Source organism: Lithobates pipiens, unplaced genomic scaffold (genome assembly GCF_037356315.1).
Source record: "Lithobates pipiens isolate NorthernLeopardFrog02 unplaced genomic scaffold, aLitPip1_a1.2 Scaffold_22, whole genome shotgun sequence".
Lineage (NCBI taxonomy): Eukaryota > Metazoa > Chordata > Amphibia > Anura > Ranidae > Lithobates > Lithobates pipiens.
The window spans coordinates 276,956,746-277,100,924 of NW_027507784.1; the positions used below are offsets into that span (position 1 = coordinate 276,956,746).

General features: G+C 44.1%; 2 protein-coding genes across 4 annotated transcripts in view; one reads left to right on the top strand and one right to left on the bottom strand.

The window, feature by feature from the left end:
* The first annotated feature begins 2,096 nt into the window (after positions 1-2,096).
* On the top strand, positions 2,097-91,645 carry LOC143924667 (cytochrome P450 2K1-like). 2 transcript variants are annotated; one of them, XM_077449070.1, is made up of 9 exons: positions 2,097-2,353; positions 20,462-20,624; positions 21,817-21,966; positions 60,928-61,088; positions 61,405-61,578; positions 65,055-65,196; positions 77,520-77,707; positions 86,555-86,696; positions 90,641-91,645. In XM_077449070.1, exons 1-9 carry the CDS (start codon positions 2,159-2,161, stop codon positions 90,826-90,828), a joined length of 1,503 nt encoding a protein of 500 aa, XP_077305196.1. In that variant the 5' UTR covers positions 2,097-2,158; the 3' UTR covers positions 90,829-91,645. The 2 variants fall into 2 exon arrangements, with proteins under 2 accessions (XP_077305196.1, XP_077305197.1); XM_077449071.1 differs by lacking the exon at positions 21,817-21,966.
* A 5,253-nt stretch (positions 91,646-96,898) lies between these two features.
* COG7 (component of oligomeric golgi complex 7) overlaps positions 96,899-144,179 on the bottom strand; it is an 80,307-nt gene continuing 33,026 nt past the window's right edge. For both annotated transcript variants that reach the window (XM_077449073.1, XM_077449072.1), the window contains exons 9-18: positions 137,048-137,175; positions 130,935-131,089; positions 128,537-128,653; positions 125,975-126,040; positions 121,757-121,940; positions 120,700-120,840; positions 115,791-115,874; positions 112,834-112,948; positions 104,810-104,953; positions 96,899-97,257 (exon numbers count right to left, since the gene is read on the bottom strand). In XM_077449073.1, the coding sequence (XP_077305199.1) occupies positions 97,091-97,257; positions 104,810-104,953; positions 112,834-112,948; positions 115,791-115,874; positions 120,700-120,840; positions 121,757-121,940; positions 125,975-126,040; positions 128,537-128,653; positions 130,935-131,089; positions 137,048-137,175 (1,301 nt within the window). In that variant the 3' untranslated portion in view covers positions 96,899-97,090. The remainder of the gene's footprint in view (positions 97,258-104,809; positions 104,954-112,833; positions 112,949-115,790; positions 115,875-120,699; positions 120,841-121,756; positions 121,941-125,974; positions 126,041-128,536; positions 128,654-130,934; positions 131,090-137,047; positions 137,176-144,179) is intronic.

Genomic DNA, 144,179 nt, shown 5'->3' on the forward strand with positions numbered 1-144,179 from the left:
AGGCCATAGAATATTGATACCAGGCCATCATTTGTAAAGTCAGAGTAATATATCAAATGTTCTTACAAAAGCGGCTCAACCAACGATAGACACAAAGGAGAGATCGAGGGCATGTATTGTAGCCAGCGGGGTGGGTTCAAAAAGGAGGCCAAAGTAAGGATGGAACAATTGCCACTAAGTGTGATGGACCGGTAAACGCAGGAAGGCAGAATATATGCTGCAGGAGCACCCAGTCAGTGCTGAAATTTGATCAGTAATGGCTAATAGGCCATATCAACTTGTAGTCCACAGTTGCACATGAATAAATCTGTGGATATAAACATGAATAATGACTAATTGCAATAAAGGCAACAAGTGTTGGTAAACGTATAAAGATAGGTCAGATCGATTGATATATTAACCTAAGATCGACCTGACAGAAGGTAATAAATACATATGCTGATCACGATATATCTGTAAGAGTCATACCTAAAAATGATCGAGTAAAGATCAGTGGCATGAAAATATCATGTCCTGGTGCAACTATGGAAAGAGCACAAAAACATACCACATAAAGTATAAGTACCCTAAATGCACAAAAGTCTGTTGGAGATATAAGGCACAAGGTATACGTGGCACAAGTCCTCCCTGGCTAAAAGGTGTCACCCCTCACAGGTACAGGCAGGCATAGGAGGGGGCACACAAGGTCTCCATAGCCACACCTTGGAACCTTGAACCCGGAGGTAGTGGAAGCCCTAATAAGTAAATACATTACTGTAAAAAATGTGTTCCAATAATTGCAATATAAACTGGTTCAAGGGTTGCTGGTTCCTTTTCTATTGAACGAATTATTTGTGACCCACAGTTGTGTGGGATCCTGGAGTATAATGCCTCCACATCGATTGCTACGTGTGGCTCCCTCGGGGAGAGTCACTCCCTCTAGGGTGCGCAGAAGATCCAGGGTATTCTTGACATAAGAGGGAAGGATAGTCACATGTGACATCAAGAAAAAATCTATAAATTTAGTAGCGGTTTCAGAATATACCCCAATTCTTGAGATTATTGGGCACGCTTTAAAGCACACTGTGCACAGATGCCTGGGTCAGACTGGATTGCTGTAGCCTGAGCCTCTCTATGGGTCCCCTCACACATGGGCGCACTGTTCAGCAAGGGATCCATAAGCAGATCCCCTGATTAATTAGAGCCAGTCAGTTTTATGACATTTCTGCCTAATTCAGTTTTTGTCTGCATTTTCACAGCAGACCGTGGGAGCCCTGTGATGGCTTTATGGGTGGCCAGATATAAATGGACTCATCCTCTTACATCAGGCTACCTCCAATTTGCCACATTTAGGTCTAGAGTAATGGAAATGGAAACAATCATTTTCTATTTTTTTCCAGACCTGAGCAGACTCAGAGGTAGGCAGATGTTTACATTGTTTACATCCGCCTACCCATAAACGTGTATGAAGCCTTTGATCTGGTCCACCTGAACAACCGATAGATGGACCTGATTGGAAAGCCCTTGAGAAAGGGGTCTATCTTATCATCCCCCCAGTTCACAATCAATCAGAATTTTTATTAATATAATTTTAGCCCAACATTTGTTATTCTGGATCAGTATTCTTTAATATGTCCACATGTAAAAATATATTTTATTTATATAGTTGTCTGTAGGAGGCTTTTCACATACAGACTTGCTCTGTGAAAAGGTGATGGTAGGTGGGTAAAGGTGAGGGTAGAAGGGTGTCAATGACATTTCAATACCCCCAGAAAAATTTATCCCAAATCACATTGATCATAGAGAGCTGCTGCCTATGCCACCTCTCTTATTACAAATTGTACAGCTGGTTATATAACTTAAGTGCGTTTGTTCTGCAAAACCCAGAACATATTTCATGCCTTAACTTGAATAATGTGAACATGTTCTGCCATCAGAACTGCCTGAAAATAACCATCGCTTTTACGCAACAAAACAAAAACAGTTAAACCAGTTTGAAGAGTACAGACGCATAGCTGCAAGATTATGTAATCACAAAGTAAGGAAACTGGCCAATGAAACAACAGACTGCTAAAGTTCATAAGTGCCCTGGTTAAAATTAATTTATTCAGAATCAATCCCATGCATATAAATGTTGTGTAGTGATTCCATTAGCATTTTGCAATAACAGCCGTTCACTATGACTGTTCTCACCTACGTCCTGACAAGGGTTGACTTGCTATTGTATTTTACAGTCTGCATTGTATTTTTTCTTTACTGGATTAATGGATCTAAGAAGAGAAAAGAAAAGATGCCTCCGGGCCCTAAACCTCTTCTTATTATCGGGAACCTCAATCTGGTGGACCTGAAAAAGCCACATGAGTCACTAATGGAGGTAGATCTTGTTAATATTAATACATGAACATATATTTACAATAAGGCTACTTAAGTCTCTCTGTTTGTCTGTCTGTCTGGCATATAGTATGAAAAGCAGATGAAGCATCTCTTTAAATTCTTTTAACCACTTCCAGATCTTGGGCATAGAGACACACCCTATAAAATCTTAAAATGATCTCCAGGGTGTAGCTCTTATACCCTGCTCCTTGTCCCTTTTGGTTGCAGCCACTTCTGTTTAAATAACACTCGCAGATAGTGTCTGCAAGTGTCATTGAGCAGTGCAAATTAACAACATTATTGGTATGTTTTATTTACTGTTTCATTCATATGTATATTAAAATAATGACCTTTGTTTTACATATGACAGTTCTACAAGTTAAAATAGTTTTTAAATAAAGAAACAGACAGTGGCTAAGTGGTGAGCACTTCTGCCTGCCAGCACTAGGATCGTCAGTTCCAATCTCAAGCATTGCATTACCTGACACAAGTGTGCATGTTCATCCTATGTCTGTGTGGGTTTCCTCCCACACTCCAAAAACATACTGGTAGGTTAATTAGCTTCTGTCTTAATGAACCCTACCATATGTACGTATGTGAGGTAGGGACCTTAGATTGTAAGCTCCCTGAGGGCAGGGACTGGTGTGAATGTGTATGTAAAGCATTACGTAAATTGTAGGTGTTATATACAAAAGTACCTGTCATAAATAAAATATTACCAAAAGAAAGCATTGTCATCGTCTATGCCTCCTCCCCCCCCCCCCCAAAAAAAATTGTCTGCATTAATTTTTCATCTTAGAGAGATATATTAAATTTAAAAAAGCAAACATTTAAAATATTTCAGATTACCAGTCCTTAAATGTGGTAGGCGCATTAATTTTTTCATTTTTCTATTTTAGGGTTTTTTCATTATTTTTCCCAGGTGACCTGGCCCGTAACACACTTCATGTCTTACGGTGGCTCCTCTATCTATGGAGGAGAATATAGGTAGTATTAGATAGACTAGTAGATTTAAATGGATTTGACATAAGTGACTAAGAAATTGAAGCCCAACTTCAGCTAACACTTTTTACAAAAAATGTTTTTTTTCCTTTTGGGATCATTTTTTTAATTAACCACTTGCCGATTGCCGCAAGCCGATATACATCGGCACAACGGCAGCGGTGGGCAAATGGGCATACCTTTAAGAAGCGGGGCTATCAGTCGCGCGTGCACGCCCGCTGAGTACAGGTGACTGTGCCTGCGGGACTGACGGACTCAATGTTTGCCGGTCTCCCGGCAACTGAGTCATAGAGCCACAGAACGGGGAAGTACCTATGTAAACAAGGCATTTTCTATTTCTGCCTAATGTCATGACAGATCACTGCTCTCTGTCATCGGTGACTGTTATCATGTGACTGGAAGCCCATCACTCCCAAGGACACACTTAACCACTTCATCGCCCCCTAGTGGTTATCTCCTTCACTGCCAGTGTCATATACACAGTAAGCAGTGCATTTTCATAGCACTAATCCCTGTATAAATGACAATGGTCCCAAAACAGTGTCAAAAGTGGCCGATGTGTCCACCATAATGTCGCAGTCCCGATAAAAATTGCAGATCGCCGCCATTACTAATAAAAAAATAATAATAATAAAAATGCCATAAAACTATCCCCTATTTTGTAGACGCTATAACTTTTGCGCAAACCAATCAGTATACGCTTATTGCGTTTTTTTTGTGTTTTTTTTTACCAAAAATATGTAGAAGAATACACATCGGCCTAAACTGAAAAAGAAACTCGTTTTTTAATATATTTTTGGGGGATATTTATTATAGCAAAAAAAATATTATTTTTTTTCAAAATTGACGCTTTTTTTGGTTTTGTAAAAACCGCAGAGGTGATTAAATACCACCAAAAGAAAGCTCTATTTGTAGGAAAAAAAGCAGGTCAATTTTGTTTGGGTACAACATCGCACGACCCCCGCAATTGCAGTGACGCAGTGCCGAATCGCAAAAAGTGCTTTGGTCAGGAAGAGGGTAAAATCTTCCGGGGCTGAAGCGGTTAAATAAATAAAAGCTGAGCATTGTAAGCACCTATGTCAATGTTAAATGATTTGTGTTACTGTCTCCCTTTTATATTGTAAAGCGTTTGCATAAACTGTTGGTGCTATATAAATCCTGTATAATAATAATAATAATAATAACAAGGAAATAACCTAAGGAATATTGATAAAACTAAATAAGGAACTCAAATGATGGGACAGAAAACAAAGTGCTATGTTAATGCTAGTGACAGACTGCATCATACTGTATATGTAATTTTTTATTTTACCTTTAGTACCACATTAAAATCTGACAAAGTTATTGCCAAATAAACATGCTCTAGTCCATAAGGGATTTGAACTCAACTGGTTAACTTCAAATAGTATTTTGTACTGTTGGCAAGCATGTAGTCACCTCGCTTGAACTCTGTTAAAATGTTATGCAGCCAAATTGTAGAAAGTTCGCTTAAAGAAACATCATCATTTTTATCACCGCTATTTAGTAAAATAGTTTCTAATATAAAAAGTACACATTTATAACATTGATAATTTAAAAGTTCATATTCCTTGAGGCAGCTATTTTACTTCTTTTTAGGGATTTCTTACAATCTGATATACTGTATTAAACCTGTATGTACGTGCTTCAGGTATTGGTAAATTATTGGAGAGATCTTTCAGAGACTTTCAGAGAAAACTGAAATTTAAAAAAAAAAATTATATGGTTGAATTGGTAAGAATTATATTGTTTTCAAGAACGATGTTTAAAGAGAACCTACATGCATTAAAATATGGGAACTGCTAATAATGACTTTTTCTTGAAAATACAAACTTTAGTTATGCCATTTTCATTCTTGTCTCTTTGTTATAAGAAGAGAAGCTTCCAGATATAGTGGGTGGAGGCTAGGAGGAGCTGCTTAGCATATTTATGAGGAGCCCGACCAAGTAGGCACGAATCATGCCAGCAGGGGCAGTTGGGTGAAATATGGAGATGGAGTGCTGATGAGGCTGTCGGCGGCCATTGAGGGTGTCCCCTAGTCTGCGGGGTGACCTCGAGCCTGAGGGTCGAGTGCTAGATGGATCCTCTACAACACACAGAGGAATCCTATTCTGGAGGCATGGGATCAAGTGAGAGGACAGCAGGAGCAGGTCAGCACGTCAGGGAGATCTCCTGAGAGGGCTGATGAGTGTTCCGTTGGGGAGGACTGTAGAGAAGTTAGCCAAGAGAGCTAGTGAAAGGGGCAGCTACAGCCAGGCAGGTTGGCAGTGCCTGAAGAGGTGGTGCTGGGCTTAGTGACCACGGGAGTAAGTGCTGGAAATGTTAGCTGTGTTACTCCATTGTTCTACAAGTATAGGTGCTGCTAGTCCCTGCCTGTAATGGGCCATTGCTACAAATCCTTTTTTGAGTGACACAGCTAGGAACCAAACAAAAAAGTGTATGCTGGAGGAAGAAGCTGGAGCTGTATATAGAATGTGTATATTAGAAGTAGAAGTGTCCCTGAAGTACACTCTGAAGTCAAGTGGGCATCCCATAATACCAGGGCCGGACTTACCATTGGGCTTGACTGGGCTCAAACCCATGGGCCCCGCCCAATAGGGGGCCCCGCTTGTTTACGTTTTAAACACCAGGCGTCTGTGCTATAGCCGAAGGACGGTTGCAGCGAGGACTCCAATTTTACTTCCCCAATGCGCACCGCTTCGGGCGCGCATCGGGGAAGTTCTGTGTTGGCCATGTCCCTTGGACACAGCCAATCACAGATCATGCTAAATGGCCAATCACAGCTGCCATTTAGCACTCGATCGCAGTGTCCAATGGGAGATGATCTCATATGTAAACATATGAGATCATCTCTCATCGCCGGCTCTCCTTCCTCACACAGAGACAGCATGTGAGGAGGGAGAGCGAATGGTTGCAGCGTCAAGGTAAAAAAAAGAAAAAAAAGGCGGAAAATAAAGTGCTCACAGTGCCATCTGTCAGTGCCATCTGTCCCCAGTGCCACCTGTCAGTGCCATCTGTCATCAGTGCCACGTATAAGTGCCGTCTGTCATCAGTGCCACCTATTAGTGTCATCTGTCAGTGTCACGTATTAGTGCCATCTGTCATCATTAGTGCCACGTATTAGTGTCATCTGTCATAAGTGTCATGTTTTAGTGCCATCTGTCATCAGTGCCATGTATTAGTGCCACGTGTCATCAGTGTCACGTGTCATTAGTGCCATCTGTCTTCAGTGTCACGAGTCATCAGTGCCATGTATCAGTGCCATCTGTCATCAGTGCCACGTCAGTGTCACATGTCATTGTCCTGGCGCTCCAGGGCCTTCAAAAGTGTAATAGGTAGTCAACAAGTTAGATGTGTAAATCATGCTCCAAAAAGCCTGCTGGTGCTCCCTGCATGTTGGGCATCTCTAAGCCCCTGTACACACGGTCAGAGATTTCGACAACCAAATCCATCGGATTTTGTCCGTCGGATCTTGTCCGAAACTGTTGCATACACACGGTTGGACAAAGTTGTCGAAAAATCCGATCTTTCAGAACGTGATGACGTAATTTAGTTACAATGGGACTACATTCAGGCTAGTAGCCAATAGCTTTGATTTAGGAATTTGATCTGAGCATGCGTGGCACTTGGTCCGATCAAAATTCTCTACACATGATCGGAGTATGTCCGATCGGCCCAGTTGGTCGGGAAATATTTCCAACAAGTTGGAAAATTGGGTCCGATGGATATTCCGACGGAATCAGGCCGATGCATACCACACACAGTCGGATTATCCGACAACGCGGTCCGATAGGACACATTACGACGGATTCTCCGACCGTGTGTACAAGGGCTAAGTGGCTAGGCTGTGAAAAGTCCCACACGCGTGGTATCATAATAGTAAGGAGGAGTGGCAGAATGTATTTTGGGGTGTCATTTGTGGTATACACATGCCATGTGAGAGAAATAACCTATTACAATGACAATTTTGTGAAAAAAAAAAATCGTAATTTTCTGATTAATTTAATATTTTTAATAGACTTCAGCAATTAACATAAATGATGTAATTTTGTTTAGTTGTTTGTTCAGAATCGTGATCTCTATTTTTATTCTCAGTTTATCCTGAATTGTTTAGCTAATACAAAGCTTGTGTATGTATCATTTTGTTCAATTTAAAGTAATGTGTAGAAGGTAGGGCCCGAAAGTGACTCAAGTCCAGGGGCCCCCACTACCCTAAGTCCTGCCCTGCATAATACCCATACAGTGCCTTGCAAAAGTATTCCCCCCCCCCCCCCCCTTGGCTTTTTACCTATTTTGTTACATTACAGCTTTTAGTTCAATGTTTTTTAAATCGAATTTATATGTGTTGGATAAGAACACAATAGTCTAAGTCGGTGAAGTATAATTAGAAAAATATATGCATAACACTATTTTTCAGAAATAAAAAACTGATAATTGGCATGTGCTTATGTATTCATCCTCTTTGTTATGAAGCCCATAAAAAGCTCTGGTGCAACCGATTACCTTCAGAAGTCACATAATTAGTGAAATGATGTCACCTGTGTGCAATCTAAGACCCCTTTCACACTGGAGGCGTTTTCAGGTGCTACAGCGATAAAAATAGTGCCTGCATAGCGCTTGAAAAAAGCCTGGCAGGGCGTCACAGCTTCTTTGCAGCGGTGGAGGAGCAGTGAATACACCGCTTCTCCACTGCTCCTGCCCATTTAAAACAATGGGGCAGCGATGCCATACCACAGGCAAAGCACTGCTGCAGCGGCATTTTGCAAGTGGATTTAACCCTTTTTGGTCTGCTAGCGGGGGTTAAAACCGCCCTGTTAGCAGCCAAATAGCTCCGCCAAAACAATGGTAAAGCGATGCCCGAGGGAGCTCAGAGCTCAGAGTGAAAGGGGTCTAAGTGTCACATGATCTGTCATTACACATACACACCTTTTTGAAAGGACCCGTTGGCTGCAACACCTAAGCACCACTAACCAAACACTGCCATGAAGACCAAGGAACTCTCCAAACAAGTAAGGGACAAGTAAGGGATGTTGTTGAAAAGTACAAGTCAGGGTTAGGTTATAAAAAAATATCCAAATCGTTGGTGATCCCTAGGAGCACCATCAAATCTATCATAACCAAATGGAAAGACCATGGCACAACAGCAAACCTGCCAAGAGACAGACGCACATCAAAACTCGCAGACCGGTCAAGAAGGGCATTAATCAGAGAGGCAACACAGAGACCTGAAGACCTAAGCTAACCCTGGAGGAGCAGCAGAGTTCCACAGTAGAGACTGGAGTATCTGTACATAATACGACAATAAGTCGTACGCTCCATAGAGTTGGGCTTTATGGCAGAGTGGCCAGAAGAAAGCCATTACTTTCAGCAAAAAACAAAATGGCACATTTTGAGTTTGTGAAAAGGCATGTGGGAGACTCCCAAAATGTAGGGGGAAAGGTGCTCTGGTCTGATGAGACTAAAATTTAACTTTTTGTCCAAAGAAAATGCTATGTTTGGCGCAAACCCAACACATCACATCACCCAAAGAACACCTGTTTTTCAGCAGTCGGGACTGGGAAACTGGTCAGAGTTGAGGGAAAGATGGATGGTACTAAATACAGGGATATTCTTCAGAAAAACCTATACCACTCTGTGTGTGATTTGAGGCGAGGATGGAGGTTCACCGTCCAGCAGGACAATGACCCCAAACACACTGCTAAAGCAACACTTGAGTGGTTTAAGGGGAAACATGTAAATGAGTCAAAGCCCAGACCTCAATCCAATAGAAAATCTGTTTTCAGACTTAAAGATTGCTGTTCACAAGTTCAAACCATAGCAGATTTTGTTTAGCAGGAAAATTACATTGTTTAGCTAGGAAGATAGCTGGGTCAAAGCAACTGCAAAACTGCAGCTCTTGTGTGATGTTCCCAGTCAGGACCTAACTGGTAACAAGGCCAAGGCTCATTGATGCAGGTGGGGAGCAAAGGCTGGCCCGTGTAGTCTAGTCCAATAGAACAGCTACTGTCACTTAAATTGCTGAAAAAGTGGATGTAAACCCTCACATACACCCAGTGAAGTAAACAGCCTCAGATGATTAACAGGGAAACAAGTCTCCCTACACAAGTTTTTCATGCATATCTACTGTCTTCAGATTTATATACTCTTTAGAAAGCTCAGATCATGTTAGGAGATTTTCTCTTTCTGTTCAGCACTCCAGTGAAGCCTGGACATACAGCCAAGACAGCTGATTGGCAGAAAGGCACACATCCTCTCTCCTCATAGGTAGAGACTTTCAGAACTGTTTGCTGAATAGTTCAGCACTCAGCTAATATATATATATAGCATCCTCCCCAACACAAAACTCTGGCTGCTTTTATCTCCGTTGATGGAGAACTTTTCAGAACTCATCAGGCTGATAACAGAGGAATGGAGCAGGAGAAAGCCTTTCGTGCTTTGAAGAGAGATAAGAAAACACTGCAGATATGTGCCTAGCTCAAATCATTAATTCATGAAATCGGGTTTACATCCATTTTAATGCTTGTTCTGATAGAAAGGTGGCAGACCACACAGTACATCACAGTTTGTTGTGTATGGGGCTGTATGGTTGCAGACTGATCAGGGTGCCCACGCTAACCCGTGTCCACAGCCAAAAATGCCTACACCTGGGCACGTGAGCATCATAACTGGACCACGGGGCAATGGAAGAAGGTGGCCTGGTCTGATGCATTACATCTTCTTTTGCATTATGTGAATGGCGGCTGCATGAGGGGATCAAGATGCTCTATGGGAAAAAGACAAGCCGGTGGAGGCAGTGTGATGCTTTGACTAGTGGAGTTAATGTCTCGATGGGTCAGGGTTGTTTTCACAGCAAAATGGGGACCTACTCAATATTAGGTGGGTTGGTCATAATTTTATGGATTATCAGCGTAAATGTCTATGGTAGAAGCAGGCACCCACTGTAAAATCTTTTTATTTGGAAGAAGTCTTCAAACAGGTTTTAAAATGTTGTCCAAACACTACTGTCTCAAAACCGGCACCCTTCATAAGCAGTGCTAGGAGCATCAGTCAGTTCCCCTTATCTGCTTTGGCATTATATTATTATATTTGGCATCTACTTTGGTATTATATTTATTTTATGTATCATCAAATCAGAGAGTGGTGCTCAGGCCATACGCCCGCTATATCTATAAGCACCTCAAGCCTGACAAGTGTTCTAAATAAAATGTTAAAAAAATCATAAAAATATTTATATACCAAAATCTTAAAACATTTTATTCAATTTTTTATGATTTTTCATATTTTTTTATAATTTTATTCCATTTTTATTCCATATTATTATTAGGTGTTTATGGTAGCTAACAAAATGGCAAGTGTTATGCCACTATTAACAGGTAGGGTATGATCATCAGAGGTAGGAAATATTGCCACCCTCTTCTTTTATAATACCTTACAGCTGAGGTGGAATGAATCATTTACTGTATTTAATGGCGTATAACACGCACATTTTTCAACCTGAAAATCGGGTGCAAGTAGTGTATGCCTGTTATACGCCTATACTGAAATTTGGGCTGCCTAGCAGGGAACGGGAAGGGGGCGGGATGAGCAACATCGGTTTACATACAGCGAGAATCTCCTGTTTACTCAGCAGCCTCTGTAATAGGAAGTCTCATCTCCTGGGCAAGCATTGGACCAGTTTTCTGTCTATCATAGAAGTGGGTCCAGGAGGTGGGACTTTGTATTAAAGAGGCCTACGAGTAAACAGGAGATTCTCGCTGTATGTAATCTGAGGGCACTCATCCCGCTCCCCTCCGTGTCCCCTCTGAGGCTGCAGTAATCTGGGGTGAGGCTGCAGACGGGCATTGATCAAGCTGCATTCATGGCATTTATCAGGCTGCATTCATGGCAATGGTGAGGCTGCATATGGACATTGATCAGGCTGCAGATGGGCATTGATCAAGCTGCATTCATGGAAATGCAGAGGCTGCAGATGGGCAATGGTGAGTCTGCATTGATGGGCACTGACCCTTATTTTGCTTCAAAGCTCTTTATTTAAAATGTAATTTTTTTTCCTGAAACTTTCCATCTAAAATGAAGGTGCGTGTTATACGTCTGTGCGCTTTATATGCCGATAAATATGGTAATTATTAGCAACTGCGTATATTACCTCTTAATATTTTTTATGTGCTATAAACCAAGAAAATAGCGACTGAGACCTCCCATGCTTCAGGTGGGTCTGTGGTCATTTGGTTGCATATTATAATCTATTCAACATATTAAGTAAGTGTGGAGTAATATTTATCACTGGTCCACTTCCAATTTATTATTTATTAATATTGCATAGTATTGATAACCAACAAAATTGCAGTTGCCAGTATATTTTAAAATTGATCAGAAAGGCGGGATGTAACCAGTGTATATTTCCTGTTATTTTTTTGGCTCCATGCAAAATAGTTCAGGTAGTCAGTAACATGGCCACCATCCTATTCATGAAATTAACTCTATTGCGGACAAGATATATAAGGCAAGAAGATGGTAGTGTTCTGTTGACAGGAAGGGACAAAATGTTTCAGGACGGAGCTTAGTGATGTCATCACGCCAACCGGAAGGAGCTGCCTGGATACAAACCACTGGTGATGCTGTGGTCTTACCCTTAAAGGAACATGTAGCTAGTGTAGTTTCTGTTCCTTTTGAGTGGTATTGATGGTGAAATGCTTGCTTGAAAGATTTCACATCATTGGCAATATTGGAGGAGAAATCCAGAGGAAGTACCTGGATACCTGGAGTGGCCAAAAAGACCCCTAATGCCACGTACACGCGACCGGACTATCCGGCGGACAAACCGAAGCAGAGGTTCACCGGACTTTCTGAATGAGCGGACCTGCCTACACACGATCAGACTTTCCGCCGGACTATGGCGGGAGTCCACCGGACTTTTGAAATTAACCTACTTGTCCACACACGGAGAAAAGTCCGTTCATTTTGAACATGACTCCAAGTAGACGGGACTAGGGAAGGAAGTCAATGTTGCCCCCTCCATTGGCGAGATTGACACTTTGCTAGCCTCATCACCTGGTATGGACTTAAAGGGAAACCACTACGCCGGAAAAACAGTGTGGGGTCCCCCGAAACCCATAGAAGACCCTTATCTGAGCAGGCAGCCCGGCCTGTCAGGAAAGGGGGTGGGGACGAGCGAGCGGCCCCTCCCCTCCTGAGCCATACCAGGCCGCGTGCCCTCAAAATGGTGGGTGCACCCCAAAGCACCTTGTCCCCATGTTGATGAGGACAAGGGCCTCTTCCCGACAACCCTGGCTGCTGGTTCTCGGGGTCTGCGGGCAGGGGGCTTATCAGAATCTGGAATGCCCCTTTAATAAGGGGGCCCCCAGATACCAGCCCCCACCCTATGTGAATGAGTATGGGGTACGATGTACCCCTACCCATTCACCTGGTGAAAAAAGTGTAAATAAAAAAACACAACACAAGTTTTTAAAATAATTTATTAGACAGCTCCGGTGGTCTTCGAGGGTCTTCTTGTCGGACTCCTCCGCTATCTTCTGCTAGCTCTTTTACTAGCGGAGAAGCCTGGCTTTCTTCTTCATCATCGCTGCCATCCGGAGGTCTTCTTATGACTTTGGGGTCTTGTCCCGCTCTTTGGTTCTTCCTGCTGGGCCTCCACTATCTTCTTATAGCTCTTTTACTAGCGTTGGTCCAGTCATGTTGACATGATGCTCTCTCTGGCCACAATGGCAGGGACGCGTTGTGTGGTGACAGCATCCTCTGGGACTGTGACATCATAACGGGACTACGCCATTTTTTCGGCGTATGAGTTCCCCTTTAAGTCCACACCAGGTGACGGGGCTAGCGAGGTGTCAATCTCACCGATAGAGGCGGCGACATTGACTTCCTTCCCTAGTCCCGTCTACCTGGAGCCACATTCAAAATTAACGGACTTTTCTCCGTGTATGGGCAAGTCCATTCATTTCAAAAGGCCGGCGGACTAGCACATAGACGAGCAATTTTGAGTCAAAACTTCTTTCTAAGTTGGGAACAAAAAGTCCGCCGGAGCCCACACACGGGCGGATTGTCCAATCGAGTGTGCGCGGCATTAGAGGAAAAAGTGCACGGTGACCTATATTAGGTCTATGTGTTAAGGTGAACGTGAAGAGTGACTGGTGGTGGTATTCACTGAAGAATGGTCACATTGGTCACATTGGTGAACATGGGACTCTTTATATTGATACTACAAATTCTGCAACCCTCTGCACACTGCTATACACCCTTTCGGGCAAACAATGCAATGAAAAACAGGGACTTTTAGTTCACACATATCGCAATACATGTTTAAGCCGGCCAGCTGTATCAAAGTAATCCCTCTTATGGCCAGTCCTACACTGCTCTACCACTGCAAATCTATGGTGGACACCATGCCAACATGGGGCATACAGATACAAGGTGGGCCGAGCTATTAGGTTCAGGTCTGGTCACTGACCTGCATTCCAACAGAGACAAGGTATACCTGTGCTCAAATCCCAATAGCTTGTACATGTATTTAAACTATCAGTTGCTAAAGGGGTGTGACCACATGTTAATACTACAAAGTCTGGATTTTTTCATTGCATAGTTTGCTAGAAAGGGTGTATAGCAGTGTGCAGAGGGTTTATCCAGAATTTGTAGTGTTAAAATGTGGTAACAACCCTTTAGCACCTGATAGTTTAAATACATGTATAAGCTATTGGTATTTGAGCACGGGTATATTTTATCTGGTCTCTTTGTATTGATAGTCACTGAATCGTTTTGGATTTTATAGACTGTGTATTACATTTATAACATTACAGCGGTGGTGGAACCTTTTCACCTGCACACTTATGGACTCCTTTAATCAGTGGCGGCGACACTCCATTGGGGGGTGCAGGAGCGCTGCCACCCCCCAATCCATGCGTCTGGCCCCTAATCTACACGCAGGGTGCCGGATGCATAGATTTTAATGTTTTTTTAAGCACATGAATATTCGCTATTGTCTTCCTCCTGCTTCTCCTCCTGGCCAATCATGAAGCGGGTATGAAGACCTGATTGGCCGAGAGGAGAAGGGACCATATTGGCCGGGAGCAGAAGCAGGGGGGAAGCCGTTGAGGAGGAGATGCAAGGGGAAGCCGTCGAAGCTGCCAGGGAAATTGATGGGGTAAGTGCGGGGCTGGTGGACGGACGGGCGAGTGACGGGTGATGGGTTTGTTCGCTGATCGACCGAACAACAGGGGGGGTGTTTGATCGGTCGACCGACTGATCAAACAGGGGGGGGGGTGGTTTATTTGCCACCCCTCCAAAAAATGGTGCACGAGCCGCTGTTGCTTGAATTAATTATTTGTAATTTCTATACTTGAATACTGCATATATTGGATATGGATTTATATGTATATATAATGGTAACAAAATAAATAAATAAATATACCAGAGGTGCCTATATAACCCACTATGTAAGGAGCTCCTGTGTCCCGTGATGTACTCTCAAGAAAAGGATTTTACAGGTAAGCTGTATATAAAAATCCTAATATATATATATATATATATATATATATATATATTTATATATATATATATATATATATATATATATATATGTGTGTGTGTGTGTGTAGCACTAACCCCCGAAGGAGCTGCTGGTTATTTTGGGGCTTACCATTACCTTCCGCTTCTCCTTGTTGCACATCTAGGGGATGTCCCGTGGTAGGTGACCCAGTAACTTGACACTGACAATAGATACAATTGAATGGATTTTATTTGCAAACTTCAACCATTGAACAGTCTTTTAACTTGGGATCAGAGGGTTGGAAAGGAATTCAGGTACTCTTAATGCCAAAGTCTATATACGTTAAGGAACTTGCTTACTTTGACTGCATCCAGAGAATAGCCATAGCCCTATCAGCCAACAAAGTGCTTACTCAGGAACAAAGTCTTTGTCACCGACGTTGTTGCACATAGGAAACGAAGCTGTAGAACACTTGTAGGATACCTGGATCTTCACAAGACCGGATTCTCTCAGTTACTTCAGCCCTTCCAGGCTCTTGTTAAGAAAACCAAATTCAAACGTGGTGTTCTTCTAAAGAGTCCTCCCCTGGAATGCTCGAAGTTCAATGGGTCTCTCCCGGACCGGAGACGGCACCCATCCACATCAGAATCCTCCTCTAGTTTCCATGCCTTGGGCTAGCCAAAAAAAGTCGGGTGGAACTGCACCCCATGCCATAGCCTTCCTAGGGGCTGGTCAGGAGGACCAGGACCAAATAATCAGCACATCATACTGGTCCGGAACCCCGAACCACATGACATCTGTATTTTAAATACCCTCTCCCAGAGGGCACAGTGAGAGAGCCACTCCCACTGACCTGACTTCAAGAAACTAACTTAAGCGCCTTACCAGACCATAGTTCCATGCCTGCCACCAGAGACAGTGCCCCCTGTGGCCAGGCTGAACATCTCACAGTCCAGTCAGACTCACACAGAAGTCAAATTTAGACAAATAGACCCAAACCAAACTGTAGTTTGGGTAAAGTTTTAACTTTGAAAAAAATAGCGCGTGCTCTTCAGGAGCCCAGTGCTACACACTCCCCCCTGTCAGGAAAGGCTGGCTGGGGACAGTGGTCCGTCACCTGTCTGTGCGCGCCTGCGGGTGCCTTGGCGTGTCCGTGTGCGCATTCGCGGTCGCACGAGTTCACATGTGCTCACGGTTACCGGTGCCAGGCGGGCTATTTAAACCCAGTTCTCCCTTCAGATCTTGCTGCTTGATCTACAGCGTTCCTGAGACTATTGCCTGAATCTGATCTGTTTGTGTATTGACCTGGCCTGACCTGTGACCTTCCCTGCCTTCTGCCTGCCTCCGGCTTGTCTACGACTCTGCACCTGTCTCATCCTCTGATTCATCCGTGCTCATCCATTACCGACCCGGCCTGTTCCACGTTCCTGCCTCTGCCTGCTGCATCTGTTCCTGTACTGACTGTCTGGTTTGACCCAGCTTGCCCGACTCTTCTGCGTGCCTGCCCCTGAGTGATCCACCTGTTCCTGTTGGTCTCCTGCTGTCTACTGGTTCCTGTCCGCTACCACTGGGGCCTGCTTGTCCAGCTACAGTTCCTGAAGTCAGCCTGATCCATCCTCCGGCTGTTGATCCTGCCAGGCACTTGAGCTACCTTTGACTCCTGTGCCTCCTGTCACCACCATCAGGGGCCGTGAGTCGGGGACGCAAGAGAGGTCTCCTTCTGCATTCCGGGCTCACCACTGGGTACGTGACACCCCCACTTATTTAGACAATGTCCCCATCATCTGGGAAAGACAGGAAAAAGAAACCCAGAACTAGCACCTGGTCCTATCAAAAAAAAAACATTGGAGTGCCTGAATTGGGGTGGGAAAGGGAAAAAAGGGAAGGAAAGCAACAGTAAAATTTACACTGTACACACTGCAGCAACACAGAATTGCAGTTACATTACAATTACCACCCAAGCCTGTCTATCTAAAGCACCCATTCTCCAGCGGTTTGATAGATGCTCTCCAGTGGATCCTGGAAAAGAAAAGAACATATGTACAGTAATTTACACCTAACTGTTAGAAAGCAGGATTCCACCAATCTCCGTGAATTCCTCTCCTCTAACTTCTTGACTTGGGAACAGTTCACCAGTAAAAGCGGGGATCAGGCAAAGTCAAATCTTTACCCTGTGCATCCATTGTAGTGATAAAGTACACAGCACTGTCTTTGTCCTCATAGATGTGCCGACCATAACTCCAATGCCGTAGACATCCAACAAACTGTTCATAAAGCTCCGGTGAAAAGACCTTTATACGGAGCGGCTTTGGTACTTTTAAATAACTCCAAACATCACCCTCGTAACAGGCTTCACTGTTTTCTTCAATGACAGTCACAATGTCACTAGGGTACATAGGGGAATTCCAACTCTATACTCTGTTGCCACCTGCCTATTCTAACAGTCTCGGAGACTGTTTTTTTTGTTCGTTTTTTTCCCTTTCTTTCCCAAGCATGGCTTAATAACTACCAGTCTCTAGCAGAAAGTCTAAAAGGGTACTCACGGCAACTTGGGTTCAAAGTTCCAGTCGTCCCCCTCATCAGAGCCAGAACTGTTCCCCGAGCTCTGTGATGACTCCCCTGTGGGCCGGCAGTTTCCGGTAACAACACCCGCAGCCTTCCTATGCCTGTCCGTGGGTATCTTCTTCCAGATGTTTGGCCCGGAATGGCATATAGACGATCCAGCTTTAGGGCCACAAGAAGTGCTGGGCTGCTTCACTCCCTTGCCGTCGAGTTTCTCTGCAGCAATACTCGCAGTAGGGGTCATGTCCACAACCTCCGGGGCTGACCTGAGAGAGAAGAAAAAGTAACTTAAGCGCCTGACCAGACCATAGTTCCACGCCTGCCACCAGACAGTGCCCCCTGTGGCCAGGCTGAACATCTCACAGTCCAGTCAGACTCACACAGAAGTCAAATTTAGACAAATAGACCTAAACCAAACTGTAGTTTGGGTAAAGTTTTAACTTTGAAAAACATAGCGCGTGCTCTTCAGGAGCCCGACGCTACACACATTATGATATTGGGATATTTGAGCCATTCATCCCATTCTTTTCACACATTTACAACATGTAAATGTTGCGCAGCAATTTATAAGATATTTGTTTAAAGGGGTTGTAAAGGTTCTTTTTTTTTTAACTATCAAACATGTCATACTTACCTCCTCTTCTTGGGTCCCTCCGCGGCGCTCCTGGCTCCTCTTCTTCTCAAGTGCCCTCGCGGAGAGCCACTTTCCATGGGGGCACTCGCACGAGCGCACTCATGAGTCCTGCTGCTGCATTCATCGACACAGACAGCAGGACTCCGTCCCACCCCCCAACTCCCGTGCTATTGGATTTGATTGACTCCTGCTGCTATCAATCTATCCAATGGGGACCCTGGACAGTGGCTGGAGCTGCTGTGCTTGTTCCTATCGCTGGATAGATCGGGTTCAGGTAAGTAAAAGGGGGGCTCTGAGGGGCTGCTGCACTACAGAAGGTTTTTCACCTTAATGCATAGAACACATTAAGTGGAAAAACCTCAAGGGTTTACATCCCCTTTAATAGTGTATGACCTGTGACATGAAATCATCTTTCATAATCTCACCTTAGTAGCAGAGTTTGTCTGTTCCCCGCCCAGTTTTCAGTCTCCTACACAGCTGTTTCTGTTGCAGTTAATGACTGTGTTTGAACCTACATATAAGATTGATGATCATTAGCACCTGCTTTATATAATTGGCTAATCATACAACTGTCTCAAATCTTACAAAATCCCTGACTTTGTGCAAGTGCACAAAGTGTCCAAGTCTAATGCCGTGTACACGCGATCTGAATTTCTGACGGGAAATGTTTGATGTGCGCTTGTTGTAGGAAAGTCCGACCATGTGTATGCTCCATCGAACACTTTCTGTCGGAATTTCCACATACAAATGTTTGAAAGCAGGTTCTCAAATCTTCCAACAACAAAACTTGTTGTCGGAAAGTCCGATCGTGTGTGCACAAGTCTGTTGTACAAAAGTTCCCGGATGCTCTGAATCAAGCAGAAGGAGCCGCACTGGCTATTGAACTTCCTTTTTCTTGGCTCATTGAACTTGTTGTTTGTCACCGCGTTCTTGACATTCAGAATTTCCGACAACATTTGTGTGACCGTGTGTATGAAAGACAATTTTGAGCAAACATCCTTCAGAAAAAAACACACGGTTTTGTTGTCGGAAAATCCAATGGTGTATACAGGGCATAAGAATTGATGTTGGTTTGAAAGCCAAAGGGTAGTCACACCGAATATTAATTTCATTTAGATTTTTCTTCTGTTTGCTCACTTTTGCATTTGTTAAATTGATAAAATGAAACAAATAAAAATAAACAATTAAAATGATATATTTTTTTAAAGCATACTTACTTTACAGCATTTCTTCACACCTCCTTAAAACCTTTGCACAGTACTGTACATAAGTTAATGAGAAACAATATGCTGCATAGGTGGATGCATGCTATAACCGGAAGCTTTGCTGACCTATGTTGGCTATGCAGAAATCAGACCCCAAAAAGTAATCACCATATCTACTGCTTCTTGAATTGCATCATCTCAGCATACACACAGGGCACCAGACTTGGCAAGGAGTAACTTTATTTAAATTATATAGATATATAGATATATACAGGTACTCCTCACTTAACAACCAGGTTCCGTTCCAACGACCAGGTCCTTAAATGAATTGTTTGTTAAATGAGAAGTCACAAAAAATCAATATTTTAAGCATTCTTAACTACTGTACTGTACTGTATTGTGAAAAAATGTCTAAACATAAAACTCCAGCTCAATAATGTTTTTTCATTTGCATAAGTACAGAACACAAATGAAAATTCTGTACTGTACTGTACAATACAATGATGTACAGTGCTTTGTTTAGGTGGGGAGAGCTGATCGTAAGTCTGAGCAGCCGTTAAACAGGTAAGTTGTTAAACGAGAAGTATCTGTATTTGTTTGAAGGAAAGCTTTGCTCTCTTATAGTTAGGGTTTACTACCATGTCAGGTTGGTTACTTCAGTTTTCTTTCTGTATGTTCTAATATTTTATCTTTTAATAAAGAAATCCTGATTGTTAAAAAAAAAAAAAAAAACATTTTCCCTGAAAAGAAAGCACTCAAAAAGTCCTCTTTGAAAAGACAATGGACTTCTGGTTGGTACTATTTTTCATGTCAGTCCTGTAAGTAAATGGCCCATCCATTGGGTGTTTTAGGCAATCACAACGCATCATTGTAATGCCTGGGCTTAATGCTGAAATCACCAGGGTTGGCTGGGACTCCATGGAGCCCTTGAGTCCATTTTATATGTTAAAACTACGCTAGGACAGATAGTTTCTGCCTCATTTAAAATGCCACTCAGGATTCAGGTGGTTAAATGGCTACTAGGTGGGGTACTCATTTCAACATGTTTCCATCTAGAATTCTTTGCTTGTTTTTCCTACTTTTCCTAGCAACACTCACGCTAAGATAAATCTTAAGTGAAAAAATAAGTGAATTCAAAACAATGCGTCTAATTTATATCAAACTGTAATTGCTAATGTATTGCAGCTCCATGAAAAGTATGGAGAAATCTTCACTATACACTTTGGACCAAAGAAAATGGTGGTGATTGCCGGATACAGGGCTGTAAAGGATGCACTGGTCAACCAAGCTGATGATTTTGGAGAAAGAGCACATGCCCCACTTTCTAAACTAATAAGTAATGAAAAAGGTAAGCTTAAAGTTAACACTTTTTGTATGCCTTATCTTTTTTTTTTTTTAAGATAGATCTCTGATACAGTTCATTTTGAGTATTGCCTTGGCCTGATTACTACACACATTACATTTTTTTAGACCTAAGCCCTCCTTCACACCAGTGCGATTTGTCATGCAATTCGATACGTCCAAATCTGATGACAAGTCGTACCCAAAATTGCCAGCAATGGAACTGTTCAATTAGCAGCGACTAATGTCACAGTCACTTTGAAAAAGGTTCCTACACTACTTTTTTGCGATTGCATTGTGACTTGCATAGACTTCTGTTAAATAAAGTTGCAAGCCACAATTAAATAGAAGGTGTAAATCCCTCCTGGAGCTGCTACAATAGACAGATCACATGTTATTACCCTGTTTGAATGAGAGTACTTTACTGCCTACATTCTGAACTATATTGGTGATCCTACATATCTGTAAGAAACCATGAAATCAGACTGAGACAAAAGTTGAATCACATTTGTTTAATAATAAAAGTAGAAAGAACAAACGTAGTCAAAACAGCCAAAGTTCAGTGAACGGAACAGATAGTAAGCCCAGCCAGGAGTTAGGGATCAAAGAAGTGGAACAGCAAGCAGGATCTGTAGCCAGAAGGGATGTCAGCAAAGCCAGTTTTTAAACAGGAATGCAGGAGATAGTTTCTTGTGATGTGACCAAGGCGAAGGCAGAGCTGTTCTGGAACGGACGGCTTAAGTAGGCAGGACTGACAAGCAGATCATCAACAGCTGGGTAACTGTGGAGAGAGGAGTTGGCAATTAGTCGACAGCCCTGACAATACAACTGGCAACAGCCACTGGACTTTGCACTTTTCTTATATACAAGCATTTTATGTTTATATGTTTTTATGCACTGTATAAGATGTTGCTTTTATGATGGTATACAGTGCTACACTGTGTTTTTACTTAGGTAGCTATCACAGGCACTCATCAAAAAATTGCTCGACTATGCCTAGCTTTTTTGCCCTTTCACAGAAGCCGTAACTACAGCTTTTATGAATGAAACAGGATTTATGAATGGAAGGGGCAGACCTTTCAATCATCTGCTCATTCTTAATTCATAGATCATGTTTCATTCCTAGACTGAGGCTTTAAATAAAGGAGACAGTGTTTGACAATAACTACTTGCTTACATTATTATTATGTGTATTTCAGGCATTGTGTTTAGTAATGGAGAACTTTGGAAAGCCATTAGGAGGTTCACTCTTTCAACTCTTCGAGACTTTGGAATGGGAAAGAAAACAATAGAAGCCAGGATACAAGATGAATTAATTCCTCTTATAGAAAATTTCAAGTCACACAATGGTAATACATTCTGTTAAACAAAAAGCGGTCAAAATTTATTCCTATCACTTAAAGGAATTGTAATTCTTAAATGAGTTATATAGGCCCCATAAGGTAATGTGCTTAGTTAGTGCTAGAGTATGGGCATACCACGTGTGGGACTTTTTGGGAGCCTAGCCACGTACAGGCCCCCCGAAATCCAAGCACGCCTATAGGGTGTAAATTTTTGATTTCACTCCTCACTATCTATCACAGTTTTGAAGGCCATAAAATGCCAAGATGGCACAAACCATCCAAAATGACCGCATTGTGGAAAGTAGACACCCCAAGCTATTTACTGAGAGGCATGTTGAGTTCATGGAATAATTTATATTTTGCCATAAGTTGCGGGAAAATGGCAAACTGTTTTATTATGCATAAATTTCTCACTAATTGATATATTGCTAGCACATGCCATGGGCATATGTGTAATTACACCCCAAAATAGTACATTCTGCTGCTTCTCCTAAGTGTGGGGATACCACATGTGTGGGACTTTTTAGGAGCCTAGCCGCATAGGGGGCCCCGACAACCAAGCACCGCCTTTAGGATTTCTAAGGGCATCAATTTTTTATTTCACTCCTCACTACCTATTACAGTTTTGAAGGGCATAAAATGCCAAGATGGCAACCTCCCCCCCAATCACCCTATTTTGGAAAGTAGACACCCCAAACTATTTGCTGAGTAGCATGGTGACTATTTTGCAGCTCTCATTTGTTTTTGAAAATGAAGAAAGAAAAGAAAATCTTTTTTTTATTTTTTTCAATTTTCAAAACGTTGTGACAAAAAGCGAGATCTGCAAAATACTCGCCATACCTCTCAGCAAATAGCTTGGGGTGTCTACTTTACAAAATGGGGTCATTTGTGGGGGGGGGGGGGGGCTTTGTGCCATCTGGGCATTCCATGGCCTCCAAAACTGTGATAGTCAGTGAGGAGTGAAATCCAAAAATGTACACCCTTAGCCTGAAGGCTCCAAAAAAGTCTCACACATGTGGTATCCCCGTACTCAGGAGAAGCAACAGAATGTATTTTGGGGGGTAATTTCACATATGCCCATGGCATGTTTGAGCAATATATAATTTAGTGACAACTAGTGCCAAAATATAAAATATTCTATGGACTCGACAATCCCCTTTGTGACACTTTTTGTTTACATGAAAAAAATATATATATGATTTTTTGCAAGAAAATTACTTTGAACCCCCAAACATTATATCTTTTTTAAAGCAAAGGACCTACAGATTAAAATGGTGGGTGTTTCATTTTTTTTTCACACAGTTTTTGCGCATTGATTTTTCAAACGCATTTTTTAAATTTTAATGCACTAAAACACACTGGGGTTTATTATGAAAGGTAAATCCACTTTACACTGGAAGTACACTTGAATGTACTTGAAAGATACCTAAACCCGCAGTCATCATTCTGGTATAACCACTCAAAGTCAAGCAACATACCAGTACGTTGCTGGTCCTTGTTGGACATATATTGTATTTTTTTTTTTTTCATGCAGCCAGTGGGCTGAACAAAAAAAAAGAGATTGATCGGTGGGTATGCCCACCATTAGAATACCTCCCTTCATCCACCCACTTCTAATGATGGGCATATATGCAACATTTTGTTTTTAACTGTGGTAGTGAAATCACCTCCTACAGCGCCGGAGTCACGGCTTCATGTATCGTGGGAGCAAACGCTGTTGCTGTCAAGATAAATAAATCCGCACTGCAACTGAATGGTGTACCTGCTAAGCAATTGATGGTTAACAATAAAACAAAGTAACATTACAGTATCACAGTAAGACATACCATACCTGCAAAGCAAATGAAAAAAAAAATTAAAAAATAAAACATTTTTAACGCAATCTGTGCCTAAAATATATATATATATATATATATGCCAAAGTATGGGGGCATCCGCACCAAAAGATAGGAGCAAATCGCTCCTTCACCCCTGTGCCCCCATGCTTCGGCATATACAGTATCTCTCAAAATAGAGTACACCCCTCACATTTTTGTCAATATTTTATTATATCTTTGCATGTGACAACACTGAAGAAATGACACTTTGCTACAATTTAGAGTAGTGAACGTACAGCTTGTATAACAGTGCCAATTTGTTGTTAGGGATGGCCGAACGGTTCACCCGGCGGTCGTTTCGCGGCGAATTTCGGCTGTTCGCCGTCCCCCCGATCGCCTATTGCCGCAGTTCGCCCAGCAGACTTCCGTGTTTACTGTGTAAAAGAAATTTGACCTATGATGACACATCCATCATGGGGTACAGGACAGCCAATTGAGACATTACAGCACATGGACACTTGGACATTCCCCCTAACTTATAAATAGACCCGATCCGGCGGCCATTTTACATTCTTTAGTATGTCACTATAGGGAGAGGTTGCTGTGTGGAGCAGGGAGAGACTGCAGTGACCCAAATCGCTAGCTATTTGGTCCACAACAGTTCTTTTCAGGACTGGTATAGGTGTTAGGTGTAGTTCAGGATACAGGTTTGAGGCACTGCTGTGCTAGTGATTGTTGCAGCAGCCTGTCTTTTGTCAGTCTAGAGAGAGGGACAGGACGCTGTGTGCAGCAGGGACAGTCAGTTTAATCATCAGCTGTTACTATTAGGTCCACAAAAGTCCTTTTCAGGACTGGTATGGTAAAGTAATACAGGATATAGTTTTGAGTGCTATTCAAGTTATTGTTCCAGCAGCATGTGTTTTGTCAGTTTAAATAGGGACAGGCAGGAAGCTGTGTGTGGCAGTGAGGGACAGTCAGTTTAATCAGTAGCTGTTACTATTAGGTCCACAAAGGTTCTTTTCAGGACTGGTATGGTAATAGGCTTGTACGCGTATAATATTCTTTCTTCCAAATATAGAAAGAATATTATACTTGACTAGGGTTGAGGTGCACTACTGCTGACTGCTGCCCTATACTGCAGCAGTCCTTTATCAGTATAGGGACTGAGGTACAGTCTGCTAATCATTCACAACCTACTAGTTCCACAAAGGTCCTTATAAGGACTGGTAAGGTATAGGGTACTACAGTATATAGGGTTGAGTGAGATACAGTCTGCTATTCCTTAAGGACTGGTATAGGTCCACAATATATAGGGTTGAGGTGCACTACTGCTGAATGCTGCCCTTCTGCTGCAGTAGTCCTTTATCAGTATAGGGACTGAGGTATAGTCTGCTAATCATTCACAACCTACTAGTTCCACAAAGGTCCTCATAAGGACTGGTAAGGTATAGGGTACTACAGTACATAGGGTTGAGTAAGGTACAGTCTGCTATTCCTTAAGGACTGGTATAAATCCACAATATATAGGGTTGAGGTGCACTACTGCTGACTGCTGCCCTTCTGCTGCAGTAGTCCTTTATCAGTATAGGGACTGAGGTACAGTCTGCTAATCATTCACAACCTACTAGTTCCACAAAGGTCCTTATAGGGACTGGTAAGGTATAGGGTACTACAGTACATAGGGTTGAGTGGGGTACAGTCTGCTATTCCTTAAGGACTGGTATAGGTCCACAATATATAGGGTTGAGGTGCACTACTGCTGACTGCTGCCCTATACTGCAGCAGTCCTTTATCAGTATAGGGACTGAGGTACAGTCTGCTAATCATTCACAACCTACTAGTTCCACAAAGGTCCTTATAAGGACTGGTAAGGTATAGGGTACTACAGTACATAGGGTTGAGTGAGGTACAGTCTGCTATTCCTTAAGGACTGGTATAGGTTCACAATATATAGGGTTGAGGTGCACTACTGCTGACTGCTGCCCTTCTGCTGCAGTAGTCCTTTATCAGTATAGGGACTGAGGTACAGTCTGCTAATCATTCACGACCTACTAGTTTCACAAAGGTCCTTATAAGGACTGGTAAGGTATAGGGTACTACAGTGCATAGGGTTGAGTGAGGTACAGTCTGCTATTCCTTAAGGACTGGTATAGGTCCACAATATATAGGGTTGAGGTACACTACTGCTGACTGCTGCCCTTCTGCTAGTCCTTTATCAGTATAGGGACTGAGGTACAGTCTGCTAATCATTCACAACCTACTAGTTCCACAAAGGTCCTTATAAGGACTGGTAAGGTATAGGGTACTACAGTACATAGGGTTGAGTGAGGTACAGTCTGCTATTCCTTAAGGACTGGTATAGGTCCACAATAGGGATGAGCCGAACACCCCCCGGTTCGGTTCGCACCAGAACTTTCGAACGGACCCCAAATTCGAACGAACTTTAGAACCCCATTGAAGTCTATGGGACTCGAACGTTCGAAATTAAAAGTGCTAATTTTAACGGCTAATATACAAGATACTGTCCTAAAAAGGGTTTGGGGACCTGGCTCCTGCCCCAGGGGACATGGGTCAATGCCTAAAATGTTTTTAAAAATGGCAGTTTTGGCGGGAGCACTGATTTTAATGACGATTTAAGTGAAAAAAAAAGTGAAATATTCCTTTAAATATGGTGCCTGGGGGGTGACTGTAGTATGCCTGTGAAGTGCCACGTGTTTCCCGTGTTTAGAACAGTCCCTGCACAAAATGACATTAAACGGAAATAACACCATTTAAAACTGCTTGCGGTTTTAATGTTATATCTGGTTCCTGCAATATGGTTGAAAATCATTGAGAAAAATGGCATGGGTAGCCCTCCCTGCCCATTACCAGCCTATTTGGGTCTTGTACGCATATTAAGGGGAACCCTGTACCCATATTAAAAAAAGGAAATGCGTGTGGCCCCCAGGCCCTATATACTCAGAACAGCAGTATACAGGCGGTGCAAACAAGACAGGGACTGTGTAGGTTTGTTGTGTTAAGTTGAATCTGTTTGTAATTTTCAACTGGTACATTTTTAAAGTGTAGCTCCAGTCAAAAAAAATATTTTTAAGCTTTTTGGAAAACATAGGGAAGGGTTATCACCCCTGTATAATTTGTTTTGTCGTCCATCTTTTTTCATCTCACTTGCTGTTGTCTCCTTCCGTTTGCAAGTAGGAGATGTTTGTAAATTGGATGTTTGAAAGTAGGGGCCTGCCCTATATGCTCTGCAGAAATGGCGGAACAAGGTGTTGGTTTTGCCACAACATTGTAAGCCCTCAAAGTGACTCTTGGTGGGCGCTGGAGCGCCCTGCTGTGAATGATTATATCAAGAATTGTAATTACATGCCATTGTTGAACAGTGGTAGAAAAATTGACCTTTGGTGGTTGTGGTGCTGGTGCCACAACACTATAAGTCCTCACCGTTACTCTGGGTGGGCACAGGAAGGGGCCCTCCTGTGAAATATTATATCAAGAATTGTAATTACATGTCCCTGTTAAAAAGGGGCAGAAAAATTGGGCCTTAGGCACTGGTGCTGGTGCCACCACACTGCAACCTCTGCCATATACTCTAGTTTTATTGCAGGAATTAGCCCTGCTGCAAAGCATTGCATCAAAAATTGTAATTAAACGCCCCTGTTAAACAGGGGCATAAAAATTGGGCCTTAGGCACTGGTGCTGGTGCCACCACACTGCAACCTCTTCCATATACTCTAGTTTTATTGCAGGAATTAGCCCTGCTGCAAAGCATTGCATCAAAAATTGTAATTAAACACCCCTGTTAAACAGGGGCAGAAAAATTGGGCCTTAGGCACTGGTGCTGGTGCCACCACACTGCAACCTCTTCCATATACTCTAGTTTTATTGCAGGAATTAGCCCTGCTGCAAAGCATTGCATCAAAAATTGTACTTAAACGCCCCTGTTAAACAGGGGCAGAAAAATTGGGCTGATGGCATCAACCAGTACAGGCTTAAAACAGAACATGGTATTGGGTGGCATTGTCAAGGACCTGGCTTAAATGGTTGTGTCAGAATTCTTGTATGTTTTTAAAGAATGGTGTCTAAATCATGTTATTGTTATGATCTTTTAACTAATAAAGCTGTGACCATAATACTCCAATGAAAATAATTTGTGCCATATTGTATTATTTATGAGGTTTAATGTGTTTGGTTTTATTCAGTGGCGGCTGGTGTTAAAATTTTTTAGGGGGGCGCAAACAAACTTTAAAAAATAAAATAAAAATAAAAAACCCATCAAACGCAGCCACTTTGCCATCAAAGGCTGCCACTGTGCCATCAAACACAGCCAGTTGGGTAGTGTATATTGTGCTAGAGGCACACAACACCCACTTACTCCTGCAGATGCCTTTATTATAGAACAAATTTCAGCTGTCGGTGCTCTCGCATTTTGAATGACAATTATGCAGTCATGCAACACTCTACCCATATGAAATTTGTGTACTTTTTTCACACAAATAGAGCTATCTTTTGGTGGTATTTAATCACCGCTGGGTTTTTTATTTTTTGTGCTATAAATGAGAAAAACTGAAAATTCTGTTAAAAAAAATGCATTTTCTCTGTTTCTGATACAAAATTTTGCAAATAATTTTTCTTCATAAATTTTGGCCAAGATGTATACTGCTACATATCTTTGGTAAAAAGTAACCCACTACACAACAGCAAGATCGAAAATCGTCCGAAAACGATCGGTGTGTACTGTGTTGAAGGTACACAGAACACCCACTAACTCCTGCAGATGCCTTTATTATAGAACACCAGAGATAAAGGGGTATATACAGATGTATACTGTGCTGTGCTGGAGGCACACACAACTTCCAATAACTCCTGCAGATGGCAAATGGGCTCAAATAGAGAACAGCTATGTAGGTGGATATAGCGGTATGTACTGGGTACAGAGCACGCAGACAGCACGCACTAGCTCCTAACACTACTGACTGCAAGCTCTATTATAAAAGATAGATCACTAGCTATATAGGTGAGGTGAATATAGCGGTGTATACTGCGGTCAGGGCACGCAGACAACAACCACTACACAACAGCAAGATCGAAAATCGGCCGAAAGCGATCGGTGTGTACTGTGTTGAAGGTACACAGAACACCCACTGCTTCAGACGCCAACACACTACACAAGGCCGCCGCGCTGGCGGCCTTATATAGTGTGGGGCGTGCACTACACAGCCTGAGCTATGATTGGCCACAGGCATCCTGCCTGTGGCCAATCATGGCTCTCCTCGCTGCTGGGGCTGCGATTGGCCAAGCATGCGGGGTCACAGTGCATGCTTGGCCAATCATGAGCCAGCAATGCACTGCACCATCGCAGTGCATTGTGGGCCGTGAGCGTCACACGAATTTGGCGCGAACGGACCAAAATGTTCGGACTTCGCCGAACATGATGAACAGCCCATGTTCGAGTCGAACGTATGTTCGACTCGAACACGAAGCTCATCCCTAGTCCACAATATATAGGGTTGAGGTGCACTACTGCTGACTGCTGCCCTTCTGCTGCAGTAGTCCTTTATCAGTATAGGGACTGAGGTACAGTCTGCTAATCATTCACAACCTACTGGTTCCACAAAGGTCCTTATAAGGACTGGTAAGGTATAGGGTACTACAGTACATAGGGTTGAGTGAGGTACAGTCTGCTATTCCTTAAGGACTGGTATAGGTCCACAATATATAGGGTTGAGGTGCACTACTGCTGACTGCTGCCCTTCTGCTGCAGCAGTCCTTTATCAGTATAGGGACTGAGGTACAGTCTGCTAATCATTCACAACCTACTAGTTCCACAAAGGTCCTTATAAGGACTGGTAAGGTATAGGGTACTACAGTACATAGAGTTGAGTGAGGTACAGTCTGCTATTCCTTAAGGACTGGTATAGATCCACAATATATAGGGTTGAGGTGCACTACTGCTGACTGCTGCCCTTCTGCTGCAGCAGTCCTTTATCAGTATAGGGACTGAGGTACAGTCTGCTAATCATTCACAACCTACTAGTTCCACAAAGGTCCTTGTAAGGACTGGTAAGGTATAGGGTACTACAGTACATAGGGTTGAGTGAGGTACAGTCTGCTATTCCTTAAGGACTGGTATAGGTCCACAATATATAGGGTTGAGGTGCACCACTGCTGACTGCTGCCCTTCTGCTGCAGTAGTCCTTTATCAGTATAGGGGCTGAGGTACAGTCTGCTAATCATTCACAACCTACTAGTTCCACAAAGGTCCTTATAAGGACTGGTAAGATATAGGGTACTACAGTACATAGGGTTGAGTGAGGTACAGTCTGCTATTTCTTAAGGACTGGTATAGGTCCACAATATATAGGGTTGAGGTGCACTACTGCTGACTGCTGCCCTTCTGCTGCAGTAGTCCTTTATGAGTATAGGGACTGAGGTACAGTCTGCTAATCATTCACAACCTACTAGTTCCACAAAGGTCCTTATAAGGACTGGTAAGGTATAGGGTACTACAGTACATACGGTTGAGTGAGGTACAGTCTGCTATTCCTTAAGGACTGGTATAGGTCCAAAATATATAGGGTTGAGGTGCACTACTGCTGACTGCTGCCCTATACTGCAGCAGTCCTTTATCAGTATAGGGACTGAGAGTTTTGTCACAGGGTCATTTAAAAAAAGGACAGGCAGAGGAAGAGGCAGGCCCTTCCGCAGGGGTGATAGGGGTAGGGCAGGAGCAACAGACTTGAGCCAAAGTGGGAAGTTTCAGAAGGTGCGTTGAATTACTTTAAAGGGTGCACCAGACTTGGTTGAGTGGCTCACTCAGCCTTACTCTTCTGCACCCTCCTCATCCTCTCGATCTGCACCCTCTTCTTCACTCTCTGCTATGTGCACCCCCAAAGACACTACCACCAACAACACCACCACCACCACATACCTTCCGCTTGAGTCACAGCAATTATTTTCCGATCCATATCAAGATATTTCTGATGCGCAGCCACTCTTGGCATTGGATCAGGAAGAGGCGGTAGCAACAACCGCCACTTAGCAGTCTGACGACAGTACCCAGATCAGCCCAAGGAGGAGGTTGGTCCCTGGTGTTGCTGCCTACTCCGAGATCTCTACTTATAGTGGTGGGGAAGGTGACGTCGATGATGACGTGTCTAGTGATGTCACGTGGGTGCCCACAAGAGAGGAAGAGGAGGGGAGTTCAGAGGGAGATATGGACCAGCAGATAGGGAGGAGAAGCAGGAATAGCTTACATTGCACAGGAGGGACAAAGCAGACTGCTAATGTATCAGGAGCGAGTCATCGACCATGTACGGTCACATCTGGGGCTCCCAGGACGCCAGCACATGGTTCCGCAGTGTGGGCTTTTTTTAACGTGTCCGCTGCTGACAATAGCGTTGCCATCTGCAATCTTTGCAGTCAACGCATTAGTCGCGGTAAGCCCAACACTCACCTAGGGACGACCGCCTTAAGAAGGCACATGAGCAGCCATCACCGAGCCCAGTGGGAGCAACGGAACACACAAAGCCACACTCCAGGCTCTCACCGTCCAGCCTCGTCTTCTACTTCCCCTTCTCCTCTCTCCTCACAATTGTCCTCCACTCCACCTTCCATCACGCCAAGCTCACGTTTTTCTGCAAAAAGGCAGGCTTCCGTGGGCCTAATGTTCGAGCATAAAAAAATTTTGATGCCGGATAACCCTCTTGCCCAACGGTTGACGGCTTGACTGATAGCCCGCCAACTACTGCCATAAAAACTGGTGGACTCGGAGGCCTTTCGAAAATTTGTGGCCATTGGAACACCACAATGGAAGGTCCCAGGAAGGAAGTATTTCTCAGAGAAGGGCATCCCAGAGCTATATGGCCATGTTCAGCGGCAAGTGAATGTATCTCTGGCACACAGTGTCGGAGCCAAGATACATCTGACCACAGACACGTGGTCTAGCAAACACGGGCAGGGAAGGTATATCACTTTTACTGCCCACTGGGTGAACCTTCTGATGGCTGTCAAGCATGTAACCTGTGGCACCCGTGTAGATTTGGTTTTACCGCCACGGATTGCATGCAGGCCTGGCACTTCTTCTCCTCCTCCTCCTCCTACTGACTGACTCCTCCTTTTCCGCTGCTAGCGTCTCTTCCGCTGCACCGCCCAGGCTCCCCAGAACCTATTCGACATGCCAGGTGAGACATTGCCATGCCGTGCTGCGTCTGTTGTGCCTGGAAGCCAAGAGCCACACTGGCCCGGCACTCCTTTCAGCTTTGCATTCACAGGCAGATCAGTGGCTAACACCTCTCAATTTGACAGTTGGTAAAGTGGTATGTGACAACGGTGCCAATCTGCTTAGCGCATTGAAACAGGGCAAAATTACGCACGTGCCATGCATGGCACACGTCTTAAACTTGGTCGTGCAGCGATTCGTTGTCAAATACCCTGGGGTCCAGGACATCTTGCGGCAGGCAAGGAAAATCTCGGCCCATTTCAAAAGATCTTACACGGCCATGGCTCGCCTTGCTGACATTCAGCGGCGACACAATCTGCCGATCAGACGTCTTATTTGCGATTGCCCGACGCGATGGAACTCAACCTTCTATATGCTTGATAGGCTGCTTCAGCAGAAACGTGCAGTTAACGTCTACCTGTATGAACACTGTGGCAGAACAGGTTCTGGGGAGCTGTTTTTTTTTCACTGTGCCAGTGGCTGCTCATGCGCGACGCATGCAGACTTCTGCGGCCATTTGAGGAGATCACCAAACTGGTCAGCCGCAGCCATGGTGCCATCAGTTACATGGTACCTTATGCCTTCTTTATGGAGCGTGCATTGCGTCGTGTCATTGATCAAGCTGTGGAGGAGCAGGAGCGGGAAGATGAGGAAGTCGCAATGCTGGATGAATTCCCAAGGGGGGGCTACTTTATCTGAGACAAGTGAACAACAGGAGTCTGAAGTGGAGTCAGAGGAGGATGGTCCCGGGGCGGATGAGGAGGAGCAAGAAAAGCATGCTTTAAACTTTTCTGGGATCCCTGTTGTTGTGCGTGGATGGGGAGAGGAGAATGGATGACATTATCCTGGATGATGAGCAGGAGCCAGGCCACCACACCGCTTCCAGTTTAGTGCAAATGGGGGCCTTCATGCTCCAGTGTTTTAATAGGGACCCCCGTATAAAAAGTATAAGGGTCAAGGACCAGTACTGGGTGGCAACGTACTTAGACCCCCGGTACAAACACAAAATGGCGGAAATGTTACCGCCGTCACAGAGGGCTGTCAGAATGGAGCACTTCCAGGCCTTGCTTCGAGAAATGCTGCATGCGCTGGCAGAGGAGCAATTCCCACTCCCAGAGAAGGAGTTGCGGGTACCAATCCAACAGCGCCTGCAAGAAGAGGCCGGTTTGAAGATGTGTTGGTGACTTCGGATATGAGGTCATTCTTTCAGCCGACCCATCGACGGGTGTCATCCGGATCCAGCATCAGGGAATGCCTAGACCGTCAGGTGTCTGACTACATCGGGTTAATGGCCGATGTGGACGCTCTGAGGAGTGATGAACCCCTGGACTACTGGGTGGGCAGGCTTGACCTCTGGCCAGAGCTTGCCCAAATTGCAATCGAACTGTTGGCTTGCCCCTCGTCCAGTGTCCTGTCCGAAAGGACGTTCATCGCAGCAGGGGGGATCGTGACCGATAAGCGTACTCGCTTGGCTCACGAGAGTGTTAACTACCTCACATTTCTAAAAATGAATGAGGCATGGATCTCTGAGGAATTCAACACATGTGACCAGTAGACCATGTATATGTCTATAAACTATTTTTTTAATCGAGCACACAGACCTTCTTTCTTCATTTGGCTCACTTCCTTGTCCAAAAAAAGCACACCATACTATATGCCCGTACCCTCCTGTTTGAAGAGGTTGAGCGGTGTCATATTTCTACTGGGGCTGCTTATTATGAGGGGCTCCCACCATCCCTGTGCTGTGCTGACTTCCTCCTGGGGCTGTACCTCTGCTGTGCATATTATGAGGGGCTCCCACCATCCCTGTGCTATGCTCATTATGAGGGGCTCCCACCATCTCTGTGCTGTGCTGACTTCCTCCTGGGGCTGTACCTCTGCTGTGCATATTTTGAGGGGCTCCCACCATCCCTGTGCTATGCTCATTATGAGGTGCTCCCACCATCCCTGTGCTGTGCTGACTTCCTCCTGGGGCTGCTTATTATGAGGGGCTCCCATCATCCCTGTGCTATGCTGACATCCTCCTGGGGCTGCTTATTATGAGGGGCTCCCACCATCCCTGTGCTGTGCTGACTTCCTCCTGGGCCTGTACCTCTGCTGTGCATATTACGAGGGGCTCCCACCATCCCTGTGCTATTCTCATTATGAGGGGCTCCCACCATCCCTGTGCTGTGATGACTTCCTCCTGGGGCTGCTTATTATGAGGGGCTCCCACCATCCCTGTGCTATGCTGACATCCTCCTGGGGCTGCTTATTATGAGGGGCTCCCACCATCCCTGTGCTGTGCTGACTTCCTCCTGGGGCTGCTTATTATGAGGGGCTCCCACCATCCCTGTGCTGTGCTGACTTCCTCCTGGGGCTGTACCTCTGCTGTGCATATTATGAGGGGCTCCCACCATGCCTGTGCTATGCTCATTATGAGGGGCTCCCACCATCCCTGTGCTGTGCTGACGGTGCAATGCTCATTATGATGGGCTCCCACCACCCCGGTGCTATGCTGACATCCTCCTGAGGCTGCTTATTGTGAGGGGCTCCCACCATCCCTGTGCTGTGCTGACTTCCTCCTGGGGCTGTACCTCTGCTGTGCATATTATGAGGGGCTCCCACCATCCCTGTGCTATGCTCATTATGAGGGGCTCTCACCATCCCTGTGCTATGCTCATTATGAGGGGCTCCCACCATCCCTGTGCTGTGCTGACTTCCTCCTGGGGCTGCTTATTATGAGGGGCTCCCACCATCCCTGTGCTGTGCTGACTTCCTCCTGGGGCTGTACCTCTGCTGTGCATATTATGAGGGGCTCCCACCATCCCTGTGCTGTGCTGACTTCCTCCTGGGGCTGTACCTCTGCTGTGCATATTATGAGGGGCTCCCACCATCCCTGTGCTATGCTCATTATGAGGGGCTCTCACTATCCCTGTGCTATGCTCATTATGAGGGGCTCCCACCATCCCTGTGCTGTGCTGACTTCCTCCTGGGGCTGCTTATTATGAGGGGCTCCCACCATCCCTGTGCTGTGCTGACTTCCTCCTGGGGCTGTACCTCTGCTGTGCATATTATGAGGGGCTCCCACCATCCCTGTGCTATGCTCATTATGAGGGGCTCCCCCCATCCCTGTGCTATGCTGACTTCCTCCTGGGGCTGCTTACGGTGCAGGTGTCAGTGCTGTATATCACGGTGCTGGTGTCAGTGCTGCATATCACGGTGCTGGTGTGAGTGCTTTATGTCACGCTGCTGATGTCAGTGTATTCTATCATGGTGCTGGTGTCAGTGCTGTATATCACGGTGCTGGTGTCAGTGCGTTATGTCACGCTGCTGATGTCAGTGCTCTCTATCACGGTGCTGGTGTCAGATCACTCTATCACGGTGCAGGTGTCATTGCTGTATGTCACGCTGCTGATGTCAGTGCTCTCTATCACGGCGCTGGTGTCAGTGCTGTATATCACGGTGCTGGTGTCAGTGCTTTATGTCACGCTGCTGATGTTAGTGCTCTCTATCACGGTGCTGGTGTCAGATCACTCTATCACGGTGCATTTGTCATTGCTGTATGTCACGCTGCTGATGTCAGTGCTGTATATCACGGTGCTGGTGTCAGTGCTGTATATCACGGTGCTGGTGTCAGTGCTTTATGTCACGCTGCTGATGTCAGTGCTCTCTATCACAGTGCTGGTGTCAGTGCTGTATATCACGGTGCTGGTGTCAGTGCTTTATGTCACGCTGCTGATGTCAGTGCTCTCTATCACGGTGCTGGTGTCAGATCACTCTATCACGGTGCAGGTGTCATTGCTGTATGTCACGCTGCTGATGTCAGTGCTCTCTATCATGGTGCTGGTGTCAGTGCTGTATATCACGGTGCTGGTGTCAGTGCTTTATGTCACGCTGCTGATGTCAGTGCTCTCTATCACGGTGCTGGTGTCAGATCACTCTATCACGGTGCATTTGTCATTGCTGTATGTCACGCTGCTGATGTCAGTGCTGTATATCACGGTGCTGGTGTCAGCGCTTTATGTCACGCTGCTGATGTCAGTGCTCTCTATCACGGTGCTAGTGTCAGTGCTGTATATCGCGGTGCTTGTGTCAGTGCTTTATGTCATGCTGCTGATGTTAGTGCTCTCTATCACGGTGCTGGTGTCAGATCACTCTATCACGGTGCATTTGTCATTGCTGTATGTCACGCTGCTGATGTCAGTGCTGTATATCACGGTGCTGGTGTCAGTGCTGTATATCACGGTGCTGGTGTCAGTGCTTTATGTCACGCTGCTGATGTCAGTGCTCTCTATCACAGTGCTGGTGTCAGTGCTGTATATCACGGTGCTGGTGTCAGTGCTTTATGTCACGCTGCTGATGTCAGTGCTCTCTATCACGGTGCTGGTGTCAGATCACTCTATCACGGTGCAGGTGTCATTGCTGTATGTCACGCTGCTGATGTCAGAGCTCTCTATCATGGTGCTGGTGTCAGTGCTGTATATCACAGTGCTGGTGTCAGTGCTTTATGTCACGCTGCTGATGTCAGTGCTCTCTATCACGGTGCTGGTGTCAGATCACTCTATCACGGTGCATTTGTCATTGCTGTATGTCACGCTGCTGATGTCAGTGCTGTATATCACGGTGCTGGTGTCAGCGCTTTATGTCACGCTGCTGATGTCAGTGCTCTCTATCACAGTGCTAGTGTCAGTGCTGTATATCACGGTACTTGTGTCAGTGCTTTATGTCATGCTGCTGATGTCAGTGCTCTCTATCACGGTGCTGGTGTCAGATCACTCTATCATGGTGCAGGTGTCATTGCTGTATGTCACGCTGCTGATGTCAGTGCTCTCTATCACGGTGCTGGTGTCAGTGCTGTATATCACGGTGCTGTTGTCAGTGCTTTATGTCACGCTGCTGATGTCAGTGCTCTCTATCATGGTGCTGGTGTCAGATCACTCTATCACAGTGCAGGTGTCATTGCTGTATGTCACGCTGCTGGTGATCATCTCCTGCACCCTCTTCTTTGCCTACCCTGACCTTCCCTCTCCTCCATTGCCTTCATGCGCTCCACAGTCCTGAATTGTCACAACAATTTCACATATAAAAAAAGAATGCTTGTAGTTGTCGATCCCAGATTTACCTCATACATGTGTTATGTCATTGGCCATGTGGTGGGACTATGTGTGCACAGCTAGTAATTATTTTGTGGCTGCAAATTTGACCTGTAGGTTTGCAAAGTTCGCCTCCCATTGAAGTCAATGGGGCCCGCCGCGAAAGTTACGGTTCGCGAACTATCGCCCGCGTTCGCGGTCCACGTTCGCAAAACGTTCCGTGGGAAGTTCGTCCATCACTATTTGCTGTCCCCTCAAAATAACTCAACACACAGCCATTAATATCTAAACTGCTAGTAACAAAAGTGAGTATGTCCCTATGTGAAAATGTCCAAATTGGGCCCAATTGGCCATTTTCTGTCTCCCTGTGTCATGTGACTCGTTAGTGTTACAAGGTCTCTGGTGTGAATGGGGAGCAGGTGTGTTAAATTTGCTGTTATCGCTCTCACTCTCTCATACTGGTCACTGGAAGTTAAACATGGCACCTCATGGCAAAGAACTCCCTTAGGATCTGAAAAAAATAATTGTTGCTCTACACAAAGATGGCCTAGGCTATAAGAAGATTGCCAAGACCCTGAAACTGAGCTGCAGCACGGTGGCCAAGACCATACAGCAGTTTAACAGGACAAGTTCCACTCAGAACAGGCCTCACCATGGTCCCATGGTCGACCAAAGAAGTTGAGTGAACATGCTCCATGTCATATCGAAAGGTTCTCTTTGGGAAACAGACATACGAGTGCTGCCAGCATTGCTGCAGAGGTTGAAGGGGTGGGGGTCAGCCTGTCAGTGCTCAGACCAATACGCCCCACACTGCATCATATTGGTCTGCGTGACTGTCGTCCCAGAAGGAAGCCTCTTCTAAAGATGATGCACAAGAAAGCCTGCAAACAGTTTACTGAAGACAAGCAAACTAAGGACATGGATTACTGTAACCATGGCCTGTGGTCTGATGAGACCAACAAACTTTTTTGGTTCAGATGGTGTCCAGCGTGTGTAACGGCAACCAGGTGAGGAGTACAAAGACAAGTGTGTCTTGCCTACAGTCAAGCATGGTGGTGGGAGTGTCATGATCTGGGGCTGCATGAGTGCTGCCAGCACTGGGGAGCTACAGTTCATTGAAGGAACCATGAATGCCAACATATACTGTGACATACTGAAGCAGAGCATGATCTCCTCCCTTCGGAGACTGGGCCGCAGGGCAGTATTCCAACATGATAATGACCCTAAACACACCTCCAAGATGACCACTGCCTTGCTAAAGAAGCTGAGGATAAAGTTGATGGACTGGCCAAGCATGTCTCCAGACCTAAACCCTATTGAGCATCTGTGGGGCATCCTCAAATGGAAGGTGGAGGAGCGCAAGGTCTCTAACATTCACCAGCTCCGTGATGTTGTCATGGAGGGGAAGAGGACTCCAGTGGCAACATGTGAAGCTCTGGGGAACTCCATGCCCAAGAGGGTTATGGCAGTGCTGGAAAATAATGGTGTCCACACAAAATATTGACACTTTGGCCCCAATTTGGACATTTTTATTTAGGGGTGTACTCACTTTTGTTGCCAGCGGTTTAGACATTAATGGCTGTGTTGAGTTATTTTGAGGGGACAGCAAATTTACACTGTTATACAAGCTGTACACTCACTACTTTACATTGTAGCAAAGTGTCATTTCTTCAGTGTTGTCACATGAAAAGATATAAAAAAAATATTTACAAAAATGTGAGTGGTGTACTCACTTTTGTGAGATACTGTATGCTCTTTTTTTTAAAGTGGTTGTAAACCCTTACAAACCACTTTGACCTACAGGTAAGCCTAGATTAAGGCTTATCTGTAGGTCCAAGAAATATCTCCTAAACCTATATGGTTTAGGAGATATTTGCCCGAAAACAGGCACCGCTGTCTACGGCGCATGCGCCGTAGACAGCGGTGCGCAGGCGCACTGAGCGTGGCATTCTCAACGACGGAGCTGCCACGCGTGTCGGCTCCCGTGCGCATGCGCGGGAGTGACGTCATCGCGGCTTCGCGGAATGACAGCGGCGGAGCTGCAAGACCCCACCAAGAAGATGGATGCGGCGGACTACAGGGGACAGCGGCGACTTCGCTGGCTCCTGTGTCAGGTAAGTGACACATAATGGACTACTATGCGATGCATAGTAGTCCATTATGCTTTGCCTTTGCAGGGAATGAAAGAGGAAGTAAACTCATCAGGGTTTACTTCCTCTTTAACTGTGGTGGTGAAATCACCTCCTACAGTGCTGGAGTCACGGCTATATGTATTGTGGGAGCAAATGCTGTTGCTGTCAAGATAAATAGATCTGCGCTGCAGATGAATGGAGTACCTGAAAACAAAAAAAATGGTTAACAATAAAACTCAGTAAACAGTAAAGTATAAAAAATGACATTCCTGAAAAGCAAACATGAGATAACATAATAACAATAAAACATTGCAGAACAGAATACAGTAAAAAAGAGCAGAACAATAGAGACAGAATAGAGAGAACAATAAAACGACAACTATTTATATATATATATATATATATATAAGAGGGCCAGTATGGTGGCCCGTAATTATGGGAGGAGCCCGGAGGGTATATAATCAGACCACCCACAACAGTCTGTGTTGGTTCCAGTGCAAGGTACTGCACATCAAGGGGTTGACTCTTCTCAGCTTCCTCACGGTCGACTATCTGTGCGTCCAATCGCAGGTGCACTTCGGCTTCTTCATTCGTGGTCTTCGTCGGCGGTTCCCGTTCATGGTCGCAGATAAGTAGTATCCGAATCTTTTCAAATCATGTGAAAAATTGCGGCTTATCATGCTTACTATCCTGCACCCCTTTCGCAAAACCTACCTCTGAGTTGTTGACACTCATGTCCCGACATCTTTCGGCACAGGCATAGTACATTCGTAAATTCCTTCTACCAAACATACAATTCATTCATAGATCCAAGCCTCCGAGACGCTGTCGGTCGTTCTCCAATATCACTCGCCATAGGCTTCACTAGTTATAAGATTCACTGTTCTCATCCTTTTTTGAGATAAACAGGTATTGTTTGTATGGGTTTCTGTGGCTGATTGGGGTGTAATTAAACCCACCTGATGTCTTTCCTGCACTTGACTAGCCTGGGGGGATGGGTGGTTGATAGGTGTTTGGTTTCACAGTAGGAATGGCATACACTCTACAACCAATTCGTATCAGATACTCCTTACTGCCAATTTATATCAGATTCATCTCATACATTTTTTAAGCTGATTCGTGTCAAATGCATTGCACAGGCTGACTCTGCCAACTCACTGCGTGTCCACGTAGTTGTACCTTTGAGATCGGTCGTATATCTTCATCGATTGTCCCACGCTCGGACCGCTACACACTCGCTGTTGCAGGTTGCTGTTGCAGGTTACGTTATCATGTTCGTTATCATGTTCGTTTTGCAAAAAGTCGCACTTACGCCACCGTAAGTCCTTCTATGTCATCTTTCATGTATTTCATGCTTTCTACCCAACGCGGGTTTACTTGAGCCGTTCACTTCACGGCGATGCGGTCAAATCCGACATTCAAGCCCCTTACTCACCTCGCGTCTACGGCCGATTCGAATCTAGTCGCAACTTCGCTTCTATGTTTCGGATCCTTGACAATCACAAAGCCCCTTCAACCGCCATCACGATTTAGTTGATTCGAACCCAGCCATATCATCGGCAATACGGTCAGATCTGTCATACGAGCCCCGTAGTCACCTCACATCTATGGCCGATTCGAATCTAGTCGCAACTTCGCTTCTATGTTTCGGATCCTCGGCAATCACAAGCCCCTTCAAACCACCATCACCATTAAGTCGATTCAAACCCGGCCATATCATCGGCAATACGGGCAGATCTGTCATACGAGCCCTGTAGTCGCCTCGCATCTACGGCCGATTCGAATCTAGTCGCAACTTCGCTTCTATGTTTCGGATCATTGGCAATCACCACCCCCTTCAACCACCATCACAATTCAATCAATCCGAACCCAGCCATATCCTCAGCGATACGGTCGGATCCCATATATGAGCCTCTCAGTCGCATCTACGGAGGATTCGAGTCTAGTCGCAGCATCGGCGCAACGATTCCAGTTCTTGCCAAACGCAACTCTAACAACCAAGCCAAATCCTGTTGCATCTCCGACTCAAATGAGTCAAATCTTTCGCAGACTATTCCATAGCTATAACCCAGTTCAAACTAGTCACATCGACTGTACGAATTCAGCAGTACTTACTTTTGACTTTCTCAGTCTACCCATACATGGTCATACACAATTCTCTCCACCAATTTGCTCAGTGTTGCGCACAGTCATTCCTACATAATCACATTTCCTCTATAACCTTTTCTTTCACCTTTCAACAAAGCTCCTTGCAATCGCTGCAAGCATCAATGCAATGGCTCAATACGGCCACTCATCTCCAGTAGCAACACGGCTGCTCTCCTCATTTCTACACACTTATAATTTAATTTATAGATTCAAATAAAGCTGCTTTCTTGCAATCGCTGCAAGCATCTCTGCTATAGCTTAATACGGCCACTCATCTCCAGTAGCAACACAGCTGCTCACCTTATTCATCCATTCATTCATTCTCACCTCATAATTCAAATAAGGCCGCTTCCTTGCAATCGCTGCAAGCATTTCAGCAAGTGGCTCAAACTGCCACTCATCGTCTCCAGTAGCAACACGGCTGCTCATCATTTTCTCTGTCGCTTTCCCCCTTTTAGGCCAGTTAGAACACCAGTTAGTCCACCCTGCACCAAGTTTGGACAGTATCTCCCAAAAAAAAAAAAACATTGTCGAGGGCTTGCATCTTCACCAGGGGGCCAGCTTTGCCCCAAAGAGCTCTTTGCAATCCCCCTTGTCAAAACAAAATTCTCATGTCACCTTACTACAGGCTCCCGGTCAACTCAGTTCTTGACCCCAACCAGTCGACTTCACAACTAGGGCATAAAGTCAGGTGTTTAGTTCAATGGGATTCCCCCTTTCTCTTAAACACTCTTTCACTACATATTTTTACTTCACATACAGAATTTGACCTGCTCCTGAGGCGTTAGCAACTGTCACATACTTCTGTGCACTTCACTCTGTTTTCGAAGCACAAGCCTTCAATACGCAGACAAGGTCGCCTAATCTCCATACTTGCTGGCAGTGCAAGCATTAGTAGACCGAACCCACGTCAATTAACTACAGATCGCAACATTCCTACTTAGTATACCAGACTTCAGCTACCCACCCCAGTCCGCCCTGGGGTGCTCTGGTTCATTAGTCTGTGCCGAGCACAGACTGACACCCGAGCTATCGGTTACCTAGCCAGTCACCTCCTGGCTCACCTCGGTTGTCACGCATTCTTTTGAGTTTTCTAAAGTCACACTCAACAGCGCTCGAGCGCAAACCAACTGTCACTATGGCTGTCGTTCCTTGTCCTATTCTTCTTGTTTCCTTCCGCATTTCATCTTATCTACCCAACGCAACTGTCCCCTCCTACCTTTGCAACTTACCTCAAACATACGCACCCCCCCTTGCTTTTAGTTGACGCCATGTCGCAGGCAGACAGTGAGGACTTTGCCTCAGCCCTGCCATCACCCTTTACAGGCTCAGCAAGCGGCGGTTTACAGTCTCACAAGAGCTTGGACCAATAAAAAAAAACAAATAAATAAATAAATAAACTCATAGCAGGACGGTGTCGCAGGAGTAAATCCTACCCTGCTGCAGCCAGGAAACCAAGCCTTTAGGCTACTGTTTCCACCGCCAGTGGCAGCCCTTCCAGGCACCACTTCAGTCTATCTTCTTTGCGACTACTCAGCTGCACTCCTGGGTAACCACACTGTCAACAGCAGTCTCCGAAGTCCAAGCAGAGTGACAGTCCTGGAGGTACGCCCAGCCGTTCCCCTACCAGCTCCAGTCACCACCGTCATTCCCGTACCTTCACTTACAGATACACCCAACTTCTGCACCATCGTCTTCCCTGCACACCTTGTCCTAGCAGGGCATCTAGGAGGACATCTTGGATGACAACGACGTTAACTTAGCATCCCTCCTCATAGCAGTACACAACTTGGCCTAGAACAAATCATATTCGTGGGGAGATGTCTCCGTCATCCTGAAGGCCAGAGACCCTTTACTTAATCGCAAGCTCACTGTCACAGAGTTTGTGCTGGCCTTGGGGACAGTCAGAGACATGCTAGGCAGAGCAACCCCAACAGGAGGGTAGAATTAGACCCGTATCTGCATGCAGCAGGTCACAAGTACGCAGGGTGCCTATCCTTTGACTATCACCGCTCATTTTCAGCCAAGGCAGCAGCCAGACTCAAGGGGATCTTTTACCTCCCATCTTTTAGTGTTTCTCTTCCAGGCAAAGACCCTGACTAAATCCTTAAATTAAGATGTGCCAGCTATAGCAGATCTTCCCATGGGAGTCGAATTTCTCACAAATTGGAATGGCATGCCAATGTGTATTCCCTCAGCATCTCTCTCTTCATCTCAGGTAGTCATGGTCACCACAGCCTCCACAGGTCCTCGCCTCAATTTTGGCCAAATTGGGTTTATAGGGCCATGGCCGTCAGAAATCCTCTTGATTCCTGGGTTCAGTTAGTCCTCCTCTTTGTTCGACCTCTACCCCATTGTCGCAGCAACTCAAGTCTGGTGCAACAACTGGGCAGGACAAACAGTGACGTTCGCCACAGACAACCAAGCCACAGCCAGTATTATGAATAAAGGAGGTCCTAGTAGCCTGCCATCGTGGCCTTCCTGCGCAGGCTGGTGCCACTATCCCCACAGCACCAATCTAACGTCCTATGCGTCCACATCCCAGACAAACGCAATAATCTGGCCGACGCACTACCCGTTAACTTTGCTTCGTTATTTTGCAGGAACCTGGAACCGACCCGACCATGTCTCTTATCCCACACTGGTCGTAGCTAACCTCAGATTCAAACAACACTTTCACGACGCTACCTGCCTTATTAATCTTTCACTATCTCACAACACCCTGAAGGCCTACCGTGCAGCCTAGAGGTTCTATGTCAGGTTACTAGCCTCAAACCCCAGAGCAATACCAAGAGTTCTCCATCACATCCTGGTCTTCATATTATGCCACCACACACAGTTGGCATTGTCACACAATTCCTTAGACCCCACTCAGCTGACATCCAGTATTTCATCCCCTTATGAGATCCTAACAAACCGTCTTGTTTGCCACCCATACGGTCAAGACCATGTTGTGTGGTATTCACAGGCAATGACCCCAAATCAGTATCAAACAGCTACCCGTCACCAGCGCCATATTCCGAGACGTGTCTTTCATCCTGTCACATTCCCCTTTGGCTAAATTCAGCCTGGTCGTTCAAGCAGCCATCTACCTGGCTTTTCTACAGCTTCTTACGCCCCAGTGAATACTGTCACCATCCCAGTTGTAAAGTGTTACGTAGACACCACCTCACACGCCATCAGACTTACTTCATCTTGCTCCTCAGGGTGTCCAAAACACAATAGTCTGGTCCAGGGGTTGACATCAAACCTTTCCAAACTCTCAAAGCCTGGTGCCCCGTGTCCATCCTAGATCAATTTTTGGCCCATATGTTTGATCCCTCGCAGGACAGCCCATTACTACCGTTCCCGATTAGTACCCCAGGCAGAAACCAGTTCATTAGTCACGTCAGGTTCCTTTTGAGCAAATTAGGCCAGGACCTTGGTCATTTTCTTGGACATTCTTTCGCATTGGAGCAGCATCAGCAGCTTCACGAAACGGGGTCCCAGTCCACGCGATCAAAGATGGGCAGGCGGGAATCCACCTGCTTTACTCGATACATCTCCAATCCACAAGTGGAAATGTCCTGAGCCTTCAGCAACTTTGCCCCGTAGTGTCTTGTTGTACATAAATTAATAATTACCTCCCTAAACCAAGTCTTTTGCGGCCTTCTCTTGGCATATCGCCCACCAGACCAGGGCTCACCGCCCAGCTCACCAGGGCTTACCTTACAGCAGACCAAGGGCACAATTCAGGTCTATTTTATGTTGTTAGTCTTGTGACGTGTTTATGTGTTCTTTCATATCTCTTACAGCGGAGGGCTTCGACCATAAATAAGAGGACCAGTATGGTGGCCCGTAATTATGGGAGGAGCCCGGAGGGTATATAATCAGACCACCCACAACGGTCTGTGTTGGTTCCAGTGCAAGGTACCCACCCACCCATTTCCCTTCTCAGAGTACTTCACTTAAAACAGGTTTCTCTACAGAAACATCCATTTACTTTCTTAAGGTATGCGGCCTTCTCTTGGCATATCACCCACCAGACCAGGGCTCACCGCCCAGCTCACCAGGGCTTACCTTACAGCAGACCAAGGGCACAATTCAGGTCTATTTTATGTTGTTAGTCTTGTGACGTGTTTATGTGTTCTTTCATATCTCTTACAGCGGAGGGCTTCGACCATAAATATATATATATATATATATATATATATATATATATATATATATATATATATATATATATATATATATATATATATATATATATAATATTGTTATTTTTTGTGTTTTTTTTTATTATTATTTTTTTTACTTTTTTTTTTTACACTTTTCTTTGTAACTGTAACAGTTCGGTTCCTGGTTCGGGTCTCTCAAAATGCAATGGTATCTTGGGAGACCCGGTGAAAATGTGTCCTAGTCTGTGCAGTGCTGTACCCTACGCTAAAACTCAACTAGTCCAGGATTGTCAGGACACGAGGGACAATAATAGCGGGTGTCACGCCTATATCCGCGCTTGCTACAGACACGACATCTTCTTTGGGGGGCTTGTTGGGTAGGGGTACTCGTTAGGACATACACTAGGTGCCGCCGATACTGTGTTTCCAGCTCGATCCTGTCGCGCTGGTTCCTGGCGACAGGCTTCTCTAACCAGCTCGATCCCGTCGCACTGGTTCTCGCGCTGGCTGCAATAGGAAAATGTAATTTTCCTATAGTAGCGAGCGAGAGAGATCAGCGACAATGTCGCCTCGCTAATGAGACCTGCATGCCTTCAGGGGCATACCAGGCCTGGTAGGGATTTTAAGGGAAAGCCCCTACGCCGAAAAAAACGACGTGGGGCTCCCCCAAAATTCATATCAGACCCTTATGCGAGCACGCTACACGGCTGGTCAGGAAAAGGGGTGGGGATGAGCGAGCGCCCCTCTCCTGAGCCATACCAGGCCGCGTGCCCTCAACATGGGAGGTGCTTTGGGGAAGGGGGGCGCGCGCATGTTGATGAGGACAAGGGCCTCTTCCCGACAACCCTGGCCATTGGTTTTAAAGCCATTGACTTTAATAAGGGGGTCCCCAGATACCAGCCCCCCCACCCTATGTGAATGAGTATGGGGTACCATGTACCCCTACCCATTTACCTGGTGAAAAAAGTGTAAATAAAAAACACATCACAAGTTTTTAAAATACTTTATTAGACAGCTCCGGGGGTCTTCTTCCGTCTTGGGGGGTCTTCTCGCCTAACTCCTCTATTATCTTCTGCTAGATCTTTTACTAGCAGAGGAGCCCGGCTTTCTTCTTCGTCGCCCCCATGCATTTTTTTTTATTTTGGTTCGGAGTTCCCCTGTGGGGAAATTCCATGCCGTTTTTATCAATGAACTTTTATGTGTATTGTCGGACTGACAATTCATTATAGCTGTCAGTAGTTTTAAATAACTTTTTTTCCTTTAGAAAGGTAATTTTGCTGTCAGACTGTTCTAAACATGGGAAACATGCGCCCCTTTACAGGCATACTATAGACACCCCCCAGGTACAAATTTTAAAGGAATATTACACTTTTATTGTTTCACTCAGCAATATTAAAATCTCTGCTTCCGAAAAAAATGGCGTTTTTAAAACTTTTTTTTGCATTGATAAATGTCCCCTGGGACGGGACCCAGGTCCTCAAACACTTTTTATGACAATACCATGCATATTTAAAATTAGCACTTTTGATTATTCATGTTCGTGTCCCATAGACTTTAACAGTGTTCACGTATTCGAACAAATTTTTTGCCTGTTCGCATGTTCTGGATACGAACCGAACAGGGTGGTGTTCGGCTTATCCCTAGTATACAGACACTTTTTTGTACCCGCATCTGGCCTTATGGGCAACTAGGTACGGCACCAACAACTGGTTGTTGAGGTCCACCCCTCCCATATTTTGGTTATATTTGTGGACACAGACGGGTTTCTCCACAACACCAGTCGCTGTAGGAATTTGGACCGTCGTGTCTGCATGAAGGGAGGTAAGAATGAAAACATTCTTATTATCCCTCCACTTGGGGGCGTGGCTTGGCGCATGGAGAGGAAGGCAGCCTGAGACCTCGGCTCCCGCTCCACCATCTAGAACGGCGCACAGCACGGCCGACAGCACCCTCGTTCTTCTCCCCCATGAACAGGAGGGGGACCGGAGACACCCCCGACCCTCGGGGGATCTCAAATCCAAAGAAATAGGCAGCTACTTCCCCGCGAAGGGATCCGCGGGACGGACCACACCGGCTTCCAAGATGGCGGCGACCCGCGCGGCGGCGGCGCAGGCGGCCCTCGCCGCCTCTCAGGTACCCTCTCCGCTCCCGGAGGCCTCTTCTCCCTCACCGCACTCCCCCGGTTCAGACACCCGGAGCCCCCACCACCCACCGTGTCCCGGGACCCCTCCGCCCCAGCCGCATCCTCAGCCAGCACCCTGGGACATGGAATCCTACCTCAAGGCCCTCCCCACCAAGGGGGATATTGAGGCCTACATCAGCAGGCTTGAGCGCTCCTATAAGCGTGAGATCACAGACCTACGCCATGATATAGGTCAGCGCTTTGACGATATTGAAGCAACAGTGGAGGAATCTGTGACCAGAATTATTGAACATGATCACATTCTTCAGCAACACACTAATCAGATCCAACAACTGTTTTACGGTCTCGATGACCAGGAGAACAGAAGTAGACGCAATAATATCCGCATCCGCGGGGTTCCGGAGTCGGTTGAAAACAAGGATCTTGCCAAAGCAGCCACTCTGATGTTTAACCAGCTATTGAACAAGCCCCAAGATGAGCACCTGGAAATTGACAGGATCCACAGATCCCTGGGCCCCCGCAATCCCAACCCGGCCTACCCAAGGGACATTATTTGCTGCATCCATTTTTTCCACACCAAATCTGACATCATGCAGGCCGCTCGGTCTCGAGACTCCATTCTCTTTAACGGATCCCCCGTCATGCTTCTGACGGACCTCTCCAGGCAGACCCTTCTCATGCGGAAATCTCTGAAGCCACTCACAGACGCACTTCATTCTAAGCAAATTAAATATCGATGGGGCTTCCCTTTTCATCTGTTTGCATCTCATGAGGGTAAATCGGCCACCTTTCGCACCCTGGGTGATCTTCCTAACTTTCTTGGAGTGTTTGAACTACCACAGATCCGGATTCCGGATTGGCCCTTGGAGGCGGCCACCCCGGTATTTCCTAAAGCGCCTCGCTGGGAGAAGCAATCTAGGAAGAAAAGATCCAGATCCCGCACCTCCAAATCTCCACCTGGCTGAATTTACCCCTCATAACCTGGGGATTCCTTTTTCTTTTTCTTCTCCACCATCCTCCTTTCTATAAACCTTATGGTTTTCCCCTGACGCCTGCTGGCTTCCAGATCTGCCTATATGTTCTGTTGTACCTCTTTCTCCTCCTCTAGGTGACTAGTGAATTGATCACTGAGCTTGGACGCTGGACTCTTACCTATGAAGTCCTATTTTTTCAACCACACTGTTCGTTACTGTTTTCTATTTTTGCCATTTTATTTTTGTTGCGACTCTTCCATGAGTCCCCCTGTGCTCCTTTTCTATTACGGTTGCTCGCAGGCCTTAGACTGTAACCTGGACTATATATTTTTGCTACTATGCTGTTGACTTTATATTGTTCCATTGCTGTTATGTCGCCTCGCACGTGCTGTGCTGTGCGCTTTAGATAAGCACTTTATCTTTATTACTGTTTATTTTGCTATGTTGGGGCGGAGCCCCTAAGTTTTGCCCTTCCACGTTCCCCACGTTAGGGTGTGCAGAGTCTTCATTGCCTCTGTTCTTTGTTGTTTTTCTAGCTACCTGTGTAGTGTTCACCTCCCTTTCCCCCCCTGAACACTAGTGGGTGGGATCTGATTCCTTCCTTCCCGCCCTGCCTGGGGGCGTCACATACTGACCCACCCCCTTAGGCTCTGTTGAGCCCTTCTCAGACGTATTTTGCTTGACACCCTCTCCCCCCCTGACCTTAGAGCCCACTTCCTAACCCCTTCTCTCCTTCAATGGAGACTACCTCCTCTAGTTCCCATGACAGGAACCCTACCGCACCCCTTCCGCCCCCCCCGCTTGACGTGCCCACTTTAGGTATTAAAATCTCCTCCCTTAATTGTAGGGGGTTTAATACCCCGGAGAAACGTAGACAACTCTTGCATCACTTCCACAAATCCAAAACTCATATCCTACTCTTGCAAGAAACCCACTTCCGGACAGACAAACTCCCTAAAATCTCTGACAAACGATACCCATGTTGGTTCCATAGCACCAACCCGGGCGCCAAGACGCGGGGGACCTCTGTGGCCTTCCATGCCTCCTTCAACCCGACTGTTCTCGACCAGGAGATAGACCCCAATGGTAGATATGTGTTTTTGAAGTTACAGGTTCAACAAACAGTTTTAACCATTGTTAATGTTTATTTCCCCAATCAGAACCAGCATCGATTCCTCTCCTCCGTGGCATCCCGCCTGCGCGCTTTTGGCACTCATAACTTGATCCTGGGTGGTGATCTGAACGTACCATTAGTACCGAGACTGGACTCGTCCACTGGTAAGTCACACATCCCTCCTTCCTCCCTGACCAGTATACGCTCCATTTTGCAGGACCTCTCCCTAGTTGATCCCTGGCGGGTGCTCTGCCCTTCGGCACGTGACTACACTTACTACTCCCCTGCACACAACTCATACAGTCGACTCGACTACATACTGATCTCCCAAGCTTTACTAGACTGTGATCCCACCTGTGACATCGGACTGAGAATTTGGTCCGACCATGCCCCGGTGCATCTGTCACTTGGGATGCCCCCAAACAATCGCGTCCATAAATCCTGGCGACTTAACGATAACCTCCTCCGTGACTCAGTCTGCAATGCGGCACTTACCGCAGCAATCACAGAGTTTAACCTGGTCCATGCTGAAGACAACACCTCTAACCTGACTAAATGGGAGACGCTTAAATGTGTCCTCCGAGGCATTTTGATTCAGCATGGCTCCAGGCTAAAGAAGGCCCGTACGGCCGAAATTTCCAGATTATTTGCACTGATCTCTGCCCTTGAGGCCTCCCACAAACACTCTCCCGATCCTAAGATACTCGCAGAACTTTCTAATGCACGTCGGGACCTCCAACGGATATTTACCGAACGCTCTGTGATTGCCTGCGCTAAAGGTAGACATACTCACTACGCCAATGCGAACAAGTGTGGAAGACACCTTGCTCGCACAATTCACCCCCAGCAACGCAGACAAAATATCTCCCACCTCATGTCCTCCACTCACGTTAAACGCACTAAGAACTCGGAGATTGTTTCTGACTTCCGAGACTTCTACTCTGCCTTGTATAATCTTCCAGTAACTCCAACAACCCCCCCTTCCTCGCACTTAGACCTCCTACAATACATACAGGATACCTCCTTACCGCATCTACCCTCTGACGCTGTGTCGGACCTGGAGCGCCCACTTACTACCTCTGACTTTTTGGCTGCCATTAAGGAGCTCAAGCAGGGCAAGAGCCCAGGTCCCGATGGTTACACGCCTTTATTCTTTAAGCAATATGCCCACCAATTGGCTCCGCTGATGGCGCAAGCATTTGAGGAGGTTGGCGATGACCATCCGCTCTCTACCGAACTCCTGCAAGCTCAAATTGTAGTGATACCCAAGCCTGGGAGGGACCCCACACTCTGCAGTAATTACCGCCCCATCTCCCTATTGAATGTTGATCTGAAACTTTACGCTAAGGTCCTTGCCACGCGCCTGGCCCCCCTCCTTCCCTCTTTGATCCATGGGGACCAAGTGGGGTTTGTCCCTGGCCGTGAAGCCAGGGACAACACCACGAAAACACTACATTTGATCGCCTACACCAAGACACACAATATTCCCGCCTGCCTCTTGGCTTGTGATGCCGAGAAGGCATTTGACAGGGTGAGTTGGCAGTTTCTTCGTGCATCCCTGCAACAAATAGGCTTAGGCCCTAACTTACTTTCCAAGATAATGGCTCTCTACTCTCACCCCACTGCTCGGGTCTCAGCTAACGGGGAATCGTCCACGCCATTCCGAATAAGTAACGGTACCAGGCAGGGCTGTCCTCTTTCACCCTTGCTATTCGCAATCACAGTGGAACACCTGGCGCAGGCTATACGTAACAATACCTCTATTCACGGTATTCCTACCCCATCGGCTCCCCGCAAGCTGTCACTCTATGCTGACGACTTACTTCTATATGTCACAAACCCCCGCATTAGCCTACCATATATTCTCGAGGAACTGGACCGCTTCGCTACCCATAGTAATTTTAAACTTAATATAGACAAAACCGAAGCCCTGAATATTTCTCTGCCGGAGCGGGACCTGGCGGCCCTGAAAAGGGACTACCCGTTCCGATGGCAATCACGCTCCATTAAATATTTAGGGACTGCAGTCCCTGGAGATTTACAGGACATCTACTCCCTTAACTATAGCCCCTTGTTGACCAACATCAAACGTTCCCTCGACTCCTGGTATAATCTGAAACTTACTTGGTGGGGGAGGATGAACGTCATTAAAATGGACATACTGCCCAAGGTTCTGTATCTGTTCCAAACTCTTCCTATACTTCTTCCTCGGACGTTCTTCCTCTCCCTCCGATCTGCGATAATTAAATTTGTATGGCTCCGCCACCCCCCTCGACTGAAACATAGGATCCTATGCGCCCCCAAGCTTCGCGGGGGGACTGGACTACCTGACTTCCAACTATATCACACAGCATCCTTGCTGTCTAGACTGTTAGAATGGTTCCCGAGACCCCTACCCAAACTTACAGTGACTATTGAACAAGATATGGCCCCTAGGGACCTTAGGGCCCTGTTATGGGGATATCACGCCGTGTTCCGCTCACTTCGTGGGATATCCCCCCTGACGATCGCAGCCCTGACCAAATGGTATGCCGTCTCCGGTACGACAGGCCTGTCCACGGATCCTGGCCCTCTCTCCTCCCTTTTTGACAATCCACTTCTCCCCACTCTTCACACGGCTACCCACATTGGGGCATATCGCAGGGAGGATTGGCCCACAGCTAATCAATTTGTCCACCCCTCCACTGGTCGCTTGCGAGTCCTGGCGACAGCGTCTCCCCTACCGGATCTAGATTGGCTCTCTGAACGGTCCATCAACCAATTTTGCAACTCACTCTTCCTATCCGGTAAAACTCATAGGACCCTCACCTTATTTGAAGAACTATGTACTCTACCTCACACACCGAGACACACGTTATCTCTTCTTTACAAAGAACTCCAGTCTCTTACTTACACCTCACTCCCCACTTACACTGACAAATGGTCCACTGACGCCGGAACCGAAATCTCCTCATCACAATGGCATACCTCCTTTATCCTTACTCACCAATCCTCTAGATCAGGGTTCACTCAGGAAAAAAACTATAAATTGTTATCACGCTGGTATAGAGCTCCAGTCTCGGTACGCAGAATGTTCCCTGGTTCAACGGATGTGTGCTGGCGGTGCCATGGTGCGACAGGTACGTTCTTTCATGTCTGGTGGGAGTGTCCTATGGTTCGCCCTTTTTGGGATAAAGTTTTTGAAACGTATAATGCTATGTATCAAGCTTCCTTATCTCCCTCGCCCTTGGTGGCCTTACTGTCCATTATACCGGGCTCCATCAAACGGCACAAGTCTTGCCTTCTTAGATTCCTCCTCTCTGCTGCCCGTCACAACATCACCCTCTCCTGGAAGACGGCTCGGGTCCCATCGGTGGTTCGCTGGATAGAACTTCTTAACGAGATGATGGTCATGGAGGAGCTGCAGGCGAAGGTGGACGACAGATATGACAAATTTACGGTTCTGTGGTCTATCTGGCGCCATCATTCGGCCTCAGCGGGCTTCCTTAATGGCATTCGATAGGACAATGCCATGTCCTGTATTTTTGTTGTTCACCTGTGATACTCCTTTGGGGTTGCACAGCTAATGGGCCTGTGCTCATATTTCATTTCATTCTGCACACCACCACCCGGCTGGGCCCCGTCCGTCTTCCCTCCCCCCCATGTGGTGCTATAGGTTGAATGTCGGGCCACCGCCCTGGATCCATATTGACGGCTGCACAACGGCCCAGTATGATCTCAGTTTTTTGAGGTTCCTGTCATCCTCCTTTCCTCTCCCTCACCTTCCCCTACCCTTCCCCCCCCCCCTCCCTTCCCTCCACAGGTTGATATTTTCTTTTCTTTATTTTCATTTATACCGGTATTAATCAGCTTTGTCATTTACGCAGTTTTTTATGCTTTTACACTTGTACCTCGCTGTTTGTGTATCTTTTGAAATGTACTACTATTTTGTACTCCTTATTTGCACTGACCTTGTGATAATAATAAAAACTATGTTCAACCTTATTATCCCTCCACTTCACAGAGAGCAAGTTATTACACTTCTCTCTCCCCCAGCCTAAGATGGGAATCTACAAGCGCGTTAGCGCTGTTTGGTGCCAGTGGCCCTATTTAAAGGAGGCTGCTGCATCTGCTCAGTGCTGTTTGTCTGCAGCTCTGTATCCGAATCACCTGCTATCTGCCTGCTGTTGAAATATCTGATCCGGCTTCCGTCTGACCTCGCTGACCTCTCCTACTCTGACCCCAGCCTACTTGACCTTGCTTTGAACTGTACCTCTGTTGCTGAACCCCTGCCTGCCTGCACTTCGCTTCTGCCTGCTGTAATTACCTGTCTGCATTACCCGTTGTGACCCAGCCTGCCAGACTATTCTTCTGTTGTTCAAGTGTGCTGCACTCGGTCCTAGCTGCCAATACCCCCTGTCTGCTGATCGCTGCCTGCTTATCCACCATCTACCCTGCAGTTCCAGTATCTAGGAGGAACCAGCTGCTGCTTCCAGTCAGACACTCCTACCCCGTTGCGCTCACGAGGCCACTGTCTCCATTCCAGTGGTCCCTGAACCAGAGCTGTAAGAGAGGTCTTCTTCCGTCAAGTCAGGCTCACCACCAGGTACCTAACACAGCCAGAAAACTTAATCAGGGACTCATCAACGCAGACAACTTGATGGGAGTAAACAAGGCTGCAAAAAGTTGGTTGAAGTGGTTTACGAGTATGAGAAGTGGTTTACGAGAATTTTGTAGAGCCGATTGTATCCAGGATCTCCACAAGGACGACAGAGTTCATTGTTGTTGAAGTGCATGAACCGCAAGATCTGCTCGTATCGTGCCCTGGCCATGGAAGCAGAGAACACAGACATATGGTAAATTGGGTCAGTGGACCAATATGACCGCAATGTACTCATTTAAACTGTGTCCATGTCAAGGGATAGGCTCAGAAAGGTCTTAAATTCGGAAACCGTAATTGGTTTCCAATCTCTGTCAAGGAAGGACTGGGGATTAGTAGAGATGAATTGAGCAGCATACATTGAATGAAAATCAACGTAAAATCAACTGTTTCCCCCTGAATTCCAGGTTGGCCAGTGAATGGGGGAAGTACTGCACTTATGGGACTCGCCACCACGTGATACTGCAGTGCTGGATGTACGACCAGGGGGTACTAGGCCGCTGTTGCTTGCCAGTTCACCAGAAGGATGAGCGGCACTAGTACTTCTCTGCTCCTGTGGTTCTTGCACCTCAACAGCAGAAGAAGATCAGGGTTTGGTACGCCTGACCTTGGCAGGGACAACAACTCAGAGCTATCTGTCATGGAGCCGCTGTGGTCTACAGGATCGTATTCTGAGCCTGAATCTGACAGATTTGTCATGCTCAGAAACGTGTAGGCCTCTTCACTAGTGTACCTTTGATTTGCCATTTTGAGCTCTAAATTTGCTGGTGCACTAGTGGTGAGACTCAGGCCGCGTACACACGCGGGGACTGTTCGCTCAACTTTGTTTGTCAAACAGTTTCAGCGGACAGTCCGCTCAAACTTAGCATGGACGGACTTGCCCACACACGATGAACGAACAGTCCGCTGAAACCGTGCGTGATGACGTGAACGGCACGTACGACGGGACTAGAAAACGACGTCCTATACACTGCAATGCAACCTTCGGCGTGTAAATCCTTTCTGAGCATGCGCGGAACTTAGTTTGACGAACAAGCCTACACACGAGGGGACTGTTCGCTGAAACAAAGTTTCAGCGGACAGTTTTTCGGAAATTCCGAAAAACTTTGTTCAGCAGACTGTTCGCTGAAACTGTCCGCTGAAAGCCCACACACGAGCGGACTGTCCGCTGAAACACTGTTCAGCGGACAAAGTTGAGCGAACAGTCCCCGCGTGTGTACGCGGCCTTACAGGTAAAAAAGCTCCTCGGCTGTCAGCAACTGTATCAAACGCTAACAAAAAAAACTGCTAGTGATCGCAAGGATCAGGCCTGACTCTGCGAACACTGCAGTTATGTGTTTAGTGTTTTGTAAGTGACAGTGATCGATTGATACTGCACTTGGGTGGGCTGGGCTGGGCTGGGTGGAGGGGCAAAACGCAGGTGCTAGCAGGTATCTGGACTGATCCTGCTAACACTGCATTTTTGGGAACCCTAAACTGCTGGGCACTCTAGTATAGATCTGATCAGATATTGATCTGTTCAGACACTATACCACTAAGGGAGGCATATGCTGCGTGCGTGGGTGTTAGCGGTACTGGCACTAATCTGACATTGCCCGGGGTGACGCAGACCCTAACTGACCCTAAAACCTAACTGATATCACCCTCCGGGCTATCAGGGGGTTGAACCTTTATTGGGTAATAAACGGCAGGTATAAAAAACAAACTAACTCACCTATAATACTTATACGGTGATCACTGGTGAAAGGGTTAACTAGGGGGCAATCAGGGGGTTAAAACCTTTATTAGGTAGTATATGGGGGTACCTGACGCTATAAAAAGCTGATGGTGAACCTAAATAACTAACAGGCTAACTAGCGTCACCTGTGACACCAATATAGCGATCAGAAGAAGGATCGATTAGTGACACTGGGGACAGGAGATGAAAGGGTTAACTGGGGGCAATTAAGGGGTTAAACCTTTATTAGGGGGGTTGGGGGGTACCCTAGACCTAAAGGGGCCTACCACTAATTGCCCTAACACTTGCAACAGTCACAAAATGACACCAATGCAGTGATCCGGAAAAAAATGAAAACTGCTATTGGTGTCACTGTGACAGGGGGTACGGGGGGGTGTGATTGGGGGTGATTTGTGTGCCTATGTGTACTAGTGTTAGTGTGCTGTTGGTGCAAACTCATATTGATGTCTTCTCCTCGGGAGCCAGAACGAAATAGCTCCACGAGGAGAGATGACATCACGTCCTCTGCTTCTGTTTACATTTCAGAAGCAGAGGAAGCTTCTCATTTTGTCTGTAGCGATCGTGAGGGTGAGGCCATGAATCAGTGGCCTCCCCCTCAGGACGGATCGCTCCTGCAATGATGCAGAAAGCCTCGGGCACCGGGGGGGGGCACGATCTTGCCCCCCTGCCCGCGGGAGGGGATTAACGTGCCCATACATTACTCTGCCTGCCCGTGGCATTCTGCCGACATATATCATCGCGAGGGGGACGGCAAGTGGTTAAAGTCAAAATAATTAACAATATAAACAAAAAACAAGGCATAAACTTTTTGGTTGCCGATCCTTGGAGGTACTACGTATCCAACTATTTACCTTATATCTGCTTAAACACTTCCATGGTCCCTGTCGCCTTGCACCAACTTGGGGACGAACCACCTTTAGCAGATACACCATACACTCCCAGTTAACCACCATAACTGCCATTCACTGGGGAACCATACCTCAGATGTGTCCCAATCTTGTAATTCCAGCTGTTTACTTCCAAATGCCTCCAAAGACCCAACCGCACCTCCTAAGCGAAAATGAAAAAAAGGAAAAACACATACAACCAACAACAGTTGTAGTTTAACCACTTGCCGACCGCCGCACGCCGATGTACGTCGGCAGAATGGCACGGGCAGGCATAAGGGCTTACATGTACGTCCTTGCCTGCCCGCCCGGTGCCTGCGGCGGTCGGTATTCGTTCGGGAGCGATCCCGGACGAGGGGACGGCCATTCATTCATGGCCACCCCCTCTCGATCGCTCCCGGCGAATGAAAATGTCCGGTGACATCACTTCCTCTCCTGTAATGTAAACACAGGAGAGGAAGTGATGTATTCTCTCCTCCGTGTCGGTAGTTTTCGTTCCGGCACCGAGGAGAGAGGTTCGGTGAGTTGCACCAACACACCCCACATACAGTAGAACATGCCAGGCACACTCACACCCCCCCTTTACCCCCGATCACCCCCCAATTACCCCTGCCCCCCCAGTCACAGTGACACCAATTGCTTTTTTTTTTTTTTTTGCATTGGTGTCATTTGTGACTGTAGTAACTGTTAGGGCAGTTAGGGTTAGCCCCCTTTAGTTCTAATGTGCCCCCCTAACCCCCCAATAAAGGTTTAACCCCGTGATCACCCCCCGTCGCCAGTGTCACTAAGGGTGGGTTCACATTGCAGCGGTTTATGAGAACGAATGTGATTCGCACCGCACTGCAGTGCAAATCACATCCGATCTCTGTGCGATTCGAGTTCAGCCATGCAGATAGTATGGCTGAATTCGTGTCGCACCCGCCGCACCCGCCGCAAATTCGCACTGGACCCTTTTTTTGGCCCGCAGCAGAATCGGATCGCATGGGTGTTCACACCATGCGATCCGAGTTTGCAGATCGCACTGCGATATGCGAACTGATCTGGGGGTGTCATTAACATTTCACTGACACTCCCAGCAGTTCGCATAGGGCAGTGTGAACTGCCGCCGGGAGGCATGCGATGCGGGAACCCGCCGCGGATTCATGGCGTTCCCGCATCGCTCCAGTGTGAACCCAGCCTAATAAGCGATAGTTTTTCTGATCGCTGTATTAGTGTCACAGGTGACGCTAGTTAGGCAGGTAGGTATTTAGGTTCGCCGCAGCTTTTTATAGCGCCAGGGACCCCCATATACTACCGCATAAAGCCCCCTGATTGCCCCCTAGTTAACCCTTTCACCAGTGATCACCATATAACTGTTACAGGTGACGCTGGTTGGTTAGTTATTTTTTTATAGTTTCAGGGCACCCGCCATTTATTACCTAATAAAGGTTTAACCCCCTGATCACCCGGCGGGTGTCATTTGTGACTGTAATAACTGTTAGGGCAGTTAGGGTTAGCCCCCTTTAGTTCTAAGGTACCCCCCTAACCCCCCCAATAAAGGTTTAACCCCGTGATCACCCCCCGTCGCCAGTGTCACTAAGGCTGGGTTCACATTGCAGCGGTTTATGAGAACGGATGTGATTCGCACCGCACTGCAGTGCAAATCACATCCGATCTCTGTGCGATTCGAGTTCAGCCATACAGATAGTATGGCTGAATTCGTGTCGCACCCGCCGCACCCGCCGCAAACTCGCACGGGACCCTTTTTTTGGTCCGCAGCAGAATCGGATCGCATGGGTGTTCACACCATGCGATCCGAGTTTGCAGATCGCACTGCGATATGCGAACTGATCTGGGGGTGTCATTAACATTTCACTGACACTCCCAGCAGTTCGCATAGGGCAGTGTGAACTGCCGCCGGGAGGCATGCGATGCGGGAACCCGCCGCGGATTCGTGGCGTTCCCGCATCGCTCCAGTGTGAACCCAGCCTAATAAGCGATCGTTTTTCTGATCACTGTATTAGTGTCACAGGTGACGCTTGTTAGGCAGGTAGGTATTTAGGTTCGCCGCAGCTTTTTATAGCGCCAGGGACCCCCATATACTACCGCATAAAGCCCCCTGATTGCCCCCTAGTTAACCCTTTCACCAGTGATCACCATATAACTGTTACAGGTGACGCTGGTTGGTTAGTTATTTTTTTTATAGTTTCAGGGCACCCGCCATTTATTACCTAGTCTCACTAGTGTACCCCTAAATTTAGGGGTGTCTACTTTCCAAAATGGGGTCATTTGGGGGGGGTTTGTGCCATCTTGGCATTTTATGGCCTTCAAAACTGTAACGCCCTTAGAAAGCCTGAAGGCGGTGCTTGGTTTTCGGGGCCCCGTACGCGGCTAGGCTCCCAAAAAGTCCCACATATGTGGTATCCCTGTACTCAGGAGAAGCAGCAGAATTTATTTTGGGGTGTCATTTCACATATGCCCATGGCATGCGTGAGCAATATATCATTTAGTGACAACTTTGTGAAAAAAAAAAAAAAAAAAAGTTTGTAATTTTCCCGCAACTTGTGGCAAAATATAAAATATTCCATGGACTCAACATGCCTCTCAGCAAATAGCTTGGGGTGTCTACTTTCTAAAATGGGGTCATTTGTGGGGGTTTTGTGCCATCTTGGCATTTTATGGCCTTCAAAACTGTAAAAGGTAGTGAGGAGTGAAGTCAAATATTTACGCCCTTAGAAAACCTGAAGGCGGTTCTTGGCTTTCGGGGCCCCGTACGCGGCTAGGCTCCCAAAAAGTCCCACATATGTGGTATCCCCGTACTCAGGAGAAGCAGCAGAATTTATTTTGGGGTGTCATTTCACATATGCCCATAGCATGTGTGAGCAATATATCATTTAGTGACAACTTTGTGAAAAAAAAAATCATTATTCAATCGCTTGAGGCAAAAAAATAAAATATTCAATGGGCTCAACATGCCACTTATCAATTTCCTTAGGGTGTCTACTTTCCAAAATGGGGTCATTTGGGGGGGTTTTGTACTGCCCTGCCATTTTAGCACCTCAAGAAATGAGATAGGCAGTCGTAAACTAAAAGCTGCGTAAATTCCAGAAAACGTACCTTAGTTTGTAGATGTGACAACTTTTGCGCAAACCAATAAATATACAATTATTGACTTTTTTTTTACCAAAGACATGTGGCTGAATACATTTTGGCCTAAATGTATGACTAAAATTGTGTTTATTGGATTTTTCTAATAACAAAAAGTAGAAAATATCATTTTTTTTCAAAATTTGCGGTCTTTTTACGTTTATATCGCAAAAAATAAAAATCGCAGAGGCAATCAAATACCATCAAAAGAAAGCTCTATTTGTGGGAAGAAAAGGACGCAAATTTTGTTTGGGTACAACATTGCATGACCGCGCAATTACCAGTTAAAGCAGCGCAGTGCCAAATTGTAAAAAGACCTCTGGTCATTTACCAGCAAAATGGTCCGGTCTGAAGGTGGTTAAAATTTCTACCCAAGCTCAAAAACAGTAGGGCGGGCGGGTGGGCAGAAACTTTTCTTTTCCTCATATGCTGACCGGATGTCTGAACCCCTGACCTCTCCTCTGCACTTCCTCCTCCTTGCACCACTCTGGTCAATCCCCTCAGCACATTTTTTATTTTTTGCTGCAGGCTTTTCTGGTGTACAAGTGAAGGGAAGAATGTTAGTAATTGCTTGGGAAATTAATCAATGTGTCCCATATATTAAAGTATAAGCATGGAGAACTGTCCTTTTACATAAATACCCATGAAACAACATTGTTTTCTGGAGACTCTTTCATACTGTATATGAAGCCATATTTAGCTTATTGGATAGTGTAGTAGAAATATCAGCCTGCTTTTATGACCCCATCCAAGTAAATTAACGCAGGATTTTTTTTCCCTTTTATTTAATATGTTCCAGAAAAACCATTTGACACAGACCTCATAATGAACTGTGCAGTGTCTAATGTTATCTGCTCCATTATTTTTGGGGAACGGTTTGAATACAATGACTCAACATTTAAAAAACTTGTTCGAATATTGGGTGAAAATGAGAAACTATTTGGCTCACCTAAGCTGATGGTAAGCATTGCATTTTACTATTTAATGATCATTAGCTTAGACCTATTATTACAAATATAAACATACAGGGGGTTATTTACGAAAGGCAAACTACCCCTCAGATTTACAGCGACTACACTTCCAAGTGCACTTTTAGTGCAATTTCAAGTGCACTTTGCACTTGTAGTGCAAAAGTGGATTTGCCTTTCATAAATAACCCCCATTGAGTGTTTAAAAGACAAGGCCAGGATGCCACATGGAGTGCTAGATGTGATTCAACATTATTATATACAGTACATAGATCAATTTTCTAAGGATTACTTTTTTGTCCCCACAGCTATTTAACTTTTTTCCTAGAATCTCATCCTTTCTTGGAACACAGAAACAGATTGTGCAGAATTTTGATGATCTCAAAGAGTTTGTTTTAAAGCGCATCAAATATCAGAGACAAGCATTTGATACAAATGCCATTTCTGGATATATAGATGCATACCTTCTGAAACAAGAACAAGTATGTACTTTTCTTATATATTCTGGATTTAGAAATGAACCTTGTGTGATTTTGTGGTTTGCTTCACATTTTTAACAATTTATTGGCAATCAATGACTAGGCACATGAATCATTTCAAATGTTGTTCTTCATATCCTCCAATTCTGTAGGGCATCGTCTGTCTGATGTAAGGTTTCTAAGGCCTTGTAAACTCCTGTGAATAAAAACTGAAGGAAAAATGCATAGACTTGACTTGTATAGAATAATTTGGGCTTGTTCACACCATGTGCAGAGACATGCGTTTTTCTAATGTAGGACTCTGCAAGGACACATTGGTGTTATGTGACATACTGAAAAATGGGAAGAGATAGCACCTCACTCCACTTGAGTGGTTAGCAGGTAAAAGAAACCTCAGCTACGGCTCCTTGTCTGAATGGACACACAGAGCAGTGGCGTGCACCAATAACAAGCTGCTTGCTGTGGGTACACTCTGCAGGAGGGAGGGCTAGGAGCACCGACGAGGGAACCGAGAAGAGGTAGATCTGGGCTGCTCTGTGCATAACCACTGCACAGAGCAGGTAAGTATAATGTTTGTTATTGTTAGATTAAAAAAAACAAGACTTTAGTATCACAATCCATTTTTAATATGGCAGACTCTTACAGATTTAGCACCCTCCTAGGTAGGTGCTAGGATTAGATTAGGCTGCCTATGGCACCTTCTGCTTTGAAGAAGTTAATAGAACTTTCTGGATCATGTGTGGAGCTATGCAGATAGCAAGTATGACTATGGATGCTGGCTTAGCCTATACCAGAGAGGCTGTATATATTCTTGGGGCACACAGAGCTCTGGGTCTTGAGTGGAGCAGTCCAGTCTGGGGAGGGCACGCTGCTTTCCCTCAGACACCCTGTACTGAAGAAGAAGTAATGTTAAGACCCTGGTGCTAGAAAGAGCTGACTGAGGGGAGCTGTCTTACCACTGATCCATCTGTGAACTCTGGGAAGGTGCTTGGAGTAAGATTGGAAGGAAGCCCCATTCTGTCCTTGGCCCTTGTGAGTACAGACTGTGTGGGATTTTGGGGACCTTATTTCTTTAGCTACCCCTCTGGTGCGTTAAATCAGTTCTGGTTCTTTTAAGGTGGACACATTGGCTGGTGGTCCCGGGGAGCCTGTCCTGTTCTAACTTCTACTAAAAGTACATTGCCCTGGTGCTTAAATTGTTGCTGAAGTTGAAGTCTATAATTTTCTTTAAGCTTGGACTTCATTTAGAGCTTGCTCAAGAAAGAAACCAAGTTCCCAGTGTACATACTTGTTCTTTCTGGAGTATCCCACACATCAGCTTATTCCTGAGCCACGGCTCTGCGTGTCCATTCACACACAGAGCTGCAGCCTGCCCCACCCCTTCTCTCTCCTCATTGGCTCACTGGCTGTGATTGACAGCAGCAGGAGCCAATGGCTTCTGCTGCTGTCTCAGACAATGAGGGGGGAGAGCCCCCCTCCCCCCTCTGAGGCTCTTGTTCACATTGTTGGATCGAGATGGGGCTCAGGTAAGTATTAGGAGGGGCTTCAGGGACTCCTGAGAGAGAAGGTTTTTTACCTTCATGCAGAATGCATGAAGGTAAAAAACCATGGGGGTTATTTACTAAAGGCAAATCCACTTTGCACTACAAGTGCACTTGGAAGTGCAGTCCCTGTAGATCTGAGGGGGATATGCAAGGAAAACAAAAAACAGCATTTTAGCTTGCACATGATTGGATGATGCAGAGCCTCCCCTCATTTCAGATCTACCCCTCAGATTTAAAGCGACTGCACTTCCAAGAAGGCCCGGACTGGGGAAAAAAATAGGCCCGGGCATTTTAGACTGGGCAGCCAACTTTTCCAGGGACGGGGGGGGGGGGAGGTATTTGGTAGATATTCATGGGGGTGGCTGGTGTCGGTCCTCCACACTGTAATGTGCAGGTGATATAAAGGGAACTGCACTGTAAAGGGGCATGGCAATGATTACAGTGCCCCTTTACAGTGCAGTCCCCTTTATATTACAGTGTCCCAGTCCTATTGTGGCCATACAATGCTAGTACTGTCTGTCTCCTATTGTGCCCACACTGCCCAGTGACGCTGACCTGCTCTCTTTTTGGTGGTGCGGTGCAGCGTGATTCTCTCTCTGGTGGTGTGGGAACAGCATGGCTCTCTCTCTCTGGTGGTGCGGTGCAGCGTGTCTCTCTCTCTGGTGGTGCGGTGCAGCGTGTCTCTCTCTGGTGGTGCGGTGCAGCGTGACTCTCTCTCTGGTGGTGCGGTGCAGCGTGACTCTCTCTCTCTGGTGGTGCGGTGCAGCGTGACTCTCTCTCTCTGGTGGTGCGGTGCAGCGTGACTCTCTCTCTCTGGTGGTGCGGTGCAGCGTGACTCTCTCTCTCTGGTGGTGCGGTGCAGCGTGACTCTCTCTCTCTGGTGGTGCGGTGCAGCGTGACTCTCTCTCTCTGGTGGTGCGGTGCAGCGTGGCTCTCTCTCTCTGGTGGTGCGGTGCAGCGTGACTCTCTCTCTGGTGGTGCGGTGCAGTGTGGCTCTCTCTCTGGTGGTGCGGTGCAGAGTGGCTCTCTCTGGTGGTGCTGGGGCTATTAGTTCCCCAGCACAGTCCTCTCTTTCATTTTTTATGTCTCCTGTAGTAGCTTCTACAGGCACTTCTGCTTGTTTCCAGGTTTTTCTCTCTCCCCCCCCCCCCCCAGCAGTGTGCATGCTGGGGAGTGTAGTCAGCTCCCTGCTGAAAACAATTGGGCTACCTTTCTCTGGGACTACATTTCCCATGATGCTCCTCTAGGTCTCCGATTGGCCCTCTGTTGTGGCCAATGGTGAGGGAAGCTTTCTCCTCGCATGTGCTGCTGACAAGAGAAGGGAAGGCACGAGCGGGGGAACGTCTTGACAGCAGCCCCACTCCTTGTCTCACCGTGCGGACTCCTTGGCTGGAGGAGGAGGAGCAGCCCCTGGGAGCAGAGAGCGGAACTGTCGGCATGGCGCTGAGGCTGAGCTGTGTGTGAGAGAGACACACAGCTCAGCCCATGCAGCCGCCAGTTCCGCCGGAGGAGACACGGAACGGCCGCATAGCGGTAGCGGCGAGCGGTGGCCACGGCCTGTGTTAACCATGTTCAGGCCGCAGTCGCCGCTTACCTCCCGCTGTGCGGCCTAAACAGCAACATTCTATGGAGCGGGAGGCCCTGGCCCACCGGGCAAATGCCCGGTCTGCCCTATGGCCAGTCCGGTCCTGCTTCCAAGTGCACTTTCAAGTGCACTTCTAGTGCAAAGTGGATTTTCATTTTGTAAATAAACCCCCATGAATCTTTAGAACCAATTTAAGAGAACATTACCAAGTGAATGTGTTGTTAATATGCTGGTGGATCCTCATAAATATTTTTTTTTCATGACCCAAGGCTCCTACATACAGCATATAATAAGTGAGATAAGGAAAATAAATTATTAGCATCTGAAGCATTTGATGTTTGTGTTTTTAGGAGTCAGCCAAAGCTGAAACTTACTTTGATGATGAAAATCTGGTGTACTCAGTTCTGGATCTCTTTGGAGCTGGGACAGAGACAACATCTACAACACTTCGCTGGAGCATTTTATTGATGATGAAGTATCCAGAAATACAAAGTAATTTTGTTTGTTTATAAAGTGATGCTACCTTTAGTCAGTCTGTGGGTCTTCTTTTAGAATTCTTTTTTTTTTTAGATTTTGATAGACTTGGAAAAAGTAAATATCTGTCTGACCCCTTTGGTTAAATTTCACAGAATTTCCTGTTACACAACAGCTTGAATGAATAAATAAATAATATTGTCCATAAAGCCACAACCAGAATTTTCAATCCAAGTGAAATAGTGAATTATTCTTAATTGCTGTTTAAAGTAAGTGCCGTCTTCCACCAGTATTAGGCAAACATCCTTCTCACCAAAGCAACATGACACCCATTACAGGGAAGACAAGCATAGATATCAATAGGGATATATTCTCTTGTGTAATATGACCCCCAACACGGTAATCCACCAACGATGAGTTACATGAATCAAAGAGAGAACAGGAGACTGCTCATGGTGTAGCATGTAAAGATTTTAATGCATACAAATGTAGCACTTACAGTTCAATAAACCTCAATTAGCCCAATAAAACAAACAGGGATCATAACCCCTAATGATGTCAGACGGTGATGAAATGCGTTGGATCGGCTAGTGCATGATACGTCACTTCCGCCATCATTCTGGAGCACAGGTGGAATGCAACTGGCGTGCCTGTTTGTTTTATTGGGCTGATTGAGGTTTTTTGAATTGTTAGTGCTAAATTTTTATGGATTAAAATCTTTACATACTACACCATGATGAGTTTCCTCTTCTCTCTGTGGTTTAAGTAACTCATCGTTTGTGGATTACCATGTTGGGAGTCATATTACACCAGAGAATTTATCCCTATTGATATCTATGCTTGTCTGCCCTGTAATGGGATGTTGGTTTAGTGAGAAGGATGTCTGCCTAATACCGGTGGAAGACGGCACTTACCTCACACAGCAATTAAGAATACTTCACTATTTCACTTGGATTAAAGATTCTGGTGGTGGCTTTATGGACAATTTTATTTATTTATTTATTCGTGCATTTATTTATTGTATACATATGTTGTTTGAGCGTGGTATGAAATGTATTTATTTAAAAAATAATAGAGCGCTAAACCTCAAATATAGAATTAATAGTAAACTCCAGTGAATAGGTGAATATAATAGTAACTAACTTTCACAAATATAAATAATAATATGCAAAAAGTCCACATGCATGAAAAAGTTCTTGAATGCTACCAAAACATGAATATCAAATTATTCAATTTCTGTGACACTCTCTGCAGGGTATATCTGCTGAAAATAATCACCACCACCTCAGTGTGCAATGCCTGCTCACCTCAAAGGAAGACCCCCTTGGGTCTATTGTGATAATCCAAAAAGGTCACCCAGATCAGGAAAAGATTTCAGCTAATCGTTCCAGGATTAACAAAACTTCTCCTCATAAAATCAATTTCTCCAGGTTCAATTTCTCCTTGCTGCAGTGTTTCTCTACCTGATTCCTTTCACATGTGTGGTTTGGCTGTGCTCACCTATCAAAGGTGCACAATTGCTTCAAAGCTTAGTTAATGAGGTAAGGCTTCACTTTCCAAAGAATATCCAATCACATGCAAGGAAAATGAAAAAAAGGCATTTTTGTTTGCTCATGATTGGTTGATGGAAGTCAGCAGAGCGTCTGCTCATTTACTAAGCTCTGGAGCAACTGCTCTTGCAGAGTGCAACGGCACTTTGCAAAGTGCACAGTCTATTTGTTTTTTTTTAAGGGTATGTTTATTAAACTGTTATAAACATTACAGCAAATCAAATAAAATAGTGCATCAAGACACAGCTCAATCAAATATACACAAAAAGAAAAGGAAAAGGACGTTTTGCAGGCGCTATAGTGTTAAAAATAGCGCCTGCAAAACACCCTAAAACAGCTGCTCCATGCACTCCAGTGTGAAAGCCCGAGGGCTTTCACACCAGAGCGGTGCACTGGCAGGGCGTCCCAAAAAGTCCTGCCAGCAGCTTCTTTGAAGCGGTGAAGGAGCGGCGAACTCGCCGCTCCTCCACTGCTGCTCTCCATTGAAATCAATGCGGCAGCGTTGCGATACGGCCGTGGCGTTCCAAGTGCACTTGCAGTGCACTTGTAGTGCAAAGTGGATTTGCCTTGCATAAATAACCCCCTATTTGTGTTAGCAAATCAACCTCATTGTATTACCTCCGAGTCCTCACCACCTGCTTTAACCACTTCCCGACTGCCTGCCATGCATATACTGTGGCAAGGTGGTTCTATTAGGTAAAATCAGATACCTCTATGTGATTGTGTCAATAGCCACAGGGGAGCATGCGCACGCCACAGGAGCCGCGATTGCATGCTGATTGGCTATGGGGGGAGCCACCCGCGATCGCTCCCCGCAGAGACAGAACGGCGGTCTGTCAATGTAAACAAGCAGACTGCCATGCTGTCAGGCATGGACTCTCTGATGCGTGTTCCTGCTAATCAGGGCCGCAGGGCTCCCCTTCCCCAAAGCACCCACCCCCCCATGTTGAGGGCACGCGGCCTGATATGGTTCAGAAGGGGGGCTGCTCGCTCATCCCCACTCCCTTTCCTGACCGACCAGGCTGCGTGCTCGGATAAGGGTCTGTAATGGACTTTGGGGGGACCTCAACATTGCTTTTTTCCAGCGTACTGGTTCCCCTTAAAATCCATATCAGGCAACGGGGCTAGCAAGGTGTCAATCTCGGCGATGGAGGTGGCGACATTGACTTCCTTCGCTAGTCCCATCTACTTTGAGTCACGTTCCAAACTAACGGACTTTACTCGTGTGTGGGCAAGTCCGTTAATTTGAAAAGTCCGGCGGACTAGCACACAGACGGGCGGATTGTCCGCCGAACAGCCGAGTCTGCTGGACTGCCGAGTCTGCTGGGCTTTTGTGAAGAAAAAGTCCGCCAGAGCCCACACAAGGGTGGATTGTCCAATCGTGTGTACGCAGCATTATGGAACCGTCTCAGTTTCTGAACATTGTACCAAAATTACCTATCTCAAAAATGTAACAACCAGCATAATTCGTTCTCTGTATTAAGCATGAGCACAATTTGGATATGTGAAATACTGAAAGTGTTTGTTAACCTCAGTCATGAAATCTGAGAAAAGCACATTCAGTACAGTATCTCACAAAAGTGAGTACACCCCTCACATTTTTATAAATATTTTATTATATCTTTTCATGTGACAACAAGAAATGACACTTTGCTAAAAGGTAAAGTAGAGATTTACTAGAAAATAAGCATGATGAGCTAGCAATAGCGTTTAATGATCTGCCCAGGGAACATGAAAGTTTATCAACTGCTTTTACACAAGTACAAGCCCACATAGATGATTTAGACAATCAAAACAGGAGGAACAATCTCAGGATCAGAGGAGCCCCTGAAACAATCACAGATTTACCAGCATACTCCACTAAATTGTTGCAGTTTCTGTTGCCTGAGCAAAACCCCCAATCCTTCATATGCGACCACATACACTGTGCATTAAGGGCTAAACCAACCCCTGACAAACCCCCCAGGGCTTAGTTCTTTGCATGAAGGATTTTTTGGTTAAGGAGGAAATAATGCGTGCAGCCCGCAGCTTAAGAATCATTACCCTGGATGGAATCCAACTACAAATATATCCAGATATCTCACAAACAACGTTCGATAGACGCAAGAAACTGAAAGAAAATTACCACTGTTCTATCCTCAGTCGGAATCAGATACAGATGGGGCTTCCCCTTCAAGCTGATCATTCCTCACAATGGCACAACATATTATGCCTCCTCTATTCCAGAAGGTCAAGATATCCTGATTAAATTGGGTCTTGTAAACCCTAATAACCCTCCTCGCACCCCTTCCACTCCCCGCCCTGCCCCAATATGGAGCACTCCTTCACTACAGGGAGATAGACGCAGACCCAGACATCAAGCTGGACAATGAAGCCCTAACTAAAAACATTCCCTTATGCAGAACAAGCATAAACTCTTCTTTATTCCCGGAACAAATATAAAGTCCTCTCGGATTCAGTAGACATTCGTCATAACTGTAATTGATAGACTCATTTGGCTATACTATTAGTATGTACTATCTTTTACAGCAAAAACTCCTCTCTTTAATCCATTGACAAGCCAACACTGACATCTACAGCCTTAAACTGGAACTTTGAGTAAGCTCTAGTTATTATTACCTGAACTATAAAACATGAACCACTAAAGGCTCAACACTGACACCTTCTGACTATTACTGACCTCCCAAATCAATTCAAGGTATCTCAGGCTCCTAACTTTTTCACCCTCATCTTTCCATAACCAAACAGAGATGACACAATCCATAAAGGACCTACACTCCCCCTTCTCGAAACCCTTATTGAGACTACTCCGGATTTTGTGAGATTGGAAAACAATTAATGCTTTATGATGTTCTGATATTGTGTAATACACAATCTTAGGAAATACTACTCAAGAATAATTCCTTAGATGTTATAGTGCCTTGATAATCCCCTTATGTTCTGTTATTTTTGAAGGTTTCACTTACGGTACAGTTACATTTATAAGTTGACAGATATGACTACAGTTCAAACTGTTTTTTTTTGTACTTCACTTTTTTCCATTCTTTTTTTCTTTTCCCGACACTCTTACAGAGCCCTGATACTTTATTAGATTGCAGGTTTCCATATGTGAAAGTGGGGGAAACATAAATATAAAATGAAGAAGAGTATTATTCCCTTTCTATAAGCATAAAGATTAAATTTTATGAGTTCACTCAAATGCAAATCATTTTTGAAAACAGCATCTGCACAGTTTACAGTATGTTTACAAGTGTTGTGGCTTCCTCCCCGTATGCTGACATGAATTGCCCCCACTCAGTCGCTTACTTTTCACCTCGCTTTTGGATTCAATCCAATTTTTTTTAATTTTTCATTTTTTATATCAGTTTTTTTTCCCATCAGTCTTAGCCCTTGTGTACACGGTCGGACATTCCGACAGAAAATGTCCGAAAGGACCGCGTTGTCGGATAATCCGACCGTGTGTGGGCTTCATCTGACTTTTTCCATCGGAATGTCCGACCAACAAAGTTTGAGAGCTGGATATAAAAATTTCCGGACAACATGATCCGATCGGACTTTGTCCGATCGTTTGTAGAGAATTCTGATTGGACAAAGTGCCACGCATGCTCAGATCAAATTCCTAGACCAAAGCTATTGGCTACTAGCCTGAACGTAGTCCTGTCGTAACTAACATCATCACGTTCCGAGCGATCGGATTTTCCGACAACTTTGTCCGACCGTGTGTATGCAACACCAGTTTCGGACAAAATCCATCGGACAAAATCCGACGGATTTTGTTCTTGGAATGTCCAACCGCGTGTACAAGGGCTTATAGACTTTAAATCTATTTGAGATTGAGACGCACTGGTCTCATGAGTATTCACCATCGGTTGGATAATAACCCCTCTCTCGACCCCACGTTATTTTTTTACTACAAAGTTTGGGTACATTTAAAAAATGTTACATTGAATACATTAGTTCCTCTACGTAATAACTATCTTGGTACAATATTTCTTAACTTTTGTATTTTCTATTTAACTAAGAGAAATATGCTTTTATCTGTCTCCTTGTACGACTGTCCAACAACTGAAACTTCAATATATGGTCGTCATGTTCACATTCAGATGTTCTCCCAAATATTTAAACCACCATCATGACCATTAGATTTATTTTACATAATGTGCAGGGATTCAACTCTCCTTAAAAGAAAAAGGCATTTATACAGTATAAGAAATTAAATGCCAAAATTATCCTACTACAAGAAACACATTTCATGAAGGACAATCACCCAACCTTCTTTCACAAAGCATATAACCAATCATTCTATACACTATCACCTAACAAAACAAAAGGGGTTGCTATTTTTATCCATCAATCTTTTCCCCTGGACATACAACAGGTCTACAAGGATCCAGACAGTAGATTTATTATTATCAAAGGTTTCCTTTCAGGTAGAGAACTAACAATTGCTAATGTTTATGCACCGAACGACTCACAAACCACATTTTTCACACAATTTTTTCACACATTACAACGTTATCATTCACCTCATATAATACTAGGAGATGACTTCAACGCAGTATTACAACCCAAATTAGATCGTAGTAAACAAAACTAATTCTTAAAAATGTTCTCAAATACAACCTCTAGATATATTAATGAACTGCAACTTATAGACTCATGGAGAGCACTTAATATATATGCACGGGAATATACCTTCTATTCACACTCTCACAATTCTTATTCCTGCCTGGACTACATTTTTTGCACTCCCATCATCCTGGCCAACACATATGAAGCTTCAATACACCCATGTACCTGCTCAGATCACCATATAACTACACTTGGTAGCCAATTCATAGGACTCTCCTCAATACCATAGTCATGGAGACTGAATGAATCTCTACTTACTGACCCTAAACATCAACATGAGATCTCAGCTATTAAAGACTACTTCACAACTAACTCCACTCCAGATATGTCCCCCTCCACTATATGGCTAGCGCATAAAATGGTTTTACGAGGCCACCTCATCAAATTAGCTTCACAAAATAACAGAGAAAAATGGGACAAGATCTTCTCTTTAACAAAAGAACTTCATAAACTATATAAATAACACACGAACACACACGACCATGGAATTTACACCTTAAACTCCCAAAAACTTACCGAATTAGACTCATTACTCACCTTTAAAGCTGAAAAAGCACTCCGATGGTCAAAAGCAAAATGTTTGCTATCTAGCAACACATACTCAACAATGTTCACCCATGAATTAAACCAAACAATAAAACCTATGCACATCTACAAACTTAAGAATAACACCATCCAACTGGTCACACACCCTTAAGAAATACTCTCCATATTTACCAAATTTTACTCAGACCTCCTTTCTAAACCAAATTCTACAATCCCACCCATGAATCTAGAATGACTAAACAAAATTCCTATACCCTCACTGACCACCACTAGGATTGACACATTAAATGCTCCTTGCACAGAGGATGAAATTCTTCTAATTATTAAATCCCTTAAAAGAAGTTCAGCACCTGGCCCAGATGGATTTTCCTCCCTTTATTATAAACAGTTCCCACAACCTCTTACCCCAACTCTAACAAAATTATACAACGGCATCTTGAAAGAAGATTCATTTCCAGAAGAGATTTTGTTGGCCAACATGTTCTTAATCCCCACACCAAACGAAAACCATACACTACCCCAAAACTACAGACCAATATCAGTAATAAATAATGACCTTAAAATTTTCTCTAGACTAATGGCCAAAAGGTTAGCATTGATAATCCCATCTTCGATATCCGCATACCAATCCTGGATTTATTCCAGTTAGACAGATCACAGACAACATTCGTTTGGTATCAAATATAATCCAGGACGCAAACATTAAAGCTTAATCAGTTCTATCTTTAAGTCTCGACATGTCTTAACATCAATAAAGCTTTCGAGAGCGTAACTTGGAGATACCTTGAATTAGTGTTACAAAAATATGTGTTTAAAGGAAAATTTATCAAAACCCCTCCACTAGGATAAAAATTCCATATCAAAGTAGGAAGGGTACCCATCAAGGATGCCCCCTTTCTCCTTTATTATTTGCTCTAGCAATTGAACCTTTAGCAGCAGCGATTTTACACCCAGACATAAAAGGATATAGTTCTAATAATAAAATATATAAACTTAGTATGTATGCAGATGACATGATATTATGCCTCACCCAACCTAACATAGCATTACCAAACCTATTGAATACACTTAAAATTTTCTCTGCATTATCAGGACTTTCAATAAATGTCTCAAAATCCATTGGAATGCCAATAAACATTCCCCCATCACAATTAGATGACATTCGCTCATCACTCAACATCACATGGTCTAAAGATATTCTACCTTACTTAGGTATTCACCTCACCCCTGACACCAACAACTTATCCTCTAAAAATTATCTTCCTATGTTACAAAAGTTAAGACTGATGTTAAAAACATGGAAATCTTTCAATATATCATTTTAGGTAAAATAATCGCCATCAAAATATCTATTCTACCAAAGTTATTACACTTATTTAGGGCACTCCCAATTAGATTAAATAAGATAATGATCACCAAATTTCAATCAGATGTTAATACATTTATATGGTCAGATTCCCACCCACGTATATCTAAATCGGTGTTATACAAATCCCCAAAAAGCGGGCGCTTGAGACTCCCAGACTTCTGGTCATACTATTTAGCTGCACTTTGGTCCCAGATAGCCCAACCCAAAAATCCCATTGGTTATAGTTGAGAAAGACTCTGTTCTACCCTGGGTTATTATGGGGTAACAACGTTTACATTCACACCTAGAAAAGCTTAACCAATTAGTAGCTCACTCATTTCAACTGTGGAAACTACATACTAAAAAATAAAAAATGACTTCCATCACATCTCCCCACGCCTCTTTTATAGGAGACCATAAATCCTTAGTAAACCATCCAGACATAGGTGAGTTCACTTGGTGGATTAACAATAACCTAACCACCCTAAATAAATTTTACTCATTTACATTTATTCATTTACCTCCTTCTCTTTAATAAAAACTAAATATAACATCTCCAATACCGAACTCAGGAGATTTCTACAATGCATATTTCCCAAATTCAGACATGGAAGCACCCACATTTTATGAAAATATATGTTCCAGATCCCCAAGAGGTGCTGGTTTAATATCTGAGAAATATTCAAACTTGATGAATACCGACACTCTAGCTAAACTACCCTATATGCTCAAATGGGAACAAGAATGTGATTTCATACTCCCCTATGAGAAATGGTCTGTCTGTATCAACAACTTACTATTAGAGAAACTGCAATAAAGGTATTTACTAGATGGTATTATACTCCAACAAAACTTCATTTTATTTTTCCCTCAGTTCCCCAAACATGCTTCAGAGATTGCCCTTCCATCGGTTCCTTCTCGCACATCTTTTGGGAATGTGAAAAGGTATCTCTAATATGGAAGCAACTTGAAAAAATTTCCTCCAAAATTTCAGAGAATAAAATAAAATTAACCCTCCCCAACTGCCTATTATTCTCCCTAAGCACAGGTTTAACCACTCACCACTTAAGACTAGTTCACACAATTCTCCATTCACTGGCTTGTAGCTTACCATTGGAAATCCTCATCGCTACCAATAACTAAACTGAAAACTAGAGTTAATAATATTTACCTCATGGAAAACATTTTCCACATGTTATACAATACTACACGTCTACTTCAGAAAAAATTTAACCCTTGGTTTACACACTCAGACCACCTCTTAAATCCTGGTTAGTGAATCTTTCCTCGTTCCAATCCACTCAGAAAAAACATTATTCATTCATGATATTATTTTTTCATAATCCCTAAAATGATAACTTGTATATACTGTACTTCAATGGACTCTTGTTATAATGTTTTGTACCATTATTTTTTACCTAATAAAAATAACTCAACACACAGTCATTATTGTCTAAACTGCTGGCAACAAAAGTGAGTATACCCCTAAGTGAAAATGTTCCAATTGGGCCCAAAGTGTCAATATTTTGTGTGACCACCATTATTTTACAGCACTGCCTTAACCCTCTTGGGCATGGAGTTCACCAGAACTTCACAGGTTGCCACTGGAGTCCTCTTCCACTCCTCAATGACGACGTCACAAGGCTGGTGGATGTTAGAGACCTTGCGCTCCTCCGCCTTCCATTTGAGAAAGCCACACAGATGCTCAATAGGGTTTATGTCTGGAGACATTCTTGGCCAGTCCATCACCTTTACCCTCAGCTTCTTTAGAAAGGCAGTGGTCATCTTGGAGGTGTGTTTGGGGTCCTTATGTTGGAATACTGCCCTGTGGCCCGGTCTCTGAAGGGAGGGGATCATGCTTTGCTTCAGTATTTCACAGTACATGTTTGCATTCATGGTTCCCTTAATTGAACTGTAGTTCCCCAGTGCCGGAAGCACTCATGCAGCCCCAGACCATGACACTCCCACCACCATGCTTAACTGTAGACAAGACACACTTTTCTATGTACTCTTCACATGGTTGCCACCACACACGCTTGACACGCTTGACTCTGAACTAAATACATTTATCTTAATCTCATCAGACCACAGGACATGGTTCCAGAAATCCAGATCCTTTGTCTGCTTGTCTACAGCAAACTGTTTGCAGGCTTTATTGTGCATTATCTTTAGAAGATGCTTCCTTCTGGGATGACAGCCATGCAGACCAATTTGATGCAGTGTGTGGCATATGGTCTGAGCACTGACAGGCTGACCCCCCACCCCTTCAACCTCTCTGCAGCAAAGCTGGTAGCACTCATATGTCTATTTCCCAAAGACAACCTCTGGATATGATGCTGAGCACGTGCACTCAACTTCTTTAGTTGACCATGGCGAGGCCTGTTCTAAATGAAACATGTCCTGTTAAACTGATGTATGGTGTTGGCCACTGTGCTGCAGTTCAGTTTCAGGGTCTTGCCAATCTTCTTATAGCCTATGCCATCTTTATGTAGAGCAACAATTCCTTTTTTCAGATCCTTGGAGAGTTACTTGCCATGAGGTTCCATATTGAACTTCCAGTGACCAGTATGAGCGAGTGAGTGTGATAACACCAAATTTAACACACCTGCTCCCCATTTACACCTGAGACCTAGTAACACTAATATACATGACACCGAGGAGGGAAAATGGCTAATTGGGCCCAATTTGGACATTTTCACTTAGGGGTATACTCACTTTTGTTACTAGTGGTTTAGACATTAATGGCTGTGTGTTACGTTATTTTGAGGGGACAGCAAATTGACACTGTTATACAAGCTGTACGCTCACTACTTTACATTGCAGCAAAGTGTAATTTCTTCAGTGATGTCACATGAAAAGATATAATAAAATATTGACAAAAATGTAAGGGGTGTACTCTATTTTGAGAGATACTGTATATTTGTAGCATTTACTAATCTCTCTCCAATGCGTTTTTTCTCTCTGGTGCCTCATTCCTCTGTTATCAGCATGAGTTACTTCTGAGAAGTTTTCCCGACACACAAGATACATTTGTGTCGGGATGGGGGCTCAAAACGGAACCTTGTCTATTCACAACACAACTCTTCTGCTGTGTGTGTGTGGGGGTTCCTTTTCTCCAATCAGCTCTCACACACTGTAAATGCAGTCACTTCACCCCCTCCTCTGCGCTCCTGGAGAAGACTGCAGATAAACAAGTAAAACCTATGTAGGAGAATTTGTTTAATTTGTGTGTATCATCTGAGGCTGTTCAGTTCACTGGGTATATGTGAGGGTTTACAACCACTTTAAGGTAGCTGGGAAGCAGTGAAGTGGCAGAATTTAAAAAAATGGGTCACCAAAAAAAGATGAATACAGTGACTCTTTTTTTTTTGAAAGGTATGTTATTGTATAGAGGTGATCCTGGTGGTTTGTTGAAGGCAATAGGCTTTAAATTAGTTAGGGAAGCTTCTCATTAGCACCTTTATTTTACTTTTATTTCTAAATAAAAAATAAAAAATCTGATTGGAAAATGTATTCATTTACTAAATGTTTTATTACACAATTAATTCTGTGCTGACTGTTATCAGTTAAATAGTTATTTATTTTCTCTGAGGACTACAGAACCACACTCCTAAGGCCGCGTACACACGGGCGGATTGTCTGTCCAACTTAGTCCGCTGAACCGTGTTTCAGCGGACAATCCGCTCGTGTGTGGGCTTCAGCGGACTTTTTCAGCGGACAATTTGACGAACAAAGTCTTACGGAATTTCCGTAAGACAGTCCGTTCAAACTTGGTTTTGTCCGTCCAAACTTGGTTTCAGCAGACAGTCCGCTCGTGTGTAGGCAAGTTGGACGGACTAAGTATGGCGCATGCTCAGAAAGAGTTTACACGGCCGAAGGTTGCATTGCAGTGTATAGGACGTAGTTTTTCTAGTCCCGTCGTACGTGCTGTACACGTCATCATGCACGCTTTCAGCGGACTGTCTGCTCATCGTGTGTGGTCAAGTCCGTTCATGCAAATTTTGAACGGACTGTCTGTCGGATTGTCTGCCGAACTTAGTTGGGCAGACAATCCGCCCGTGTGTACGTGGCCTTAGTGTTATCTTGTTTATGTTGTCTTGACACTGAAATTTGAGTGAGCTTTGTCAACCAAAAACATGATGTGTGTTACTAGCAGAATCTTCAGGTTAAAATAAATAAAAATAAAACTGCAATATAATTATGTTTATGTTCAAATATATTGTGTGTGGAGATGCTGAGGAAATGTATTTACTCCAATGTTCTAGAAAAAGTACAAGAAGAAATACGGACAAATATTAAACAAGGTCAGATGCCTACAGCAGATGATCGGAGGAAAATGCCTTATACTGAAGCAGTAGTACATGAAATTCAGAGATTCACTAATATTGTTCCTTTGAATGTGTCACACACAACTCCAAGTGATGTGTATTTCCGAGGTTACTGCATCCCAAAGGTGAGTTCCTGAATCCAATATATGCTACAACTACTGTGTATGTCCCCGACTCCCCAGTGATGAGCTTTACCCACTCTTGCTTTTATCTGACCAGGACACAAAGGGAGGAGAATCTCCAAATTGTGTCACAGCAACAAAGTGGGGAGGGTCCTTAACCTCCTTAGCGGTATTCCCAAGTCTGGCTTGGGGTGGAATTTCAGAACCAAAAGCGGTAACCCCGAGCCAAACTCGGGATCACATCGCAGGATCAGGAAGAGCTTACTAACCTTGTTCCCTGGATCCTGTGATGTCCTCCCCGCAGTGTGAGCGGCTCATCTTCTGCTCGATTCATTACGGAGCCGAGCTCCGTTCCCTGCGAGCATTTCGACGCACAGAGATGGAGAGCGGCGCCAAATTCAAAAAGTGAAACTATAACTATGCATACAGTACACTGTAATCTTACAGGTTACATTACTGTATGTAATTATTTCACCTCTCTTTTGTCCCTTGTGGTTTCTCCAGTGTCCTGCATGTAGTTTTATATTATAAAAACTGTTCTTTCTGCCTGGAGACTGGAGATTGTCCATAGCAACCAAAACCGTCCCTTTACATTAAAAAGTGGTTTTAGACCAGCTAGAAAACAGCGATAATAAATTAGAATCACTCGCAGAATTGAGCGATAGTGATTTGTGGGGAGATCCGTCATCAAATACTGAAAAGTAATGACAGCGACAATTCTGTAACTGAGCAAATTTCAGTGTTTTTGATTTGATTACATTATTGAATAATTTGTATTATTATTATATTAATATTTTTGTATAATTATTTATAGTTATTTATTATATTATAATTTTGTTTTTCAAACTTTATCATACCCGGGATGTCTACTAGACTCTGGTTTGGACAGATTCAAGTGAGTTATTCCTAAGAATTACAGGCCTACAATATAAAACACCAAATTTCCATGCAAAATAATTGTACCGCTTTCAGCATCAAAAATCTGAAATAATCAAATAATCAGAAATTGAACCATCAGAAGGACAGCGCATCAGAGAGACTCATAGGTTGATGTAAAAAGCATAAAGACAATTTATTAAATGAGAAAGATAAAAGACTCAATAAAGGACGTTTGATCCTCCTGGGATCTTGAAACCTTTACATCAGTCAATCACGACAATAAAACAACAGTTGCTTGATGACAAATTAACCCTGGCATCTTCTATTCGTGACTTTGAGATGTTGGTGACTACAAGGCTGTGTTACCAATGTAGTCTATTGTGCACGTAGATAAAAGGACTGTGAGTGATTAACTTCCGGAGGCAGGGGGAACCAGTAGAGTTCATATACAAATGAAAATAAATGATTGGAACTGAGTTCCCAAAGTCACTCACTTTAATGAATGGCTGGACTGTAGGGCTGGGGCGCCGTCATGCTGGGCTGGAGGAGTGGAAGAGAAAGGGTCAATCCTGCTTCCTGTGCTCCGGGACGGGGGTGCAGTAAGCGCTGGAGAATGTTGATCCAAGTTGAACACAAGGTGGCGTCCACCTTGTGTATCGGAGAGGCTTGGAGCGCAGCGCTCCGCTTCGCTTGCCCGGGGCCAGGATTTCTCTTCCACTCCTCCAGCCCAGCATGACGGCGCCCCAGCCCTACAGTCCAGCCATTCATAAAAGTGAGTGACTTTGGGAACTCAGTTCCAATCATTTATTTTCATTTGTATATGAACTCTACTGGTTCCCCCTGCCTCTGGAAGTTAATCACTCACAGTCCTTTTATCTACGTGCACAATAGACTACATTGGTAACACAGCCTTGTAGTCACCAACATCTCAAAGTCACGAATAGAAGATGCCAGGGCTAATTTGTCATCAAGCAACTGTTGTTTTATTGTCGTGATTGACTGATGTAAAGGTTTCAAGATCCCAGGAGGATCAAATGTCCTTTATTGAGTCTTTTATCTTTCTCATTTAATAAATTGTCTTTATGCTTTTTACATCAACCTATGAGTCTCTCTGATGCGCTGTCCTTCTGATGGTTCAATTTCTGCTTTCTTCCACCACGTCCAAAGTGGTCTAGCAGCTGCACATTGAGACTATTTACAGGTCCTCCTTGAGACAACAATTAACCTAACATTTGGACAAAGCATTCTCTACAAAAGGTTTTATTCATTTGTGCGCCAATAACTTTTGTTTTTAATCAAATAATCATACCACCAGGGAGGTTAAGCTCTGTCAGATTTTTGTTGTTGCCTGTGTCCCTACAGGGGGGAAATCAAAAAGTTGCTGAAAACAATAAAAATTTGACAGAGGTTCTAAACTCCTGGTACCCAACCTGAAGCCAGTGGCTGCATGTGACTCTGTGACTCCATTCACACCTGAGGGTTTTGAGATCGTGGCAGAACCGCAGTGATTCTGCCAGCGATCCTAAAGCTCACTACAATGGCAAAATGTAGGTTCCGGCACCATCATTTTAAATGGTACCAAAACGCGATGTGATTGTTGCGTGATTTATCGCGTGGCAAATCACATCACGTAAAACTTGTGATCCCAAATCGCCAAAGTGTGAATGGGGCCCTATTATGTGGTCCTGGGGTTGGCCTTGCAGAGAGTAATCTATTTTTTGATGCCTAAAGTGGAACTTCACTCTCTCAATCAACACTGACTATTTTTAATCCTTATGCTGCTAGCATTAGTAAATAGATAGGAAGGTACAGTAAATTATATTTACTTGTTTTAACTTTTTTTAATTTCTTCAGTTACTTCCTGGTTTATAGGCCTAGGCAAATGATGCCATACATCCCAGGAGTCTTCGGGAGGGTAGGAGGGGCTTTCTCAGCTAAACACACCCTCCTGCCTACCTGTCTCAGCTAAGGACAGATGAATTCCAGGAAGTAAATGGTTACATGAATATGTGCACAAGATGGCCACAGCCAGAAATGCTAGGGGTATTTGATTTCTAATGCCGCGTACACACGAGCGGACTGTATGGCGTACTTAGTCTGGCGTACTTTCCGCCAGACTGTCCGTCGGACTTTCCGAATGGGCTACTTGTCCACACACGGCACTTTTTGAGCGGACTAATACGGCGTACTAAGTCCGTCGTACTATCCGCCCTACTTTTGAAATGAACGGACTCGCCCACACACGCGGAGGAAAGTCCGCTCATTTCGAGTGCGTCTCCAGGTAGGCGGGGCCCGCGAAGGAGACGTTGCTGGCCCCGCCGCCTGGTATAGACTTAAAGGGGAACCCCAACGCCGAAAAAAATCGGCGTGGGGGTCCCCCCCAAGTCCACAGCAGACCCTTGTCCGAGCACGCTACCCGGCCGGCCAGGAAAGGGGGGCGAGCGAGCGCCCCCCCCCTCCTGAGCCGTACCAGGCCGCGTGCCCTCAAGATGGGGTGGTGCCTTGGGAAAGGGGGGCCGCGCCCCCCCACCCCAAAGCACCTTGTCCCCATGTTGATGAGGACAAGGGCCTCTTCCCGACAACCCTGGCCGTTGGTTGTCGTTGTCTGCGGGCGGGGGGCTTATCGGAATCCGGGAGCCCCCTTTAAAAAGGGGGACCCTGGATACCGGCCCCCCACCCTATGTGAATGAGTATGGGGTACAATGTACCCCTACCCATTCACCTGTAAAAAAAAAAGTACAAAAAAAAACACAACACACGAGATAAAATACTTTATTGGACAGCTCCGGGGGTCTTCCGTTTTCGGGGGTCTTCTCGCCGGACTCCCCGGTCTTCTGTCGCCGCCGCCGCCGCCTTCCGTTCTTCTTCTTCTTCTTCTTCTCCAGGAGATGTTGACTCGACGCTCTCTCCGGCCACAATGCCAGGGACGCACTGCGCGGCCACTTATATAGGGACAAGGGGCGGTGTCACATGGCTTTATGTCACATGGGTTGGTGTCACATGGTGACCCCGCCCCCTTACGATGTCACAGTCTCCATGTGACATCAACCCATGTGACCAACCCATGTGACATAAAGCCATGTGACACCGCCCCTTGTCCCTATATAAGTGGCCGCGCAGTGCGTCCCTGGCATTGTGGCCGGAGAGAGCGTCGAGTCAACATCTCCTGAAGAAGAAGAAGAAGAAGAACGGAAGCCGGCGGCGACAGAAGACCGGGCCACCGCCTGTAAAAGAGCTATAAGAAGGCGCGGTGGCCCGGCAGAAGAACCGAAGAGGGGGACAAGACCCCCGAAGTCGGGAGAAGAGGCCGGCGGCGAGGAAGAAAGCCGGACTCCTCCGCTAGCAAAAGAGCTACAAGAAGATAGCGGAGGAGTCCGGCGAGAAGACCCCCGAAGTCGGGAGAAGAGGCCGGCGGCGAGGAAGAAAGCCGGACTCCTCCGCTAGCAAAAGAGCTACAAGAAGATAGCGGAGGAGTCCGGCGAGAAGACCCCCGAAAACAGGAGACCCCCGGAGCTGTGCAATAAAGTATTTTATCTCGTGTGTTGTGTTTTTTTTTGTACTTTTTTTTTTTACAGGTGAATGGGTAGGGGTACATTGTACCCCATACTCATTCACATAGGGTGGGGGGCCGGTATCCGGGGGCCCCCTTATTAAAGGGGGCTCCCGGATTCCGATAAGCCCCCCGCCCGCAGACCCCGACAACCAACGGCCAGGGTTGTCGGGAAGAGGCCCTTGTCCTCATCAACATGGGGACAAGGTGCTTTGGGGTGGGGGGGCCACGCGGCCCCCCCCCTTCCCCAAGGCACCCCCCCATGTTGAGGGCACGCGGCCTGGTACGGCTCAGGAGGGGGGTGCGCTCGCTCGCCCCCCTTTCCTGGCCAGCCGGGTAGCGTGCTCGGACAAGGGTCTGTTGTGGACTTGGGGGGATCCCACGCTTTTTTTCGGCGTTGGGGTTCCCCTTTAAGTCCATACCAGGCGGCGGGGCCAGCGACGTCTCCTTCGCGGGCCCCGCCTACCTGGAAACCCGCTTGAAATGAGCGGACTTTTCTCAGAGCGGGAAAAGTCCGCTCATTTTAAAAGTACAGCGGACTGGCATACACACGGCCGGATTGTCCGCCGAAATGCGAGTACGACGGACAGAATTTCGAAAAAAAAAAAAAATTCTTAGTACGCCGGACTGCACGCTGAAAAAGTCGGCTGAAGCCCACACACGAGCGGATTGTCTGCTGAAATGTGTTTCAACGGACTAAGTACGCCATACAGTCCGCTCGTGTGTACGCGGCTTAAGAAATATCAAGCATGGAGTAAGTTGACTTTAAGGGAGCTGTGGGAGCATTGTTTTTTCAAGTGAATGGGCTGCCCTATGTGTGATGAGTGAAAACTTTCCAAAACAAATGCATGCAGGAATGTGATTTTTTGCTATGTGGAGATGTGAACGAGGCCTGACAACTGAGTGTCTATGTCCACTCCCTCCTATGTACTTGTATAAAGATCTCTGTACAATTTCCTTTAGATTTACAAGATCTATGAAATAGGCGGACACACCTGAACAATCCGTTCAATTTGTATCACATCAGAGAGGCCCTTGTACTACATAGCAACGTTGCTATGTAGCTCTAATGGAGATTGTATAATCAGAATGTATAGGAAATGGGTGTAAGGTAGAATTGTAATGAGAGAGGTGAGGTCCAGAGTGGTGAATACACTCTATCACACCCTCTTCTGTGATGCAACATGGAGGTGAAGGCTTCTGGGAGATGACCTACAGGAAATGGTGAGAGACGATCTACAAGAAATCTGAAAATCATTTTATAAATCCAAATAAACTGACAAGATTTCAAATTTGAATAAGGTAAATGAGAGAAAAGCACATTGAAATAGTTGGGCCAGAAATGGCATTGAAAAATTATTAAGTTTTTTATGAAAAGTGAAATTATGCCCAAAAAAGTGAACTTATCCTTTAATGGATCATTTGGGGCATTTTTTTTTAATACATATGTTTTCTATTTGGAGATTAAGAAAAAAAAGAATACAATACAGTTCTGATATATCAAAAGCATATAGTATAAGCTGGGATGCAACCCAAGTGACCAAACAAGATTGGAGAAAGGTTCCAATTAACAATATGGGGTCACATTAGGGGTATCCCTTGTTCATAGGTGGGGGAATAAGAACAAAACCAGAGTAGGGGGAAAGAAAAAAACAAAACATAAAAAACATCAATAAACGCTCTGTATTCAGGTTTTATGGCTATGTTATACTTCAGACATTACCTAGTTTTACATAAAGATATTTGGAGGTCCATTGGTAATATTGGTGTATATTGGCGTTAGTTATAATGTATCACCGTATGAAGTCCATCTGGACCATTTCTTATGGTAGATATGCAATGTGTCTAATATAGTGTGATGGATCCTTTCCATTAGTTTAATGGATTCCATCCTCTAGAGCACTTGGGCCCAGAGAACCGTCGGGGAATGCCAATTCAGGGCTATTGCCCACAGGATAGCGCAGAATAATGTGTTCACTAGTTTCTGAGTGGGGGGATGAACCTCTGATATAGGTGTGAAAAGCAAACACATCGGGGCTGTCAGTGTAATCATGGAACCTGATATCTGTGCCACCTTGTTGGCTGCCTGGAACCATATGTGTTTCAGTTGTGGACAGCTCCAAAAGGTATGGAGCAAGGAGCCCAAAACCTGACACCCCCTAAAGCATGTGGTTGGGACTCCAGGGTAAAATGTATGTACTCAATACCACCTTGTGTGTAATTTAACTACAGTTGTAGTTGTTATAGATGTGTTGTTGTAGATGTTATTCAGCATGTCCAACCAGTCCTCTGTAGAGAATACCTGGTCAACATCCGTTTCCCAATGGATCATAGCTGTTGATTTCTCAGGAAGGTCTATTTCATTGAGGGTTTTATATATCATAGAGCTGGTTCCCTGTTCTCTGGAGGAGTTAAGGCATACATTTTCATATTGAGAGAAAATTTGGGATTACCATGCAACGAAAACAGAGATTCAAAGAAATTTCTTATTTGAAGATATCTATAAAACTAATTTCTTGGGATATAAAACTGTTTTTGTAATTGTGTAAAGGAGTAAAACTGTGATCCGTTAGTTAAGACCCTAAGTGTGGAGAGGGATCTGAGTTCCCACCAGTGGAATTCATTGGGTTGATCATAGGCGGGGGGAGGGGGGATCTTTTTTCTCCTAATAATGAGGATAGAAGGGGCCTATCTGATTGAAGCTTGAACTTCTGATGATATAAATTCCATAGGTGGATAGTTTGGCCTACAATATTATTTAGTGTGCCGACTTCTCTAGATTTTATTCCAGATTGCCACAAGAGCCCAGGTATATAAAATGGGCGAGATGAGATCATCTCAAACCGCAACCATGGAATCATAGCCGGGGGTGCGTGCCACTGGGCTGCTTGGGCAAGTCTGGCAGCCAATGGAAGCCCTTTCTTACGTAGAAGAACATCCAAGAATGGCTAAAATGGTCAAAAACACATCTAAAGTCTCCCAAAAGCATGTGGGAAAATATGTTATGGTATGATGAAACCAAAGTAAAAAATTTTTGGCCTTAATTCCAAAAGTTATGTTTGGTGCAAAAACACTGTACATCACCAAAAGAACACCATACCCACAGTGAAGCATGGTGGTGGCAGCATTATGCTTTGGGGCTGTTTTTCTTCAGCTGGAACAGAGGCCTTAGTCAAGGTAGAGGGAATTATGAACAGTTCCATATACTAGTCAATATTGTCTCAAAATCTTCAGGCTTCTGTTAGAAAGCTGAGCATGAAGAGGAACTTCATCTTTCAGCATGACATTGACCCAAAGCATACATCCAAATCATCAAGGAATGGCTTCACCAGAAGAAGATTAAAGCTTTGGAATGGCACAGCCAGAGCCCAGACCTGCATCCGATTGAAAATCTGTGTGGTGATCTGAAAATGGCTGCGCATAGAAGGTGGCCTCGCAATCTGACAGATTTAGAGTGTTTTTGAAAAGAAGAGTGGGCAAATATTGCCAAGTCAAAATGTGCCATGCTGATAGACTCATACCCAAAAAGACTGAGTGCTGTAATAAAATCAAATGGTGCTTCAATAAAGTATTCGTTTGTAAGGGTGTGTAACCATATTATTTTATTTTTTTATTTTTACTTCCCTCCACCTAAAACAGAAGAGGGGAAGGGGAGAGAGGCGCCAGGTGACCAAAATTGCAAAACAGTTTAATCAGTAAATAAAAAAAACAGTAACATGTTCAAATCACAGGGTAATAATAAGAAACTGTCTGTGCCCAGATGAGCTGTGTGAAGGATCCTGCACGAGATAGTGGAGTAGTCCTAGCCTTTGTCTTCTATGTTCTGATGATACATGCTTTGTGAGCTGCTGAGAAGAAAAGTTTCAGTGGCTGATGTTATCCTGCTGTCACGGTCAGGAGTCACGCTCGAGGACCAGTAGCTACAGTGGGTCAGCTCCAGCCGGTGTCTCAGGTCCTCAATGGATATATTGATAGCAGCAAGAGCCATTGGCTGCAGCTGCTGTCAATCAAATCCAATGAGCGGGGGGCGGAACCGAGTCCTGCTGTCTGTGTCAATGGACTCAGCAGCAGGACACGGAAGCCTGCCCATACATGTGCCCCCATGGAATGCACTTCTCTGTAGGAGCACTCAAGAAGAGGAGGAGCCAGGAGTGCAACAGAGGGACCCCAGAAGAGGAGGATCGGGGCCACTCTGTGCAAAACCCTTGCACAGAGGAAGTAAGTAGGACATGCTTGTTTTATTTAAAAAAAAAAAAAACGACCTTTACAATTCCTTTAAGCCAAGTTCTGGTACTTACACTATTTGCATTTAACAAATATATTTATAATGTATTAATAAACACAGAACAGCATTAATTTGCATATTTTATGTCTGCCTAGAGTTCATCTCTAAGTATTGTACAATGTGCTTCTCCTTGTAGGATACAGAGGTCATTCCTTTCCTCACATCTGTTTTGCGTGACAAGACTCAGTGGGAAACTCCTAATGAGTTTAATCCAAATCACTTTTTGGACACTAATGGGAAATTTGTAAAACGAGATGCATTTATGCCCTTTTCTGCAGGTAGGTCAACATTGTTATTACATCATATTTAAAGCAATAATAAACTATTCCTTCATTATTACACTGAGAGACCTCCACCACAAGCTACGTCCGTTCAATACAAGGGCAGTGCATTGTTCACATTCCTTAAGCTCTTTGCGTGGATATGGTGTGGTGTGAATGAGTATTTGACATGGAGGACGGGTACAAAATCTGTGTAAGCCTAGGCAATATTTACTTGAAACAGGGATTTTACCCCTCAATTTTATCTCAGAGTTCATGCCTGCCCTTCTTGGCTGCATACAGAGCTCAAAGGATGTAAACACTTCAGAGACCAAGCTCAGATCCGATACACAGATAACATACTTTGGTCATTTTATTTAGGCAGCTTAGAATCTGCCTATGTATGGCTGTAATGCCCCGTATACATGATCGGACATTGATCGGACATTCCGACAACAAAATCCATGGATTTTTTCTGACGGATGTTGGCTCAAACTTGTCTTGCATACACATTGTCACACAAAGTAGGTCGGAAATTGTGAACGTCAAGAACGCAGTGACGTACAACACGTATGACGAGCCAAGAAAAATTAAGTTCAATAGCCAGTATGGCTCTTCTGCTTGATTCCGAGCATGTGTGGAACTTTGTGTGTTGGAATTGTGTACACACGATTGGAATTTCCGTCAGAAAATTTGAGATCCAGATCTCAAATTTTGGAAAATGTCCGATGGAGCCTATACACAGTCGGAATTTCTAACAAAAAGCTGCCATCGAACATTTTCCATCTGAAAATCCGACTGTGTGTATGGGGCATTATTGTTCTTAAAATTGTTTACCCTTAGGTGCTGTAATGATATTTATGCAGGAGCATGTGCTTATCATCAAATGCCTTGGTGCTATGCTACTGTCAGAATAGGAAGCATTTTGGTACTTCGTAACATTTCCAGACACCCTGTGTCTTTATGTTCTCATGGGAAGAATCAATCAACCCCTCTGGATTTTTGTGGGTGATTATTTTTCTCTTGAGTAATCCAAGCATGCATGTTTTTGAAAAAAATAAATAAATAAATAAATAAAATGAATAGGTGGATTACATCCACCTTGTCTCTAAACTCAATTTATGGGCAGCATTAGAGTGATGACATAATCTCCCATGGAAAGTGGAGTATTAAGCATGTTATCACTGTGCACTGGTAATCAACCCCATTCATCCCAAGATAAATATACTTTATTCTAATAAATCACACATCGAGGGATGCAGCTCAAGTTACAACCATTCTTAAGAACAAGAAACATTGTCTATATGTAGTGTTACCTCTGCTAGAGCTGCTGATTTTAACTGGATCTTTCCCAAGCAGTGCAGAGGCCACCAACCAAACAAGCAACAGTCCATTCACTATGGCTCCAATTAACAGCCTAGGGGATGTATTTTTATTTATTTCTGATAAAACCTGTAATGGGGGAGGTGTTAGGGGCATGGGATACCCCAAAATGCTTACCCAATAACAGTTGGAGGACAGTCTTTTCCTCGAGTCTGAATTTCCCGCAGCTGAAGACCACAAAGTGACTTTCTGAGCAGGCTAAAACCTCACGGCTCTTCGGTACATTTGATCTTCTCTTTAGCACTTGTTGAGAAATGGGGTATTCTAAGGCCTTACATCTATAGACCAAAAGGCAAGTCTCAGAGCAGTCTAAAGCCTCACAGCTGGGGACCAAAAGGCAAGTCTATTTGGCATCATTACCTTGCACCACTGCACAACTATTGGTACCCAGTGCAATCTTAGGACCATGGCACAGTACTGGAGGGAACTCTTATCTAAGCTCACAGTCAAAGACACTGCTAATGACAAGGGAATGGCTAGTATCTGAGACTCTATGTGTTATGGAGTTATTATACAAAAACATTGACTATTTATTTATGGTAGTATTGCAATGTTTCCTGTTCTTGCTTTTGACCTGGATGGGGTTATACGGTTTAACAAGACTCCTCAGACTAACAGCTTGCAGTGTCTTCTTTTCTATACATGAAACACTATGAGAGCAGTCTCAGTCCGAGCAACCTCTGACCCTTACTTTATATCTCAAAAGCACAGTCACCAGGAATGATCTCAGGGTCATTACTCATACGGCCCCAAGACAGCTGCCACCTTCTCCCTTCCTCCAGACATAGTCCAGGGAATGAGACAGTCCTTCTCTAGACCAGATCCATTTGGTGAAGTCCTGCAGTCAGTTCCAGATCACTTCCAGGTCCCATATATGCCAGTTCTGAGATGTTACAGAACAGCAACATATTCCACAGGCTGCCTTGAGGACAATAGTCCGCTGAGGCTCAGAACTCTCCTTACTAGGGAAAGACCCTCTCTCCAGGTCTTAAGACTAATTATCTGTTTCCCAGCCACCATCTGGGCACACCTCACCAGGGATTGGCTAGGCCCTGATCAATATTCAGGCTGGTTATTTGAATTCTCCCTCCCTAAGCTCCATAAACATATTTTAGAGCGGGGGGAAGCAATCAAACTCCCGTTGTTAAATCCTGAACAGACCAGACCAAACAATCACTGCTACCTTAATTGCTGAAGAAGCCAAAAACAGAATTTACCTACCATCTTGCGCTAGGAGGGTGCTAACTTTTCTCTACTGTGTTCCTCTCCTTGCCTACTATAATTTGTTTCTACCAAAGTTGAAGTGCTTACCAAGAAAGCAAATTAGGTTATTGCCAAATTACACATTTTACCATAAGAAAAACTCCAACGTGTGGAGAGTTAACATGAGATAAAGGAATATAAAGTCCCAGGAGAGATCTTTCTGAATATAGGACAAATACCCACACTAGTGGGGTTACAGTACACCCAATTTGGAAGGGGTCAAACAACCCGATAGTCAGGCCTGCAGACATGATTTCTGTCCCCATGCAGATATAGGTCACTCTTGATTCTTATTGAGGTGTTTTTCTGATAATCCTTTGCTGGGAAATGTGTAATGAAACAAGCCCTAAAAAGATGTTATTGATTACAGAGGCATCTGTATTAAAAAGAAAACTTAGAGAATTTTTTACATCAAGAACTGGTCTTTATTGATGGAATACATGTTTACAGCATCAACATTTTTTGTGGCACTAAAAATGGACACTTCATCAGGAAGGTGTAGGTAAACACTTTGAAGCCAGCCATACATGGATCGCAATTTGGTCGGTTCATCAGGGACTCGCCAAATTTGGATCTATGTATGTGTAGGCTAGCTGCACATAAGATTGACTTGACTTGACTATGTGTACAACCAGCCTTTCAGGTTTTTCCTGAAAGATTAGTGTCGCTGGCTATAGCTGGCAACACTGATCATTCTATTTTGACTGTGGGGAAGTCTCTCTACTGTCAGAATACAATATCACAGCAGGAGGATTTCCCCATCCAGATCAAATGTGTGAATGGGTGAATCAAGGCATTTTCTTTCTTTCAACCAACCGGTTTAAAAAAAAAAAGAAAAAATGCATAGTGCATAGGCTGCTTTAGGCTGAGAGTGATGATCCATTCTGTAGCTTTCAGTTTGTTTTGAGCACCTGGTATGAACCCAGTAGCAGCAGTTCACATCACACTTTGATTCTATCTATAGATTTAGATATAATTATTTTATTTCTAGCCTGCATAACAGTGGCTAAGTACTGTATACATATACATTGAGCTATGACTAAGCACCATATCTGGTGTGAAAAGCATCAGAAGCTGTGCAGTTAGTCTGCATTGCCCTGTGATGTTTTTTAATTAATTTTTTAATATAGGTGAACTTTTTTGGAGTGCGGCTATCCAGCATTCTATTTTTCCATTATGTCCGCAATCAAACAGAGCCATCACCCTGTTTGATTGCGGAGACAGCTGTTCTTAGGAGAGGTGATTACTCTGGTGCGGTGCACTCCCACATTCTACTGTATACATTGTGTCACCTTGAGTTGACTTTGTTCCTCCAGGAAGAAGAGCTTGTGTTGGAGAAAGTTTAGCCAAAATGGAACTTTTCCTGTTTTTTACTGGCCTTCTGCAAGCCTTCACTTTCTACCCACCTCCAGGAGTCTCCAGAGAGGATATAACCCTTGAGCCTGGAACTGGATTCATTTTATTCCCTTTGCCACACTTAGTATGTGCAAAGCTCAACTACTAATCAAGATCCACAGCTAAGAAGTGACAAGAAGAAGTCCTAAATTCCCTCAAGAAAGAATGAAAGTTTTGCTTGAAGGGGATGTATAGTATTTTCATTGTTTCTTTTTTGATAAATGTGTAGATCCCTATGATAAATAATGTTGAAATGTTTTAAAAAAACACCTTGTTTTTATCTGTATTTTAGGGTAAGCGTGTATATGGAGTTACCTCTATTTGATTATTATATACTGTACTATACTGCATGTAGGCCTTGTTTCATGTTTTTTTAGTTCTATACTCTGGTTCTGGTTTACTACTTTTCTTAAAAATATAACAAAAGACCCTCCCCAGTTTAACCCTCAGGTCTCAACAATGACATTGGATGATCTGGATGACATTTGCCGATCTAGCAGGCATCAAATGTTCAAGTGAGCACACCATTTGTCATTTAAACTTGACTGCAGTCCTGTGTAAACATTGGCTTTGTGCTAATCTGTTGCTTCCTCAACCAGACCTAATCTTATTTTAATGTTATACTAATAGTTTATGTAACTCACGCTAGTCTCCTCTATGCGTCAAAAATTTAGCTCTGAAAGGGAATCAATTTCTCCTAAAGTAAAGCACATACAGTATGTTCATTTTGAGCTTTACCTGTTACTATGTTACATAAAATTTACAGTAATGTGATATAATTTTAATCAGCAGACATGATTGTTGATTATATTTTGCAGTAAATATATGGGGGTGTGCAAATTATGTAAATGTTGTTTTGGGGAAAAACATTTATTTTTACTATGTATTTTCAATAAAAGTAAGAAATAAAAGTATATGTATACCAATTTGCTGCTACATTAAAGTTATATCTACCCCCCCCCCCCCCCCCCAAAAAAAAACAATGCATAGTACATTATTATAGACTACAAACACCAACAAGTCTGTTGTTAAAAGTGAGACCTCGCTGAAATAAAAAAAAAATGCTCTTGGACTCAAGGAGAGTAAAGCAAAACTTAAAGCGGGGCACAACCCAAAAGAGAAAGCTCTGCTTGTTCGCAACCTCCTCCCCCCTTCACTGCCACATTTGGACCTTTTGGGGGGGGGGGGGGAGTGGAGACCTGTCAAAACCAGGTACCCACTTCCACCTTCAGGTAAGATCACTGCACATCGATCGTGGCAATCTACGGAATTTCTGGCCCCTTCTCCTTCCCCCGCTGCCTTATGGGAGACGCACAATCCCAGAAGACAGCAGGACTATTCAGAAAGTGCAGTGCGACTCGCGTAGTAGGAAACAGACTGTGAAGCTGCAAGGCTTCACTTCCTGTTTATCTCAGTAAGGGAACCGGCGCCTGCACCCACAGCCAATGGAAGAATCGGCTAGAGGTGCCGATGACGCGGGATACCTGGACAGGTAAGTGTCCTTATAATAAAAGCTGCTGACTATTTATTTTTTTAATACAGGCTGGAACTCCACTTTAACTCATCTCCCCTTGCTCCTTTGCTAGCACTGACATCTCCACCTGGCCTTCTTCTGAGTTTGGGATCTTCAGTTATCATGTTTGCCCAGGCCAGAATGACATACCTTGCGTACATGCACGTGGGAGTTCATTCAAATAAAAAAAAAAATTGTATCTAATAAAACAAAGATATGGAAGAGCTTGGAAAATATAATAGTCTTTCCAAAATTACTTTAAAGTGGAGGGCCACCCCAAAAAAAAAAATGCATTAATAATCTTAAATTTTTTTATTTTTTTTAACTTACCTGAAACCGCTGTTGCTAGGCAGTCTTCCTAATCTGCCTTGGATCGGCCTTGGGGCAGCCGACATTGCGGGATCGCTGGACAGGTAATTGTCCTTATTAAAAGTCAGCAGCTACAGTGTTTGTAGCTGCTGACTTTTAAAAAAAAAAAATTCTTGGCCTGAACGTCCCTTTAAGTTAAACGCTACAACGATATTGCAAAATCTGCATTAACTGAAAATACACAATGCATTCCTTTAATAGTGGTTGTAATTGTTTTAATAAAAATAAAAAACATGCAATGATTTCGCACAAAGCAGCTCCGATCGTCTTCTGGGGTGCTTCACCGGCACTCCAGGCCCCTCCTCTTCATCGGGTGCCCCCACAGAGAGTGCTTTCCATGGGGGCACCCATGTGGGTTCGCTCTTGAGTCCCACTGCTGCGTCTATTGACACAGACAGTGGGACTTGGCCCCACCCCTGCTCCTGTGTCATGTGATTGCGCCCCAAGCCCACCCTTTTTTTGAAGCCTATTAGAGCCTCAGGTCCTAATTACGTTTTTCAAAAGAAAAAAAAAACCCTTTGGAATCCATGCGTCTGGCACCCCGCATGTAGATTAGGGGGCAGGAAGCATGGATGGGGGGCGACGCCTGTGCGCCCCTAATGGACGGGCCGCCACTGAATACAGGGCCAGAAGAAATTCTGAGATAACTGGGTTACACTGCTGCCCACAGAAGAACTGAACACTGCATCAAAAAAGGCTAATAGCACCATGTGTCCTTTTACCCGGTATAGATATATGCTTACTAGAGCCTATGTGACTCTCTATTACCAAGAAGTCAGACTGCACTTTTGTAGGTGAAATCTCACTGCTGGAGACCAAGCTATTCCCTTGGGCATCAGCACACAGGTTTTCTACCTCTCAAGATCTTCTGGAATGAAGAAGAAACGGAGCACCAGTCTCGCAGAGTGTCAAATCCTTAGCAAGGCTTTTTTTATCATAGGTAAAAAGCTCAAAAACATATGTAAAAAAGGCATTCACAGAACTCCCATAATGCAATTCAGGATTGCACATGCATAGTGACGTCAAAACTTACGGTTCTGCATTATGCACATTTTGTCATCATTTTTGTCAAAATTATGCCATCAGGGTCCCAGAAAGGATGTCCTCGCCAGGTTTAATTTGTGGCTTCTACCATTTTTTTGTCTAAATAAATTTTTTACCATGGAGGACATAACTTTGTTTAAAGTGGTTGTAAATCCTTACAAACCACTTTGACCTACATGTAAGCCTAGATTAAGGCTTACCTGTAGGTCCAAGAAATATCTCCTAAACCTACACGGTTTAGGAGCTATTTACAAAAAGACAGTCACAGCTGTCTACGGCGATATGCCGTTAGTGGCGGCTCCCGTGCGCATGCGCGGGAGTGACATCATCGCTGCTCCGGTGCTGTGAGTGGCCGGAGCATCGATACCCGGAAGAAGGTGGATGCTACAGACTACAGGGGACAGCAGTGACATCGCTAGCTCCTGTGTCAGGTAAGTGACACATAATGGGCTACTATGCAATGCATAGTAGCCCATTATGCTTTACCTTTGCAGGGAGACAAAGAAGAAGTAAACCCATCAGAGTTTACTTCCTCTTTAAGGACTTGGTGCACAAGAGAGTAGAAACCCTTGCAACCTGTCATTGCTGCCATGTCCATTTTCCAAAGTTTGGGGTTATGGACCAAGGAAATGAACAATCAAAAGAGTCAATTAGAAATCATGCCTGTCACCCTACACTACTGTGTTAATTGGCTTGTGGATATAATATTTCTCATATCAAGAATGAATCTCCTATCCATACATATGTGTAAGGCTCTTTGGCTAAATTGTTGGTTTGCTGTATAAACAATGCAAAATTTGCTTACTGTGTATGCCTATTGATAGTGAATGTCTCTCAACTGCAGCATGGATGTCACTAGAAGAAAGGGTACCCCAAAAGAGTTTTCCCCAAAAGAAACCAGCCTCAAGTTGGAAAATCTCCTACTTCTGAAGCTAAGAAGAGTTCCTCTCTTTATGTTTCCCAGAGTAATAATGCTAAATCAAAGCTTGGGACGTAGTTCCATTGCAAACCATTGAATTCTGTCCAACCAGCCAATGTCTCCACAAAGACTAACTGACCTCCACTCCATGCTGTTCTGGCACAACTCCTCTATCAAGGACTCATCACTATTATTTCAGAAAAGGAGAGGTTTCAGAGCTTCTACTCAAACCTGTTCACAGTTCTCAACACCAAACAGGGCATGTGCCCCATTCTTGGTCTGAAGGCACTCACTCAACATTTTGATACATGTTGGAATTTCTGTGCAACACTACATCAAACAGTAGATAGCAGTGTTTATAAGTTTTCAGCTGCATCTATGACTATACTCTACTCTACTATATGTCTTTTCTTTGATAATAAAGTTTCCTGTTCCTTTCTGCAGTTAAGCAGCAAAGCCTATCTGTACTGTGCACTGTATTTCTATTCTATAGGGCTATATACAGAATTTCTAACAGGTTATGGGCCAGGCATATTGTATTCCAGGCACCCACCTAGACACCCACCCAGAGAAAAGATACAGCAACAGAAAGAAGACTGCAAAAGAATAAAAGAAGTGTCAGAAACCATGAATCAGACCGAGACAGAAGTACAATTAAATCACACTTGCTTATTAAAACGGGAGTCCGCCGGGACTCCGCGTTTTATTTATTTTTTTAAAAGCCAGCAGCTACAAATACTGCAGCTGCTGACTTTTAAAATAGTGACACTTACCTGTCCAGCGCGCCCACGATGTCGGCACCCGAAGCCGATCTCTCGATCGTCTCTCGGGTGCTGCCTCCGCCATCTTGGGTATGGGAATCAGGAAGTGGAGCCTTTCGGCTTCATTTCCCGGTTCCCTACTGCGCATGCGCGAGTCGCGCTGCGCAATAAGGATGGACCCGCTGCCTCTGGGATCTGTGTGTTTCCCAGCAGGCAGCGGGGGACTTTTGGAAAGGGGCGTAATCTACGCCCCTTTCCGCAGAGAGCTATCCCGGAAGTGGGTACAGATACCTGTACTGTACAGGTATCTGCACCCCCCTCCCCCCTGAAAGGTGCCAATTGTGGCGCCGGAGGGGGGGGGTTCCGATGAGCGGAAGGTCCACTTTAGGGTGGACCTCCGCTTTAATAAAAATAAAAAGGTAAATAGAGTAAGTGTATCCAAAGCATAGCCAGAGTCCAGTAACCGGATCGAGTAGTCAGCCAGTCCAAAGTTTAATAACCAGATCAGGTAATCAGCCCTCCCCGAAAAATTACAGTAGGTCTTATTTTCGGGGTAGGTCTTATTTTTGGAGAAACACAGTAGTAGGCAATACATACATGGAGGCACCATATTATATATATATATATATATATATATATATATACATACATACATACACACATGCATATCTATATACTGTATCTAGTTGTTACACCTGCCAAAAGATTTGTAATCATATTTTGTCAAACTTGTGATTCATACATTTCGCTCACTCTGGACATCCATGCAGGTAAAACCCCTATTTACCATCTTTACAGCTCTCCGTTTCACCTTTGTGTTCACTAAACAATGAATCTGTATTACTGATTCACTTCCCAATAAGCAGACAAGTGACATAAATATCTGGTGGTGCAGGAGAGTGGTAAATTACTAGACCGCATGTGTCGAACATAAGGCCGAGGGCCCAAGCCATTTCATGTGGCCCTTGCACCTCTCCTGCATCTGTGGCACCCCCTTTGCCTGTGCCCCCGCTTTGTCTCACCAGTTGTCAGCAGAGGGGAGGACAGAACTCCTCCATCAAATCCTGATGTACACTGATGTAAGGCATAGTGGAGGATTCTTGACTTGTGATGATAGAGGGCTCTTGACACCTGATGTAAGGGGGAGTGAGGTACTCTGGACATCTAGTCTTATAGATACAACCAGCCTTTTGAAAGCATTCATAATGCGGATACAGCCTGCAATGAAATGGAGTTTGACGCCCCTGTACTACACATTTGGAAGATAATAAGGGCTGTGAATTACACATTTTTTGGCAGGTAAAAAAGTTCCTATGGATGAACTGCAATAGTGTTTAGCATTTTTTTTACAATAAAGAGTCCCACTTTATTTGTTTTGTGTGATCTCCAGATTTACTCCTACATGTCTCCATGCTAGCTGCATTCGGAGGAATGAGCTTTATGCACTGAATATCTTCTACACCAAGCATATTCTTCGCTAATCATTATACGAAAAGCTACTCCACCAAGTCATAAAGTGAAGGATCTGCTTCCAGATTTTTCTTCATATGATGTAAATGAACACAAAATAGCATTTCTAATAAAAAGTTTTATTTATTGTCAGTAAAGTTTGAAGTATTTTAGATCATCTGATCAGACAGGTGACATTGCACACTACTATTGTCCATCACCTTCAAGATAAACCTTCTGAAAATAAAATCCAAGAACAATACGATAAACTGGACACTGACGGGCCAGCAGTATATTGTGAAAGGTGGAATTTCTATCAGTACTCAATGCTTCTCATGGCTGCGATGGAGGAGGGCAGTTTCCTGGGTAAGGCCTTTGCAGCTTGCCTGAAGTCTTCGGGCTTGGTTTTCATCAGTGTGACAATGCTCTGCAAAGTGCGGGTGGGGTGTAAACCCAGTGCGTCCATCACATTAATTAGATAATCTAGAATAAAAATAATAGGTTACATTGTTACTCCATGTAAAATCCTTTTCTTGAAGCCCATTGAGGAGCACAGGAAGTCCTAAACCTTCAGTCATACAGCTGCTTACAGGAGGACTGGACCCTTGCAAACAAAGAAACTGTAGGCCAGCCAAGGAAAAACCCTCTTACTGCCAGCAGGCCTCAGTTTTGTAGCAAATAAGTACTGTAAGCATGATTATAAATACATTCCCTCAATGGACTCGAGAAAGAAAACGTGATTTTTTTTTGTTCATTGAGGAACACAGGAAGTCTTTAACTTTCAGGACATCCAGAAGCTGTCCTACTGACATTGGGCAATACAGCAAATGCCAATAGGAATGTTTTTGGAGTGGAATAAATAAATAAAAACAAACTGGGTACTGCCTTGAATTCGAAGAGTACCCTGAATGACTTTACACCCAAAGCTGGCATTAAATGAGGCTGAAGCATTCACCTGTGGAACTTAGAGAAACGGCGAACAAAGGACCAAGTAGCAGCCTTGTAAATCTGGGAAACATGTCGTCTAAAAGCCCAAGTAGTACTTGCAGATTAGGTTAGAGTAAGTCTTAATAGAGGGAAGCTGATCTTTGAGAAAATAAACTTGAATAATGGTCTGCGCCATGTAGAAAGGGGTTCTGAGCCCTTATGAGGCCCTTCTGGAATGATAAAAGGGGAATCAGTCTTTCTGAAGGAGCACTGTCTGTCAAGGATTTGAGCCACTTTAGAATCAGACTCTGTAGCCAGTGGCGGAATTATCAGGGTCCGCCACTGTAGGGGGGCCCGCCGCCGCAGCCGTCGCCCGGGAGATTTTTATTTACACGGAGTCCCGGTTATCTCCGCCCATCCTTTTCGGCTGCTCTGCCTATCCTCCCACCCATCCTCTCCATCCATTCTCTGCTCCCACACTCACGGGGACAGTCCAGCCCGCTTCACCCATTCCCTCTGCCCGCAGTCTCCGCCCAAATTCTCTGTCCCCGCCTGCTCCGCCCATCTTCTCCGTCCACACCTTTAATCACAGGCCCCGCCCAGCCTCTCTGCTCGCCCAAGCAAGACCGAGCAAGGAGGGGGAACCAAGTGATCTACAAGTGAGTGGCACCCATCTCTTAATAAGAACACTGCCACTGATCCCCCTCCCCCCCGGCACCACCACTACTGCCACTGATACCCCCCACACCACCACCACTACTGTCACGGATACCCTCGCACACCACCACAACTGCCACCGATACCCCCGCACACCACCACAACTGCCACAGATACCCCCGCACACCACCACAACTGCCACAGATACCCCCGCACACCACCACAACTGTCACGGATACCCCCGCACACCACCACAACTGTCACGGATACCCCCGCACACCACCACAACTGCCACCGATACCCCCGGACACCACCACAACTGCCGCTGATACCCCCCACACCACCACAACTGCCGCTGATACCACCCACACACCACCATTACTGCTACTGATATCCCCACACCACCATTACTGCCTCTGATACCCCCCACACCACCACCACTACTGCCTTTGATTGCCCTTCCCCACACCACCACCACTGATACCCCCCACACCACCACAACCACTGCTGCCACTGATCCACCCCACCATGACCACTGCTGCCACTGATTCCATCCTGCAACCACCATCCTTGCCACTGATACCAGTCCCCACCCCACCACTCATCCCATTCCACCCCCCAACCACCACCCTCACCACGGATCCCATCCTCCCACCACCACTGCCACTCATCCCATCCCATCCCCCTCCAACCATCACCCTTGCCACCGATCCCATTCCCACCACCACATCTGCCACTAATTCCATTCAACCCCCCCCCCCCCCCCCATCACTGATCCCAACCACAACCCTTGCCACTGATCCCATCACCCTCACCGCTGCTACTCATGCTGCCACTCATTCCATTCCCCACCAGCACCGCTACTACTGACCGCATCCCCACCCAACCACCACTGCTGCCACTGATCCCATCCTCCCCACCGCAGCCACTCTTCCCATCCTCTCCACCGCTGCCACTCTTCCCATCCTCCCCACCGCTGCCACTCTTCCCATCTCTCTCTCACCACTGCCATCCCCCACCACCGATGCCACTGATCCTATCCCTCCTCAACCACCACTGCTGCCACTAATCCCATCCCCCACCACCACCACTCATCCCAGGGGCCTAACTACAGGGGTCACAATTGCAATAGTGCACATGTTGCCCCTGAACACCTAGATGGGGGAGGGGGGGCATTTAGAGGAACAAATCCCCTCGATTTTTCTCCTGCAGCCACTAAAAGTCTGCCTCTCCTCCTCTCCCTCTGATAGGGATTAAGTAACTGCAGGAGGAAAATGGAGGGGATTTGTCCCCCCTCCTATCCAGGTCCTGCTGCCCCCGGGATCAGTGGGAAAAGCCCTGACTGGAGGCCCTCCATGGTTTCTTGCACCGGGGCACTGAAGGTTCTAGTTACGCCACTGTCTGTAGCTGAAGTTTTAGAAACCACTAAGGAAATGGGTAACACCAGATACAATGGCTGCTGAAATGGGCTGAGTGCACTTAATGCCTCTGGGAGTCAGCAGAAACCTGTGAAATCTGGGTCATAATGTCTTGCATGATCAAGGTAAAAACCCAATTCAAGAGGTAAGAAGACCTAGCCATACAATAAAGAAAAAAGAAGGATTTCAAGGAGGGGAGTGACTAGCATTAAATGACAGCCTGACTCCACACTGCAGACACTGGCAACATCATTAGGCTCACTGCATGCAACCCCTACCCCTTAGTGGAGCAGCCATATTGCAGCCTCAGCGTGGTTAGGCAATATACAGGTTAATGGTAAAAGGCAAGGCCTAAAAGCAGGGGTGCCCAACCAGTGGCCCGAGGGGCCACATGTGGCCCACAGAGCCCTCTGATGTGGCCCGTGACCTCCTCCTCTGGGATGGAATAGAATACGGTCATCAAAGGTAAGCTTATTACTAAAACACAGTGTATATATGGGCATATCTGTCCTGCTGTGGTTACTGGGCTGCTTTCAAACTGATCCACAGGTGCAGAGCAGTGCACTTGTGGGTTACCTGCACTGAGCCATAGACTTGTGTTATCACCTGTGTGTTTGGTGTGCTTTCTGAAAGTGCATCACACCTGCAGGACATAATAGAAGTCTATGGCAAATTGCAGCTAACCTGCAGGAAAGCCACAGGTGCACTGCACTCTAGCTGTGGGCAAACCGCAGCACATCAGTGTGAAAGGAGCCTTTCACACAGTCCATCCGACCCAATAGGACCCTCTCTTCACCTCTACGGAGTGGCAGATGTAAACATACACCCAGAAAAAAAAAAAGTAGTATGGGCTCTATAGAGTAGAGTAGAGTGGGCTGTGTCAGTGTCCAATTGCGGACACAGACATGCCATCCGCCCGCCCCACTCATTGTGGCCCGTGACTGGTTACCAAGTCACTTAGGTAGCCCTCACTCTTCAAAAGGTTGGACACCCTTGGCCTAAAGTACTCACAAAACCCAGGCAGCTGCTAGCAGGAGAAGGTTGGTGACCTGATGTGGACAAGGTCCCTGTAGGTGGGCAGCAGTAATTTATCAAAGTTCAAAGCTTTACATGGCTCTCTGCCAGCAGGAGCAGCAGCGGAGAGATGCTTCCTTGGCACTGTATGGTGGGAAAGAGTGCAGCGTACACATGACTTCACCAAGCAGTGAAAAATTTTGTTAGACTCAGCGAGTAGACTGGTCGGGTCTTTCGGAGAAAGGGAAAATGCAGGCAATACCAACAGTTCTGGACCTGGGACAACCACCTTAGCCAGAACTGGAAGATCTGGAAAGTGCCACATATGGAACCCAGTGCCTAAAATGTAATTTTCAGGCTATCCACGCAAAGTCCAGTCCAGCAGGGTTCTATGAAAGTAAAGTCTAAAAGCCAAGTTGAGGTTGAGTGTACCAGAGAGCTGTCAATCATAGGCAAGCATCTTGCAGCAGCTTAGAGAGTCTTGATTAAAGAAAACATACTAGTAAAATTATAGGTTAGTCTTAAAAAAAAAAAAAAAAGAGAAAAAAACTAAAAAAAAAAGGGAAGAAGAATAAGAAGGACTTCCATCTTACTAGGATACTAGCGAAAAACAGAGGTATGCTGGTAGTGGGAGGAGTCCTCCTAGGCTGGCCTACAGTTTTTATGTTTTCCAGTGTCAAATTCTCCTGTGGGCCGCAGTAAAATTGAGGGTTTAGGACTCCCCTTGTCCCTCAACAGATGAAAAGGAATATCATTTACCTGCATACCCTCTAATTACTAATATCTATGAATATATTTATTTATTCATTTGTTCTAGAGCCTAGCGGGCACTATAATATGTCTAGTCTCTGCTTTTTTGTGATTTCCTTACACTACCACGCCCAAAAGACACAATACTCACAGATATGGGGCACATGTGACCCCCAAGCCCCTTCCCAACACTAAGCAGCCAAACACCAGGGCTCAATACTGTTATGTAAGGAAAGTGGGGAATATTCATAGTCCTGTGCCAATTTCAACATTCTTAAAGCCTAAGAATGTTAAACATGTTGAATGAGTGGATCAGGATAGTAGGAGGAACAAAGTAGCAGCTAGTGGCTTATTGTGCCAGCTGCTGCATTATTACCTTGTACAAATTTACTTTAATTAGTAATGTATAATGAGAACCATTATAAACCTAGGTTGATTAGGTTTAATTAGATCTTTAATTGAATAGTGTAGCTAATAGTGACCTGTTCATATCTGGGGAGTGCAGACAACTACACAAGTGGTGTTATTAGACACTGAACTTCTTTCAAAGTGAGATAGCGTGTATTTTGTAGCGATACATTTTAAAATGTATCTTACAATTACTAGTGAAGTCATTATTAGATTTTTTTTTTTAATAAAGCAAAACTATACTTAGGATCCTGCTGTTCCCCACATAAGTTAGTGTGTAATGTTTGCTGTGCATACCTCCAATTCTTAAAGCCAAAACAGTTACATTCAAGGCATGCTATGAATAACTAGCACAGTTGCTAGTGCTCTCAACTGAACTGTCAGGCCATCAAATGGCTGGTGTCATAACTGATCATATGTGCAGCACCATGGCAACTGCAGATCGAGCAGGGGGTAAGGTGGCAGTTTCCTTGGCTGGATAGGAGGGTTTATTTAAGTTTTACGGCCAGTATCACTTTGATATGGTTGAAATCATCAATGGCCTTTTCTAATCTGCCTTACTACATACAAGGCTCCTTCCTACTGACTGTACCAAATCCTCTCTGAAGAAAAGAACAGCTAAAGACTTACTGAAACATGCAGAGACATTGTTTTTGGTCCAGTATGAGCTAACACCCATATTAAAGTGGTTGTAAACCTTTCCAATCCACTTTTTTCTACAGGTAAGCCTATAATAAGGCTTACCTGTAGCTACCCTGGATATCTCCTAAATCTGCAGTTTATGAGATATCCCCTGTGTCAACATGTGCCGATGTCATTGGCACATGCGTACTGAAGCAATAACCATTGACAGCGGCTCCCGCGTGGGAGTGATGTCATCACGGCTCCAGCCAATCACAGCGCCGAAGTCCGCAATACCCGGAAGTAACTCCAGGAGCGATGTCACCAGCTGGAGTGTTGTACGAGGACTGCTGTAGGGGCTTCGATCTAAGGTAAGTAATTCATAATGAGCTAGTATGCTATGCATACCAGCTCATTATGCCTTTGTCTCGCAGATTTTTTTTTATTTTTATTAGTGGGTTTACAACCACTTTAAGTCACATTGACCAACATCCGGCAAACCTTTCCTAAATTGCAACGAGACATACATACTCTATGACCAGATGACACGTTTTTTTTCCTCATTTTCAGGACACACTGGGGAAGATTTACTAATATTGGTGCATTCAGAATATGGGGCTGCTGTGTATAGTAACCAATCAGCTTCTAACTCCAGCTTGTTCAATTAAGTTTTGACAATAAAACCTAGAAGCTGATTGGTAACTATGCTCGGCTACTCCAGATTCTGTGTGCACCAGTTATAGTAAATCTCTCCCACTGTGGGAACAAAGATTGCCCTTTTTATATTTTTGTGTACTGTGAGGTTTCACTTTGAATCCAGTTAACAAATCATGTAAGCATTGCAGCATTTGTGATCGATTTTAAGAGATAGCACTACAGGACATTGTCATAATTTATTATCCTGGTTATTTAAATGATAAAAAAAGAAAAAAAAAAACATGCATTTATTATTTTTTACACTGTAGCCTGTAAATTATTGTAACTGCCATCAGTAGATTGTGGGTGCAATATCAGGCTCCTGCAGAGTCTAGGTCAGCTGTCTGCCCATACCTCTCATACAGGCAGACAGTTATGCCCCATACTCACGATCAGACTTTTCGCCAACAAAACCGTGGATTTTTGTTCAAAGGATGTTGGTTAAAACTTGCCTTGCATACACACGGTCACACAAATGTTGGCCAACAATTATGAATGTGGAAACGTACAAGACGTATGATGAGCCAAGAAAAAGGAAGTTCAATAGCCAGTGCGGCTCCTTCTGCTTGATTCCGAGCATGCGTGAACTTTTGTGCATCGGACTTGTGTACACACGTTCGGAAATTCCGACAACATAGTTTTGTTTGGCGGAAAATTTGAGAACCTGCAAGCCAACATTTGTTGGCGGAAAGTCCGACAACAAATGTTCGATGGAACATACACACGGTTGGACTTTCAGCCAACAAGCTCACAGCCAACATTTGTTATCGGAAAATTTGATCATGTGTACGGGGCATCATCAATGAACTATGAGAGCGCTCAGCAGCACCCTTGCATTTAATTGAGAACTACAAGCTGTCTGCCACCATACTTGTAGATGCATGGGTGGATCCCCACGTTTTTCAAATTATGACTTCGGTGCGAGAAGATCCACCGTCTGCTGTTACAATCAGGGATCGGGAGGTGCGGGCAGGTGTAATATTGTAACATGGAACATGTTACTCCCTAAATATGGGTGTAACATGTTACAAAGGTGAACTTATCCTTTAGTTTACCGTATTTTTATTAAATCGATGTAAAAGGTAGTAATGCAGTTCACTTGGATGGATGAAATCTGCAATGCAAATATGGGTTACCCCTTTAGATCTTTTCAAAATCATTCAATGGGAATTTCATTACCAGAATGTCAGTCAGCATGTATAGCAACATGAGCTTCTGAGCGTGAATAAGCCCTAACTGAAATGGATTTTATTACACCTATAAGAAAATAGCATCATTGATTTTTTTCAATTAGACTTATCCTAGTTTCGGTCCTTGCATCACACTCAAACATATATTATGAAACGTTAAAAATGCAAGGTTATGGGAAAAGTAAAAAAAAAGCCTGAGCATGCATATTCACTATACATATGCATTCCAAAGAACTCTCAGACTTTTTGTTCTGTAACACAAGGTTATCATTAAGCTCTGAGTCACACAGCTGACTCGTCCATGCAGGAGTATTCTCTTAGTTCAATGGGACACAGTGATTTGTGTAGGTTCACCTATATCAGTTGCCAGCTGTTTGCTGGAGTGTGGGGTGACAGTTGGGATCTGCAGGATGACGTCACAGTAAGTCTGCATTGTGGCTCTCGCCAGTGATCCCAGCCAATAATCAGCCATGTTGTCTAGTTCTGGCGTCTCTTCTCCTGAAACACAAAGACACACAAATAAGGTTTGGCAAAAGGTATCGTTTTTACAGTATACATACATTTTATATTAATAATTTCACCAAGATGTTTTAAAGAGGAACTATAGTGTTTTTTAGGTAGACTTGAAAAGTTTGTCTGGCTCCAAATAATTTCATCAGTGTGCATTCCATATTTTTTAATGTAGGTATATGGAAGCAGTCATATTTGATCACTAGATGTAGAAATATGTCATGTCATATTTACCATATTTCATGCAGGGAGATCTATTCTGAAATTTGTCAAGTAGCTGGGCAAAACTGCTTTATTGCTTTATTGTGCTACCATGATTACAAATTATAAATTAGTTCTTGAAACACTAATGGTTCCCATAATTTTTACTTTAAAGTAAACTATTGCAAAACTTTTTTCATTTTGGATAACCTCTGTAACTTCCTGTCCCATAGCCAAAACAGGAATTGACAAGAAATCCCTGCAAATTAAGGTGTGCCCATTGGAATATTCCCCCCCCCCCCCACCCCAATTACTTTTCTGGCGACAACCCAAAAATGTGGGTTTTCTTTTAACTTTCAAAAAGAGGAGGAATCTCCCTAATGGGGGCACTCACAGCAATAAAAACCTAAAATCTGTTCCAATCCCTCTCTACTCAATCCAAAATGTAGGAAAAAAATAAATAAAAATTTTTTTGCCATTAATTATACGTAAAATAAATAAAAAAAACAAACGTTTGCATTGGGCTTAAACAGGAATTCCAGATATAGAAACATGTCCACAGTTACATTGGTCCAGCTTGGACAATCCACACCCAATGAGATTCCTCTAGAAACTGGAATTCACTGTAGTAGGCACTGCTACTAGAGTGATCACCACTAACTTCTGGGTCCTGTGCCAAGCAGCATTGGCTTGCTGCATTGTGAACACAGGAAGTTAGCCGTTTCCTCAATGAATGCAAAGCATTTTCTGATTGGATGAGGTAAAGAGGTGGGTGGTGATATCACACTCTCCACTTCATCCAATCAAAGAATGCTTTGCAAAGCATTCTCTGAATGGCGTCCATGCCAAGCGGCCGACCTTCTGTATTCACAATGCAGTAGGAAAGCCACTTGGCATGAGACCCAGAATCTAGTGGAGAGCACTGTAGCAGAAGTCTACTCCAGCGATTTCCAGGTTCCACGTATGGTATATGCATAGTTATATTGGTCCAACCTGGAATTCTTCATTAAAGTGGAATTCCACCCATTTAAAAGTCAGTAGCTATAAAAAGTGTAACTGCTGATTTTTAATAATCAGACACTAATCTGTCCCACGGTCCAGCAATGCGAGCGTTTCGAAGCCTCGCTCCTCTCCGCGGTGCCAGCATTGTAACTGTGTGCGCCTGGCTGTGGCCACTCTGCATGCTGTGATTGGCCTGTGACATGTGCCATAAGATTGCAGGGACAGAAGAGGGAGAGGTGATCTTCCTTCCAGCACTGTGGCGCCAGGGAGGAGGTGGGAGCTGGGTGCCTGTAAAAACAGGGTACCTGCTCCTCCCCCCAAAAAAAATTACATGCCAAATGTGGCATGTCAGGGGGTCTCCTGCCCTTAAAGCGGAAGTTCAATTTTTGGGTGGAACTCTTAGCTTAGTAAATTAAAGCAAACACATGCGCTATTGGCCATAATTATAATTTCGGCCATGTGACATTATATTCAGTGATTCTATATTCAGCTCTCATTGGCTCTTACAGTAGAGAAGAACAATTCATATGGAAAATATTAACTTTTATAGACAAGTGAATTGAGGGCCAATTATTCTCTTTAATGGAAACCAGTGTTCAAGATATAGGTAGGCTGCAATAGCCATGCCTTCTATAAATGCCAGTTACCTGGTTGTGATCCTGATGTCAACTTTCAATATTGGTATTCACTGACATGAACTGGCATAAAAATTAGGAACTCAATTTTCACTCAAAGCAGTGCTGCTGGCTTCCCTCCTCTACTTTCCCCCGGGGGAAGTGGCTTACATTTCATTTACCAGCCCCTTCCTTTTCTAAAAACACTTACTGTGTCCATTCATAACTAAAGCATAGCAAACTGTATTCAGTATGCTTCAGCTTGTGAATGAATAGGAAGCAGCTCAACACAGAGCACTTCCCATTCATTCACTGAAGCTACAGAGAAAGGCATTTATGCTTAAACTTTGGGGTGCACACACTAATGCAATAGGCTACGCACACCTATGGTTTCCAAATCAACAATTTTAGCACCCATATTTCTCCTATCACTGTAATCACTATAACTAAAATAGTGTTCTGGGTGTATGCAATATGCATACACAATCCAAGTTTTTTTCTCCAAAAAGTGTTTAACCACTTGCCTACTGGGCACTTAAACACCCTTCCTGAACAGACCAATTTTCAGCTTTCGGTGCTCTCACACTTTGAATGACAATTACTCAGTCATGCAACACTGTACCCAAATGAATTTTTTGTCCTTTTTTTTCCCCACAAATAGAGCTTTCTTTTGGTGGTATTTGATCACCTCTGGGGTTTTTATTTTTTGCGCTATAAATGAAAAAAGACCGAAAATTTGGAAAAAAAAACCGCATATTTGTTTCTGTGACAAAATTATGCAAATTATAAATTTTTCTTCATAAATTTTGGCCACAATTTATACTGCTACATATCTTTGGTAAAAATAACCCAAATTAGTGGATATTATTTGGTCTTTGTGAAAGTTAGAGAGTCTACAAGCTGTGGTGCGAATCGCACAAAATTGATCACATCTGATGTACTGGTGGCCTATCTCACTTCTTGCGACCCAAACAAGCCAGGAAAGTACAAATACCCCCAAAATGACCCCTTTTTGGAAAGTAGACATTCCAAGGTATTTAGTAAGAGGAATGGTGAGCTTTTTGATGTTGTCATTTTTTCCCCACAATTCTTTGCAAAATTAAGATTTTTGATTTTTTTAATATTTTTCCACAAAATTGTCATTGTAATAGGTTATTTTTCTCACATGGCATGTGTATACCACAAATGACACCCCCCAAAAAATTCTGCTACTCCTCCTGAGTATTACAATACCACATGTGTGGGACTTTTTCACAGCCTGGCCACATAGAGAGGCCCAACATGCAGGGAGCGCCATCAGGTGTTCTAGGAGCATAAATTACACATATAACTTGTTGACTACCTATTACACTTTTGAAGGCCTTGGAGCACCAGGACAATGACACGTGACACTGATGACAGATGGCACTGATACGTGGCAATGATGACACTTATACGTGGCACTGATGACAGATGGCACTAATATGTGTCACTGATGACAGATGGCACTTATACGTGGCACTGATGACAGATGGCACTAATACGTGGCACCGATGACAGATGGCACTAATACGTGGCACCGATGACAGATGGCACTAATATGTGGCACCGATGACGCGTGACACTGGTGACAGATGGCACTGATAAGTGGCATTGATGACACGTGACACTGACAACAGATGGCATGCGACACTGACAGGTGGCACTGACAGATGGCACTATGTGGCACTGATGACAGATGGCACTTATACGTGGCACTGATGACAGATGGCACTGGGGACAGATAGCACTAACAGGTGACACTGGGGACAGATAGCACTAACAGGTGGCACTGGGGACAGATAGCACTAACAGGTGGCACTGGGGGGAGGATGGCACTGGCGAGGATGGCACTGGGCGAAGATGGCACTTTTTTTAAAGTTTTTTTTTCCCTACTTACGGCCGCTGCAGCCGTTCATCTCTCCCCTCTCACACGCTGTCTGTGTGAGTAGGGAGAGCGGCGCTGAGAGATGATAAACATATGAGATCATCTCTCATTGGATAGGCCGATCGCGCTGTAAACGACCGCTGTGATTGGCCGTTTACAGCGATCTCTGTTTGCCTGTCTCCGGTGGACACGGCAAACACAAAACTTCCCCGATGCGCGCCCGCGGCGGCGCGCATTGCGGAAGTAAACATGAGGACGTCCAGGGACGGCCTCCCGGACGAGAGCTATAGGGCGGGCAGGAAGTGGTTAAAGTTCTTTAATTGATACATAAATAATTTTGTACTTTAAAGTAATAAAGATTTTGGTGCATTGTTGCAGCCTGCATATGAAAGTTTTAAGTAATGGGGCTTGCATTCCAAGTTAAAAAAAAGGCCAGTCACCTTTGCTCTGACCTCACACTGTATCTAACCTAACACAGAGAAACAGAGAAATTTGAAACAGAGAAATCCAGGACTAAAGAAAAAAAATAAACCTACATACTCACCATGGTGGATGCAACATCCATCTTATGATGCATCTGTCCCTCTCCACCTCAAAGACCGCTGACTGCTCAGTTCTCAGTCTTCAGTGAGCAGACACCGGATCTCTCCTCTGCCCCTCCAGTGCTCACTGCAGTGCCGGGGCTTTGGAGGTGGGGTAGAAGCGGCTGACTCAGCCTTTCAGCAGTGCGCTCAGAGGCTGAGTCAGCTGCTTGTCCAGGCATCTAGGTGGATTCCAACATTAAAGTTGGGATCTTCCACGGTATGGGCCAGCTAAAGTCAGCGTACAGCAGACTTTAGGCCACTAAATGCACTCTGTGACCCACAGGAGAAGGGGGGCCAAAAGAGCTTTGGCCCTACTTCTCCTTTAACCTTCTCTTTCTCAAACCTCAACACTTCACCTCCTCCCTATCAATAACCTGTAAAGTTACGGTAAATATCAGGTATGGCTTTTTCTTTTGTATAGTTACATTGGTCCAGCTTGGACCAATAGAATTATTCATATGCCATCTCATAGATACCCCTTTCTTCTTACCTCAGATAAGTTGGTAATCATCTTCACTAGCTAGCTTAGTTCTCTACACTAAGCGGGTGGGTCATGATGTACTGTGATTGCACAATGGCTTCTCCATAGGACCTAATGAAAAAAATAACTATTTGCAAGCCTGCAGGGAGTTGCTTCTCAATTATGTCTTCTGAAGAAGCTGTCAAGCATGCACAGTACTCTTCTGGAAGAGGATTAGAGTCACCTGAGATGGGTAGGTTGCAATGGGTGCGAGAGGTTGTTTGAGGTAAGCAGAAAAGATATCTATGGGATGGGAAGAAGGAGCAGTAGGGATTCATTCATGCAAAAGGTATCCTAGAACTTAAACCAGGCTTTCTCAACCTTTTAACCCTAGAGGAACCCCAAAAATAAATTTTCATGTCTTGAGGGACCCTTACTAAAACCAAATCATCAGGGCTCAATAGGAACAATGCTCCTTATATTAGTGGTCAATAGGAAGAATGTCCCCCATAAAGTGGTGTTTAGAATGCCACCCTTAAAGACAGCTAAAAAGATATTTGGTGTCATGCTGCTGGCTTTGCCAAGTGGTCCTGAACCTTGAACTCTGTAGGCATCATCAAATAGGTGGTTCATCAGCCACAGCTCAAGGAACACCTAGCAACCTCTGGAGGAACCCCAGGGTTCCACGGAACCCTGGTTGAGAATGGCTGCCCTAAACGTTAACTCAAACTTAAGCCTTACAGATCCTGTATTTACCTTTTCATGTGCCAAAAGTATTGTACACTCTTGCACCAAAATAAGCACTGAAAGGTCTCTGTTCTCAGTGAAGATCTTGGTGCAGAAGACAAACAATTTGCAAAAGTGATTGTATTTGGCTACTGCTATCCTCAGCAGTCTCCACAGAGCTCGAAATTTCAATAATCAGCAATGTTCTTAGGTTTTCTGCACTGAGAAGGTTACTGTTGATCTTTAGTCTCTCATAATTTTCTAAAGGTTTTCTTGTTTTTTTTTAAACCTTGAGGGCTGATCGTGCAGTTATATTAAAGCCGGGCTCCACTGCCCTAAACGTTTTTTTTTGGTACAATCACAAAGATTATGTCCTTAACATTTATAACTCATTTGTTGCATGTTTTCAGTCTTAAAGATGTCAGTTTTCTATAGCAATATCAACTTTTAATAATTGTTGTAGCCGGGTCTCATCTTACCTGTGGGCATGTGAAGCCCACAGGCATCCTCTTCCAGGATACAGTGCCCCTTCTCGACCAGGAGACACTGCGCCTTGTATTCCCAATCTCGCGCATGCGCAGTAACTGTAAAGAGGAGCGCCGTCAACAGCTAAGGTTGCCATCGCAACGGGCGGGGTTGTTGGAAGTCCCGCCCCGTTGTGATGGCAACGGAGCTGTGCAAGTAAGAAATCACGCGATAACGCACGTCAGTGGGCCGCCGCACTGACTCCTGGGAACTATGACACAGTGCGGATTAAGGATATTACGAACTATCCACACTATCCCTGCCCATATCCGCGATCACCATAGACAGGAAATGGACAAGATAACAAAAAAAAAAAAAAACTTTCAGTTTTTGAAGGATGACATGTATTTAATCAGCTTGAGATATTATGTTAAAATCGGGTGGCGCTCCGCTTTAAAAGGGATAATTTAACACAGTTTTAGCAATGTTTCAACAACTGGACTGGAGTGGCTCATCTTAATATCTGCAAACACAGTAGAGAAAGACAACAGCAAAATCACCTGAACCTCTGCTCTCTAACGTGGTTTAATTGAGCAATTAGTTGAATTGTCTCCAATTATGCTCATTGTTAAGTGAAACATTAGGGGACAGAAGTTTAGATGATTTTGCCATTTTCCCCCAGACAGATAATTAAATATCTTTATCAGCTTTTATCTTGGAGTGTGGCTTGTCTTTCTCTACAAGGTTTGAAGCTATTATGTTGAAGAGAGGATGGACTACTTGGGGAGCCAGCACCAGTGGCTGGGCATGCAGAGACACAGAATCTGCAGCACAGAATTCAGACTACTTGTTTGCATCATCTTAAATCTACTGAACATAAAAAGTTAAGAATCTGCATTAAAATCCTTGCAATGTAAATAGTGTACAGCTTTTCCCTCACAAGCAGATAGATATGCACTTAATAAACAGAAAGAAATAAACAGGTGCAGGTTTAAATCTACAGTTTTTTAGCAAGACTCAGCTTGGTTCCAACTAAGGCTGGCCATACGTTATGAAATTTTCTTTCCTTCCACCATTGGTGAAAGGAAAGAAAATCACTTCATTCCTCCATGTGGATGGGGGAACCCTCCTGCTGTGCTACTGTACTCTGACAGCGGGAGGTTTCCCCACCGTCAGCACACAATGATTAATGCTGCCGACTATAGCCAGCAGCAGCGATCTTACGAAAAGAAAACAAGGCCTGTCCATAGATAGATTGAAATTCGGCCTGACTGATTTCTGATCCATCAATGGCTGGCTTAAAGTCTAAGCTGTAAATCTCAGACATGAAATACAAACAAAGCACTTCCCTCTATAATGTGTACTTGTCTCAACCCAGAGCACTATGTGTCATTTATCTCTGCCGGCCCATTCCTCTGCTACATGTATGAGTCACCTCTGACAAGTTTCGTGACACCAAGATCTAAAAAGGTTAAAGGGGAGGGAGCTGTAGCATGCAACTCTCACTTAGCTCTGCAGAGTGTAAATTTAGCTCCCCACCCCTGCTTTCTGAAAGTTCAGACAAGCTGTTTAAGTTTTGCAATTTTAATGGCTGTTTTGAAGAGAATGCTGCAGATAAAACAGGTACAACTTAGGTAGGAGTATTTGTTTCATCTCTGTGCATCACCTGAGGCCAGTCACTTCACTTGGTTTACACTTTAACTCAAATATCTGTTATGGTCACAGGGAAAATCCATTTAACTAATCAAAATGGCACCAATTATCACTGAAAATTAGAGTTAGATCATCATCATGCTGGTGGAAAGTTTTCCTTTTAGTTTTTTGGATATAAAACACATCTGCCGAAAAGCCGTGGGACTGATCTAAAGAAAGATTTTGGTGGTGCTGTTCTCCTGATAGTCATAACTCACCTTGCTCTGGAGGATAGGGCAGCTTTCCAGCATGCAATGCTAGCTCCAATGCTGAGTCTTCGGGGGTTACGAATGACTCCAGATGCAGGGGGAGGGACATGAGGTACTGACCAATCTAAAATTACAAGGAACCAAAGTGACTCGAAGTGTTCTAATAAAGCAGAGAAAGGGTTTGACTGTAGAAATCAGTTAAATTGTTCCTTATAAAAATTTGTACATTTAATATTAAAAATAAATAATAAAGTAAGATTACGGTCTACCTTTAAAATAACATCTTCTACAGCACTTTACTGTATGTGCATCTGCACTTATGGCTTTCCCTTTAGTCCCCTTGCAAAGTATCACAAATACAAATTTCTGTAATGGGGTGACAATGCTACTACACTAAATAAAGAAAAAATTACTGCGCTAATGATTGTGCAAAAGGAGCTAGCACCGCAATTGACAATTATTGTGCAAAATACAAAAGTGCTGCACGAGATAAGCATAGGTAAACGTGATCATATGAATAAATATAAATCATAATGAAACAAAAACTAGAGTGGAGACAGGAGTTAATGTCTCAAACACATAATGTAAATAGTGAAAATATAAAAACATTAAAAAGTTCACAGTAGGCCACCATTCATGTACCCATATGAATACAAAGGCCACACAAGTGCTTGAGATGATGTTCAAACAACAAATGACAATCCCACCACCATGGATAATCACAATGCACTTACCAGAAAATTTGGACCCAAATACCATACGGTAGTGGGTCGCACAGGCAGATGTAAAAGACCATCAACCAGGGGAGCCAGATCACTCAGGTATCTCTGGATGGATAAGTCTCACAGATCTCCACAGCTCTAGTATGGATGGACTCCAACATGGACGCACCATCATCCCCTGGGTCTATGACGCTTTGTAGAGCTGGGGGCACCTGTCTTACGAATACCGGTTTGCTGCCTGATGTTTTGATTGCAGGAATTTGTAAGACAGGTGCCCTCAGCTCTACGAAGCGCAGAGGACCCAGTGGGATGATGGTGCGTCCATGTTGGAGTCCATCCATACCAGAGCTGTGGAGATCTGTGAGACTTATCCATCCAGAGATACCGGTGTGATCTGGCTCCCATGGTTGATGTCCTTTTACCTCTGCCTGTGTGACCCACTACCGTATGGTATTTAGGTACACATCTTATGGTAAGTGCCTTGTCATTATCCATAGTGGTGGGATTGTCACATTGGTGGCTGTCATTTGACCATCATCTCACGCACTTGTGTGAACTTTGTATTCATATGGGTACATGATTGGTGGCCCACTGTAGACTTTTTATGTTAAATATTTACATTATGTGTATGAGACATTCACTCCTGTCTCCACTCTAGTTTTTGTTTCATTATGATTTATATTTATTCAAATGCTACTGCACTGTTCCTGAATTCAGAGTACTGTTGCCACCCTCATGTAGACTGTGCCTCCTAGCCATACAGTGGGACGAGAAGATATTGCAAGGGGCCTTGATACCAAATTCATCACTGCTTAAAAATAAGCCTGTAGCTTGTCAATTTACAACTGGTCATATATAGCTTTCCCAGTGTATCTTATCCAAACAACTAAAGGGTCAGTTGTAATGTGGAGGCTGCATTTGATTTCTTTTTTCAGTTTTTCCTCTATATTTTCAGCTTTGATCCTATCTGTAACACACTCCCTGTGCAAGAGCGACAACACCTATTACCTGTACTGTATCAATGAAGGGGTAGCTTTCTCACCCCAGGACAGGAAGTGTGTTGGGACTACAAGACGCCCCCTTCTCTCCACGTCTCCATATCATAGGAGAGGTGATCTGAGGTACATAGAGAGAACTACCAACAATTCTAACTAATAAGAGTGAAGCAAAGGCAAAGGACATACAAGGATATCAGGTCCCAATATTCTTGACAGAATCCATTGGTATTTCTTTGCAATTATTGCCAGATATAACAATACACCTATGATGGTATACTAAACAGACCAAAAGTGAATGGAGAAGCTCAATATTATGGCTTAATATTGTACACCTGAACTAGGGCCTCACTGGTGCAATTATGCTTCATCTTAGAAGCCAAGTAGGTTTGGATCTGGTTACTACATGAATGGGAGACCCATTTTAACTGCCAGAGGCAGACCTAAAGGCCCTTCATGATCCTACTTAACTAGGACTTGACTAGGGTACACTGGCAACAAATAGCCCTTTTTGGTCCTCTATAACTGGGAATCCCTTGTTGAAATATCCCCACCATTGTTTTTTTGGCATGGCTCCCACTTACCTTGAAGTGTTGGGGAGTTCCCCACCCCCTCTTTTCATTATCATCATAAATACATTAAAAATCCATCAAGAAGTATGAAACAACCTAGGTAAGACCAGGGCAGGCATGCAAATCTGGGATCTAAAGTGCCAAGGCTTCAACTATTATCCATAAGAGCTGAGAGTCTGCTGGTGAGTTTTAAATTGCAGTATTTACTGAAAATGGTAGCATCAATTTAACATAAACAATTCCTTTAGAAAATCTACACATTATTTAAGCCGGCCAAAGATGCATTAAAGCTTAGAAGGTTCAGCAGAGACCGGCCAAGATTCATTTCATCTATGGGCAGACTGGTTGAATTGAAGTCGAACCATCGATCGATTTCAGTACAAACAGCCTGTTGGATTTTTTCAATATGCGATCACTGCCGGTGGCTATAGCAGACAGCAGTGATCATTGTGTTCCGGGAGGGATTCCCCAATCAAAATGGTCTGTTGATGGGAGAATCAAGCGATTTTCTTTTCTGCAAACCATTATTGCAGGAAAGAAAAATCGCATCATCTATGGCTTGCTTAGTTTAGAGTGACAAAACCCCTTCAATTTGGCAAGTTTAAAACAGCAATGTTAATGTAATTAGTGATAAATTCATTACAGTCTGGCCATTGATAGCATATAGCACCACTTACATTACTTATATACTCGAGCGGAGTAAGGCTGAATGTGGGTAAATCTTCTGTCAGTGTTTCTCCTGACTCTTCAAATCCCCAGCTCTGAAAATTAAGAGACACGGATGAAAGAAGTTATAGCAAAATGATATCAAAATCCTATGCATGGTTTGACTCATAGCTGTATATCTGCACTGTGAGATCATCCAAGGCACTGCTGCCTCTGACTGCTAATGGTGATGTCACTAATGTGCAAGCTTATGGTTCTCCTTTCAGGAGAGGAAGCTGAAACTTAGGAAATTGCAGGCAAGCACCTCACTGCTTCTGTTTCATTAATTCTGTGGCACTGTGCTTTGTGGTTATTTCTTCACTAGTTATTAAGGGGCACACCTGACATGAGGAAGCAAAGCCCTGCCTCTAACAAGATGAACGGACACTGTAAGGCCGCGTACACACGCGCGGACTGTTCGCCCAACTTTGTCCGCTGAACAGTGTTTGGGCGGACAGTCCGCTCGTGTGTGGGCTTTCAGCGGACAGTTTCAGCGGACAGTTTGACGAACAAGGTTTTTCGGAAATTCCGTAAAACTGTCCGCTGAAACCTTGTTTGAGCGAACAGTCCGCCCGTGTGTAGGCTTGTTCGTCAAACTAAGTTCCGCGCATGCTCAGAAAGGATTTACACGCCGAAAGTTATAATGCAGTGTATAGGACGTCGTATTTTTCGTCCCGTCGTACGTGCCGTTCACGTCATCGCGCACGGTTTCAGCAAACTGTTCGTTCGTCGTGTGTGGGCATGTCCGTCCATGCTAATTTTGAGCGGACTGTTTGCCGAAACTGTTTGACGGACAAAGTTGGGCGAACAGTCCCCGCGTGTGTACGCGGCCTAAGACCAATTTCAGTGAGCCTACAGACAATATTAGTTACTAGTCCTTTCCCTCTGCTTTTTTTGTACACATTCTGTTCAGGTCCATTTAGTGCCGTTTCAGCCCTTTTACACACGGTCGGAGATTCCGACGGAATGTGTCCGATCGGACCGTTTTGTGGGATATTCCGACTGTGTGTGGTCTCCATCGGACTGTTTCAGTCGAAGTATCCGACGGACCAAGTTTTCCAACTTGTTGGTAAAATTTTCCGACAAAATGCTCCAATCGGACATACTCCGATCATGTGTAGAGAAGAATTCCGATCAGACAAAGTGCCACGCATGCTCAGATCAAATTCCTACATCAAAGCTATTAGCTACTAGCCTGAATGTAGTCCCGTCGTAACTAAATAACCTCATCACGTTCTGAACGATTGGATTTTCCGACAACTTGGTCCGACCGTGTGTATGCAACAGTTTCGGACAAAATCAGACAGACAAAATCCGACGGATTTGGTTGTCGGAATGTCTGACCATGTGTACAAGGGCTCACACTGTAGCAATCTCAGACATCACATGTGATTTGCACCACACTGCTGTGCAGATCACATGTGATGTCTGTGCTATGCAAATTCAGCCCTACAGAATGTATGGCTAAATTTGCATTGCATTCGGACCAAAATCACGCAGGACCCTTTTTTGTTCACACCAGAAATTGATCGCATGGGCCTTCACACCCATGCAATCCGATTCCTGTTCGAATTGACAGTTCGCACTTCAATTTGCAAACCGATCTGGGGGTGTCAATAACTTGTATTGACATTCCCAGCGGTTCGCATAGGGCAGTGTGAACCGTCTGCAATTCAGGTGTAATGTGGGAACCCGTGCTGGATTTACAGGGTTTCCCACATTGCACCAGTGTGCGTTTGTTAACCTATAAAAAAAAAAAAAAAATGGATCCTGCTCCTTTAAAGCATGTTATATGACACAGTGTTTGTCCTGTGTAATTTGGCCCCCTGTAACACCTAAAAAACCTGGCCGATCCTGCGAGTTTCTCCCCACCCCTCTGTAAACTGACCACGGTGTATCATGGCTGCTGAGATCAGACACCGTGGTCAGTTACGTGCCTGTCATCAGCAGCCTGCTATCTGCTCTCCTCTCTGCTCCTGTGTCCTCCTTCCCCCTCCCCTTTCGGTCTGTGTGTGAGCCGCTCCTCCCCCCTCATGCTGCTCTCATAACACTGACATGTATAGACCATCAGCACTGCCTCCTATTGCAGTATTCCCCTCTGTGAATGATTTGTAAACACCTTATTTAGGAGCCGAGATTGCGATTACATGACCAGCCAACTCTCTCCCCTCCAGACTGACATTAGCAGAGGAATCTCATCCCTGCCCGCTGCATCTCTCAGAGGAGGAAAGGAGAAAGTTGGCTGGTCATGTGATCGCAATCTCAGCAGTGAAATTAGGTATTTGCAGCATTTATTTTTATGAATCACACAGAGGGGGACACTACAATAGGAGGCAGTGCTGATGGTTTATACAGGTTAGAGTGGCTTAACAACCACTTTAATGATGAAATTCACTACAACTGCTAGCCAGCAGATCATACATACTGGTGGTGCTCCAAAACTACAAAGATTGTAGTAACAGTAAACAGCTTACCAATGTTTAGGAAACACTGCCATTATCAGTAATCTAACTCCTTTCATCTACCCGAAGTCCAGATTCATTCCTTTCTAACCATGCACAAACTACATAATCCTGATGGCTTTTCAGGCAGCGTTGCACAGCTTTATTTTTTTATAGAAACTAGCAAACAATTTTTTTTGCCAAGCTAAGATCCAAAACGTACTCTTTTATCGATTTCTTTTTTTTGAAGAACAGGATACCACCCAATCATTCTCAAATATACCACGTACAATGGTTGGGACATGCTACTTCTATAAAGGTTGGGGGTGGTGCTGGACAGGGGCTGAGCCAAGTCACAGGGGGCTGAAGCGCCTCTTTAATTTAATAAGAGAATATTATTGTTAGTGTTTACATGCACTTTGTCTCGAGATTTTAGCAAAGCCAGTTAGTAATCATTTCCCAAAAGGAAAGAGGCCGTAGGTATAGCTCTGTCCTTGATGCAGCAGGATTCAGTTATGGTGGAGGCATTCACTCTCCTTCAGGAGATTGCAATTTAGCGGGTGATACTTTGGTCTGGCCATTTGATCTAAGTGTCCAGTATATACTATCTTTTGCAATATTCAGCGATACGTTTGGTACTTTATCTGTGGTTAAAGACACACTCAATTGTGAATGGTATATACAAAGTGACTCTCAGCCATGAACATTTCCACAGCATCTTTTGCTTGCTTAGCAGCAAGCTGAAAAATGTTTACACTTAGAGTTTTTCAAATCCTACGCGCGAATCTCTCCTGAAGAAGCGCTAAACTAGCGCGGAACATGTCGAGCTATCTTGCTAACTAAAAATACGGACCCACATACCTGACACCACTCTCTGAGACTCTGAATATTTTTCTACTACTGGAGACCAAACCAATGGCTTTGTATTGTTAACTATTGTATTATATACTTTACTGGAGAATATCAGTGGTCAGGCAATATGGGTCAAGCAACACTATGTTTTATTTAAATAATTGCTGTACCTATGCGACTGTTTTATGTGTATGACATTTTTGATAATTAAATAATAAAATATTTCTAATACTTTTTAGATTGAATACTCATGTGCTGTATAAAGTCCACCCAATATTAGTCTTTTTTCCTTATATTTCCCAAAAGTGGACAGAACGGTTTCAAGCTTCCTGGCCATCATCAGTATGGAGATCAACACTTTCATAGGGTAGGTTTGGGAAGCATATAGTGCAATAAACTTGTGCAACGGGAGTAAACCTGAACAAGTTATGAGAATTTCTCCATAAGTATATCTGAAAGCTAGTTAAACCATCAAACAAATGTGACATGTACATTAACTTTCACGGTCCCCTCCTTTTATTTTCACAGTGAACACACAGTTTTACAATGTATACTAAGTAAACTGAACACATTGCTATGACAAGGCCTCGGCACTGACAACTGTATTCTGAGTGAAAAGAAAGAGATATGGAAAAAAGAAGAGAGTTTAAAAGTCCAACCCCTTCCTGTGCTCTTAAGCATTTCCTTACCAATACCTAACCATTTCCTGTGCAGCAATACTGTGAGCCCAGGGCGCTGTGATGAAATCCTCCCATGCGGCTCACAGGAAGTGGGCTGAGTAGCGCTGGACTCGGAAGAGCAATGCAATGTAGTAAATGAAAGAACATTTGTGGGGGCAGCACCTGAAAAACTAATTTTTGACACAGAGCAGTCCCTGCTGCAGCTTCTCACCTTGTGACTTTGTCCTGCCTGCAGCAGACTAATGACATAATCTTGGCCTAGGCAAAGTCACTTGACTGGCACACAATAACTTCTTTCCTTATTGATTAAAGCTATTTTTTTAAATTTTTATTTTATTTTACGGTTGCTGTATTTTAATGGCATTGGAGGAATTTATTAATGCAGTACCATTTATATCCTTTTAAACTCAGTAGCTGCATGGACACAGACGCTGCTCCCAATCAGACATCCACAAGGATGGCCCTGAATGCACACTGTCAGCGCTCAGCGCCCTGCACCAATGTCAGATTGGGAGCAGCGCCTATGTCCGTGACATCAATGGTACTGCAAGCACAAAGCTCCCGTGCATCCCCGTGTGGGTAAAGATCGCTCTCAATCAATGGGTTTACACTTTAGTACTCTCCATGTGAATGAGGACATACTTGTAAATATACTGAAATGTCCACTTAAAGCAGTTTTAATAAATGAAGAATCGTAAATGCAAAAACATATTTTATGCATTTTTTTTTAACCAAAAAAAAAAGAAAAGTTTGTTTAAAAAGCACAATGGACATGAATTTAAAACAAAGACTTTCATAAACCCACACAGTTACACTGGTAAGAACCATGCATTACTACATGTGTGTAAGTGCTAGAAAGCCTTCACTTAAATGCAGAGAGTAGCATCTAGAACTAGGGTAGAACTTACCTCCATCTTGGGCACCAACAAGAGTTGTTTTTTTATCCTCAAGAAGACAGAGTCAAAAGCCAACTGGTGAGCTACCTGATTTTGGCGAGTTAGAGCTGATCGGGCGGAGGAAAGAAGGCCGGCATTGACTGCTCCTTTCTCCTGAAAGAGATGTATGAAAAAGAAACAATGATCCACGCTACATCCTACCAGTTTTTTTTTTTAAACGAGCCCATGTATTAATAACATGTAAAATCAAAAAGATAAACAAGTTATACAGTGTTCTTGCATGGTGAGCTTTCCTTCTATATTTTCAGTTGTCTTTGTACTGCTGAAGTTCTTGTACTCAGAGAAGACTGGTGTATTGTTGTACATATGTGAGTTGTGACCTACTGTATACTTGTGACTTTTGCTGAGCAAGTAAATAAGTACTTCTGTCCTGTACATGGAGCATGCTAGGCTTGCTTCACCAGGGTAGAGCTACATAATGCTAGGTTAATTGACTTCCACTTAGATCATCCCTAATGTGTGTTTACATAATTGTGGAAATTATGCCGGCTATTGTTTTTTCCGACAGCCGCCATCGATGGATGCCAAAATATCTAAACAGTAGTTGTATATGATTGGATGCAGGCGCTGTTCAGCCTGACAATTTTTCGCCTGGCTCCTTCGATTTGCAGATCAAGCTGGAGGGTTGCTCCATGTATGAACAGCTTAAAGGCGTATGAATAGCCAAAAGTTTTTTAAAGGAGAAGTATAGCCAAAGCTTTTTTGGCTATACTTCTCCTAGGCATCACATGAGTGCAGTTCATTCTATACTTCTGTGACTCATTTTCAGCCGACAGCAGGCTAAAGCCCACTGACTGCTGACGTCACAGAGTCAGTCCAGGCTCTGAAGAGATCTTAACCTTATGGTCCTAGATCAGCGATGGCAAACCTATGGCACGCTCACTGAACACTGATCAGGGAACTATTGTCTGTATAAGTCAGAATTTAGTGTTCCTGTCATTGATGAATAAGCAGCGATAAGCAAAGACTGGTTTATTTGGGACAGCATAGAGGGAAGGGTATAGCTAACCTTTAGCATGTACAATGTCTCCATCAGGCTTCCATACTCTGCCGGGTTGCCTTTCTGGAGGTAATTGTACTCCTGCCAGGGGTTTTTGCTGCTCTTACGCTCTGTGCTGCTTGCCTCCTGCATGCCAGTAAGGCTGCGAGGGCTGTAGGATTCAGACAAGTGTTTTCCGGCTGTGGACAGGATCCTAGAAAACATGAATAGAACAGGTTTTTTGAATGTTAAAAATATACATTTATATACCATCAAGAACACAAAATGTAAATGGATTTCTAGTTAAACGGTCAGTCCTCTCAAAACTGCTATTTTAGGGTTTGATAAAGTCTGTAAATGTAAACCACATAACAGTTTCTTAAAGTGGATGTAAACCTTCATATAGTGACCAGCCTCAGATGATACAGAGAGATGAAACAAATCCTCCTACATACGTTTACTATACTTACGTATATCTGCTGCCTTCATTTTTATATACTGTTTAGAAAGTGCACATTGTGTTAGAATTTTGACTTCCTCATTCAGCAGTAGCAGTGTAGTGTTGGATTACACTGGGAGACAGCTGATTGGAGGAAAGGCACACACCACCCTCCAGATAGGCAGAGACTTTCAGAGCTGTCCTCTGACTAGAGCAGCTTTCTGCTAATCTATTTATAGCACCCACCCTGACACAAAATTCAGCCTGGTTTTATCACCTGTCAGAGAACTTGTCATACATTATCATGCTGATAACAGAAGAACAGAGCAGGAGAAAGCCACAGAACTTAGTGCTTTGAAAAGAGATAATAAAACACTACAGATATATGTGCCCAGCTCAAATTTCATGAAGCGGGTTTACATCCACTTTAAAGTAGAACAAAACAAGGTCTGTCCAGGACAGGATCTCTCTTGCCACAATGAGATTTCCTGTTTCTCCCTGATGGATTGATGCATGCCACCATTGTGGCATTTTCCACTTATATTTGGATTGGATGATCCTCCAATAGGTTGGTCCAACCCGGCAGAGACAGCTAAATCAACTGAACAATCGAGAGGTTGATCAGAAGACAAGATTTCTCTGACAACCAAATCTCCTACATAGACAGGGTGCCCAGGACTCCTCCCTAACCTAACAGGATGGCATCTGTCAAAGAGATCTTACAAAATACAGGAAGAAAGGACTTCCCCAGTTGCTGGGGGATGTCAAGAGAGTGCGGGATTCCATGAGCACTCAGCAGGGCTAGTACTGGGGCCAGTACCCCGGTGAACACTAAGCGTTTGCAGATGAAAGGCTTAATGCTAGGGCTAAAAACTGAAACTGAAGGGGACCCACAAAAAAAAAAAAAAGTCTCCCTTGTGAAGGGAGGGGATGAAAGACCTATTTGATTTCATATGAAATTTCCAGGTCTGAATGAAGACATTCGCCCCCTTGAGATCCAAGATGGGGCAGATGCCACTCTTGGGTTTGGGAACTAAACAGGTTGGAATAAAACCCCCTTGATCCAGAAGACCCGAGAGGGATAACTGGAGATCTGCTAATCTGTTCAATCGCAAATGAAGGTTGACAGCGAGAAACTGAGGAGGGAGCTAAAAGCTTCTCAACCATCTGGGGTGAACACTATCCGAGTGACCACAAATGTTTCCAAATTCCAAAATTCCCCAACTTTGGAAATCTTCAGCCTAGGTTTACATTGTAGTGATTTGCCATGCGGTTTGAGAGATCATTGTCATTGTTCTAATCGGTGCGACACCGATTTTGCAAGGGTAGTTCCTGCACTACTTTTGCCAATTTCAGGTGCGACTTTAATAGACATCTGTGCATGAAGCCACACAGGTGTCTAACAAATAGCACCTGAATTTGCGCTGACCTTGCTAATTTGAAATTGTGCTACTTCAAGTGAAGTGGGCGTGATTTCAAAGTAGCATCAATGTGAACCAGGGCTAAGTCAAAGAAGGTCTGCCAAAAGGTTTGGCAGACTGAGCATCAGACCTTGTGGGTGGACTAGAAGCCAACTTTGAGGGGTTTGAACGTGGATGTTTCTGGAGTGGTGAACAGAAAAGGACTCTTAATTGCCAGCAAGGAATGAGCCTTCCAGGTTTGTGGCTTAGGCTTCCTACACTGAAGAAGACTGGTGATCTTCCTAAAAGTAGTGCCCTTGATAATGGCATCCAGAGTAGATGTGAAGAGATGTGGCCACTTGAAAGGCATGCACATCCGATGCATTTTAGATGCAGGTTCTGCAGTCCAACAATTTAACTAAAGTGCCCTCTGCACATGTACTGAAAAGAGACCCACCACAACCACAGCTTAAAGCTTCAACCATTTATTCCACATATTCTACGATCATGGGATCAACCACAGGATTAACAAGATGCCTCTCATTTAATTTTAAAAGCAAAACATTTTTTTTTTTAAGATTGCAGGTAGGTGTCCAATCATTATTGAGTTGTTGAGGGAATACTAATACTCGTAGTTAATTTGACTAAACGTTATCTCTACCCAAGATGATCTTTATGATCCAAGTTGGGCAGCAACAATGTCCTTTATGTTTTCTAAAAGACAGCTAAGAAAGAGCTGAGGTCCTACAAACCTACAAAGCTAAATACGGTACAAGGGACAGAGCAGACACTAAATATTGAGGCAAATCAATCTACCACTATGTAATGTATATCTTAGACATAAGACCAGCACCCGATTTCTATGTATGTATATATATATATATATATATATATATATATATATATATATATATATATATATATATATATATATAAAGGCCAGAATGATGTTCCATCTTGGGGGCTCAGTCTGTAAAAAAAAAAAAAAAACCCTGGATATAAAGTCCCAGGAAAGATGTAAGTTTTGACCAGGAAGCAAAAGAAACAAAGAAACATATGTAAACTCATATGGATATGTTAAAGAATGTGCTAAAACAATAATTCTTGCCAGCCCCTATAGCATCCCCCATATTGTGGAATACAATTTTAAAATGATCGGGGAATAGTTTCTTATTATGCATAGGATAAATGACTATATTTGCCGTTCGAGTTGCATTTGTATGCGGACAATCATACATGAAGACTAACTGTACCTTAGTAAGATAACTATATATGATGATTAATTGTCCTTAAATATGAGCAATTCGCAAATCGGTGATTTATGCAGCGTATATTAATAACAGTAACATGTTACTTGATGCATATTGTTTGAACATGGTGCAGATAAGTCTACAGATTGCTGCACTCTGTGGTTGGTCTGCGCCGTTCGTAGCTGCTCACGGTACAGTTAAGTGCTGTGGGTGGCTTGTGATTGGTGCAGTGCCCCGCAGATCAGGCATTCGGATTTGATTGGTTGGTTACGTGAATAAAAGAACACTTCCGGTATCTTTAGTTACGCCCTCAGATGAAGTCGGAAATGACGAAACGCGTCAGGATGCAACTATACCAGAAGTGACGAGTGCGCCTCAATCCCTGCGTTCCAACGATCCGAGGAAAATACGGAAGTGCACATCTTTAGGTGCACGTTGCAAACGATTGTTTCTCCTCGGACGTATTCGACTCAGCGGAATAAGGCACAGTATTTTTAACGCTTAAACAGTTTTCCACTTGGTACGCATATACAGATTTTGCTTTTACATAATAAATATTGTTATACAGTATTATGCTATGTTTGGGCATTTTTGTTTCCTATATGTGAAAGCCGATTTCCAACAAGGGAGATAACAAGTGGCAAAAGGAGAAAACTGCATTGGCATTTTGAAGGCTTGTTGGTTTCATATGTTTGGTGAGTGCATCCCCATAGGGGGTCGTCCTTTGTCCCACAAGTGGTGATCTATATGGTGGAAGCTGTGTTTCAATCACAAAGCAAGTGGATAGAACAAAGCACCCTGTCTTCTGGACACTGAACTGAACTTTAACGCATGTTTTGGAAAAAAATGTGCATGCGCTGCTATACATAAAAAGTGGACTTTTTAGTTTGAGTTACATGTTTTGTGTATTTTTCATATGGATATGTTGTTTATTGGGGTCCATGTTCTACCTGACCCCGAGTGTGAAATAAAGCTTGATTCCCAAAAACACATAGAAGTACATATACACATAGAAGTATGAGTTCAGATATATACTTCTTCTGGTGTCTGGGTCAAAGCTGTGATAGGTCTGCTGCGTCAAAGTATGCGTCACCAACTGTAAATACCTTGTGGTACATGTAGCCTGGGAGAAGTGTCATGACTGAGTTACTTTGCTTACCGACTTGCCAACTGTTGTTCGAAGTCACCGCACTGTCTTAACAACTCACCACAAGAAGCTATGATCCTGAAAGGGAAACAAAGAGCAATAATCAAAAGGACAATTATAAAAAAAAAAAAAAAAAAAAAAAAAGAGAGAAACCAAGCTTTTGCTTTCTTCTTAAAATGTAAACAAATAAAATAACTGAAAAGGCAAAACTTTTTTTTCATAGTCTTGTGGATTTACAACCACTGTCAGGTTTTTATTGTTTTTTTATATCCCTGTTAGGAGGGATTTACGCTCTCTAAATGTCCAGATCACCAATGTCAACAGGAATGAAAGTGAAAGTCTGCAAGACAGGAAGAGAAGGGATATTTTCCCAGCAAGACGCAGATTATTTAAAAAAAGAAAAGAAAAAAAAAAGAAAGAAAAAAGATAAAGAAATAAAAAATATAAAGAAATAAAATAAAAGGGTTTTGGCTTTAGATATACTTTAATCTAAATCTCAGCTAGATGTGAAATTTCAAATGTTGGGCAAAAAATTCTGGGAATGAAGGACACTGTGCAGTGTGACAATTTACTATGCTATACAATTTGAAAGAGAAATGTACAGAACAATTGCGCTAGTTTTACTTTTAGGCCTGGTTCACACCTATGCAGATCAAAAGAACAACCTCCCATGCCTAAAAGGAATGCTCTGGCATTGGTAGACCACAGATCTTAAAATGACTCCAATATTGGCAAAACTTTGCAGCCTAGTAAAGGCTGGGGAAGCCCAGAAGACGCACTAGAAAACAAAAACAGAGGGTGCACCAGCCTAAAATGTAAAAACAATTGGCAGCAAAAAAAAAAAAGTGAAAAAACAGTGTGCCCTAATCCATACCAGGCCCTTTGCGTCTGGTATAGATTTTAAGGGGAACCCCATGCCAAAATATACAAATAAAAAAAAGGTGTGGTGTCCCCCCCAAAATTCAAGCGAGACCCTTATCCAAGCATGCAGCCTGGTAGGTCAGAAAAAGGAGGGGAGTGAGCGAGCACCTCCCCTCCCCCTCCTGAACCATACCAGGCCATATGCCCTTAACAAGTGGGGCCCCCCTGCCCCAAAGTACCCCCCATGCTGAGGACATGTGGCCTGGTATGGTTCAGGAGGGGGCACTCGCAAGGCCCCCCACCTTCCTGACTTGACGGGCTGCGTGCTTAGATAAGGGCCTGGTACAAATTGGGAGGGGGGGGGGGGGGCCCTACGCTGTTTTTTCACAATGTTTTATTGCTAGGAATGTTTTTTTTTCTTTTTACATTCGGCTGTCAGCATGGAACCCCACTGACAGCTGATGACTCATCGTTTGTTAGGGACACGGTGGCTGGCTTGCCGGCCTGCTCTTTAACCAGCTGTTCTTCAAATCGAATTCGAATTGGTCGATAAATTTTCGACCGATTCTAGTTCTAATTGCTCCAAAAATGTGAAAACAGATTTACACATTGGAAGTAATAACTTAGGCCTGTATCCATTTTTCATCTGATTTCTAACCCCAAAAAATCATGACGGAACGGATGAAGAAAAAGGGAACGCCCGTGTGAAAGGGGCCTTGTTGTTAACTGGTACCCAAAGCTGAACAGCATATTGTAGATGAGCTTTACTAATGATTTGTACAGGGGCAAAATTCTGTCTGTCTTTCTGGTGTCAATATCTCTTAATACAATAAAGCATTTTGATAGCTTTAGAAACCACAGCTTGGCATTGCATGTTATTACGTAGCTAAATGATCTACCTGAACACCTAGATCCTTCTCAACCATTGACTCCTCCACTTGTTTTCTTCCTAGAATGTATGATGTTTGCAGGTTTTAGCCCCCCAAATGCATAACTCTTCATTTATCAACATTAAGTTAGAATGACGTGGCAAAAGTAAATGTGAAAGGAGAAGAGAGAGGAGAGCAGATGCATGGAGGGGAAAGGAAAGTGGAAAGGAGATGTGCAAGAGAGGAGGAGGAGGAGGAGGAAGAGGAGGAGGAGGAGGAGGAGGAGGAGGAGGAGGAGGAGGAGGAGGAGGTTATATAAAAGGTATGAGATGCGAGAGGAGAGGATAAGTGATACACGAGCAGAGGAAAAATATGCGAAAAAAAAAAAAAAAAAAAAAAAGAAGAGATAAGAGAAAGGAGAGATACAAGGGGAGAGGAGGTATGAAGAGAGAAGAGAAGAGATGTGATATGGGAAAATAAGAGAAACAAGAAGAGTGCTGATACAAGGGTTGATAAAGTAAGATGAGAGGAGAGGTAATAAAAGAGAAATGTAGAGCAGACATGAGCGGAGAGGAGAAGCAAGGAGATAGAATACGCAAAAAGAATAAGAAGTAAAAGGAACGTCAAGCTTCTGTCTGCAACTTGAGGCCTAAAAAAAAATATGAGGTGATCTCATTGCCAAGTCCCCTCTTCCCTTCCAATATTAGCTGTTTCACAGCATTATTTTAACATTCATTGTTTTCTGAATTTGACAACATAACCCAGGAAGAATGCAATCTTTCCACTATATACCCCACCAACCGCTTACATAAGTCTACATAAGTCTCTGCCCAGGGAACTTTACCTGACCGAGTTTTGGAAGGCTGCCCAGTCTTCCAGGAATAGGGAGTCAGAGGGCACACTGTCCAGTTTGTACTTCTTCCTTATTGACTGTAGTGTGTTTGTGAAATCCGACACATATCTGGGAAACAAAGAACACAGAGGATAAATGAAATGCACTGGAGCAAAACCATGAAGTGACGCTTCTTACACACCTGTATGTCAAGCAGCACCAAAATGTAGTGGGCTTGTCAGCAATGTAAGCAAAGCTGGGTTTTGCCTTTGTTTAAATAACTGATATGCCAGTAAATTCCGATAATGATATCCCCAAATAAGGTAACCGCATCTGATTTATTCTGGCACGACAGCTGTCCTGTAAAGGAGACAACTGCTACACTACCTGGGACAATGTGCTGATGCAACAGACATTGCATATATTAACATTTTGTTTGAAGCTAAACTCCAGATAGGATCTTAATTGCATAGTAACACTGGTCCACCGTGGACCGATGAAAGTATGCATATCTCATATTTGAGAACCTGATATCCACTGTAGTAGGCCTTGTGCCAAGCGACTGCCTTGGTACACACTGACCACAGAGGGTCACTCACTTTGCACTGATACCATGCAGAGAATGCCTTGTATTTTTTCAATGAATGCAAGGGATTCTCCATATGGAGCTATTAAAGAGGTAGAGCTATACACAAATTGATGGTCTCCTCTTTTTAGTGGCTAAATTACAAATCACTGTGGTTGAGGAGTTTTCCTTTAAAGGAAATCTTTCATGAACCTGAGCAATTCTGAGTATACGAATGTAAAAAACATAAGCAGAGGTTACTTACAGTAAAAACAAACTGCTGTTTACATTTCCCATTACCATGCTTGGGTATTCTTTGCCTTAACCTTGTTAAAGCCAGCCATAGACTGTTCTAATCTCAGCTGGTTCAGCAGTGACCGGTCGAGATTCAAACATGTATAGGCAGGCTGAATGTACCAAAGTCAATCGATCAATCAACTTGGGTACAACCATCCTGTTGGATTTTACATGTGATTATGGCTAGCAGCTATTATAGCCACCAGCAGCAATCACTATGTTCTCCAGTGGTGATGGCAACACCCACCCTAAGAACACAATGGCTCCACATGAAAAATTCCCCTATCAACACTGTCTGTATTTATGGGGGAATCAAGTGAATCCCTGTCCTGCAACCCGCAGTCGGCTTAAAAGGAATAAAGCATGTTCTTGGACTTTAAAGAAAAATAATGTGCTATTGTGCTCACTGGAGCCCAACCATCAATCACTGAATGGGGCACATAAAAAGGCCAGGAGAATGGTAGGGAACGGAACACCAGATAAAATGGATGCAGCTCCTCTCAAAGTTAGGGGGCCCCCATCTAGGTGTAGCGATTTATTAAAAAAGCATAAAATACGATAAAAACGTTTGTATTGAACTGTACTGTAATTGTGTTGTCCCCTCTATACATTGTAAAGCGATGCGTAAAACTGTTGGCGCTATATAAATTGTGTATAATAATAAGAAGAAGAAGAAGAATAATAGTAGATCAAGGCTTGTCATAGACCCATATAGACCTCCACAGGATCACCGTGAGGCTGCAGAGCTCAGCAGGCATGTGGCTAGTTGAAGCCGAGTTATTGAAGGAAGTGCAGCGGTCAGATTTCAGACTGGAACATAAGCATCAGCAGCTTCCAGAAGTGGCAAGATGGCTGCGGCTTCTAACAGCACCTCTCTAGACTGGGTGAAGACAGGAAGAGGGGATGTTCTTTGACTTTGCAAAGTGAATTTTTACTTAGCTTAGGTAATGAGGTGAAGGTAGAAAAAAAAAACTATTTTGCAAAGAACAGCCAATCATGTGAAAGGAAAATTTAAAAAAACAGCAATTTGTTTTTACTGCAAGTAACTTCTGCTTATGTTTTTCTTTTTCTATTCATATACCCAAAAATGCCCAGATTCATGAAAGATTTCATTTAAAGCAAAACATTAATTAATATTATAATTATTTAAACTAAACAAGTGACTTTTTGAATTTGCTGTAAAGTGCACAACATGGTAAATTCTATGAGGTCTGGGATACTCATAGCGAGCTGCTACTTCAGGGATCAGAACATAAAATCCTTGCCTACTACCCCATACCTTTCAACACCCCAAACTGCTGTCTTTGGACTCTCCAAGGGTTGAGGCCAGGTGATCAAAATAGACTTAAAAACTATGTTAAATAGCTTCACTTTATTTGTGACTGGTTATAATAACTGTGATATTGCGCACAGGGCTATCCATTTTTTTTTTTTTTTTACTCCTTAATGCCTCTGAGTTTTTCCTTATATGCATGCCTAAAAAAGTCAAATGGTCTATGCGCTTTTGATACTTTGTATACAGATGTTCCAAAGAAAAGTCATACTCACTTTTTAAATAAAGCTTGTAGTGCCTGCAGAACACCGCAGACTCCAAGACCATCTGTCAGTTTGATACAACGATCAACAGCGCCTGAAGCCAGGCTGAAAAGCCGAGATATTGAGTGTGAGAGTTCTTGGACACAGTCTAGAACCTCCCCATGTTCCTAAAACACATAAATGTCTAGAGTAAGATCTATCTGACTGTAAAGGTAGCACCGGTTCTACTTGTAAGTCAGGATATTGTTTAAAATAGGTAGCTGTTGAATACATGAAATATACCCACTTCACACTTTGCTTCCTTGCTATGCAAAGCAGTTTGTAGCTTTGCCCCCTTTCACAAGACTCAAACAAAAGTGCCATTGTCACATGGATTCTCCAGTTACATTATTTTAATGATGGGGAATCCAACAGAGGCGTGTCACATCATCAACTGGTCTTGTAATGATCATGGTAGATAAGAGGACGACGACAGCAGTCCTTTGTGATTGCTCAATCTGACCTCACTCAAGGCAAGCCAATTGCAAAGGGCTCCATTAACTTTTCGGGTTGGTAAAGCGAGATGTCGCAAGCAGGAGATGACGTATCAGGACTGTTTTTACTTGCCCAGTTAATTTTCCACCCCCAAATACACTTGACTAACAGGTTATTGCTACCATAGAAATACAACTGTCATGTAATTTGGCTGAAAACCAGATCACAGTCATCCCATGTCTATGTATGACTTTAGAAGTAGCTGATTAAATTGATGATGACATCTAACCACGGTTTTCAATTTATAATGCCAGAGTGGGATTCCCAGAATCACAAGGCCAATAGAGGGTTTCATCCCAATGGGTAAATAGTAAGCAAATAAATCCGAGGGTCTTAACTACCCCTCCAAATCGACACCAATACTGCACATATATTAAAAGTTAATAGAATTCTTTAATTCATAGTTAAAAGGCTCAGATAAAAACATCAAGAACATCTGTCAAGAACATTCATACTACCAATCACCCCCAATTAGAGGATTGGAGACTGTTTAAACAGGGTAGTCTTCTGCGATAAGGTAGAAGTGACTAATGCATTTTGCGAGATAGGACCTTCTATCTTGTATAAGGTATGGTACAGGCAAGTTCTAAAGACAAAAATACATATAAAATCACATAATATCCAATATATAGTGTGTATCATAATCAGATGTCAAAAACATGTAATAACTATCCCCAGGGAGTACGGGGAACAAAAAAAATAAACATAGAATTATATCCTGACAATATACCGTATTATAAATGTTTGAAATCCACCAAACATATGGTTTGGATTGCACACATTTATAGTAAGGTATATTAAAAGTAGGGCTGTGAAAAGTAAAGATTAATTCCTCAATCAATCGTTAAATTTTTTGATCAATCAAATTTTTTTTGATCGATCAAAATACTCACCTCTCCGCCGGGTCTTCAGGGAGTTCCGTCAGACATCCGGTGACGTCACAGACATCTACTCCTCCTCCTCCCCCCGTCCGGTGACGTAGATGTTCTGATTGAACATAACGCGTACGGGAGAGGATCTACACATGACGTCACCCGCTGCTGCCCTACAGAACGAACACGATTGTCGGCTTTACATGTTGTGTTTTTATCATCTTCATGTGAGTAGTTTGTGTTTGCACACAAAAATTTAATCTTATACTTAAGTGGTGAGCACTTAGATCTTTTCTTTCTACCCATGACCTGGCATCCTTGCTGAGATCTAAGGAGACGTGAGAGAAGTTTATGGTCCGTGTTAACCCTTTTGATACCCACTTACATGACCATCTGTTTGCACAGGGGTCCATGCCATAAGGTGAGAGCGATCAGTTAGACCGGAGGTGGAGGGATTGTCACGCTACTGTGTAAAAAAAAAAAAAAAAAAAAAATGAGTTACGTCAGTGCTACAGTTTGAATTTAAAATGTATTTGTGTGAACTGTGAAGTTAAGTCATGGATTGTGGAAACTAACTAGTGTCGGGTGATTGTATATAGTGAATACCACATTTACCACTGACTAATGCAGAGTTGCAATGGAAGGAGATCAGCTAAAAAGTAGTTGGATCTGTATGTGCATTATAATTAATCGATTAATCAATTAAAAAAAAAAAAAAAAAACGATTAATCGAACACAAAAATTTTAATCAGTAATAGCCCTAAATAAAAGGAAACAATTCTGTTTATTTTTAATTATTCTTTTTGTTACCCTTACTCCCTGGGGATAGTTCTTAAATTCTTTTGACATCTGATAGATTATTATATGAACTATATATTAGATATTATGTCATTTATATGTATTTTTGCCTTTAGAAATTGTCTCTACCGTACCTTATACAAGATAGGAGGTCCTGAAGAAGCGGGTGCTCTCGCGAAATGCAATCGACCACTTCTACCATATCGCAAAAGACTACCCTGTTAACCGCTAGCTGACCGGCCGCCACAGTTATACTGCGGCAGGTTGGCAAGGCTGAGCAAATCGCTGTAGCTATATGTCGCTCCTTTAAGACGTCATAACAGGCGCGCGTGATGTCCGTCGGGCACCCGCGATTGATCGTGACAGAATGAGAACGGGGATGTGTGTATGTGTAAACACACAAATCCTGGTTCTCTCAGGGGAGAGGAGACAAATCGTGTTTTCTCACTAAGCAGGAACACCGATCGGTCTCCTCCCTCTGTCAGTCCCACCCCCCCTACAGTTAGAACACACCTAGGGAATACAGTTAACCCCTTGATAGCCCCTAGTGTTATGTTAACTCCTTCCCTGCCAGTGACATTTATACAGTAATCAGTGGCTATTTTTAGCTCTGATCGCTGTATAAATGTCAATGGTCCCAAAATAGTGTCAAAAGTGTCTGATTTGTCCGCCGTACTGTCGCAGTCCTGATAAAAATCACAGATTGCTGCCATTACTAGTAAAAAAATAAAAAATAAAAAAAAATAATAAAAATGACATAAAATCTATCCCTTATTTTGTAGACGCTATAACTTTTGCGCAAACCAATCAATATGCACCAATTGCAATTTTTTTTTACTAAAAATATGTAGAAGATTATATATGGGCCTAAACTGACGAAGAAATGTGTGTTTTATTTATTTTTTGGATATAAGTACAAAATATATATATATTTTTTAAATTGTCACTCTTTTTTTGTTTATTGCGCAAAAAATATAAACTACAGAGGTGATCAAATACCACCAAAATAAATCTCTATTTGTAGGGAAAAAAAGGACATAAAATTTTGTTTGGGTACAATGTTGCATGACTGTGCAATTGTCAGTTAAATCAACGCAGTGCCGTATCGCAAAAAAATGGTCTGGTTAGGAAGGGGGCAAATACTTCCGGGGCTGAATTGGTTAAACACTCTTCATCCCTCTAATGGGGGATGATTGGTAGTATTCTTTGGTGTTCTTGACAGATGTTTTTATCTGGGCCTTTTACTGTATGAAATAGAGAATTGTATTAACTTTTAATATATATGAAGTATTTGTGTCCATTGGAGGGTAGTTAAAATCCTCCGATTTATTTGCTTACATCTAACTACTGGCATCCATGATATATAGTTGTGCTCATAAGTTTACATACCCTGGCCAAATTTATGAGTTCTTGGCCATTTTTCACAGAATATGAATGATAACACAAAAACTTTCCCTCATGGTTAGTGTTTGGCTGAAACCATTTATTATCAATCAACTGTGTTTACTCTTTAAATCTTAACCCTTTCATGCCTAAGTCTATTTCTGATATTTGTTGCTTACAAGTTAAAATCTGTATTTTCTGCTAGAAAATTACTTAAAACCCCCAAACATAATTTATACATACATACATACATACATACATACATATATATATATATTTTTTTTTTTTTATTATGTTTGGGGGTTCCAAGTAATTTTCTAGCAGAAAATATGGATTTTAACTTGTAAGCAACAAATATCAGAAATTTTAGTCTTTTGCAATTGTTTTAGTTGTATTTAGTCGACTAAATCTCCAGTAGATTTTAGTTGATTAAAATGCATTTTAGTTGTATAAAATCTAATGGGTGTAATTAAATTATAATACATTAGTTAAAAGTTCTCTACAATTTCCAAACTCATTATATACTGCTGGAGTGAAAAATCGAATATGTTATTATTTATGGTATTGAGGTATGAACACGCACTACACACCAGTGTTAATTTTGAAGTCAAATTTCAATTTAGTTTTAGTCTTAGTCTTTTCACTAAAAAGGCATTGTAGTTTTAATCGTATTTTAGTAATCTCAATTGTTTTAGTCGTATTTTAGTAGACTAAAATAGTATTCATTTAGTCGACTAAAATGTTTAGTCGACAAACTTAACCCTGGTGACAGGTACTCTTTATGGAGGGATCGGGGGTCTAAAAGATCCCAAATCCCTCCTTTGCAAGTCAAAGTATTCAGATCGGCAAAAACGGCAATTCTGAATACTGTAGTTTTTTTTTTTAAACAGCGCCTTTTGCAGCCGAGTAAACCGGAAGTGGTGTTGTGACACTGCTTCCGTGTTTACAGAAATAAAACTGGAACAAAGCCATTTTCGGCTTCCGTCCAGGAGGCCCAGGAAGAGCGGCAGAAGGGGGAGGGAGCTTCCCATCTTGCTCCTTCAAGATAACAGCCGAGCGGCTTTTAGCCATATCGACTTATCCCTGGAGAGCCGACTGCCCTCTCAAAAAACGGTACCGGGATGATGAATGCAGCTGCATGTATCCTCCCGGTATAACCCCTTCAAGCCAAGGCCACATATGTGCATGCGGTGGGCGCTAAGCGGATAATGGCAACAGAAACTACTCAAATGACCCAGATCAAAAAGTTTACATACCCCAATTCTTAATACTGTGTATTGCCCCCTTTAACATCAATGACAGCTTTTTGGTATTTGTGGATGATATCTTCTCAGATGGTGAAGCTGCCCATTCCTCTTGGCAAAAAGCTGAACGTTTGAGATCTCCCCAGAGTGGCTCAATGATATTGAGGTCAGGAGACTGAGATGGCCACTCCCGAACCTTCCCTTTTCTTCTGCTGTAGCCAATGACAGGTCGACATGGCCTTGTGTTTTGGATCATCGTCATGTTGGAATGCCCAAGTACGTCCAATGCGCAGCTTCCTGTCGGATGAATGCAAATGTCTCTCCAGTATTTTTTTTTATAACATACTTCATTCATCTTGCCATCAATTTTGACCAAATTTTCTGTGCCTTTGTAGCTCACACATCCCAAAAACATCAGCGACGACATGACATGGCGACTCGACTATTCAGCCCATCTTTCTTCAAGTGCCTCCTTATTGTGCATCTTGGAATAGCCACAACACGTTTTCAGAGAATCCCGTATTTCACCTGAAGTTATTTGTGAGTTTTTCTTTGCATCCCAAACAATTTTCCTAGCAGTTGTGGCTGAAATTTTAGTTGGTCTACCTGACCGTGGTTTGGTTTCAACAGAACCCATCATTTTCCACATCTTGATTAGCATTTGAACACTGTTGATTGGCATTCTCAATTCCTTGGATATCTTTTTATATCTCTTTCCAGTTTTATACAGTTCAACTACCTTTTCCCACAGATCCTTTGACAATTCTTTTGCTTTCCCCCCATGACTCAGAACCCAGAAACATCAGTGCAGCACTGAATGAAAGATGCAAGGGTCTGTCAGGAGTCCAGAAACTCATTGACCTTTTATACACACACACTAATTACAAGCAAATAGATCACAGGTGAGAATGGTTACCTTTAATAGCCATTGAAACTCCTTTGTGTCAACTTGTGTGCAAGTTGTCAGGCCAAAATTTACCAGGGTAGATCAGGGTCATTTGGGTAGTTTCTGTTGTGATTATGATTTAAAAAGAGTAAACACAGTTGATTGATACAAACAGTCAAACACTTCAGTCAAACACTAACCATGAGTGAAAGAAATGTTTTTGTATTACCATTCATATTCTCTGAAAAACCGCCAAGAAATCATAAATTATGCCAGGGTAGGTAAACTTATGAGCACAACTGTATAAGACATGGGATTCAGCTTACCAGTAAATTTACAACCAAAATGTCACATTTTAGTTTGGCTGCCTTTAATAATACACGTCCTTACAGGAAAGGTCTTACTTACCAATGGAATGGCACTAATCTGTATAAGAAGATGAGACTCCTCCAAGTCACCATACTGCAGCTGGAAAGGTTTATAGGCTCCATATACAGCTTCTACCAGTTCTGCCAACTTCACCAAATTGTGCTCCCCTAACAAAGAAACCAGGTCAGTCATCATTTGATTAATGTCTCACATGCTCTATATAAATCAGGTAAAATAAGTATTTTTCTAGGTAAATATATTTTTAAAGGCGTTATTGACATAGAATTTTCACCCCATGTCGGTAACCACCCATGCAATCCATACATACAAAGAAACCAAAACAAATACGTTGAAAAATTAAGTTATGTGTAATAAAATAGAATGGTACAGGGAAAAGGTATTGAACACCTTAAAAAGAGGTGAAAATAGGAATGGACACCACCCGAAATCTATCAGTAATACAAATTGAATCCCGCCCCTCGTTCAGTCTCAACTGATGGTCTAAAAAAAATAATGAAATAAATAAAAAAAAAGAAGTGTCTCATTACCAAGGTGTCACACAAGAAACATCTCATGATGGGTAAAAGCAAAGAGCTTTTCCCAAGACCCTTGCAACCTTATTGTTGCAAAACATACTGATGGCATTGGTTACAGAAGGATTTTTAAACTTCTAAATATTCCAATGAGCACTGTTGGGGCCATAATCCAGAAGTGGAAAGAACATAATTTCACCACAAACTGGCTACAACCAGGTGCCCCTCGCAAGATTTCCGACAGAGGAGTGAAAAGATTTATCAGAAGAAGAGTTGTCCAAGAGCCAAGGACCACTTGTGGAGAGCTTCAGAATTACCTGGAATTAGCAGGTACAATTGTTTCAAAGAAAACCATAAGTAATGCACTCAACCGTCATGGCCTGTATGCACGCTCACCACACAAGACTCCATTGCTGAGGAAAAAGCATGTTTAAGCTTGTTTAAAGTTTGCTCCACAACATTTAGACAAACCTGTAAAAAATACTGGGAGAATATAGTCTGGTCAGATGAGACCAAAATAGAACTCTTTCAATGCCAAAATACACACCATGTTTGGAGGTCAAATGGCGCTGCACATCACTCCAAAAACACCATACAGACAGTCAAGTTTGGATGTTGGAACATCATGGTCTGGGATTTGGTCTACGGTACTGGAAAAACATATCATTGACGAAAGGATGAATGAAAAAAAGTACCAAGACATTCTTGATAAAAATCTGCTGCCATCTACCAGGATGATGAAGATGAAATGAGGGTGGACATTTCAGCAAGACAATGATCCCAAACACAAAGCCAAGGAAACTTTCAATTGGTTTCAAAGAAAGAAAATAAAGCTGCTAGAATGGCTTAGCGAATCCCCTGACTTGAACCCAATAGAAAATCTATGGAAAGAACTAAAGATCAGAGTTCATAGAAGAGGCCCACGGAACCTTCAAGATTTGAAGACTTTGTGTGGAAGAATGGGCCAAGGTCACACCTGAGTAATGCTGCATATCGATTAGTAAAAAGGTACTTCGATGTTTTAATTACAGTGCCATCATCTATATACAGCAACAGAAGGGATTATGTAAAAAAACAGTGTGTGTTTAGTATCACTAATGCCGCGTACACACAATCAGACTATCCGGCGGACTTGGTGACAATCCGCCCGTGTGTGGGCTCTGGCGGACTTATTTCCCCCCAAAATTCTGGCAGAAAGTAATTTTGACTCAAAAATTGTCTGTCCGCCGGACAATCTGGCCGTCTGTGTGCTAGTCTGCCGGACTTTTGAAATGAACAGACTTTCCCGCAATGGATAAAAGTCCGTTCATTTTGAACGCGGCTCCAGGTAGCCGGGACTAGCGAAGGAAGTCAATGGCGCCGCCTCCAGCGGCGAGATTGACGCGTTGCTGGCCCCATCATCTGGTATGGACTTAAAGGGGAAGCCCCACGCCGAAAAAACAGCGTGGGGGTCCCCCCCAAGGTCCATATAAGACCCTTATCCGAGCTCACAACCCAGCGGGTCAGGAAAGGGGGTGGGGACGAGCGAGTGCCCCCCCCCTGAGCCGTACCAGGCCGCGTGCTCTCAACATGGGGGGGTGCTTTGGGGAAGGGGCCCCCCACCCCCAAGCACCTTGTCCCCATCTTGATGAGGACAAGGGCCTCTTCCCGACAACCCTGGCCGTTGGTTGTCAGGGTCTGCGGGCGGGGGGGCTTATCGGAATCTGGGAGCCCCTTTAATAAGTGGGCCCCCAGATGTCGGCCCCCCACCCTATGTGAATGAGTATGGGGTACAATGTACCCCTACCCATTCACCTGGTGAAAAAAAAAAATGTAAAAAAAAAAAAAAAAAAAAAAAAAAAAACACACAAGGGTTTAAAATAATTTATTGCACAGCTCCGGGGGTCTTCTTCCGTCTTGGGGGGTCTTCACGCCGGACTCCTCCGCTATCTTCTGCTAGCTCTTTTACTGGAAGAGGAGCCCGGCTTTCTTCTTTGTCGCCACCCGGGGGTCTTCTTCTGACTTCGGGGGTCTTGTCCCCCTCTTTGATTCTTCTTGCAGCTCTTTTACTGGCAGTGGCCCGGTCTTCTGTCGCTGCCTTCTCTTCTTCTTCTTCTTCCTTGAGATGTTGACTCGATGCCGTCTCTGGCCGTAATGACAGGGACGTGTTGAGTGGCGACTTATATAGGGACAATGGGCGGGGTCACCTGATGATGTCCCCGCCCATTATGTTGTCACAGTCTCAGAGGATACTCCGATAGGATAGTCCGATCCTGTGTACGCGGCACCACTCTTATCACAGGTGGTCCACTATTTACGTTGGACATTATATATATTTTCTGAACTTTATTCACACATCAATTTTGTAGACTACAATTATTTCACTTATGACAATTAATGGTTTTATTTCATTTTATTTTTTGGTTTAATTTGTGCTTCTATATGGAGTATTGATTTCAATTATATTTAATTTGTGGAGGTAGTGTTGGGCATAACATAAGGTGAGGGGTTTAGGTCAATTAGGTCTTGAGACATTTATGTGATCAGTGTTATAGATTTTGTTTGCTGCACAAGCACAAGATAAAATTTCATGGTTCATTTGCATTTTTATATTAATTTCATAGGTTAGCGCAATTTATAATTTTTCATTTTCTTTTTTCTTTAGAATTGGTGTACAGCAGCGTTGCGGCTTCCAATCTCCCTAGAAATATCATTAATTCCATAGCGCGTTTCTTCCTCGTTTTCCATGCTACAGGAGATGGTCAGAGACTGCGGACACGCTATAGGAGGAGATGGTCAGAGACTGCGGACACGCTACAGGAGGGGATGGTCAGAGACTGCGGACACGCTCCAGGAGGAGATGGTCAGAGACTGCGGACGCGCTACAGGAGGAGATGGTCAGAGACTGCGGACGCGCTACAGGAGGAGATGGTCAGAGACTGCGGACACGCTACAGGAGGAGATGGTCAGAGACTGCGGACGCGCTACAGGAGGAGAGATGGTCAGAGACTGCGGACACGCTACAGGAGGAGATGGTCAGAGACTGCGGACACGCTACAGGAGATGGTCAGAGACTGCGGACACGCTACAGGAGATGGTCAGAGACTGCGGACACGCTACAGGAGATGGTCAGAGACTGCGGACACGCTACAGGAGATGGTCAGAGACTGCGGACACGCTACAGGAGATGGTCAGAGACTGCGGACACGCTACAGGAGATGGTCAGAGACTGCGGACACGCTACAGGAGATGGTCAGAGACTGCGGACACGCTACAGGAGATGGTCAGAGACTGCGGACACGCTACAGGAGATGGTCAGAGACTGCGGACACGCTACAGGAGATGGTCAGAGACTGCAGACACGCTACAGGAGACGGTCAGAGACTGCGGACACGGTAAAGGAGATGGTCAGAGACTGCGGACACGGTACAGGAGATGGTCAGAGACTGCGGACACGGTACAGGAGATGGTCAGAGACTGCGGACACGGTACAGGAGATGGTCAGAGACTGCGGACACGCTACAGGAGGAGATGGTCAGAGACTGCGGACGCGCTACAGGAGGAGATGGTCAGAGACTGCGGACACGCTACAGGAGGAGATGGTCAGAGACTGCGGACATGCTACAGGAGGAGATGGTCAGAGACTGCGGACACGCTACAGGAGATGGTCAGAGACTGCGGACACGCTACAGGAGATGGTCAGAGACTGCGGACACGCTACAGGAGATGGTCAGAGACTGCGGACACGCTACAGGAGATGGTCAGAGACTGCGGACACGCTACAGGAGATGGTCAGAGACTGCGGACACGCTACAGGAGATGGTCAGAGACTGCGGACACGCTACAGGAGATGGTCAGAGACTGCGGACACGCTACAGGAGATGGTCAGAGACTGCGGACACGCTACAGGAGATGGTCAGAGACTGCGGACACGCTACAGGAGATGGTCAGAGACTGCGGACACGCTACAGGAGATGGTCAGAGACTGCGGACACGCTACAGGAGATGGTCAGAGACTGCGGACACGCTACAGGAGATGGTCAGAGACTGCGGACACGCTACAGGAGATGGTCAGAGACTGCGGACACGCTACAGGAGATGGTCAGAGACTGCGGACACGCTACAGGAGATGGTCAGAGACTGCGGACACGCTACAGGAGATGGTCAGAGACTGCGGACACGCTACAGGAGATGGTCAGAGACTGCGGACACGCTACAGGAGACGGTCAGAGACTGCAGACACGCTACAGGAGATGGTCAGAGACTGCAGACACGCTAAAGGAGATGGTCAGAGACAGCGGACACGGTAAAGGAGATGGTCAGAGACTGCGGACACGGTACAGGAGATGGTCAGAGACTGCGGACACGGTACAGGAGATGGTCAGAGACTGCGGACACGGTACAGGAGATGGTCAGAGACTGCGGACACAGTACAGGAGATGGTCAGAGACTGCAGACATGGTACAAGAGATCAATGCAGCCTCACCAGTGCCCATCATATGCAGCCTCACTGTGCCCAGCAGCCTAACAGTGGCTGTCATGTAGCCTGCCTGTGCCTCACCAGTGCATATAAACATACACATATAAAAAAACACACACACATACATATATATATATATATATATATATATATATATATATATATATATATATATATATATATATATATATATATATATATATATATATATATATATATATATATATATATATATATATATATATATATATATACACACATACACACACACACAGTCTTTTTAAAAATTGCCAGCTACAGGTCTGTACCTTCAGTCTCCATGCTGGGTACTGCACTGTAGGGGGAGGCAGAGAGTACAGCACACACTGCTAGACATCTCTCCCTTGCTTTCACTTTCACAGTAAACAGCGTGACCGAACTCCTGCACAGCCGATTCGGCTGAGGAGCCATATGCAGCCACCGCTGGGGAGAGGGGGACTTTAGAGCGGGACCCCACCTACAGAATGGGTGAGGTGGGCAGGAGGAGCGAGTAAAGACGGGCACTCTAGAATGACACCCCCGTGATGGGTGGCACCAGGGGCGGGGGCCAAGCCCAGCATGCCCCGCCCCATTTTCGGCGCCAGTATAGGCGAAAATTCTCTTTCGGCATTTTTCCGAAAGGGCCATTTTCGGCCAATATGTTTCGGCGCCGAAATTTTGTCGCATCCCTAGTTTGAAGACTAATTATGTTTACCTTTTTCATGCCTGAATGCGTGCAGTCCTTATAGCTGTGTTATCTAAAACATTGCTTTCCAATATAGCACATGAACTTTTTCCTTTGATGCTGTTTTAGTTAATTATATCTTTCTAAACTGCTACTGCTAATATAAATCTGCTGAGAATGTGACTCATGCACACCCATTCACTTCCTCCAGACATATGTTGTAATTCAGGCAACATAGCATTCAGTAAAAACCTTGTGGAAATTGCTAATGTCAGCAAAAAAGGCAAGGTGGAGGCAAAAAATGTCAACATAGTAGGAAGCTTGAATTAAAAGAAAATAGGGCGGCTTCCTATGGCAACCAACTGAGCATTTACATTTGCTTGATTACCTGGTAGATTTATGTCAACCAAGCCTGTCATGAGTTTACAACTTGAGGTAGCCAAAAACGGACAGATTGGGTGATGTATCATGTTCCTTTGAACTACTATGCTCTACTTTAACTGCACATTCAGTCCAATCTGTTTTTAGGGCAGCATTCTGTTCACAGCTGGATTTTTCTGCTGGTAGTTAGTAAGGATGAGTTCAGGCGTGTTCACATGGTCCACATGCAGAGCCCGCCAGGGAGTCGGCGCAGCGCTGCGCTAATCACAGGCAGCGAGACATTGCCCCGATAAGTGGCTGCAGAGATCAGGCAATATCTCTCTGCCTGTGATTAGCGCTGCGCCGACTCCCTGGCGGGCTCTACATGTGGAGCATGTGAACACCCCTGAGCTCATCCCTAGTAGGAAGCAACAGAAAAAACAGGAAACCGCAGTATGGCCTAGTTCATACTACGCACTTGGGGTCAGGTAATGTGGTGCAGCGGCCCCAATGCTACTTGGGGATGGCCATAAAAACTTGACCATAACTGCAATTTTAATGGTCCCAACAGAATATGGCCAGTTCGGTGGATTCTAGGCAGTGACATTTTGGGGATTTTAAAAAGCTCACATACACTATATTACCAAAAGTATTGGGACACCTGCCTTTACACACACATAAACTTTAATGGCATCTCAGTCTTAGGGTTCAATATTGAGTTGGCCCACCCTTTGCAGCAATAACATCTACAACTCTTCTGGGAAAGCTGTCCATAATGTTTAGGAGTGTGTCTATGGGAGCCTTTGACCATTCTTCCAGAAGCAAATTTGTGAGGTCAGGCACTGATGTGGACAAGGAGGCCTGGCTCGTGGTTCAGCTCTAATTCATCCCAAAGGTGTTCTATCTGGTTGAGGTCAGGACTCTGTGCAGGCTAGTCAAGTTCCTATACTCTAAACTCTCTCATCCATATCTTTATGGACTTGCGTGGTGGCGAGTACCAGCTTCAGGCTGGCGGCACTTGTTTCCCAAGCTCTCTTTAGGATAATGTCGCTCCTCTTATCAGTGCAATCTTTAAGATGCCCCATATCTTCAAAGGCCAATGACGTTTTATTTGAA

Bases quoted from the DNA above. Each gene is read 5' to 3' on its own strand.
- LOC143924667 (XM_077449070.1), top strand. From the start codon at position 2,159: ATGACTGTTCTCACCTACGTCCTGACAAGGGTTGACTTGCTATTGTAT. The intron at 61,579-65,054 runs GTATGTACTTTT...TTGTGTTTTTAG, and splicing joins ACCTTCTGAAACAAGAACAA to GAGTCAGCCAAAGCTGAAAC. The intron at 86,697-90,640 runs GTAGGTCAACAT...TTGTTCCTCCAG, and splicing joins ATTTATGCCCTTTTCTGCAG to GAAGAAGAGCTTGTGTTGGA.